Source organism: Capricornis sumatraensis, chromosome 10 (assembly GCF_032405125.1).
Source record: "Capricornis sumatraensis isolate serow.1 chromosome 10, serow.2, whole genome shotgun sequence".
NCBI lineage: Eukaryota > Metazoa > Chordata > Mammalia > Artiodactyla > Bovidae > Capricornis > Capricornis sumatraensis.
The window spans coordinates 95958793-96073966 of record NC_091078.1 but is presented as its reverse complement, the minus strand read 5'-3'; the positions used below and the strand labels follow the sequence as shown (position 1 = coordinate 96073966).

The window sequence follows — 115174 nt, the reverse complement described above, 5'->3', positions numbered from 1 at the left end:
AAGTAAAAAGAAAATATTTTTAAAAATGAGAAGCATATGAATCTATGAAAAAGTCTTAAAAAAAAATAAAAGGAATTTCTGAAGGTTTTAAGTGTTCTAAAGCCAGTGAGGCAGTTGTGGCTCAGAGGGGTCTACACTAGAGAAGGTGGTCAGTGACAGGTGAGGCTCAAGCAGGGAGAAGAGGCTGCTGTGGAATGGGCCCAGGTGAGGGAATGGCAGCTGCAGAGCCTCCCGTGAGACAGATAGACTTCAGGGACAGACAGAAGGCCAGCACAGCCAGAGCCATAGAGGAGGGGAGAGATGTCCAAGGGTGTAGTCGGAGGAGCCAGCTGGGCTGGGCTTTGCAGGCCAAAGTGGAGAGCCCAGAATTAGTTCTAAGGAGACTACAGCGCAGCACTCCAGCGTTCATCCCGCCTCCACCCCCAGGGCAGCGGACTCCCTGCCGCCTTCCCGCTCCACCGCATGTTTTCTCTGAGTTGCCCTGGAACAGAGGTGAAATGGGAAGTTGTGCTGAAGGGAGGGGAGGTTGGGGCAGCTTGGGACCAGGCCCACGGCAGGATCTGCCTTGGGTGTAGGGCCAAGGCTGTGTCACTGGGGAGCGAAAGGAGCCACTGGCGTGCCTTCATCCCATGTTCTGCCCCGTGACGCGCATGGGCCACTGAGGCCACTGACTGTGGACTTCAAGGGGTCTCCCTCAAAGCCTGACATCTGGCTGATCGGGCCAAGTGGTCAGCGCTGCTGTGAGTGTCCGTCTCCTGGTGCCTTTTGTGGAGATTTCAGAAGTGGGCTGGGAGAGGCTCGTCATTTTAAACAAAACCGCATCTCCCTCATTCGTTTTTAAAAAAATTTTTTTAAAATAAGTTTATTTGTTTCAAGGTTTACAAATAACAAAAATGCACCGTGTATTTAAAATTGCCATTATAGGTGAGAGCGTGTATGCACAGTCATTTTTGTTTGAGTAATATTTTTAATGTAATAGATTTTAAGATGTGATAAGGAAAGGAGCTGGCAGAGATGAATGTGCCGAGCAAAACCACAGCTGTGTATCTTTTAAAGCACATCATGGCTTTAAGTACCATGTTGTTAAGGATTCTCATGAAGTGCCATTGACTGTACATCAAATCAGAGTACTGTTTCTTCAGTGTTATTGTTTTCAGGGCCACATTTTGTTGCTTATTTGCTAGTATTAATCAGTCAAAGGACACCATTCTTTTTTTTTTTTGGAAACCAAAGCTGTCTCAGAAATGGCCGATTTAACTTTACAGTAACAAAATAGCACAACACAGACTCTCTCAATACAGATAAAGTCACACATACTGGAGATTATATATAATAGACATATATGAAGCAACTTGTGTTAAAGAAGTGTCCCTTTCTGGCCAACCTGATTCTTCTTCCTTCCTGACCTTCTCTTTATGAACTCAAACCTGCCCCAGTACCCATCTCCTCCGCCTCAGTGGGGCTGGGAGCCCGTGGGTGCAGAGGAGCCAGGCCATCAGCCTGTGGCCAACAGCTGGAAGGAGGGTGGGCGGGAGGCAGCTGTCCATGGTGCTTGACCAAATTTTTCTATCTTTCCTTTTTCCCTCCCTCCTTCCTCCTTTTCTCCTCCAAGCATCTACAATCTGACAAACCGTCGGCCCAAAGACTCACACGAGGTGGGACGTGGCTGTCGGGCCTCAGTTGAGGACAGGATGTTTTCTAACAGCAGCTGCCAGGGTGAAGCCTGTGTTGGTCACGTGGGACCACTGGACCCGGGTACCCGTGACTGCCTTCCCAGAGACCCTGCTCTCCTCCAGGCGCCACCGTCAAGGCGCAGCCATCAGTGGGAGGGAGGAATGCCCTCTGGAGACCCTGCCACATGGCAGTTTTGCTGCTCTGCCCATAGCTGCCCTCCGCGGCCCGGCCGGCCCAGCCTCCAATGCGTTATACACAGAGTTGGGGCGCACGCTGCCTGTTTTTGACGGATGCTGCCCTCCCTCCACCATGCCAGAAGTTTTTCCACAGCCTTGGAGAGGGGCTTTGACCGAGGGCTGGGGGCCCCAGGCTCCGTTTCCTTCACATTCCAGCTGGCCCAGATCCCTCCGTGGCCACAGGGGCCTGCCCTCCCCTCACTCTGCCCTCTGGGTGACACTGGAGCAGGCGTCCACATGGCTAGCGTGGGACTGGGAGAACTTTACGAACGTTAGGACCTAACACTGTCTCATCGCTGAAATCAGAGGCCATAGCACCGAAAAGCAGCGTGGGCACCGGCTGAGGCTTCTCCCAGCCTGTGGGCGGCCGCGTGCTAGCACGCCCGCCGCCATCTTCAAAGCCATTCCCCTGAGTCATCATGAGCATCCCAGCGGCCCCTCCACTGTCTCCACCAGCCGGCTCCTCGTTCGTACACCTGGGGATTTCTTTTGATTTCAAGAACAGCCTTAATCATTTCAGTTTGATTTAAGTGTATACCTCATAAACATTGTTCTTTCGTTTCTCCCCCCACCCCTCCTTTCTCTCTTCCCTCTCTCGGCTCACCTCCTTCCCTCTCCCCTTCACCACCACCTTGTGACTGATGGTTTGGTCTCCTCTTTGCTCTGCCCCTGCTCAGCACAGGGAGAATGTTGACTAAGAAGCAATAGTGGGCAGCAGGCCACCAAGAGCACAAGCCCAGGGCGGGGTCTAGGGAGGCCCCTCAGCCCACCTCTGTTTACCGTGGAACTCCAGTCCTTCTTAAGCCATCACCAGTGGACGTGCTCAGAGCAGAGGGGCCAGGGCTTCTGCCAGCCGAGCGAGGGAAGGGCCCAGGGCCCTGTGCTGGGGTGGGTGGTGCCGTCCAATCCACCCCAGTGGACTGGGCAGGGCTCCTCCCCGAGGCCCTTCCGTCTGGGGCCTCCATTTATCTTGGGCACAGCCGCAAGTCTCATCTCTAACGTTCTATGCAATGAAATATAAACCCTCAAAGACAACTGTTAATATTTATTAAATTCCGTGTTATGTATAAGGAGTTAATTGCAAAGATGCAGTTGAGAAACTGGATAGATCAGCTCATATCCGACCCCTCGCTCCCCTCCCCCTCCCCCGCTCCCACCGTGTGTGTGAAGTTCTCAGTCTGTGGCATGTTCGACCTGTGGCAGGACTCGCTGCTGCCAAGCAAGTCACCGCCGGTCCCGCAGCGGAGCATGCACAGCTCGCAGCCTCTTTGCACGATCTCATCCATTTTAAATGCTCGACCCTCTTGCTTGGAGTTCTTTTTGTCTCAGACCCCCTCCTTCAGGAGTGCTTCTAGCTGACTTCTACACGAGCTAGTGAGGACAGCCGGAATTGCTGCCTGAGCATGCCAGGCCACGGGCCCGGCAGTACAAGGCCCCACACACCCTGCGGGTTTCTCTGACCAAGACGTCTCTGGGGAGACACAGTGGGAGCCCACACAGGATGTGTGCACGTGAGCATTTGGAAGATTGGCTGTGGGATTTCCATCTGTAAGCTGTCCCCCGCCATTACCCTGGCCCCGAGCCAGAGACATCTGGCTGCCCCTTCCCAGCGGGGCAGTGTTCGAGGGCAGAGCTGGGCTGCCTCTGCAGCCAGAGAGACAGAAGCCAAGAGTGGGGACTGCCTGTGTCCTAGGACCCCAGCTCCTGACTGTGCCTGCTCTGTGCCTCTCCTCTGGCTTGTAAGCTCCAGGGTCTGTGAGCCAGGAGATCTAGGCCAGGACCGGAGGCCAGAGGGTGCTCAGGAAGGGCTGGACCTTTGCGTTTGTGGTGTGGACCGCTGACAGTGTCACTTTGCATCATAGTGGGTGTTCCCATAGACAGTGGCTTCAAGCGGAGATTTTTGGGGAGCATCTCAATAACAAGACTTCCAGAAGGTTCTGTGGTGACACTCTCTGCATCTGTCCCCAGGACCTAAACGCCCCACCAGCCCCCATCTCTGGAGCCCCAGCATCCCACTGCGCATGACTGAGCCAAGCATGCAGCAGGCACCCGACCCCTCCAGGCCTGGCCTTCCTCCAGAGTTTGCACCATGCATTTCTCAGGGGTCTGCATTTCTCCTTTCCAGTAAGGTCTACAGGCCCTTTCAGAGAGGGATCCTGACCCACCTCTGGCAGCTGTGGATGAGATAGGAGGCTGTTACCCGCTTCATTGGGCCCAGGCCCCACCCTTCTAGATTTGGGCTTCACCCATCCAACCAGACACCTGCCTCATTGCAGACAGCAGGCCTGGGCTATGTAAGGCCATCTGTGCAAGGGCTAAGGGAGGCCATCATCTGGCCCCTCTGACCACCCAGGGCCAGGTTTTTGTGAGGTGTGCCTAGTGGCTGGATACGTATGTGAGGGACTAATGCAGTGAGCCTCCCCACAGAAGGCCAAGGGACGGGTCCAGAAGTGGGGAACAGGCAAGGAGATGACAGCAAGCCAACCTCCATCAAGGCTAGTTTCAAGGCTAGTTTCTCACGCATTGACTTTTCAGCAAATCTTTCTGGTCAAGCTCTCTGAGCTGAACATTTCTGACATCTGCCACTCCCCACCCCCCAACATATCCACAGGACACATCTGTACCATCACCCCCTTGTGAAGGTGGCTGGAGCAGGCCTCTGGGCCACAAGCGTGCTGGCCCTTGTGTAGATACAGCTGTGACTCCAGGGACCAGAGGCTGGGAGACCAGCGTTCGATGCCTTGGGTGCTGGGGAGCACCAAGCACATCTCCACACAGGCAAGGGGATGTCTCTGGAGAGCAGTCCAGGCCTTCTCTGTACCCTCCCCCGCCCCAGTGTCATGAGTAAGGGCACTGCCTCCTCTACTTCAGGGCCCAATGCATTCACAGCAACAACCCCCGCCCTACCATCGCTTAGTCCTTGGGAAGAGACTGCAGTCTCAGGGCCCATGGTGAGAGGCAGCAGTGGCAGCAACTATGTCCTGTCTTCTGGAGCCTGTGGGGAGTTTTCCAGGCCAATCCTTTGCCATGGCAACAAGGCCCTGGCCTGTTGGCCCCTCCCTTGCCCTCGTGCCCCCTCCCCCCACTCTGTAAATACTTGTCATCATGGACTCCGACAGGGTCAGAGGGACAGGCCTGACCAACTGCAATGCCTCAGAGACATCACTTCTGTTCCCTGGGTACCAGCAGCCCTGGTGCGTGTGTGCTGGGGGGCACGGGAGAGCCAGGGGAGTCGTGAGGTTATCGTGTGTCTGCGCATGTGAACAAGCGTGTGAGTGTGTGTGTGTGCGTGTCTGCCTCACTCGGCCTCTGGGACCCAGTAAGCCTGTCCTCTCTTAGAGCAGCGCCCTGGAGGGCGGTGGCCGCCCCACGCCTTTCCTCTGCTAGCTTCTATGTCTTGTTTTGGCTCCCCCCCAACACACGCCTTCCCTCTGCCTCCCTTCTTTCCTCTCTTCCCTTCTTTCCTTCTCTCCTTTCTTTGAGGGGGGAAGAGTGCTGTACAAAGTCAAACAAACAAGTTTACAGTTGTAAGTGCAATGACCCGAGTCCTTCACGTGACCTTGTGAACTGTGTGCCGTCCTCCGTGCTCTGTGAGAACTCGTGGTACTTCAGTGTCCCTCCCCCTGTATTGTGACAAGGTAATTCTGTGGTATCAGAATAAAAGGACTTGATATAAACAACCTACAGACTGTCTCTGGGATGGTTTCTGAAATGGGCAGGCACAGACAGAGGAACAAATCCCCCAAATGTGACAGCCCCGTGTTTTCACGGTTGAAGGGAAAGGATGAGAAGGCAACGATGCGGAAGTACCAGCAAGGCCAGGGCAGAGCTCACAGCAATCTGGCCAAAGACAGTGGGTCCCTCCACAAAGGCAAGTTTAATGCTTGAACCTGGAGAGAGCAGTTAGTTCACTGGGCAGACTTAAATTTTTTAAGTTGGGGTTTAATTACTTTATAGTGTTGTGTTAGTTTCTGCTATACAACAAGGTGAATCAGCTATATGTATACATATATCCCCTCCCTCCCACCTACCCTGCCTCAAGGGCAGACTGTTGAGGGTACCTCCACAGTCTGCGAGTGTCTGGGGTGCACACTTTTCTGAGGCCTGGTTCCTGGGGACCCAAGTGAGCAGGTGCTGCCCCCTGGTGCCGCCAACAAGCCCCTACACCTGCCTGCCTTGGCTGTGTCCACTCCAACCCCCAAACTCTTGGGGACTACTAGATCTTAGTCCTTCCCCAGACTAGGAAAGCCTTCTTTTCAAAGTAACCCTGAGTTTCTAGAAATGTTTAAAAACACAGATAAGTGAAAAGAGTATCAGCCTGGTATCTTGATGCATGTCTTTCCTTCCTGTGTTTTTCTTTTTCATTTTAAACAGAGCCAGAAAGACACAGCAGTTCCTGTTTTCCAGCATTCTGTTTATTTCTACATGTTCATTCCAGATACTTAGATGTTCATCCTCCAATGCCCAGCCTCCAGAGAGCTGCACCATGAGTTTACAGCCAGGCTGCTGAAAGCGCCCTCAAAGACAGGCACTATTTTCCCAGTTTTCCTGTTGTAAACAATGCTGTAATGAACATCCTCATTTCCACCTTTCCACCCAGATGGGTGGCTGGGGCCACTCTTTCTGCTCCCAGTTCTGGCCTTAACAGGCCTGCACCTATGGATGCTCACAAATAAGTGGCCTCAGAAAATGGAAACTGTTTTTACCTGACTAGTCTGATGGGGAAGGGGAAGCTGCAGGCCAGTCAAGTGGGATCTGAGTCACAGGCAAGGCAGGGCACAGGGACCCAGGGTCCTGAGGGAGCCAGGGTCCTTGGCTCCAGCCAAGCTCAGGAGACATCCATTGCTTCTGGTTTGACAACTGGCCAGCCTCTTCTGCCATGGTAGCCTGCCCTGTCCAATGCCAGTGTCCTGAGGGAGCCTTCTTGCCCAGGTTTCTCATTCCACAGGAAGGACTCTGGTTCTGGGGCGAGCCTGTACCCACCAGGCCCTCTGCACCCAAGAACTTGGGCTGAGGCCTGGGAAGGCAGACAGGCTCATGCGCTCATCCACGTGCCATGGAGCAGGGTGGGGGAGGGCTGGAGGGGCAGATAGCTTCTGGGGCAGGCTTGGTGTCCGATAAGACCTGGCAACACCCTGTGTGAACTTTGTACCCGCCCTTTGCCATAAGCCCAAAGCTCTGCATTCTACCAGGAGTACACCTCCACCCTTCTTTTCTCTTCGGCCAGAGAACCCCCTGCAGAGCAGCGTCTGGTGAATGTAAGCCTAGCAATAGACCAGGAGGTCCCGACAGCCAGCCTCCGGGCTGCGGGAGACCCCAGCTGGGGCTGACTTTGGCTTGCATCCCGCCTCTTTGGCTCTGCCCCTCTCCTCTCGCTGGACTCGACTTTACCCTAGCTGGGCTCAGAACCTCCCACTCCGCACCCCCAACCCCACTCCCGCGTCTTCGAAGAGTCCTCAGTCTATAGTCTGGCCTCAACCCCTCTTCTCGTGGGCCCTGTAGTTACTCGCACACTTCGCCCCTCCATAAAGACCAGCGCCTTTATTCCGTCCCCTCCTAGTAATAGGCGAGGACTTGGCCCACAGAGCTCGCCTCTCATCAACCTAGCCCGCCCCGAGAAGGTGGCTTCTTTCTGGGAGATCCTGCTCTTCCCCCGCAGGACTCCAGCGACCGTAGCCCCTACTTGTTCCTTACAGGCCCTTCCTCTTTACCAACCATCGAGGTCCCGCCCCCCTGGCTAACCGTCCTCGCCCATTCGTCGAAAATCCCGCCCCTCTCACTTCACTGCCAGCCCGTGGCGGAGGCGGGCTGGGCCTCTCCGGGCTCCGCCCCCGGAGCCTCACTTCCGGGCGCCCGCAGGCCCCGCCTCGCCTTGGCGGCCCAGAGCCACCATGGAGCGGCAGGTGAGGGATCGGCCCGCGGTTCCCGTGGTCTTTGAAGCCCGGGCCGGGCCTGACCCTGCTGTGTCCCCTGCGCAGGTGCTGCTGAGCGAGCCCGAAGAGGCGGCGGCGCTGTACCGGGGCCTTAGCCGCCAGCCCGCGCTGAGCGCCGCCTGCCTGGGCCCAGAGGTCACCACGCAGTACGGGGGTCGCTACAGGACGGTGCACACTGGTGTGTGTTTGGAGGGGATTCGGGGAGAGGAGGGGGACGTGGAGGGGTCGCTGTCTGACGGTGTACACGGGTGTGTGGAAGAAGGCCGTTCTTGAAAAGTGGGTGTGAAAGGGTGCCTCCCCAAGAGCCCCGTGCACACAGGTGTATGGGGTTGGGGTGGGGCTCCCTAGAGTATTATGAGCTGGTGCCCATGAGTGCAGAGCGTGGGCCTTGTAAGAGCTACCCCCATCGTCCTATCCCACACGCACCCTCAAGGTTCCAGGGTGGATGCTAGGAGCAGTAATGGTTTCTCTCCTGAGATGTTGTCAGCTTAGGCTCTGGAGCCCTAGACCTGAGCTGGGTTCGGGTGTTACTCATCCTGCCCCCAGAATATCTGGAGACAGATTGAGGGAGGGGGTGCTGGGGAGGGGAGCCCATGCCAGGACTGGTCAAGTTGAGCAGTCTCACGCCTCTCCTCGCAGAATGGACCCAGAGGGACCTGGAACGCATGGAGAACATCCGATTCTGCCGCCAGTACCTGGTGTTCCATGATGGGGACTCAGTGGTGTTTGCAGGGCCTGCGGGCAACAGTGTGGAGACCCGGGGGGAGTAAGTTTGAGGGAGGAAGCTTGTGCGCAAGGCCCTAGCCATCTACAAGCCTTTTCTGAATGCCTCCCATGGGCCTTGGTGTGGGTCTGACCCAGAAGGGAAGCCTGGAGTCAGGTTCCTGCTCCTTGGGAGTTCAGGCAGCCTCTAGTGACATGGTCGTAAGCGCTGGAGGCCTGCTCCAAACTTGGGATGGAACTAGAGGCCCTGTCCCAGGAAGCGGAGGCAGGCAGCTTCTGTGAAAGGACTAGAAGGGCTGCAAGGGTGGATGTGGGCTGGAGCCTCAAGAATCTTGTCTAAGAGATTGACCAGTAAGGGGACTGGATGGGCTGTCACTGGGTGGGAGGTCATCCTGACCCGCTATCCCGTATCGTCCTCAGGCTGCTAAGCAGAGAATCTCCTTCAGGCACCATGAAAGCCGTGCTGCGCAAGGCTGGAAACACTGGGGAGGAGAAGCAGTTTTTGGAGGTGAGTCTGCACAGGACCAGGTGGTGGGCAGCTGGGGGTTCTGTCCCACCGATGAGGCTCCTGTTGGAGGACAGGCAGCCTGATTACCAGATGTCCTCAGGTCTGGGAGAAGAACCGGAAGCTCAAGAGCTTCAACCTGTCAGCGCTGGAGAAACATGGGCCGGTTTACGAGGATGGTGAGGCAGCCGGCTGGTGAGCAGGCAGGGTGGCCAGGAGGGGCAGCCGTAACCCTGGGCTCCCCCTGATCGGCCTTCCTTACACCTAGACTGTTTTGGCTGCCTGTCCTGGTCGCACTCGGAGACACACTTACTATACGTGGCAGAGAAGAAGCGCCCCAAGGCTGAGTCCTTCTTTCAGACCAAAGCCTTGGACATCAGTGGCAGCGATGATGAGATGGCCAGGCCGAAGAAGCCAGACCAGGCCGTTAAGGTGCTCACGGCCGTGGCCAGTTGGTGAAGGCTCCTCCAGGCAGCCGTCGAGCTCAGTGGGCTCTCTGCCCACACTGTGCCTACCAGAACCAGGGAGGCACTGGCTTCCAGGGGGCAGGGCAGGCTCCCACAAGACAGGCTGGGCATTGAGTGTCTTGTGTTCTCAGGGGGACCAGTTTTTATTTTACGAAGACTGGGGAGAAAACATGGTTTCCAAAGGCACTCCTGTACTCTGTGTGCTGGATATCGAGAGTGGCAACATCTCTGTGCTTGAGGGGGTCCCTGAGAGTGTGTCCCCTGGCCAGGTTAGTGCTGACTTGGCCTGCATCACTCCTGGAGTCTGGGGCCCCTGCCTCAGTGACTGCCCGTGTTCACACCTGCCCTGTGGTCTTGTTTACAGGCCTTCTGGGCCCCTGGAGACACAGGTGTGGTGTTCGCAGGCTGGTGGCATGAGCCCTTCCGGTTGGGCATCCGCTTCTGCACCAATCGGAGGTGAGGCCAGTGGAAGGTGGGGGGCAGGGTGCCTTGCAGCTCAGACTGGGCTTGAAGCTGAGTGTCTCTCTGGTGGTTCCAGGTCAGCCCTGTACTACGTGGACCTCACTGGGGGGAACTGCGGTACGTGCTAGCACCTGCCCGTGCTTTACTGACACACACTGGGCCCTGGCAGCCTGCACGATCCTCACGTTTCTGTCTGGTCCAGAGCTCCTCTCGGCTGACTCTCTGGCTGTCACTTCTCCCCGGCTGAGCCCGGACCAGTGTCGCATCGTTTACCTGCAGTTCCCATCTCTGGTCCCCCATCAGCAGTGTGGCCAGTTGTGCCTGGTGAGCTGGGGGGAGGGAGGGGAGGGGGAAGGTCAACAGGAGGAAGGGATGGTGGATGAGAGCTGAAGAGTCAGTTTTGACTCCCCACGAGGCCTTTAGTGGACCTCATGTCCTGGGTGCAGCGATGGTGTGAGCTCCACCTGGCCTTCTCTCCAGGCAGGGCCTAGAGGCTGAGAGTGCTGTCCTGAGACGCTCTGTACAGTCAAGACTCACCACTTGGAGAGCATTCTCTGTCTGCAGGAATGCTTCTCATCTGCACGTGCCTGGGCTCTGCAAGGGGCTGGGAGGTAGTGGGCTCTGGGCCCCTCCTGAAAGTCAGAGGCCTCTCCAGACCTCTGGTCCAAGTCACTAGAAAGGAGATACATCAGGCTCCTCTCAGGTCCTCGCCTCCCTGCCCTGAGGGCACTGCCAGTCCCCTGGTGGGCCTAACCGCCCTGTTGTCTTGCAGTATGACTGGTATACCAGGGTCACGGTGGTGGTAGTGGATGTCGTGCCTCGGCAACTGGGAGGTAAGGGGTGTGTGGTGGGGCGGCTGCTGCGGAGCCTGCAGCTCTGTTCTCTAGCCATCTGTTCCCCTTGCTCGGGGCCACCCTCCTCAGCTCTTCCATCCTGAGTTCCTTCTGAAGTCTCCCCTTCTGCTGGACCACCCCAGGTTCAGCTGCCACAGCGGGTGGGCCCATCACCATCGGGCATGGTTCTGACAGAAGGAAGTCACTTGGACCAGAGCTGAGACGGTTTCATTCAGGCTGCAGCCCATAGACCTTTCTTGTCCTTCCAGTGACTGATTAAAGCCCCTGCTCCTTCACGGGCTCTTGGAAAGTACACTAGGTTGGCAGGTCCTACCCCCAAGGGTGAACCCCCACCCCAGCATTCGTCCAGTCCAGGCTCTTGAGGCAGCAGGGTCTCCGGGAGGGTGGCTCTTGGCTGATAAGCTCCAGTTACAGTCTCAGGCGCTCAGAGCTCCGCTTGGGATCCCAGGCTATCCCAAGGATGTGAGGGCTGAGTCTCCTGCCTTCTCGGGCCACCTGGTCCGTTCCAGGACACGGACAAGGGATGCTCTCCTCTTCCTCTCTTTGGGCTACAGGGATGCAGCTGGTACGAATTCTGGCTCTGCCCCCTACTGGCTGGGTGTTCCTGGGCAGTATCCTGACCCTCTGAGCTTCCATTCCTTTATGTGAGGGGGAAGGGGTTGTCCCTGCTCTTTGCGGGACTGTAGTGAGGGTTAAATGAGTGATGATACTAGAGGGTAGGATTTATTTAGGCCCCTGGGCCAGGCAGTCAGCTAAGTATGGTAATGGACAGACAGGTGTTACCTTGGTTACAGCATCTGCTCCTACCAGGGGCCCAATAAGAGCAGCTCACAGGAATGCCAGTGCCTACTGTTTCTCTCAGGAGCTCTTAAGTTCCCCGTCTCCTGGGCCCTCAGAGGCCTCTGCCCTTCAGCCCACACTTCAGGCAGCTCCTCATCACCTCAGGTACCCATGTGTGGGGCCCCAGGTGAATTCCCCAGCAACCCAGCCTTCCTTATAGTCTTGCTGCCCCCCACTCCCCACCCCTCCACTCTTGGACGTGGCCCCCAGCTCTCTGCCTTTGCAGAGAGCTTCTCTGGGATCTACTGCAGCCTGCTGCCTCTGGGATGCTGGTCAGCTGACAGCCAGAGAGTGGTTTTTGACACAGCTCAGCGCAGCCGGCAGGTAAGGGGCCCCGACTGTATTGAGAGGCAGCCCTTGACCAATCCCCAGGAGCGGCAGGCCTGGGACATCTGGGGGACACAGGGGCTGCCATGGGGGTGGACCCCTGAACACCACCATATGGGGAGTTGGTGGAGGTGGGACAGTGGTTTCTCCCCAGGGTTGAGCAGGGACACCATAGTATGCCAGACTCCTTTGGGGTGTGATATCATTGGGTCCTCAGGGTAGCTGGAAGGAGCTCAGAGGCATTCCCTCTCCTGCCCAGGGTCACTCACCACGTTGTGATGAAACTGGGATTTGAACCCAGGTCCCCAGGCCACACCTACTGTTCTGAGTAGCTGTCGCCGTAGTCACTCACAGATCTGGGCTGGGCCCAGGGTCCCCAGGAATGTAGAGAGGAGGTGGGGGCAGGACCCAAAAGGCCCTAGGATGTGGTGCCAAACATGGCCTCCCCTCTGCTTCAGGACCTGTTTGCCGTGGACACCCAGACGGGCACTGTGACCCCTCTGACGGCTGGTGAGCAGGGCCAGGGAGAGGGGCCAGCCAGGCCAGGGGAGGGACCGGAACTCAAGCACACGGGGCTGCAGCAGCGCTTGCGTCCACTCTGCACTACTGACTGTCCCGCAGCCTCTACTGACAGCTTTGAAGACCCTGCCTCTGCAGGACCCTCAGCCAGCCAACAGACTGCCTCCCCGCCTCTGCCTGCCCTCCCCGCCCCCCGTGTCCTGGCACTGCTCAGCACAGCCCCCACCTGGCTCCTCAAACCCACACAAGTCTCTCTGGCCAGGATTGGCCAGAATCATCCTCCCCACTCTTCAAACCTCAGGCAGAGGCACCTCTGCTTCTCCAGTGCCCAGGAGAGGCCCTGGGTTGGCTCCTTCATCTTCCTTTTACCCAGGCCTGATGATCCTGCCCCTAAAATGTTTTTTGAGTCCTCCACCTTCCCAGGCTGTACTCACCCCTCCACAAAGCTACCAAAGTGTTGTTCCCAAACTGTTTCATCGTACAGTTCCCGGCTTAGGAATTTTACTCTCCTTGGACCCCACTGCCTAGAATCAGCACCTCACCCCCGCCCCCATTCTCCTGGGCCCAGCTGCCACCTTGCAGACTACAGTCATCAAAGGGTGGGTGGATGTACCATGGGGTCTGGTGTGTCACCAGATCTGGCAGTCACAGGGCATAGCCGCTGGATGGGTGGGCTGAGGAGGAGGCTCTCCCGGAGCTGTGTGCAGTTGCCTGTCATTGGCTGTGACATCTCTCTGTGGGCATCCCTTTGCTGTTCAGGGAGGAAGGGGCACCTGGCTTTAAAGTCGCCAGTCTGGCAGTTCTGGCTCTGCATTTAGAGGCGGGGGGTGTGGAAGGAGTGGTGGCCTCTGCCTTCTCCAGGCGGGTCAGGTGGAAGCTGGAAGCTGCTCACAATTGACCGGGACCTCATGGTGGCCCAGTTCTCCACGCCCAACCTTCCCCCGTGCCTGGTGAGTGTTGGTGGCAGGGAGGGACCAGGAGGCAGGGATTCTGTGCAGGCAGAGTTCCCAGGTCAGGGAACTGACCCAGGTCTTGACTGTGGCTGGTCAGTTCATGAGCAGCCAGGATGTCGACTCAGCTCAGGATAGTCCATGAGATCTGGCAGCATGGGGAGGAATGCCTGAGCTGAAGTTTGCTCCGTACAGAACAGGGTGCCTGGGAAAGTGCTCAGTCCTCTGGCGTAAAATAGCCTAGAGGCTGAGGAGGGAGGGGTACCTGTGTGTGGTTGGGTGAGTGTCTGTGTATATACCAGCTTACGACAGGAGTCCATGCCGTGCCCTCTGGAGGTGGGCAGACAGCCCAGTAGAGCGAGGGCTGTCCATGCTCACAGTGGTAGGAAGGCTGGGAGGCAGCCAGGCCACCTGTGACCCACTCTTTTCCCTTGGCAGAAAGTCGGGTTCCTGCCTCCTGCGGGGATGGAGCAGGAGGTGGTGTGGGTGTCCCTGGAGGAGGCGGAGTCCATTCCTGACATCTCCTGGAGCATCCGGGTACTACAGCCACCCCCAGAGCAAGAGCATGCGCAGTATGGTGAGCTGGGCAGGGGCAGAGGGACACCTTCTCCCGGTTCCCCAAGCACACGGCATTGGTGGTCACCTTTCCCGTTTTCCTGTCTCACATTTTGGAGGGGAGGGTTTGGAGATTGTCTCTAAGAGCTGTTCTACTCCTCTTGTGGACGATCATGGGGAGTAGTGTCCAGGCATCTAAGCACCTGCTCTGGGCATCATCGGGCCACGTCATCTGTGGTGGGATAGCAGAGCCCAAAGAAGCCAGGTGTACGCGAGGCCTCTGTGACCACACCTCCTCCAGAATGCTGTCCCTGCAGAGAACAGGACTCCCCAACCAGGGAAGAAGGAGCATGAATGAGCCCCCTGGGGTCTATGCATCACAGTGTGGGCTACCTTTGTCCAGCCTCCTGTGTCAGAGGTCAGCCCCAGACCTGCAGCTACAGTGGAGGCTTTAGCTGGCAGAGCCCCAGGCAGTAGCCCTGGGTCTGCTGACTGCTGTTTCTCCCCTGCAGTTGGTCTTGACTTTGAAGCGATCCTTATCCAGCCCAGCAACCCTCCAGATAAGACCCAGGTGCCCATGGTGGTCATGCCCCACGGTAGGTAACTGACCTAACATCCCCTGCCCTTCCTCTTCACCCCTCCTTAGCTGGCTATTTCACCCTCTGTCTGTTCCCTATCTGCAGGGGGACCCCATTCTTCCTTTGTCACTTCCTGGATGCTACTCCCAGCCATGCTTTGCAAGATGGGCTTTGCAGTACTACTAGGTGAGGGAGCAGGGCCCTGAAGCTCTGGTCGGGCCATGGGGGTGGTCATGGGGTGGGCCTGGTTGGTGCAAGTGTTGTGGGTACTACCCTTTCTCCAGGCCTCTCTGCAGTCCTGAACTGGTAATCACTATCAGAAACTGCCCTGGCCCAGCCTCAGGCTCCGTGGACTAACTTGGAACTCCCATGAAAGGGCATGTGGCCACTGGGCCATCTCCGACCTCTTGGCCCCTTCTCCTGGCGTCTGAGGCAGCTAGCCCCAAGGCCTAGTTCACATAGAGGGGAAAGGGTATCCAGGGCTCCAGGAATGTCACTTGATCACCCTGTCTGGTCCCTCCTTGGCTTCCAGTGAACTATCGTGGCTCCACGGGCTTTGGCCAGGACAGCATCCTCTCCCTCCCTGGCAATGTGGGCAGCCAGGATGTGAAGGACGTCCAGGTAGCAGGGACTGGGGCTTCTGGACAGGTTGGGAGGATAGGACAGCAGGGGTGTGGCTCCATTCAGCTGGTCAGGCTGCTGGCTGCAGCATGATCTGCCCCACCCTGTAGTTTGCAGTTGAGCAGGTGCTCCAGGAGGAACACTTTGACGCAGGCCGAGTGGCCCTGTTGGGTGGTTCCCATGGTGGCTTCCTGTCCTGCCACCTGATTGGTCAGTATCCCGAGACCTATGGTGCCTGTGTGGTGCGGAACCCTGTGATCAACATTGCCTCCATGATGGGCTCCACGGACATCCCTGACTGGTGGGTGTGCACACAGGCCCCTCGCCCTTCTCCCCTCCCCTCCATATCCTCATGGAGCTCCCAAGGGCCCCAGCGCTCCCGGGCCTGCATTAGCATGGTGTCTTGTAGGTGTGTGGTGGAGGCTGGCCACCTCTACAGCAGCGATTGCCTGCCAGACCCCAACTTGTGGTCTGAGATGCTGAACAAGTCACCCATCAAGTACACCCCTCAGGTATGGAGCCCTCCTCGCCTTCCCACCACCAGTGCACCCCCAGTCTGTCCAGGGCCCTGGGCCCTACTCACCACTGCTCCCCGCATACTTAGGTGAAGACACCAGTGTTACTGATGCTTGGCCAGGAGGACCGGCGTGTGCCCTTCAAGCAGGGCATGGAGTATTACCGTGCCCTCAAGGCCCGGAACGTGCCTGTTCGGTGAGTGTATGCAGCAAGACAGCCCTCGCAGCTGGTAGGCCGGTGAGCAGCAAAGGCACCTCGATCCTCACACACTGCTGCTCAATCCCCCAGGCTCCTGCTCTATCCCAAGAGCACCCACTCACTCTCAGAGGTGGAGGTGGAATCCGACAGCTTCATGAATGCTGTGATCTGGATGTGTACGCACTTGGGCCACTGAAGCCCTGCCCCTGGGCATGAGCTGGGTGGCATATGCCGCACTGGGCTCTTGGAGGGCCCCAGGGTCTGGCAGAGTGGCAAGAGGCTTCCTGGTCTCTGGACTTCATGGACGGGTGAACCGAGAAACATGGGCTGCATACTCATAATAAATGAAGACACAGAGTCTGGTTCCTGCTGGGACTTTGTACTAAGCCACCACTAACCCCAGCCCCACCCTTTGGGTTCAGAGACTGTAGGCCCCTGTGTATGGTAGCCATCAGGTTGGCATCTACCTCTAGGGTGAGAGGGAGGGGGCAGTGTGAGGGGGACATTGAGAGGCTCAGTTGTCACCTGTCCTGGCCGAATACTCCACCAGGCGAGCTCCCTCAGCGGCAGCCCCTTGTGTTAGAAACTGCTCTATACCACTTTCTCCTCCTTGCCATTGATTAAGGGGACTAGTGAGGCCCTGCCCTTCATAGCACCCACAGGTTAAAGCAGTCCTAGGGCAGATCACCCCGCCTAAGATGCACTGGCCTTGAGTCATGCAGGCCCTGCTACGGAGTTGCCAGTTCATTCCCCAGAAGCAGAGGCTAAGAAGCACCCTGCACAGATGTCAAGAGGAAAGGTGGCTTTATGTCGGACAGAAAGCTTCAGGCTTGCCAAGGCACACAGGATTGAGGCTGGGACTAGCCCAGCCTCATGACCTTGTGAATCCAGTCCACAAACACAGAGACACGCATGAAGACGGCTGGCCAGCGGGGCCGTGCGCACACTCGGTTGGGGATTATAATTCCCTGCAGAACCCAGCAGTCATGAGTAAAGCAGGCAAGTGGGCCCCCGTAGTCACCCTGGTAGGTGCAAGAACTGGTGAGGAGGGCCTGGGCCGTGGCAGAGACTAGCCCCCTCGGGGGTGAAGCAGTACATTTTCAGCTGGCCAGGGACCCTGCCACTGACCTCACAGGCTCCCACAGGGGCCAGCAGTCCTGCAGTGCACATCTCACTCTCCCGTACGCGTCCTCGATGCTTGACATTACATTCCTGGTTGGAGATGACATTCAGGAGGGCTATGTTCAGGACTGTGTCGTCCCCTTTACCTACAGCGAAGGGAGTGAGAAGGAGAGGGTCTGCAGGCAGGAACCAAGTTGGGGCCTGTTGGCCTGGAGAAGTCCATGCCTCTGTGCTGTTCTCTTACCTTTGGTCTCACCCCAGCCTGCAATCTCACACCTGGTGCCTGGAGGCACCACATACCGCTCAGGGGGCAGGCAGATCAGGGCCACACGCTGGTTCAGGATCACGGGTCTTGAGCGAGAATGAGGGCTTTCAGGGTCTGAGGCCACGAGGCCCAACCCCACCTTACAACCTCTTGACTTCTCACACACCTCTCCAACTTGAGCAGAACAAGCTGGGAACCAGAGGGCCCGCAGACCATCTTGGCCATTGGGATGCGCTGCAGGTCTGGCTCCCCGGGCTGTGGGTCCTGGAACAGGGTGCCCAGCCACACCTCATAGCCCACGAGAGATGTATGGCTGAGAGAGAAGCTCTGCTAGATGAGTTGAGACTCAGGGTCTGCTGCCCAGTGCTCACCTGGTGACTTGCCAGGGAAGGTGGCTGAGGGGGAGATGAAGGCAGGGGGTTGGGACTGGGTCCCCAAACCTAAGGGAGGCTCACCAGGAGGAGAAACACTGCCGGGCAGTCAGAACCCACTGCTCCTTCACTAGGGAGCCTCCGCAGAAGTGCTGGCCCTGCCTGCAGGAATGCGGGTTAGGAAATGGTCCTGAGACCCAGGCTGGACCTGCCATCTCCAGGTGGGGGCAGTTTCCCACCCTGCTACTGGCTCAGGCAGAGCGGATATAGCTTCAGCCCATCTTGGGGAGTCAGGCAGTCATGCCTCACCGGTTGCGCAAGCTGACTGTCCAGGGTGAGTTCCCAGGCTGGCCCCCGACCACACGCAGCTTGGAGTGCAGTGGGTCCACTCGCGTCACTCTCTTGCCACATTTATCAAACAGCACCTGGTCTGGGGGACAGAGTGTGCTGGATGAGACCCCCTACTGGATGGACCTGGGGGTGTAAAGGGGCCACAAGGAACGCCTGACCCAAGTCCATACGTGCAGTCTCCAGGATGGACGGCTGTTGGTCATCATCTGAAAGATCCAAATTCAACATTAAGGGAGCCAGCCTTTGGCAGTGGAGGCTGAGGGCGGGGCCGCGCGGTACAGTTCCCCCGCGACATGGTGCTCACCACAGCGCCGCAGCGCACAGTAGTCGAATGGAGTACCCGGGTCCGTGGTGTAGCACCAGGGCCCGTGACTATCCCCATCTGGGTTCCGGCAGAAGTTTTCCTCCAGGGGCGCGTGTGGGGCAGAAGTGTGCTTGAACCTAGGCCGAAGAGGGGAGCAAGATCAAAGGGTAACCCCAAGCACTCGCAGTGAGATGCCTAGGCTTGTCACCCGAGCCGTTGGCCTGGGCGGGGCCTGTGGCCTGGGTCTGGGAGGTGCCAGGTGCGTGGACAAGCTTACTGCGGCTTGTGTGGCGTCTCAGCCGACCAGTTCTGACACCGGATGCCCTTTCGGGTCTTGCTAACAGAGCCGCGGTACAGTTCCCCCGCGCCATGGTAGCAGTCTGCGGTGGGCGGACAAGGGCGACCGTCAGCGGGTTCTCGCCCCAGCCCTCCGGCTCCATGCCTCCAGCCCCAGCTTCGGCCTTACCCTCGGGCCGCACGTCGTCGGTGCAGCGCCGGATCTGGTAACAGAAGGCCATGCGCATGCCAGGTCGCGATGTGAAGCACCAGGGCGCCTCCGATCCGTCGGGGTTTCGACAGAAGTTCTCCCGAAGGTCCCTGAGCAGGCACGCTGCTCAGCCCAGGTGGGTCCCAGCCCGCCAGCAGGAGCCGCAATCCAGCCTTCAGCTTCTCCCCAGGTCTCGCCTTCCTTCAAGCCCCGCCCGGGACACCCCCCTCAGGTCCCATCCCCAGGAGTACTCAGCTGCCACCGGCTGCCAGCCAACTCACTTGCACGCATACTTTTCCGGCGCAAAGCGATGCTGATGTGGGAGCTGTGCATCCCAACGCTGGCAGGGCACGCCCGCGGCGGTGGTGTTGGCTGTGCCCCGGTAGCCTTCGCCTTTCCCGCGGAAGCAGTTGAGCGTCGTGGCTTCCTGGCTCCGCTGAGCCTCGGACCCTTGGATGGACCGTGGCCGGTCGGGGCCGGAGCCGGAGCTGAGACCCGGTCGCGGGCTGGTGCGGAGCCCCAGGGTCTCTGAACCCCCGCGGGGTCACGCCCAGCCCTGCCTCTCGCCCCAGGCCACGCCCCCACGTATCCCAGGTGCCCTCCCAGGCCCCGCCCTCACGCTGTACCGCAGCGGGGGAGGTCGCAGAACTCTCTCTCCATCTGCGGGTCTGTGGTATAGCACCAGGGCCGCTCCGAGCCGTCCGGATTCCGGCAATAGTTGTCGTCCAGATTTTTGTCCAGAAACCTGGGGGCGGTGGCCGGGCGTAAACAAGAGCCTGGTTGGTACTCCCGTCTGACCCCATCCACTGGGCCTTCTATCGCCCCGCCCCTGGAGGCCTCGGCCCTCCCCTTGCCCGCCCTCCTCTCGCGCCGAGCCCGCCCCCGCGTACTTGCTCGGCTCGAAGGGGTGTGGGTGCGGGTGCTGCAGGTCCCAGCGTTGACATTCGCGTCCTGACTCGGTGCTGTCCACTGAGCCGCGGTAGTCCTCACCATTGCACCAAAGGCAGGCGGCTGGAGACACACGGGGCCGATGGGTTCGTGGACGGGCGTGGGCACGCGCCTCCCGTCCCAGGCTTGACCCGGAGCCGCTTACCCTCCCGGCAGGACTTTATGCCGCAGCTCTGGAAGCGCACGGCAGGGTCGGTTGTATAGCACCAGGGACCTCCCGGGTCCCTGTCCGGGTTGCGGCAGAAGTTTTCCTCCAAGCCGTTCCGGAGTGTGGGTGTGAACCTGCGCGAGCAGCAATACAGTGAGTGCTGAGGGGCAGGCGCCAGGCGGGCAGAGGCAGAGGGAAGCTGCTGCCTGTCTCACTTGTGGTCATTGGGAAACCTCTGGCTCCAGTGCTGGCAGGGTAGGCCACCCACGGTGATGGCCACAGTGCCCCGGTACTCGACCCCGCTGTCCACGATGCAGGTGCGAACATAGTCTGGGAGCAAAAGACCCAGAATCAACAAGGCTGGAGACCTCAGCAGCCCTCTCCCCAGCCCACCCTTCGCAGCCACGCACTTTTCTTTTGGAAGAGGTCACAGCGCCCGGAACGCTGCAGGCGTGTATGAGGTGAGTGCTGGGTCCATGGCAGCAACTGGCAACCATGGCTGCTCAAGTTGTAGTGGAAGGCCCTGGGAAGAAGGGGCACAGGGTCACCAGTGCCCAGGTTCCTCTCCCTCCAGTCTTATCGAGGCCCAGTGGGCACTCACCTGCAGTCCAGGAGGGGCCCACAGCGGCCTGCACACTCCTCAGCATTTGCCACATCTTCTTGCCAAGGCCTGGGCCCCCCTGAATGTAGCAGGTGTTGCAGCTCCGTACCCCGCAGCACCTGGAAGTCATTCAAGGGCGAGCGCTGCCCTGCAGGGTGGGCATGCGAATCAGCACGTGTATATCAGCATGTGCATACTTTATTCATTCAGGAGATCAAAATAAAAGGCCTCTGGAGTGGACCCTGTGATCCCTTCAAGGGTCAGACCCCTGTACTGGATGGGAGGAGCAGGCTCAGACGTGACTGTAATCACTAGCGCACCTGTTTAGTGGGCAAGGCACTGGGCTCAGCTGTAAAACGTATACTCTGAGCGCAGTGCATGCTGGTGCTGGCCCTATGGAGCTTATGCCATCTCGTTTCTCACGTGAGGATGTGAAGGCTCAGAGCTATCTTATTAACAAGGCAAAGGCCCAACCTAAGAATTCTGACTCCAAGTTCTAACCAGCATAAGGGTAAATGCTGAAAGTGTTGGTCGCTCATCCTGTCCAACTCTTTGCAACCCCATGGACTGTAGCCTGCCAGGCTCCTTTGTCCATGGGATTCTCCCAGCAAGAATACTGGAGTGGGTTGCCATTTTCTTCTCCAGGGGATCTTCCCAACCTGGGTCTCCTGCATTGCAGACAAATTCTTTACTGTCTGAGCCACCTAACCAGCATAAGGGTATATGCTAGGTAGGAGGATTAGGTCTGGCTCATAAGGGATAAATGCCTGCATGTGTGTATGTGTCTGTGTGGTCCTAACACTGCCTCAAAGCTACAGCAGACATTTCACCGCAGGCCTGAATATCAGGCAATGTGTTTGTGTTCCTTTGGCTGCCCAGCTCTGTGAAAGAAGCCAAGGTCACTCACTGCTACAGGCTCAGTAGGAAAGTAAGTTCCCGGCTCAGATAGCAGGATGGGCCTGGGGCCGACCCCTTTCTGAAGGCAGATGGGGATCAGGGCGGAGGGGAAGGGCACTTACCAGGGGCCCCTGAGAACCGTATCAGAAGCAGCAGGAGTGGCAGCCACCCCATCCTCCTGGCTGGAGGCTGCACTGTGACCCACCACAGCCCCATCCGGGAAGTTGTGAAACCTGTCCCTACGGGATTGGGTGGCTCTGTCTCCACACCCCCACTCTAGGCTTGCTGGGATCTGACCTGAGACCCAGTGGCAGTAATGGGGGTGGTGCCAGGCCTTAAGCCCCCTAGGTGAGGTACAGGGGTCCTCACTCTGGCATAGTTACCCCCAAGAAGCCTCCCAATATAGTGGGCAGTGTTGGAAGGGTTCACTGGGGACACTTGAGGGTGTGGGTGTGCGGCCCCCACAGTCTAGGCCCCTCTGAAGGGAAGGGCTGTGTGGATATGCTTGCTGCCGGAGGCCAGAGTTCCAGCCTTAAAGTGGTGATATTAAATTTTCCTGAGTTTCAGCTTTCCCTGTAAAGTGGAGAAAATTCCCTGTTGCTTTGATGACTGATGGGCTCCCACGGGGGCAGGTCTGCCCACGCCCCTGTCAGCAGAGCCCAGGGAAGCTCTCCTCGCCCGGCCAGAGGTGCCATCCCTGGGAAAGGTGAGCGAGGCCACGCGTCTAGCCTGAATGGAAGTGAGGGTGACAGGTGGCAGAGACCCTTGGGAGGAGCAGCCTTTCGGACGTCCTAGCGGACCTTTGGGCTGGATCTCCAAATACGGGCAGGAGTAGAGAGATAGGCGGCCAAGGTCTCTCAGGACACAGCGTTAACGGCTACGGCTGCGCCAGGAGCTCCTCCCGCGCCCGCGCAGGTGGGGGACAGAGGCGAAAGAGGCTGGGCAGTGGGGGCGAGGCGGGCTCCGGGAACATCCCGGCTTGGAGGCTTCAGAGGGGGGGCGCCACCTAGCCGAGGCCGGGCGCGGGTCGGTGCGCGTGCGCGTGCGCGGCGGCCGCTCGGTTTGGCCACGGACGGGCGCCGTAGCCGAGAGCTGGGCAGATGTTGTGAGCCGGGACTCGGCGGCGAAGGCTAGGGGGTGAGTGAGGGGCGGCCGGGCTCCGAGATGGGCGGGCTTCCCCGTGGCTCCCCTTGCGTCCCCGGCCCGTCCAGTTGTGAGAGTGCTAGCCGCGCGAGGGATCGCAGCCTGTGGTGCCGGACTCCGGGCCGGAGCTGGCCTGGAGGGTCCTCCAGAGCTTGGGGCCGGGACGGAGGCGACTTGGGGGAGACTAGCGGTGCCCTCGCGTCCTTGGGGGTGGCTTCGATTCCGAGCCCGGAACCCTCGGCGGGGCTGAACGGGACGACGTGGCAGGGAGCCCCCGGACAAAAGTCAAGGCCCGCCTCCCACCTGGGTCCTCAACACCTGACACCTGGAGTGGGTGTCTGGAAGCTTTGCTCATCGGTTCCGTGACAACGTCTAACCTGTCAGGCACCTGCTCTGTGTCAGAGGGCCGGTGGTGGGCGGCAGGGCAGGGAGTCGCCTTCCCGAGGGGCAGGCGTGGTGCGGACTGGGAGCGGGCAAGAGGGTGTGGCGGGAGCAGAGGAGCTGTTTGGGGTGAGATAAGAGAGAGGAGTTCTGTTTCAGGCATTGCTGGCCGACTAGGCTCTAGACCCGCACCGACCGATAGAGCTTTCTGTGATGATGGCAATGTTCTTTATTTTCCGTGTGTAATCCAGTAACCATTAACCACATGGGGCCAGGGAAATCCTTGAAACGTGACCACTTTAATTGAGAAATTGATTTTTAAATTTTTTAACTTTTCCCGACCCAGGGATTGAACCCGCATCTCTTAGGTCTTCTGCTTTGGCAGGCGGGTTCTTTACCACTAGCACTGCCTGGGAAGCCCTCTGAAACTTGAACAGAAATTTAAAGAGCCTAGTCGGTGCTGTGTTGGGTAGCACAGCTCTAGATCAGTGAGGCACCAGCGACTTAGTGCCCCTTCGGAAGCAGCTGTAGCAACACCATGGTGTGTGAGGGACGAAGAGCAGTGGGAACAGTGTGTTCTGTAATGAGGGCAGGGGTGCTGCTGTAAGGGGATAGGATGCTGTGTGTGTGAGTGGGGACAAGAAAACTCGCAGACCTTTGGAACAGAGAAGGGAGGAGGATCCTGGAACTGAGGCAGGGGGTCCTGGCCTTGGATGTCAGTAAGACTTGCAGCCGGAGATGGCACCAAGGCCTTTGGATGGTGGACTAGGTGTAGGGTTCTCTCTTCCACATGTGGACCCAGCGTGGCTGATAGCCGAGAAGGATGCAGGAGCTCTGCTCCTGGGCCACCTCCCTTTGGACACCTGGGTCTGATTTCCCACTGGGTTGAAGCATTCGTTAATAGTTTGGTTTAACAAACACATATCTGGCATCTGCTCCCTGTCGAGGCCTGAGTGAGCACTGGGCCAGGGTGGGGTCTGTCCTGTGTAGGAAGTGGGAAACCCCTGCTTGGAGGGCCCCAGGGTCTGGCAGAGCGGTGAGAGACTTCCTGGGTTGATGCGTGTGTGAGTGCCCATGTAGCGGCTTCACCTGTTCCTAGGCCTTCCTGACCCCCCAGGATTGAGGTCAATATGGGAGCCCTTGGCTTCCTTAGAATAGACAGGCTCTGCCTCTGCTTAAGCCCTCAGGACTACAGGCTGCCCACAAGAGATGAAAGATGGCGTCCAAGGAGGGCGGCATGGCTTTCTCGCGCAAGAGCTACAAACTGACCTCAGATGCTGAGAGATCCAGGGTCACAGGTAAGGGCTGGCAGGGCAGGGAGGAGGCTCCCAGTGTTGAGGGAAGCAGGAAGAAGACACAGAGGCAAGCATGTCCCGGGTCCACTGGACCCCAGGCCCTCCTGCAGCTCCCTGTACCTGTGAGCCGCCTCTTCTCCACCAGCAGCTGTGGAGCAGGGCACCCACCGGGACTGCTCCTCTGGCCTCTGTGCTGGCAGGGGCTGGGAGCCACACTGACCGTGTGTCCCTTCTCCTTTCTAACCTGTGGCCCAGGTATTGTGCCTGAGAAGCTGCTGAGCGATTACCTGCACCGTGTCTTTGCCTCTCCTGATCAAGGACCCGCAGCAGCTACCAGCAGGTATGGCCAGATGGCTCTCCCCTCCCTCTGCAGGGCCAGACCAGAGGCAGGAGGCTGGGGTGTGGGGAGGGAGGCTGGGCTCTGGGTAGGCTGGCTTGCGTTCCATCCTTGCTCTGCCCCTCCTGACTGTGAGACCTGTGGCCCAGAGAGTACCAGAGTCTTTGCCCTGGCGGTGCTGGTACCTCCCTTCTGAGGGAGTAGTGGAGGTCAGGGGCACGGTGCAGGGTTAGTCCTCAGTGTGGCCCTTCACCCCTGCTCTACACGCAGTATCTGGTCTGTGTGCCTCTGCCCTTACCTCCAACGCACCCTGGCCCTCTGTAGCCTCTGCTGGATCCATAATATGCAGACTCCACCAGCCCTTTATTCCTTGTACGTTTAGTGTATTTAAGTTGAGCTTATATCCAAGTTATAAGTGCAGTTTAGCAGCAACTTGTAAAAGCAAAAGCATCTGCCATCTTCTTCTAATATAAACGATCACGCGTGATTCCATTTTGTGTTCTTTATCTCATAATGTATGCAGTTTGGATTTTGCCGTATGGGAAATTTGCTTAAAATTTTTGTCACTGTCAGTTTCTTTAAAGTTATTGAGGAATAAGTGGCATACCATAAACCGTGTATTTAAAGCACACCATCTAGTAAGCTGTGACACAGATAACCTGAGAACCATCACTGCATGGACATACCCCCAAGGATTTATAGGAGATTTAAATCCTGTTTTTGTCATCAGAGGTTATTCCTGACTGGTTTTCTACACGACAAATAAATACTGGTGGGCATCTTTTAGGGCCAGGAATCTGCCTGAGCACTGCCCTGGTTTAGGGGGGATTTGGTTTTTGTAAACAGTGCTGTGTGGACGCCCAGGGTTGGGATCACGTGCCTGGAGTGTTTGAATCTCAGTCACTCATAGGACTGCTGGTGAATTTCTTCTTCAAAGGGTTCTGAACATTCTTCCTCCCTGCAGTGAGGCACGGGTGTCCCTATGTCTCAGCCCCCTCGCCAGCCAGCCTTGTTCTGTCTTGCACGGTCTCTGCTCACTGGGCAGGCCCAAAGGGCCCCCTCTTCCATTTTAGCAGCCATGGTGGCCAAAGGGTTTCCACTTGTGGAGGGCTGGGGCCCACCTCTACCCCAGCCCCAGTCCTGGCCTGTCCCCAGGCCACCCGATCCCTCCCTCATGTGACAGCAGAAATGATCCTGCTACCACTGGCGCCATTGTTGCCAGGAGTGAGAGCAGGTGGCGGAGCCGTTAGTCAGTGGTGGTGGGGACGCAGAATTCTGGGCCAGGACCTGAGCAGGCCAGAAAGGCCAGGCCAGGGCTGAGGGTGGCCAAATGGGAGGTGCTGCAGGCATTCACTGAGGCCAAGTCTCAGACCGCCTGCCTGCAGCTGCTCTTAAAAGCAGGCACAGTACCGGAGCAGCCCTCCCAGCGTGGGCCTGTAAGAAGTGCCCTTGAGGAAGTCTGCTTGATCTGTGGGCCCGCTGGGGGTGTTAAGAGACAGAGGGGCTCCATCCTTCCACGTTACTGGCAAGGCACCCCATTGCACAGTTGCCTCCTGGCCTTAACCTGGGGCTCCACAGCAGTGGGGAGGAGACTTCGTGAGTCTCTTTCTTGCAACTCAAGGTCAGTTGTAGCTCAAGGTGTGGGAACATACGGCCCCTGGGCCTGGGCTGAAGCTACCTAGCCAGAGAGTCGGTGTGCTGGCCCATCCCTGTGCCCTTCCAGGGCCTGACCTCTCAGGCGGTGAGCAGGGTGTGACCTGGGATTCGACATGGAAGAGCAGGTGCCAGCAATCTGCGGGCTGGATCCGGTTGGGCCTCGGGCCTCTGCTCCTGGAGCCCTGCTAGTTACCACCACCTCATTCCTGGCTATTCTTAGCAGCTGAGCTCAGGATTAGCTGGCCAGCATTAGGCAGAGCTCTTTCTCCTCTGGGCATGTGTGCTGGGAGAATGAGGGGGCCACTCAGAAACATCCTCCCGGCCCCTCTGACCGGGGCAGGTGGCCTGCCGTATGCTCTCCTCTCCTCTCCAGGTGGGTCCAGGACACAGCCAGCCAGAAGCTAAGAGGGCTGAGCCCTGCATCCTCCTAGGACATGTCTCATTCAACACACAGGCTTCCCTGGATGGGACCACAGACCTGGGGTCAAGGACTGGACTAGCTGGTCTTGGTACTGAGCATCCTGGGGTTCTGCGCTTCTCCCAGCCCTCCTGGCCCAGGCGTAATCAACAAGCCACCTTCAGGAGTGGGCAGGTCCTGGGCTACCCAGGGAGCATTATTGCTCGGACTCTTCACAGCATCTCTGACACATAGCTGTTGTTCCGTTTGTACAGATGAGGGGATTAAGGCTGACAGAGGGCTCTTTCTCCTTCTTTTTTCTTTTCAAATCAGTCTTGCAATGCTCCAAGTTTAGTGGATAACCCAGTCTTCTGACCCCCAGCACCCCAGAATGTGGGACCGGCACACCCCTTGTTCTGGAGTCTGGGCAGCCGCCCTCCTCAGCTCAGGAGAAGGGGACTGGGAGAGGGGTTTGGTGTCATCTGGCTGGTTTCAAGGACTTGGGGGCCCCCTCTCAGCCTCTCGCTCTCCCCAGGAAACCCCTGAACTTCCAGAACCTGCCAGAGCATCTGGACCAGCTGTTACATGTGGACAAGGAAGAGGAGGAGAGCCAGGGTAGGTGACAGTGTAAATCTGGAAGGGGCTTCGGGGGCTGGGTGGGCCTGGGGGGCTCAGTGCCCTCTCTGTGTCTGCCTGAGCCTGTGCCCGGCCCAACGCCTCACCCTCTTCTCTGCTTTTCAGAACAGGTTGAAGGGCGGCTTGGCCCGTCCACCGTGGTCCTCGACCACACAGGTGGCTTTGAAGGGCTGCTGCTGGTGGACGATGACCTCTTGGGGGTGAGCCAGGGCAAGGCATGGGGCCCAGGTCCAAGCCCTTCCTGATGTGGCCCGTTGAGTCCCCAGCCCCCAAACCCTCCTGACAATAGCCCCGAAACGCTCTTGGTGTGACCCCAACCCCAAGGTCTTCCCAACACAGCCCCCTCCCGTCACGCTTCCAGCCCAGGATCCCTCCTGACCCGGGCCTGGGCCCTTCCGCCCTGTTCCAGCACGGTTCAGCATTAGCCATGACAGGTGTCGCCACCAAGGCGAGCCGAGTTGGCATGGGACTGTGCTCCCTTGGGGAGGCTCCCTGTGTGCCCGGGAGGAGGCTCACCACCCCTTGCTCCCCACCCAGGTGATTGGACACAGCAACTTTGGGACGATCCGCTCCACCACGTGCGTGTACAAAGGTGAGGCCATGCTCCTCCATGGCCCAGGGAGTTGGCAGGGAGTTCGAAGGTGCAGGCCTCAGACAGGAGGCAGTCTTTGATTCCCTGCCGTGTCTGACACAACTCTTCAGGGAAATGGATCTACGAGGTGCTCATCTCCTCCCAGGGGCTCATGCAGATTGGCTGGTGCACAATCAACTGCCGCTTCAATCAGGAGGTACCGGTGGAGAGGGGCCCCTCCCAGGCCTCAGCAGGGCTCAGGCAACCCCCCAGCCCAATGGGGTCCACTTAGGACCCTCACCTGGACTGCCCTCTGGAGGAGGACCGTGTCCCACCCCACCCCACCCCATCCCAGGACACCCTAGCCCCGAAAGCCCTCCTGCCTTCCCTGAGGGGATCAGCCCCCTTCAGTAGAGCCGTGTGGGTCCAAGGCTGGTGCCTGGCGGGCTCTGGTCCTGCCCCTCCCCACTCCCCGGACCTCACGGACGGCTCCACCCTAGGAGGGGGTTGGAGATACACACAACTCCTACGCCTACGACGGCAACCGGGTACGCAAGTGGAACGTGACCACGACGAACTACGGGAAGGTGAGGCCACCTCACCTGCTGCCACCTGCCCTCTGCCCCTCCCGCGGCTCGATGCGGGCAGCAGTGAGGGGGTGGAGGGCACCAGAGGCGGCACGGACTCAGGTCCTCTGTCCTGTGGTCAGTCTCCCCTGGTGCAGTGCAGACGCAGGTGAAGAGGCTGTGTGGGCAGGGCCCTGGGCTTCTGCTCATCTGCACGGCATCCTCCCCTGGCAGGCGTGGGCGGCGGGGGACATCGTGAGCTGCCTGATCGACCTGGACGAAGGCACTCTGTCCTTCTCCCTGTGAGTCTCCTCTCTGTCCCCAGCGCTGGCCTCTGGGGCACCCCAGGCTGCCCTCACGGTCCAGGCCCTACTGTAAGGGCTTTGGCTCTGGCAGCCAGAGGGTGGGCAGCCCCCACAGAGGCCTGCTCGCGGGTCCCTTTCAGCCACCTCCTTCTTAGCCCTGGCTCACGGGCCCTCCTTTCTGCTCCAGGAACGGTGTGTCACTGGGCACCGCCTTTGAGAACTTATCCAGGGGCCTGGGCATGGCTTATTTCCCAGCCATCAGCCTCTCCTTCAAGGAGTCTGTGGCCTTCAACTTTGGCAGCCGTCCGCTGCGATATCCTTTTGTGAAGAAGGCTGTGGGTGGCTTGGGTGCGCTTGAGGAAGCTGGGAGGGGGGCTCCCTGTGGGCAGGGGGCGGGCCCTGCTGCCATGAGGAGTGAACGGGGTATGGCTTAGGTGAGTGTCAAGGATGATGCTTACACTAACCATCGTTGCTTCAGTTGAACAGTGAAGAGCATGACGTGGCAAGAGAAGTTTCAGTCCACAGAGAAAGGGGAGGGAGCGGTATGGTGCAAGCTAGGCAGTCTGACCTCGCAGCCCTGCCCTGGAGCCCAGGCCCCATCCCAGGGGTCTCGGTGGGAGCGGTGGGCTTGCTGAGCCACAGAGCAGCTGTTGCTGGCTTAACTCGGTGGTACCTACCCAGTGGCGGGCTACCGGCCCCTGCAGGACCCGCCGAGCGCCAGCCTGGTGCGGGCACAGAGGTTGCTGGGCTGTTTCCGGGCGGTGCTCAGCGTGGAGCTGGACCCTGTGGTGAGCCGGTGTCCGGGTCAGGTGGGCTGGGGGCTTTCTGCGGCCCTCCGCCCCTCACTGTCCTCTCCTCCCCGGCATCCCCAGGAAGGGCGGCTGGTGGAGAAGAAGAGCTCTGAGTGGCAGTTGCAGGGCCAGCCCACCATCCTCCTCACCCTGGCCCACATCTTCCATCACTTTGCGTCGCTCCTGGTGAGGGGACACAGGGGAGGGGAAAGGCCCAGGCTGAGGGCTGGGGTGCTGAGGTGTGTGAGGTCCAGCCACATCACCTGGCAGGGCCCCCATGACCAGAGCTCTCAGACCTCAAGGACGTCATGGGGCAGCGGGGGGTGGGGAGGGGGAGATGCTTCCAGCTGAGGGTATTGGGCTTTCTAGAAAAGATCCAGGGGTGGTGACATCCCAGGCCAAGGGAACATCCTGTGCAGAGCCCCAGAGGGGCCGTGGGGCAGCAGCCTTTCCTGTGTCTCCATCAGACCCCGGCAGGGCTCCTCCATGTCTTAGGGGTCCTCCAGGGGGCCCAGGAGCAGGGTTGGGTGCGGCGGGGGCAGCCTGAGTGGGATAGAAGGCCGCCACCTCACCAGCCCCTGGCCCTGGTGCAGTGCGAGGTATACGTGGTGGAGGCCGTGCTCATGAGCTTCCTGCTGGGCGTCGTGGAGGCGGGCCCCCCCGAGCAGGCGCAGACCGTGGTGCACCACGTCCTGGACCTCCTGTGGCTCTTCATGGAGGTGAGGCCAGGATGGGGGAGGTGCGGGGAGGTGTTGGAGAAGGCCGCACGGACGGCTGGCCTGAGGCTGCCCTCGGCGGCTCGCTGTGCAGCCTGACCCCCTTTTCCAGGACTACGAGGTGCAGGACTGCCTCAAGCAGCTGATGATGTCCCTGTTGCGGCTCTACCGCTTCTCGCCCATCGTCCCTGACCTGAGCCTGCAGGTGGGAGCTCCCGCCCCGGCCCTGAGCCCCCTGGGCCTCTCGCGCCCCCTCTGAGCACCCTCTCCCCACAGATCCACTACCTGCGGCTCACCATCGCCATCCTCAGTCACGACAAGTCCCGCAAGTTTCTCCTTAGCAACGTCCTGTATCCTCCCCTTGCTGCCAGGCAGGCCAGCCCTGCGGTGCCCGCTGGGGTCAGCAGAGGCCCTGGGAGGGCGGTGTGCCTTCAGCCAGGGCTCCCCACAGAGGCTCAGGAGGGCCAGAGCCACCTTGTTTCAGGACTCAGCCTTCCAGCACTTTCTCTCCAGAGCAGGGAGGGTAGCACTACGCAGAGGTGGGTGAGGTGCCACCCGCGCCTGCGCTCTTCAGCCAAAGCGTCGCACTTTTATCTGTGGTCCATGGCGGGTGTTCATGCGAGATCTTACGGAGTCAGCTCTTGTTTCCAGGAAAACATGGAGAAACGCAGGAGTAGGAAAGAGAGCATGGTTTCGGGCCCCTGGCTGGGAAGCCTGTGCCGGTAGCTGTCCTGTCTCTCTGGGGTCCTCAGCCTCTAGGAGGCAGAAGCAGATGGAGAGGCCACAGCCCTCCGCCCAGCTGTCCCAGCATCTTCTGCTCCTGTGACAAGCCGTGATCGGGTGCTTGCAGGGAATTGGGCGGGGAATTGATAACCACAGCCCTTTCTCAGGGCAGACAGGCACACAGCAGCCACGGGCCCCTGGGAGGGAGGTGGTCAGGCTCTGGGAGGGCTTCCCGGGGGGACTCGCGAGGGTGTCCGGGGCCCTGGTGGTGAGCGGAGCTCTGCCTTGACAACCACCAGCTTCGATGTGCTGCGGTCCATCGTCTTCTTTTACATCAAGAGCCCGCTGCGTGTGGAGGAGGCTGGTCTCCAGGAGCTTATCCCGACCACGTGGTGGCCCCACCGCTCTCCCAGGGAGGTGAGCGTGCCTGAGGCGGGTGGGCGTGGTCTCAGCGAGGGCTGACCCAGGCTGTCTGGACCACCTGCGCTTGGCACACGAGGCCGCTTCCTAGTCTGAGGGCTGGAGCAGGGCTCTCCTGGGTCCTGGGTGAGTCTTGCTGTCTCAGATCCCCCTGCCCCTGCCCAGGGCAAAGAGGAGGTGAGGGAAGAGACCTCTGAGGAGAGGCTCCGGCGGCGTGCCTACGAACGGGGCTGCCAGAGGCTCAAGAAGCGCATTGAAGGTTGGCCCCCAGCCTCGGGCACTGGGTGGGGGTGGAGGATTTGTGTGCTGGTGTACTTGGGGTGCTTGGTGGAAAGCATGCTTAGGTGGGACACAGGGATCCCTGGTGGTGGAGCCCTGATCCAAAGCTGCTCCCCCCGTCCGTCTCTGGGAGCCTGGGGCCTGGCCCGGCCTGAGGGTGTCCTGCTCCCCACCCCACCCCCAGTGGTGGAAGAACTACAGGTCCAGATCCTGAAGCTGCTGCTGAACAATAAAGATGACAATGGGGTGAGTGACTCCCAAGCCTGCCTGCGTCCCTGGTGGGGAGGGTGCCAGACGGGACCCAGAGACCCAGAGGGCAGGGCTGGCACGGGCCCTGTGGCAGGGTGCAGGGCGCGGGCTGGGATGCTCCGCTGGGTCCAGCGTGGGCCAGCGTCCTCAGCTCCTCACAGCCTCAGCTTTCCTTCCCCCAAAGGGTGAAGCTTCCAGGTACATCTTCCTGACCAAGTTCCGAAAGTTTCTGCAGGAGAATGCCAGCGGCCGGGGGGTAGGTGTCCCCACCACGGCCCCCCGGCTGTGTCGCGGGGTTTGCACCTGGCTTCGGGCACTGTCTGCTCGTCTCCTGCTGCCCTGCCCTCCCCACTGAGTCCCGGGTCCCAGGGCAGAGCCTTGGATGAGGAGCAGGCTGGCCTCTGGGCCGCACAGACGCGTGTCTCACACCCGTGTCTACAGAACACGCCCATGCTCTGCCCCCCCGAGTACATGGTCTGCTTCCTGCACCGCTTAATCTCGGCCCTGCGCTTCTACTGGGACGAGTACAAGGCTTCAAACCCACGCACCTCCTTCAGTGAGGGTGAGTGTGGCCTGGGCCCCACGTGGCAGGCGCTGGGCAGAGCTGGGCACCGGGCAGCCCCTGGGCATTGGCTGAGGCCAGGGCTGGGGGTGCTGTCCCAGGCCTCCTGCCTGATGGAACCCTGCTCCCTGGGGCATAGTGTTTGCTCTGATGGTCCCCAGCTTTCTGTCCTCCACAGGCCCCTTTCCTCGGTCCTTGCCCACCCATCCTTTCATCGGGGATGCCTTGGGTGGGCTCTGAGGTGCTGGGGGCTCTGCGTTTGTGTGGAACAGTCCTAAGGCTCAGTGGGAGCAGCCTAGATTGGGGGATCTCCCACAGGGCTGGGTCAGGGCCCTCTGATTTTCCCCTGGGTGACGCACAACCATGCCCCCTTCATCCCAAGCTGTGCCGTTCCTGGAACTGGCCTGAAACAGCAGAGGCAGGAGTGGTAGGGGAAGGCTAGTCAGGTTGGTGGCCTAGGCCAGGGGTCCTGCTGGGCTCTGACTGCTGGTGTGACCTCGCAGAGGCCTACGTCCCACCCCAGATCTTCTATAACGGCAAGGTGGACTACTTCGACCTGCAGCGCCTTGGAGGCCTCCTCTCGCACCTTCGGAAGACGCTCAAAGGTGCGCGTGGGCCCGTGGGTGGTGAGCAGGGCAGCTCCTGAGCCAGCCCGCCCTTGACTGCTGAGCTGCAGTGTGTCCACCAGAGGGCGCCCGAACTTCCCACCTGCTCAGCGGGGAAGATGCGGCTTTCCCTCCTCTGCCTTGGGCTGTCGTCCAGCTATTCCTGCCCCTGCACCCACCCCAGAGGAGGTCTGGGAGCCCTGTCGTGAAGTCCGGGGCTGATGGATCGGGGGAACCTCGGGGTCTCGGTGAGGGGTGGCATGGGGCGAGGTGGCGCACGTTTGCTGCTTGAGCTGCTTTCGAGGATGAGCACAGGCGGCTCCGGTGCAGAGCGCTGAGGGCACGGTGCCAGCGGTGGCAGAGGTGCCAGCGGTGGCCCAGCACGGCCTGGAGAGCTGTGCCGGAGGGGAAAATGAGAGGCGGGAAGCGGTGGGAGACGAGGCCCGGGAGGCTGCAGGGCGGAGTCTGAGGGCCTGTGGGCTACAGAGTCGCTGGAGGCTCCTTCGGGGACAGGGGTAGCTTCGGAAGGTCCTGAAGCAGAGGAGCAAGGTTGGGGTTGGGAGTCTGCATCGTAAGAAGCTCCCTCTGGACGCTGGGATGTGGAGGGTGGAGTGCAAGGGCCCAGAAAAGAGACAAGGGAGCAAAGTCGTCCAGGCAGCAGAGGAGATGGGAGGACGTTGTGGGGGAGAGGAGGGGTCAAGGATGACCCCAGGCTTCCTGCCAGAGGCTGTGGGGTTGAGGCCCCCTCAGGAACAGGAGCTGCAGGAGAGGGTAGTGTGGTGTGTTTGAGGGCCCAGCGATGCAGCCGGGACGAAGGCCTGGGCTGGAGGCGGAGCTGTTATGTCTGGCTGTCAGAATAGAGGTGGAGACAGGTCTGCAGTGAGGCCAGGACAGCTCTGGATCAGCTTCAGTTTACGGAGAAGGACAAGGAGGAAAGTCAGAGGAGTAGGGGGGCCCTGGACAGAGTGAGGTCATGGAGATAAAGACAGGGGGAGTGACGGGAGAGCCTCCTGCCTCATGCAGCAGGACTTGCCCCATGAGACCCAGGGCCTAGAGGTGCAGAGTGAAGGCTGGGTTGGAGCAGGTGGACGGCAGGGTGCAGGCACCGTGGTCAATGTGATTCCAGCACCCTCTCGCTGCCCTGAGCAGCTCCACCTGTGACCCCTCTCCCCTCCACTAGCCTGAGAGCCTTCCTTTCCTTCCTCCTAGATGACCTTGCCTCCAAGGCCAACATCCTCATCGACCCGCTGGAGCTCCAGGCGACCACCATGGATGACCTGGATGAGGATGAGGAGCCAGCCCCGGCTGCGGCCCAGGTGCCGCGGTAGGGGCAGGCGGGGGCTTTGTGTTGGGCTGTCCCTTTAGCATCAGGGCTGGAATGTCACACAGGCCATCTCCCCATCCGTGCCAGCAAGGAGCTTGTCACCCGGCAGGGTCCCGTGCTGTAGGGGAGGCGTGGAGGGCCGGTGTGTGGGAGGGCTGCCAGTTGCTGAGGTGATACGAGACCCCGGGCCTTGAGAGGCACAGTGAATGCTGGGCGGGGGCAGTTGGAGGACGAGGTGCAGCCGTGCGGTAAACAGGGCCCAGTGGGGCCTATCCCCCAGCCCACGAGTCAAGGGAGCCCCGAGCGGGCCCAGGCCCTGGGATCGTTGAGTGGAGTCTGGCCTCCTCTCTCCACCGCAGCGGCCCATGCAGGCCTTGGCCGTGGGGGGCGCGCTGCCCCTGCCTCGGCCCGGCTGGCTCAGTTCTCCAACCCTGGGCCGAGCCAACCGCTTCCTCAGCACCGCAGCTGTGAGCCTGATGACCCCACGGCGGCCCCTGAGCGCCTCGGAGAAAGTGAAGGTCCGCACACTGAGTGCAGAGCAGAGGACCCGCGAGGACAGTAGGTGCCAGGCAGGGCCGGGCGGGGCCCCCCTGACCGAACCTTCTGTCCTGTGAGACTCTCGCACGCAAAGCCAAGTACACCCGTTCCCTCCTGGTCCTGTGGCCTGGCAGCATCTCAAGGGTATGGGAAGTGCACTCTGAGGGCGGGAGATCGATGCTACAGAAATAGGTCCTGGAGGCAGGACCTTCCCCACCCCCACCCGGCTCCCACATTCTCCCTGCAGGTCCCTCCTGGGGCCTGAGCCCGGGCCGCGGATGAGGGATCCCTTCTCCTGCTGCGAGGCCCCTCCTGGCTCCATAGGCTTAGACCAGAACTGGAATGGCCCTGACCCTGTCCTTCCCCTCTTCCCTAGTCGAGGGTAGCCAGTGGAATGAGGGCCTGCTGGTGGGGCGGCCCCCTGAGGAACCTGAGCAGCCCCTCACCGAGAATTCCCTGCTGGAAGTCCTAGATGGCGCCGTCATGATGTATAACCTCAGTGTTCACCAGCAGCTGGGCAAGGTCTCGCATGCGTGTGTCACATGTTGTGTTTCTGCATGCGTCTATGTGTGCCCATGAGCCCACTTTCTGCAGGGGTGCCTGGGCACAGCTGTGCATGTGAGCATACGTCACAGCAAGACTAGTGTTTCTGCCAGTGCCCTTTGGGCCTGACCCAGTTGATTTCTGTGGGAGGGGGCTGTCCTCCTAAGGTGACGCATTTGGTGGGGCTGGGGTCCGGGATGTGTGGAGAACCCTGTGCGAGGTGCCCAACGGTCCCCCTGGACGTGTGGTGTCTGCCGTCCGGTGCTCTAGATGGTGGGAGTGTCCGACGATGTCAACGAGTATGCGATGGCCCTGCGGGACACAGAGGACAAGCTCCGCCGGTGCCCCAAGCGGGTAAGGTGGGCGGGCGGGTGGAACTTGGGGAGAGTGGGCTGTGGCAGAGGGCGGCTCGCTCGCTGGGGGTCCCCAGGGAAGCCCACGAGGGAAACCTGCTCCCTGCCCCTGAGGGCTGCCCAGCAGCTCCCCTGTCCCCACCCCCCGCCCTGGCCGGCCCACTGCAGTGAGAGTGGGGCCAGCAGCAGGCCCAGGTCCGGCCTGAGCCCTGTTAGTGAGCCGTGGCCTGTGCCAAGGTGCCCGCAGCCGGCCACTAAGTGCTGACGCACACCCGCTCTCCTCATCAATTATGGATTCGCCCCGAGTGCTTGCTCGGCCACGTGCAGAGTCAGCAGCAAGCAGGGCCTGCCACCCTGCCTCCCCTGGAGTCCCTGTGCCGTAGCTCTCCAAGCTGGGGACCAGAGCCATTCCCTGTCCAGGCTGCCCCCAGCCCGCACCTGCCTGCCCACAGAGCCCAGGCCTGTTCAGGGCAAAAGCAGCTGCCAGAGCTGCAGTTCTAGCCTGGCATTCCTGGGGGGTCCCTACCACCAGCTCAGCTGAGCCCCACGTCCATGCTCTAAGGGGCCCCGAGGCCCTGGCTTGCCCAGGCCCACCAGCAGGTCAGACTGAGGAGGGTTTTGAAGAGTGGAGCCTGGTCCACCCCGCCCTGTGCCTGCCCCAGGCACAGTGGGCCCTGCTAAGGTGTGTGGGTCTGGGCACGGGGCCCTGTGCTGACTGCCCTCTGCTCCTCCTCCTCTGGTGGCAGAGGAAGGACATCCTGGCGGAGCTGAGCAAGAGCCAGAAGGTCTTCTCAGAAAAGCTGGACCACCTCAGCCGCCGCCTGGCCTGGGTCCATGCCGCCGTTTACTCCCAGGTGAGCAGGGCGGCCTCGGCCCGCGGCTGCTCCCTCCGCCAGCTCACGGACTGGCCGCTGACTGGGCCCGGTGGTGCTGCCCCTTGGTGCCCCCTGCCCTCCTGGGCCTCGGGCACACACCTGCCCCCTCCCAGCTCCTCAGTCTCCCTCCCACCCTGTGTCATAACCCGATCTTTTCATGCCTGTGAACTCAAGCAGATGCCGTCCATGGGCCGCAGTTCCCCGTTCCAGCTCTCATGGTCCCTCTTAGAGGACCAGTCTGTCCCGCCTGCCCCCGGGCCTGCTGCCTGTCCTCCTCTTCTCCCAGCACGTCCAGGGCGCTTGGCCTCCCCAGCCTGAGTCTGCTTCTCAGACTCCCTCCATTCCCTGCCGTTAAGGACACTGGGTTGTCCCCTCCTCACTCATTCATTCCCTCATTCATTGAATAATGTGCCCAGATCCTGGAGAATGCCACATGCCTTCGTGACCTGGTAGCTCAGCAACAAACCAGAAAGCTGAGTCTGCCCTCCCAGGACAGACGAACAGACAGTGACTCCTGCTGTGACTGTTTTGGCATCCCTCTCCTGGCCCTGGCCCCCAGCACTGGTTTTATCTCCCCGGCTGCCCTGGCATCTCCTCTGCAACCAAGCGAGCGCCCCTGGATGCTCCCCAGGTGCCTGTGTCAGGGCATCTGTTCACCTTCGTGGACATGCCCCTCCCGCATGAGTGGGTGATCACAGCCCTGTCTCTACCCGGCCGTCTCTGCTTGCTCTCTCTCCTGGTGGCTCCTCCCCAACCCCACCCACCTGCACCTGTCACCCCTCTGCTCCAGCCCCACAAAGATGGGCACTGTCTTCCCACCACCGGGATTTCATGCCCATCCACCTCCCTCCATAGGCAGTCTTGCCACCGCCTCCCTCACTGTCTTCTTCACCCTTCCATCTCTCTACCTTCTTTTTGAATCATGATAAACTATACACAACATAAAGTTTACCACCTTAACCATTTGAAAAACCATGGTAACATACAATAGGTGGCTTACCATCTTGATCATTTTAAATGCATGGTTTAATAGCGTTGTGTGTTTGCATTGTTGGGCAGCCACCGCCAGAACTCTTTCCATCATCTCCCCAAAGTGAAACTTAGACCCACTAACTCCCCACTGCCCCCGCACCTCTGTTCCCAATCCCGGTTCTCCTTTCTGTCCCTGAAGTTGACTGCGCTCGGTACCGCGCGTAAGCAGAGTTTTGGTCACTGGCTTATTTCGCGTTGCATTACCGTCTCACGGCCCATCCGTGCTGTAGCATATGTCAGGATGTCTTTCCGTTTTGAGACTGAGTAAATAAATATTCCGCTGTGTGTGTATCACGTGTTGTTTACCCACTTATCCCCCTGTGGACATTTGAGGTGGTTCTACCTTTTGGCTATTGTGAATAATACAGCTGTGAACATGGGGTGCTAATACCTTTTCAAGATCCCATTTTTTAAAATTCTGTTGGGTGTATACCCAGAAGCAAAATTGCTGGTTCGTGTGGTAATTCTATTTTTAACTTTTTTGAGGAACTGCTGTATTGTTTCTCGTAGTGGCTGCAGCAGCGCCACTAGCAGGACGCCGGGTTCTAATTTCTGCCTGTCCTCACCAATAATTGTCACTGAAAAAAACGTTTCACTAATAATAATCCTAACCTGTGTAAACTGGTACGTACTTATGGTTTTGACTCGCATTTCCCTAGAGATTAGTAACGTTGACCTTGCTGGGTATTTTATATATCCTTCGTTGAAGAAATGTCTGGTCAATCCTTTTGCTTAGTTTTTAATTTGGTTGGTTTTCTGTTTTTGATTTGTACGAGTTCTTTCTGTATTCTGGATATTAACCCCTTCAGTTCAGTTCAGTTCAGTCGCTCAGTCGTGTCCGACTCTGTGACCCTATGAATCGCAGCACGCCAGGCCTCCCTGTCCATCACCAACTCCCAGAGTTCACTCAGACTCACATCCATCGAGTCAGTGATGCCATCCAGCATCTCATCCTCTGTCATCCCCTTCTCCTCCTGCCCCCAATCCCTCCCAGCATCAGAGTCTTTTCCAGTGAGTCAACTCTTCTCATGAGGTGGCCAAAGTACTGAAGTTTTCAGCTTTAGCATCATTCCTTCCAAAGAAATCCCAGGGCTGATCTCCTTCAGAATGGACTGGTTGGATCTCCTTGGAGTCCAAGGGACTCTCAAGAGTCTTCTCCAACACCACAGTTCAAAAGCGTCAATTCTTCGGCGCTCAGCCTTCTTCACAGTCCAACTCTCACATCCATACATGACCACAGGAAAAACCATAGCCTTGACTAGACGGACCTTAGTCGGCAAAGTAATGTCTCTGCTTTTGAATATGCTGTCTAGGTTGATCATAGCTTTTCTTCCAAGCAGTAAGCGTCTTTTCATTTCATGGCTGCAGTCACCATCTGCAGTGATTTTGGGGCCCAAAAAAATAAAGTCTGACACTGTTTCCACTGTTTCTCCATCTATTTCCCATTAACCCCTTAGCACATTACAGTTGACAAATATTTTCTCCCATTTTGTGGGTTGTCTTACTGCTCTGTTGATTGTGTTCTTTGATGCACATTTAAAAGTTTTAAAAATATTAATTTGTTTGGCTGCACTGGGTCTTAGTTGAGGCACGTGGACTCTTTAGTTGGGAGCACAGAGTCTTAGCCACTGGACCACCAGGGAAGTCCCTCGCCCCCGCGGCCCCTCTGTGCCTCCACACTCCCGGCGGTCCAGCCCTTTGCTGTCCTGGACCTGGCCGTGGCCGTAGCTTCCTCGCGGCCTCATCCCCACTTGCCCCTGCAGCCACTTCTGCTCTGGGCAGCTTCTGATCACAAGGCACCCTCTCACTTAAGGCCTTGCGTACCTTAAAACAGTGCAGACAGGCTTCTGGCTGGGGCTGTAGCGCTGCCTTGCCAGGCTGGTGGCCTGTCCTGCCTGCCCAGCAGTGCTTGATCACACCTACCTGAGCTCCTCTCCCGCTTCCTGGAGTCCCGCCCTTACGTCGTGCTCCTGGGAGAGTTTTCCTCATCCCCCGACTGGGCTGCACCCCATGTCACTCCCTCGCCCCCTGCTCCACATCAGCCTGGCAGTACCTGTCTGCCCCACCTCCCCCCGCAGGAGAAGATGCAGGACATTTACTGGCTGCTTCGAGTCTGCCTGCGGACCATCGAGCACGGCGACCGCACGGGTTCCCTCTTTGCCTTCATGCCCGAGTTCTACCTGAGCGTGGCCATCAACAGCTACAGCGCCCTCAAGAATTACTTCGGCCCCGTGCACAGCATGGAGGAGCTCCCAGGTGATGGGGCCATTCAGGCTGGGAGGGGGCAGAAAAGCGGGCCTTCATGGAGCGAGCCCCAGGAGCCCTGTTCTGAGCCCCCACGACCCAGAAGCATACATCCCACATGGGCTCAGACAGCATCACACAAGCGTCTGCACAAGTCCCGCTTGGCGGAGAGCTCTGTCCTAGGACCAGCAGCCACAGATGTAACAGCTGCCCCCTGCGTGAGGAGGAGGGCAGACAGATGGAGTAGAGGGCGTGAGGGCCCTGCCCCGCCCTGACCCCGCCAGCACTGTCGCTTCCTTCTTGGTGCTGCTGTGGCCCAGGAGCCAGCCGGCCTCTCACCCTCCGCTCTGGCACTGACCATGGGGTGTGGCATCCCACGCAGGGGCAGGTGGGCTTGCAGATCACAGCAAGGAGCGGGGCCCCTGCTGGTGGCCACAAGGAGCAGGGGCTTCTCGCAGACCCCGGATTCCAGGATGGGCTTGGGTGGATTAGGCTGTGGGCTTTTAGGCTCCTGGCCTGTCCCCTGCCCTGCCCTCGGCCTCGGGGCCTGCCCAGCCCCCATCCTGAGTCTGTGCCTTAGTCTCTGCCCAACCATTAGTGAACGTACTGCCAAAAGTCCCCAGATGGCAGCTTGGGCCCAGACTGGCCCTTGTAGCTGGCTCTGGAGCCTGCTCCCCAAGCCCACCCATCAAGAGATGTGCCTGCCGCTGGTGTCCGCACTCCCCACCAGCTCATCCTGTCACCGCACCGTGTAGGCTACGAGGAGACCCTGACCCGTCTGGCCGCCATCCTTGCCAAACACTTTGCAGACACACGCATCGTGGGCACTGGTGAGGCGCTGGACAGAGGGCTCGAGGGGATGGGTACGGGGTGGCACCCTGGGCTGGCCATTTTCTGCACAGATTGCCGCCCAGGTGGGGGTAAGGCATGGGCACCAGGATCATGCCAGGCACCTGCTGAGGTGTGGCCTGTCCTGGCAGACATCCGGGACTCACTGATGCAGGCCCTGGCCAGCTACGTGTGCTACCCCAACTCCCTGCGGGCCGTGGAGCGGATCCCTGAGGAGCAGTGAGTGGGGGTCCGGGGGCAGGGGCAGGCATGCTGCCCTGCACAGCACGAGCCTCACCCCGGGCCCACCACCCATTGCTCTCACAGGCGCATCGCCATGGTGAGGAACCTCCTGGCTCCCTATGAGCAACGGCCCTGGGCCCAGACCAACTGGATCCTGGTTCGGCTCTGGCGGGTAAGGCTGGCTGGAGGGGAAGCGGCTGTGGCTGGAGGGGTTTCCCTGCCCCACTGACCTCCTGCCGTCTCTACCCCCAGGGCTGTGGGTTCGGGTACCGCTATACGCGGCTGCCACACCTGCTAAAAACCAAACCTGAGGATGCCAATCTGCCCAGCCTCCAGAGTGAGTACCCAGGTCTGGCAGGCAGGGGCCCCTCACCCGCTGCTCTGAAGTTCTCACAGACTTCCCTACTTCTCCCAGACCGTCCTGGACTCGCGGTGGGCCCCAAACTTCCTGTCCATCCCCCAGGGTTTCCATTCTCTCCTTCCTCCAATCCGAGGACACTCTGGGACTATCTCTGCAGCCCCACGGGTGCTGGCAGCTCACGCACCGAGTGCACCCTGTCCGTTGTCCTCTGACCCAGCTCCCTGACCTCCAGCCTTGTCCCAACTCCCACCTCCTCTGCCCCTTTACTTCCACCTGGTGGTCCTGGATCTTGGATGCCTGAGTCAAGGCAGGGGCACAGACTAGGGGCTGGCCAGGGCCCCAGAGGGTGTCCATGGTGTTGCCTGGAGGAAGGGGCCATTTATTGGGAGCACAGTCTGTGTTCACTGTCCTGTGAGCCTGAGGACCTTCACTGGGCCCAGCCCAGAGTCTTGGGTGGTCTAGCTTGCAGAGCCTACCTCCCCCACTCTGTACCTGCCCCACAGTGGCTCGCTTTAGCCCACGGGGTGTTTCTGCCCTTGTGGGCAGTGTTTGGGCCTACTGGGGTCCCCAGAGGCCAAGGGCCTTGTGGCAAGTCCTTGCCAGTTGCCTTGGTCCTGGCTCTAGGGTGGACCTGAGCTGCCCGTGGAGAGCAGGGGGGCAGATCCGCGTCCTGCTGCTGACGGAACTATTGATTTGCTTGGGGGAGGGCTGGCCAGCCCGGGTGCGGCTGAGGGCTCTGGTTACTGCTGCGTGTCAGCCCAGACTTGGCGCCCACCACCTCAGCCGTCTGCCAAGGCCACGCCAAGGGCAGCAGAGGATGGGAGAATGGCAAGGCTCAAAGTAGGCTCTTGGGGAGGATGGCCTTGACATGAATGGAGAGGGCTCTGGGCCGCCCTGTCTGTCTAGCAAACCCTGAAGGGCAGGTGACTGTGGACTTGCTGGCGCTTGGGGGCCATTCTAGAACTCAGGGTGGGTTGGGGGTTGGGAACAACTGCAGCCTGTGGTTGGCCCAGCAGAGGGAGGGGACAGGTTTAGCCCTAACCCCTGCTAGTGCTGCACGCTGTGCCCAGAGGTTCCCAGAGAGCCGTCTCTCTGCGCTTAACCAGCAGCCCCGTAAGGGAGGACAGAGGCGGGCAGGCGGGGCCACTGACGGGGTGTGATGATGCCCAGCCACCGCCCCCCTGCCCTGTGCCCGCAGAGCCCTGCCCCTCCACCCTGCTGCAGCAGCACATGGCAGACCTGCTGCGGGAGGGTCCGGACGTGGCCCCCAGCTTCCTCAACAGTGTCCTCAACCAGCTCAACTGGGCCTTCTCCGAGTTCATTGGCATGATCCAGGAGGTGGGTCACAGGGGCTCCCTGCGGGCCGGGGGTGGCAGAGGACGAGGCACCACCTGCAGTGTGGGCAGACCCCTGACGGGTGCCCGCCCACGCGGCGGGGCTCAGATCCAGCAGGCTGCGGAGCGCCTGGAGCGGAACTACGTGGACAGCCGGCAGCTCAAGGTATGCGCCACCTGCTTTGACCTGTCGGTCAGCCTGCTGCGCGTCCTGGAGATGACCATCACGCTGGTGCCAGAGATCTTCCTCGACTGGGCCCGGCCAACCTCTGAGATGCTGCTGCGGCGGCTCGCACAGGTGTGTCCATCTGGGCAAGGGGTCAGGAGCCTGGGGACACCCTAGTGGTGAGCTCCCCGCCACCAACAGGTTCCTGCCCCACAGCTGCTCAATCAGGTGCTGAACCGGGTGACAGCAGAGAGGAACCTCTTTGACCGTGTGGTCACCCTGCGGCTGCCTGGTGAGGACCCAGAAGCCCGGGACCCAGCACACTGCCGGCCTCGCTTCCTCTGCCCGGAGCAGTGCTGCCTGACCCAACAGCCTGCACCAGACTGCCGGGGCCTGGCACGCCAGCCTAGCTCAGCCGTCTGCGGGGAGGACGGAGGGATGCGCTGGAGCCCCTGCAGCAAGAGCCCTTTCGAGTCTCACCCCCCACTCCCTTCCCTGCAGGCCTGGAGAGTGTGGACCACTACCCCATTCTGGTGGCAGTGACCGGCATCCTGGTGCGACTCCTGGTGCATGGCCCAGCCTCAGGGTGAGTGCCGGGGGGTGCGCTCCCCTCTGGGGGTGGGCGGGGCCTTCCTGAGGCTCATCCTCACGTGGGCCTCAGTCAGGCCTGGGCACCGAAGGAAGCTAGAAGAGGGGTGAAACAAGTAATGAGTAACTAGGTGCCTGTGGCAGCAGCTCGGAGCAGGAGAACCCAGGACCTCAGCAGCGCAGGCGCCCTGGCCTCGGGCACCGAGAGTCAGTGCTAGGGTTGGGGGTGCCATCCTACCATGCCAGGACAACCCTACTGGGCTTCAGAGCTGAGCACACACACCTGGGTCTGAAGCCTCCAGCAATGAGCACGTACTGCCTTTATTGAGAAATCCCATGACAGCTGGATCCAGGACACTTGTGGGCCCCCTGGCCCAGCCCCCCTCCCTGGCCTCCCCACAGTGGAAGCGGTGAGATGCATGTGAAGCCAGGGCACTACTTTAGCCATTAGGGCTGAGACTAGTGCCAGCCCTTAAGAGGATTCTACCCTCAGGGGACAGCGAGTTCCAGATGGGCCCTCTGGTCTCAGCCAGGCTCGGCAGGCTCTTTACAGACAAGCTGGGGGCACAGGCCATGGCGCCCCTTACTGCTGTCTTGCAAGCCCATGGGAGAGGGCCTGCCCTCGGTGGCCTGTGATGCCCCAGGGGGTCCCTTAAGGAGCTTACTTGCTGCTTGCCTGCTCACCAGACTGCATGGACTTGTGAAGCTTGAAGTAGGCTGAATGTAGCTGCACGGGGAGTCACATTTCACCGGAGCAAGGGCTTGGAATTTCCTCTTTGCACCCTGCGGGTGGGGACTGGTCTTCATTTGAAGTCCTCCTCCTCCTCCCCTGCAGGCCGCTCCCTTCCCCTCCCCTTGGGGTTCGGGAAGTGGTCACCACTCTCCATAATGGCTGGCCGCCTCGGCCCGCCACTCATCCTGGGGCTCTAATTGCAAGGGCTCTTCCAGCTGGGCCTTGGTTCCAATCCTCGTGGGCACACGTAGGCCCTGCTAGGTCCCGGTGATGGGGAGAAGCAGGAGAGAGGTAGGGGACCTGAACTGCTCTGCCAGTGAGGGGGTCCCTGAGGGAGGCTGGAGGACCAAGCCTAGGGCTTCCCACCAGCAGCTGGCAGTTGTTCGTTAGGGCAGCAGCTGGGTGCAGGGCAAGCAGTGGGCAGGCAGCGGCCTCAGTGGGGGCCATGGGCAGCCTAGGTCATCACCAGACCTTCAGAGGCTGTGGAGCTAGTGGACTCGGAGCTGGCCTTGAGCCGCAGGCCCGAGGGATTGTAGAGGTCGAAGTCTTCAGCTACTGCTAGCTGCACACGACCATTGAAGCCCCTCCTGCCAGGCTCCAGAAAGACCACGTGCTTGTGGACACTGGCTTTGCGGCTGGGTGCGTCGGGTGGCGTGGTGCTGAGCACCGAGGACTGTGCGCTCAGCTCCCGGAGCGGGCTGGGTGTTTGGGGCCAGCGGCGGCAGCGGTGGCAGCAGCGGCAGGTGCGGAGGTAGCAGCGGCGGCAGCCAGGGCAGGGGGGCGCGAACAGGTAGAGGAGCACGAGCGTCAGGCCCACAGCGCAGCCCAGCAGCGTGGTGAAGCCGGTGTTGAAAGCGTTGGGCTCCGGGTGGGGAAAGGCCACGCTCACGTTGTACTCGTGCGTCTGGTTGTGAGGCAGGCGGGGCCCAGTGGCCAGGCACACAAAGACACCCTCGTGCCACGGCTGCACACTCCTGATGGCCAGGCTGCCATCGGCCAGCACGGCGATGCTGCCATTGCGAGATCCTGGTGCCACGAGCAGCTCGTGCTGCGGGGAGACCCAGGCCACGCGCAGGGCTGGGGCACTGGTGTTGCAGTGTAGCCGCAGGGACCGCCCCACCTGCACGTGCAGCTGCTCTTCTGGCCGCTCCAGGTCCTGAGCCAGGGCCACGGAGCAGTTCTCGAAGATACGGCTGTGCGCAAAGAAGCGCACGCGGGAGGCGGGTACCTTGAAGGCCTGGCAGGTGTACTCGCGAGCAAAGTCGCTCACGGCGCTGAGCCCCCGCTGGTGCCAGCGTCGCAGCAGGTGGTAGAGACGGCAGTCACAAGGTAACGGGTTGTTGTGCAGGTAAAGGCCATTCTTGAGAAAGGCAGGCAGCGCAGCCAGGTCAGGCACAGGGGTGCGTTCTATGTGGTTGGAGGACAGATCCAGAATACGCAGGTGGGCAGCGCCCAGCCCATGCAGGTGGTTGAAAGAGAAGGATGAGAGTTCGTTGCAGCCCAGGTAGAGACGACTGAGCGTGCCCAAGTGGTGGAAGGCACGTTCGTCCAAGTGCGCCAGGTGGTTATTGAACAGAAACAGCGTCTCCAGCGCTCCCAGCCCGTCGAGGTCGTGGCGGCCAAGTGCCCGCAGGGCGTTAGATGATAGATCGAGCAGCCGCAGGCCAGCACTGGCGTTGGTGAAAACTCCCCGACCCAGCGCCTCCAGCTCATTGTGATTTAAATGCAGGGCGCGGAGCCGGGAGAGGGGCGCCAACCAGCCGGGGGGCAGGCGCTGGAGCCCATTGTGGCTCAAGTCGAGGTCTGCAGCCGCGGCCGGTAACGTAACCGGCACCTCCCGCAGCCCCAGGCCGGCGCAATCCAGCAGGTCGGCAGCACAAACGCATTTGTGGGGACAGTTATGAGGTTCGCGGGGCAGGAAGCTGTCCGAGTCCTGGGTGCCTAACGTGACACGCAGCAGGCACAGTAGTGTGCTCTGCAGCACCAGCCGGGCCATATCGGAGGCTGCCGGGGCCAGGACAGGGCAGGTCCGTGGGCGGCACAGATCCGAGACTCACCCGCTTCTCCGGTGAGAAGTGCCGGGCGACGGTCAGCGAGCCAGGACGCGGGCTCTGTCTCGCAAGGCCGACTAGTTCCAGGTTTGGAGATGTGAGTTGAGCCACGCCCTTCTCGGGCTTCCCCAGCTCCCTCCTGAGTGCCTTCCTGAGCGCGCTCAACCTTCTAAATACTCCGGGGGAGGTGATTTCTCAGGGGGCGGGGCCGCCGGCTCCCATTGGCTCCCACTGGAGGGGCGGGGCCGCCGCGTCCCGCCCCCCCCGCGACCGTAGTCCTCGCGTGGCCGCCAGGGGGCGCGAGTTTGGCCGGCGGCTTTCCAGAGGACCTGTCTCCCGGAAGAGAAGAGGAAGCCTGGGAGGTACGCCTTCCAGCTGCTTGTTTTTTTTTTGAAGATAAACGTGTATTAGGGAGATGGTGTTTTCCTTGAAGGATTATTGTGTATGAGGGGCAGGTGTTTCTTTTGTAGGGTTAATATGTGAGAGAGCGCAAGTGGACTTTCACCATCTCATGGTGGTGCCCCCTTTGACCTGCTCAGGAGCGGGTCCTTACTGGGATCTAGGACTTTTCTGGGAGGATCAGAGAGCAGCAGGGAGATAGGGTGGGACGAACGAGGAGGTAATGGGAATGGGCTGGACTTTCACAGGACCCCACCCCTCCAATAAAAAGGATTTCAGGCCCAGGCTCCTGACTTCCCTTGTGCCCTCTCCTATCTAGGACCGAGAGAGCCACGTCAGTGCTCCTGGCTGACCCCTGCTTCCAGCTTCGCTCCATATCCTACCTGTTGGGGCAGCCGGAGCCCCCAGCCCCTGGCACTGCCCTGCCTGCCCCTGACCGGAAGCACTTCTCCCTACAGAGCTGTAAGTGGGCCAGGGAAGACAGGGATTTGGGGCTGGGTCAGGTCAGTCGTCTTAAGAGCAAATTCCCAGGCTGGAAATACTCAAGAGGCACTGGGTTCTGAGGCCACATTTGGCCTGACACCTCCTCCCACCCCACCCCCGCCACAGATTCAGATTACATCAGCGTGGAGGAGCTGGCCCAGGTGGAACAGATGTTGGCACACCTAACGTCTGCATCTGCACAGGCGGCAGCTGCCTCCCTGGTGAGTGGGGCCACAGCAGCTCAGTACGTGTCAGCACAACTGTGTGTGTAGCGCACACCCACTTGTCTGGGTGTCTGACTCAGCCCACCCTGCACTCTGCTCCCTGCAGCCCACCAGTGAGGAAGACCTCTGCCCCATCTGCTACGCTCACCCCATCTCTGCCGTGTTCCAGCCCTGTGGCCACAAGTCCTGCAAGTACGTGGGCCCTCGGGCACAGGGGGTGGGGGCGGGGCTGTACCGGCCACTGGCACGCCTTCCTGTTGCAGAGCCTGCATTGACCAGCACCTGATGAACAATAAGGACTGCTTCTTCTGCAAAGCCACCATCGTGTCGGTGGAGGACTGGGACAAGGCCGCCCACGCAAGTGCCACTTCCTCGGCTGCCTAGGCCCGCCTGGCCCACATGCAGGAACCTCCACCCCACAACTCAAAGCCAGGCTGGGCCCTGTTCATGAGCCCCTGGCCCCGTCCCCCTCCCCACCCCATCCCACCTCCTCGCCTGTGTGAACCGCGTCAGCAGGGGCCCAGCTGTGCCCTATTTGTGCCTCAGCTTGATTTTCAGTCAGGGCCGCAGTGAGCATTAAATTATTATTCCATACAGTCCCGGCCCAGTTGTTCTTAAGGGAGTGGGCTTTGTAGGAAATGTCCAACAAGGACCTTGCCAGATTATGTCCATGGGAGAAGGCAGGTGTCTGGCAACTTCAGCCTCGTCCAGTCCTCCCCAGTCACATGGCAGCGAGTCCAGGGCCTTTGGATGTGTCGAGCCAGTGTTCTCCTTGTCACTGGGAAACGGGCTCGGCCGGCCCCGCAGCAGCCCTCACATGATGATGCGTGGCTCCGGCACCGACTCACCGATGGACTTGTGGGGCAGCACGCTGGCCCCGTTGAGGTAGAGCTCGTCGTTGACGATGACGTCCTCGCCCAGCACTGTCACATTCTCCATGCGCACCTGCGGGGAGGCGGCAGGCACGGCAGTGAGGCAGGAGCGGTCCCCACCCTCCCCACCGAGCCCCGCCGAGCGTACCCACTGGCCCACGCGGCAGCGCCAGCCCACGATACAGGACTCCAGCCAGGAGTGGGAGCGGATGTGGGCGTCTCGCAGCACGGTGCACCGCCGAATGCACACGCCATCCTCCACCACCACACCGGGGCCCAGACTCACATTGGGGCCGATGCTGCAGTTCTCACCGATACGGGCACTTGGGTCCTGAGGACAGCGGAGAAAACCCAACTGGGCCACCTGTCCTCCAGGATGGAGGGGACAGATCATGGGCTGGGCAAGGGCCTCACCACCAGCACGTTGCCCACAATGCCAGGGCCTGAGCACAGCTGCTCAGGATGCTTCTGTCGCAGTGACTGTAGGAAGAGGCACATGCCGGTGAGGAAATCCTTGGGCTGCCCGATGTCCATCCAGAAGCCTGCAGGGGGAGAATGCATCAGGAGGCTCAGCCCAGCCACAGACCACCCCCACCCGGTGGCATCCCTGCCTCACCCTGCAACTCCATGGCATAGAGCTGCCCTTCCTTGGCCATGACAGGGAAGATCTCCTTCTCAATGGATGTGGGCTGCAGCTGTGAGAGTGGGCAGCTCGTGAGCAGGGTCATGGCAGTGGTGGCCTGTCCTACCCCAGCCCACCCAGCAGCTGGCTTCTACACACCTGGATGCGCCGTAGCACTGAAGGACTCAGGATGTACATGCCTGCATTGATCTTGTTGGACACAAACACCTGCGGCTTCTCCACGAACCGGTGAATGCGGCCTGTGTCTGCCTCACACACCACCACACCGTACTTAGAGGGTTCCTCCACTTTGGTCACCTGAGTGCAGCGGGACTTCAGGCCTAGTCCAGTACTCCTGAGCCTTAATGTACATGCTGTCCTAAATTTCCCATGCTTTGTCCCCAATGTTTAAAGGCAAAAACTGCACAGCTGTACACCCACAACACCACTGGGTAGTTAACGCTGCAGAGTGGGAGATACTGGGCATGAGGACATGGATATCAGAGAAAGAAAACGTGCTATCTTACCAGGATGGAGCCCTCCTGACCATGGTGCCGGTGGAACTGCACCATGGCTTCGAAGGGGAAATCGCAGATCACATCACTGTTGAGGACGAAAAAAGGGTCTGCAGTCTCACAGAGCAAGTCTCGGGCCAGGGCCAGGGGCCCAGCTGGGGGAAACAAAGCGGCCACCATCATCTTGAGGGTCTGAGCCCCTGGAACCAGGCTCAGCAATCCCCATCCAAGAGTAATCTTGCCCTTTCCTGGCCCTAAACCCTCTCCAAGCGATCACTCTTTCTCTCCTGACCTGTCCCCAAAGGCTCCTCTTCGTGGGACATGGAGATTCGGATTCCTAGCTGGAAGGGAGAAACGCCTCCGTCAGTTTCCTCTCATCAGAGTGAAGAGCAGGGACCAAGGGAAAGGGCCCGAAGTCAGTACCTCACCTTTTGCTCCTGCGCTTTCATTTCCTTCTCCAACACCTGAGACATATAACTCACGGCCAGAATCACGTGGTCCACGCCGGCCTGGGGGATAGAACAGCGCCGGCCGCCAGGCGGGCTCAGCCGAAGGCACGGACGTCCCCGATCCCCAATCCCTGGCCAGTCCCACGACCTACCAGGACCCCGACCCGGGCCTTACCACAGCCAGCGCCTCCACTTGATGCAGCAAGATGGGCTTATTGCAGAAGTCCACCAGCGGCTTCGGGATGCTTAGCGTCAGCGGCCGCAGACGCGTCCCATAACCGCCCACCAAAATCAGTGCCTTCATTGCACCTGTGGGCGGCCGAAGAGTGAGTCCGAGGCTCCGAGGTGTCCACGGCCCGCCTAGCGGAACCCTGCCGCACACTCCCGCCGCCGCGCCCTTCACTAGCCAGACTGACGAACTGTGACTCTGCCCTGTCCGCCCAGTCCGCGCTAACGTTAGCTCCGCGGCCACAGCAAACGGGCAGGCTACGCCGGACGCAGAGCTTCAGGCTCCTACCTCCGGCTGGCGGCGGGCGGGAAGTGACGTGGGGCTCGGGCAGACCAATCAGCTATGGTATACGTGGCACGCCGTCAACGTAGGGACGCCTGGACGCGAGGCTCCGACAGACGCAGCCAATGAGAGCCGAGCGCGCCGAGCTGCCATGGGAACCGGGACCCGGACCTGCGGGTCAGCTGGCCATTGGCGGATCCAAAAGCGCAGCAGGCGCCAAGGGCGAGGCTTCCTTTGCGCCGCGCCCCGGCGGATTCCGGCACCACCCCGCCGGACCGGATAAAAGGGGCAGGGCCGGGGGCGTGGCTGGGCCTGATCAGGCCAGCCGCCCGGAATCCGCGGGTTTTCTCCAAGACACGGACACGCGTCAGTTTCTAGCGGCTTTATTTTGACATACACGACCTCAGACACAAGCGGGGCGGGCAGCGCTAGGTGTACAGAAAGGGTGGGCTCGGTGTAAGGCCTGAGAACTCCCTCCCCTGCACGCAAGGTCCCGAGAAAACGCAGCCGCGCCCAGACGCGACCGGAGCCACGTGTCTTATCCGGGCGCAGGACTTGGACGGCGTGGACAGGCTTAGGCAGCTTCCAGGAAAGTGGAGCAGAGAGCGGTCCTCCAGACAAGGCCTTGTAGTTCCCCGAGAAGCAAAGGAACCAGGCCCTACCCACGGTTCTCCCCCAAATTTTCTCCATTAAAACATTTTTTAAATTGGTACAAACAAAACCAAATCGAACAGTTTTAAAGTTCAAAACAATCTGCATCTAGGGGTGTGCATGTGACCAGATAAGAGCAAGGGACTAGAGGATACCGAACAAGCCCAGGCCTTTGGCCCCTTAGGAGAATCCCCACGCCCACTGCACAGGCCCGGATGTGAGGGAGGGGTGGGGTCCCTGGCAAGTTGCTACACTGGTCCCCTTCCTCTTTTAAGCACCGCCCATCCCACCCCGCTAGGGGGCTGGTGTCGACTTGGCCCACGGAAGCACTATAGAGAGGGGTCACTTGGACACCCCAACCCGTGATCCCGTCTTGCACTTTGGTCCCAAGTTGGGGCTGGGAAGGCAGGGCCTGGCAGGGACAGGGCTCTCTGGCATGGAGCAGGGCAAAATAGTGGCAAAGAGCGAGTGCACACACATCCCCCCACCCGTTAGGTAACGGGGCTGTGTCTTGCAAGTGTTCAAAAGTGCTGAAAAGAAGGGACCCTGCCCTGGGAAAGCAGCAGCAAATACCAGCCCTGCTCTTTTACTGCCGGGAAAATACTGCATATGAATGGGTGCAACCTCTCTCACAATGAAGAGCAGAATGGGGCAGCAACTCCCACAGGACACTAATTTAGGAAGCACGGCACACCCCCACACTGGGGAGGTGCCATCAAGTGGGTCCCAAGTGGGCCCAGACCCTTTGGTTTAGCCTCGGCCTTGCCAGGAAATGACTAGCCACGCTAAGGAAGAGCCCCCCCCCCCCCCCCCCCCCGCGCCCCACCATGGCTGAAGCCACAGAATAGTACAGGAGAGAAGATGCTCTTTACCGACCAGAAACAGACAAGCTGCTCCTCCTGGCCCCCAGGAATGGGAACCTGCTCACCAACGGCACCAGGGTCAGAGGGCCGAGAGAGGGGATCCCATCGTGGAGCCCATTTAAGCTATGTGAGGCTGCGTCTCTAAGGAACCGGGAAAGTAGTCCATCAGTTACCGAGGCCTCTCAGACTCAGGCTGGCAGGCTTACCATTAATGCCATAACAGGGACATGCTAGCAGTGACAAAGACAATGGCCCTGGACTCAGAGGGGAGGCCACTAACCTCGGCAACAGCTAGGGGAGCTCCTGGCCACACCTACTAGAGGTGGCAGGTCTCTGTGCCATTACGGGCTGGCAGCAAAATCACTGAAACCATCGCCAAGGAAGGGGTCACCCCCTAGAGGTCTTCACTGTGGCACTGTCACTGCTGAGTGCCGAGGGGGCCATGCTGCAGGCTCACAGAGACGGTCTGAGCTAGCAGGGAAACACCTCCTCCGACTCATTTTGCTACCACTTTTTAAAAGGTAGCACCCGCTGAGGAAGGGCACAGGGGCAAAAGCTCACCTCAGAAATGGGGAAGAGGATATTCTGCTGAGGGAAGCATGAGGGAAATCAATACTCACTACTGAACAAGGCTACACCTCAGGGGAAAAGATCACAGGGGCTGGCACATGGACGAATGGACAGACGGATGGACCCCAGTACTGGTAAGACAAAACTCTAGTTAGCAGAATCTGGGCATCTGCACCCAGCGCCCAATGTCCTCAAAAGCAAACAAGCTTAAAATTCTCCCTCACAAGCCTGGAGCTCCTCACAGTGGGATGCTGCCTTTAGCTTGGCCTGGGGAGAGGTTAAGACCCTGAGCGGACCACGGCCTTTGAGCCCCGGAAGGAGCAGTCTCTCCGAGGCAGCAGAGCTGCCCAAGAAGCCAGAGGAAGCAGATTCCTGCCCACAGCCCAGGGGCTGCAAATACTGTCTGGGTCAGAGCCGTCAGAGGCCCCAAAGCCTGCTGGGAGGCTGACTCTCCTTAGCACACAGAGCAGGGACCCCTCCAGTGGGGCAAGAGGGGATGGCGTCCTTAGGCAAGGGATCTTGGTGAGAAAGGCTGGCTGGGGTGTGCAGGCAGGAGCAGGTTCAAGTGCCAACAGTGCTTGGGGATCCCAGAGCCTGCCCTCTGCCATAGCTGGCTTCAGCACAGCTTCACAAATCTAGCCTCATGCCAAGGTCAGAACCAGGAAGGGTCCAGCTGTGTACAGTTGGCCCCGTGGTGCCCTGGGAACACCTGTCAAAGAGATGGGTGATACCCACAGCACAGGTTGCAAAGTCCCCCAAGAGATGGACACCCAACCCTCTGTGACTGAGGAACCAGGGGTGAATGAACATGGAAGGGCCCTGCACCAACCCAGGGCTTCACCCTGCAACTAGCAGGACCCTGCAGTTACAGACCCCAAAGACCTGGGCAAGAGAAACCAAAGTCCAAGGGCAACCTGTCCCTGCTGCCAGGCCCACCAGGGGCACCTCTTCCTTCCTAAATCTGCCTGGACACAGCAGTTAGAGCCGTCAAGCTAGGCAGCCTGGCTGAGAGGACGTATTCTGCCCTCCGTCACTTTATATATATGGATTCCAGGCTACAGCTAAAAACATTTCTTTTAGTTTACACCAAAGAGAAATATAACCCTTTAAAAGCAAGTCTGTGTGTCCTCACGGCGAGTTGAGAGCAATGGTCCCTGCCTGCGGGTGGAGAGGAAGGGGGTCCGGGGGGCCCCAAGCTGGGCCTACTGGTTCTCGTCCCGCATCTGTTCCATGATGCTGATGAGGTTCTCCAGACCGAACACATAGCCTCGGTCGGGCCCGTCATGCACTGTGGGGTCATCTCGGAAGCCCTTGAACGTGCTGTGTGCAAAGTCGATCATGCGGACGTCCACCTTGGGCGGAGAGAAGGGGCCCGCCTCCGGGCTAGTGCCGCTGAGGCTGGTGCTAGGGCTACAGGGCGGGGCCACCTCTGGGAGGCTGGTGTCCAGGTGCTTCAGACGCATTTCGGGCCGGCGGTCCAGGTAGGACTCAGACCGGCACTCCTTGCCGTCATAGATGACCAGCAGGGAGCTGGAGTAGAAGCGGTAGGAGGCCTGCCGCTCCAGCACGGCCTTCAAGCCCCGCAGTTTGCTCAGGATGGGCTCAAAAAGGTCACGCCGCAGGTCCAGGCCGTTGTGCAGGTACTGATAGAGAGCGTTGCGGAAGCCTTCGATGGAGAGCCCACGGCCATAGTATTTGTTCCTGCAGAGGTAATGCCCCGTGTCCAGCTGGTACACCTAAAACCCCAGGAGACAGGCGCGTGAGTACCAGGGAGGTCTGAGGACTTCACGGGGCCCTGGGCAGGCACGGTCTGGAAAGGACTTCTGACCAACCTGCGCTTTTCTGCTCCACCCTGCACAGCTGGAGTGAGCAGGCCAAGTTCGCCCTGAGCTTTCCTGTGGTGAAGGCAGGAGAGTGCGGAGACCAGGCCTGCAGGTGTTCCGCCATTACCTGTGGGGCCCTCCCGGAGACCAGCTGGTTTCAGACTAGGAATATCATTCGTGCTGACAGACAAGAGTCTTCGTTGCCCCAGTGTCAAGGCCAACAGGCTCTCACAGCGGTTCTGCACTAGAGCCCGCTCCAGAGTCCCCGGGTAAGGACGAGAGGGCTCAGGGAACAAATCTGCAAACAGGCACTCAGCGACCCCCCAGGGGACTCAGCCTCCCAGAGGAGATTCTGGCCCACTGTGGGCCAGGAGGACCCCCGGCACAGACACCAAGCAGGCACATACACACAACCCCGAACACGCAAGCACCTAGGCTCTCGCCAAGGCCGACTCACCTGCATGCCACAGACCCTGACGCCCAGCGTCGCCGACGTACTCTGCTCGCACTTCCGCATCTGCCGCGCAGCCTTCTCGGCGGACGCGTCATCGCCATGCTGCCGGGTGCCCATCTTCAGGTCCAGCACGCAAGGGTACTTGAAGTGGTGCACCACGTTCTCAAGCAGGAGGAACTCTGGGCCACGGTCAAGGGGAGTAACAACATACTCGCCAGCAGTCCCAGCCAGGAAAGGACAATCCAGTTTTACTCCGAAAGAAGGCACTCCCTTCTAACGTAATGTGTGTTCACCTCACAGACTCTCAAATGTGGGTGTCACACCACTAGCTTATTATTTCTTTGAAAACATTTTTATTATGGGAAAATACATACACCATTTACCAGGTTAACCATTTTTAAGTATGCAACTATCACCGCCATCCAATCTCCAAAACCTTTTCATCTTCCCAAATAGAAATTAGAAACTGTTCAGGAGTGTGTGTGTGTGTGTGTACGCGTTCCTATGAACACATGTACACATGTGTATTTTTCCTTTCCCAATAGATAATATTAACACAGTAACTCCTATTCCCGCCCCACCCCTCATCCCCTGGAAACCACTATTCTACTTTCTGTTGCTATGAATGTGCCCAGCCTAGGTACTTCATATCAGCGGAGTCAGAGAATATTTGTCCCTTTCTATCTGGCTACTTCACTTAGCAAATTGGTTTCAAGGTTCATCCATACTGTAGCATGTGACAAAATTTCATACCTTTTACTGAATAATTTTTAATCGTATGTATTTGCCACATTTTTTGACGTGATCATTTTAATTTTATTCTTTAGCTCTGTCTTGCAGGCATACATAAATAAACCAAAGAAAAGTTGGGAGTTTCACATACATCCCCAGCACCATCAATAAACCAAGACCCTGCTCAATCCAGTGCCTCATTCAGGCATAATGTAGCTCTACTGCAAAAATGACTCAGATTTAACATTCCCAAACAGGAATCTTTAGAAAAAGCTGGATTTAAATTTCTCTCTTGCCGTTTTCTGACTAAACTTCAAGCCATATAGTTAAACTTATCCCTTAGTACTTCCAGGATCTTCTGTTTATATCCAGGTCTTCATCTACATCTCCTGTCTGCAATGATCTTAGATAAAGGTACTGGCTTGTCACAGGTCTGCTAACGGTCACCATCGAGGCTCACAGCCGAGCCCTCAGTTCCATATTTTGGACTATGGAGCAATCACCTGGTCTTAGAGGGTAAGACCCTCGGCATCACTTTGATGATGAACATTTTAATATCCTCTAATCCTTTCAAGAGTAATGTGAAATTCATTACGTACGGCTTTTAACTAGCCTCATTGCCTGCTATGATTTATAAACAAGCAACAATAAAACTCGAAGAAGGCTGCAGTAGCATCTCACAATGCCTGAGGGCGTAGGACCCTGCCTTTGCACTCACTGGCTCTAGGCGCAATACTTCATCCCCCCATGCGTCCATATACTCATCTATAAATGGGAGTCGTAACAGTTCCTCCCTCAAAAGACGGGAAGACTGAGTAAGTACACATGAAGTGCTCAGCACACTTCCCCTCAGTTTCTCAGTACGTCTTAGTTATTTATTGTCCACTGTTTCAAAACACTAACTGATTTTAAGAGTTCTCATTTCATAATACTTTTTTTACTTCTGCTCTCTTAAAACTATTTTACATTGGTATACTGTTTATCTTTAGAAAAAACACTAAAACACATTTTTTTAAAAAATATCTGTTGGGAGGGGAGAAATACACATGGGTACATGTGTTCATATGCGCGTGCGCGCGCACACACACACACACACACACACACACACACACACACACCCCCGATTCTAGACATGCACTGACAAATATGGTAGCCACGATCCATACCTGCTGACTTAAATGCAGATTTTAATTAAATAAATTAAAACCTGAGTAACTCAGTCACAGCAGCCACATTTCAGTAACAGTATGGCTAGTGGCTACCACAGATTTTAGCATGGATTCTTCCATTGTCACAGAGTTCTACTGGATAGCACTTTTCTAGACTGTCAAGTTTAAGCTTCAGTCTTACCAGGCCCAAAAGGCAGCGGGGTAAAAAAGTGATGAAAATATGAAGAAGAGCCTATGGAAAAGGGAGATAAGAAGAGAAGACGAGCGCCGGGACAGGGCGGGTGCTGACCACGGTGCTGGGAGGCGCCTTGGCACAGGAGCCATGGCCCCAGGCAGCAGGCGCTGCCGGAGGAGCGCGACAAGGATACTGTAGAGCTTCCGGTCCTTGGACTCGGAGCGCATGCGGCTCAGCTGCTGCTTGTGACAGCGCAGGCTCCACGGGTTGTGGCTGATCTTCTCAGAACTCAGACCGCTGTTGCCATCTAGCATCTGGAAAGGGACGTCTGAGTGGCTGTGTAGCTCCACCTTTGGACTCTTTGCCTCCTGGGGGCTAAGAAGGAAGAACACACACATTGCTAAGGGGCTCAGACGAGTCATCCTCTGGGGTCTCACTACATAGGGCTGGGGAGGCCTGGATCAAGTCTAACATGCCATCCACAGATCTTTCTGATGGGTGACACATGGCCCCAAAGGCATGAGCCCCTTCAAGTGAGTAAATGGTGTAAGTAGTAAGGAGCCAGAGTGTGCAGCCAGCGCTGCTAAACTGATCTGATCTGACGGCAGAGAGAAACTACTTTTGCCACGTCTGAGAAAAGCCCTGATTCTAAGTCAAGTCACAGAGCCGTCTAGTTACTGATTTTTTTTTTTTTTGGCCATGCTGCACAGCTTGCAGGATCTTCATTTCCCTGAGCTCGAACTCAGGCCCTCGGCAATGAATGTGCCAAGTCATAATCACTGCATTGCCATGGATTCCCTCACTGAAACTTATTTTTGAGTGAGATTAAGTATGTACAAAGTAATTTAATCATACAATTTTGATTTCACTTTAGTTCAAAAAGCTCACATTATTTTTTGTTTACATTAGTTTTATTTTACAATTCAGTAGTTTTTTAAAGTATAGTCACAAGGTTAGAAAACATCACCGCTATCTAATTTTTATAAATTTTCATCACCCCCAAAACAAATCTTGTCACCATTGGCAGTAGCGACTTCTCATCAGCCCTGCCCCCTCAACCCCTGGCATTCACTGACCTACTTCCTGTCTCTCGGACAGAAAAGATGTGGATTCACCGATTCTGACCATTTTAAGTAAATGGAGCCATACAGCACATGGTTTTGTGTGACTGGCTTCTTCCACTTCACACGTTTTCAAGGCTCATTCACAGTGCAGCCTGTGTCAGTATTCCATTCCTTCTCGCTGCTGAGTGATATCCGACACCACATTTAATTCATCCATTCATCAACTGATAGGCATTCAGGCTGTTTCCAGTTTGGGGCTATTAGGAATCACACTGCTATAAATATTTGTGTACACAGTTTACACGTGACTATTTTCCTTCAGTTCTCTTGGGCATATACCTAGGAGTGCAGTTGCTGCAATTAACTTTTGAAAAACTGCCTAAATTGTCTTCCAGAATGGCAGCTATTTTACTATTTTACATTCCCATCAGCAACATACTATTTTACATTCCCATCCCAGTTCCTCCATAACCTCAACAAAACTTTCATTGTCTATCCTTTTGACTGTGGCCACGCTTGTGGGGGTTCACATTTTTTGCATGATGTATCAAGAAAAATAATTCTTTTTCCTGATCTGTAAGAAAATTCAAATTCCAATTCAATAAACTGAATTTTAGATGCAGGGCAAGGGTTAACAGTGTTATCAGAGTCTCAGAGATCTGACTCCAAAACCCTTAAAGAGCATGGGCCTGGCTGCACTCACTGCCTCTGGGCTCTGCGATCCTGCAGGGGAGAAAGCAGCTGGGACCTCACCGTGGGCCAGTGCCTCTACACCTCTGCCTTGGGAATGCAAGACATAACAAAGCTGGAAGAAAACAGCAGCATGTTCTTGCTTCCAAAGAGCTGAGAGAACTCCATTCTCTCTCGACCAGTACAGCCAAACTCAGAAGCGGGACTCACTGGGGCAACAGAACACACAGGCGGCAGGTGGCACGATGGGGTGAACCTGCAAACATCAGCCATCGTCCCTCCACCTTAAGCCCTGCTTCCCTATGACGCATCAGGATGCTGGAGATACTCTGAGTATCTGTGCTCACAGCACCAGACGTGAACCGCCAGCCCTGCTCACCACCCGCTTACCTCTCCGAGGTTTCGAGGGGCAGGCTGGCTTTCTCCTCCTTGTGGTCACTGCCACTGCCCGACCGGTGCAGGCTCCGGCGGGAGTGCTTGCGCCGAGGCTGCTCCCGCTCCGGTGTGTCATCCGGCTCCACGGTCTCACTTTCCACGTACGGGTAGGCCACCAAGTTGATGTAACCGTCACTGTCCCCCTCGAAACAGACGGATACCACTCCTGTTGGGGAAAAAGAGGCAGCCAGTCAACAAATGTCCACCCAGGCTGAGTCCATTCAGCACAGATTGCTGGCCTTTGCCGGCCCTCCACACACAGTCATCACCTGCCCTGAAGCCACTGTAGGAACAATGAGTGGCAGGCATCTTTCCAGAACATACTTCACCACTCATTCCTCATCCTCAGTCCACCATTCACCTTTGATTTTGGATAAATTCGTTTTTATTTCCCATCCTCTTATCTCTCTTGCTTTCAACTATTGCCTTCTGTGCCACTCAAAAGAACTGCATATTCCCAGTGACACATCCACACCAACATCATTTAACCTCCACTTACGGAACTGCTCTACACTGCTGTCATCTCCTCTGTCCTCCTCTAGATCCGGTTTCCTTCTGCCTGACAGCGTCATCAAGAGAGCCATCAAGACTCCTCCAAGACAGCCCTCAAAACATGTCTCTATACTGAGGATCAGGCTAGTCTAGGCTCACCAGGCAGAACTTCGGCCTCAGCAAAGCACCAGCATTCCGAAGTGGAAACAGCTGTTTTCCATACAATACTCATGCAAGTTTGTTGTGTCCATTTTTATCAAACAGCTTGTCCTTGGTTTCTTCTGGACCATTATCAAAGGAGCTGAAACACAGCACCTAGAAATCTAACTCAATGAGTTTCTTTGGTTGTTAAAAAGGTCCAGGCTGCCCTTCATCTGATTTCCATAATCCAACCTACTATCAGCTACATGTCTCGTTTTACACTCTTGGTGTGCAAAATCGGCATTATGATCTGACAATTGGTGACAAGCCTTTAAGAATATGTCAGTATGCCAGACTAAGAACATCCTTTCCTTTGGCCCATTTCCTTCTCCAGGAGGACACTGCTCTTAAACCCTGGTCTCTTTTAGGAGGGAAAAAACCGCTGAACCATCGGCGTGTAATGGATTCTTTTCTTAAATTGCTTAAATGCACACCTCAGTTCAGTGGGCTTCACAACCGTACCCTGCTGGCCTCTCCCACAGGCTTCCACCTCCGTAACTTCTCCCCTTTGTCTTTGCAGAGCTTCAGTTCTGTTCAAGCCTGAACGCCCCCGGCCTACACTATTGTTTGTTTCGTGGGCTCCCCATCGCGCTCTGATGTGGAATGTTCTCCAGGCCTGCCATGGAGCTCCGTGCTGGAGCTGATCAGAGTCAGAGCTGTTCCTTCTACGATCCTCTCCTTCCCCCCCCAGCCCCCCGTTCTCTTGGCTTCCTGCTAATCTGAGTGGAATACATCTTCAAGTAAATTCCTAACAAAAGAGGGTTCAGGACGTCAATCTTCTGAGTTCTTTGTGGGAATCCTACTTCAACAAGTGATGGATAGTTTAGCTGAAGACAGAATTCTATGTTGTCTGCAAATAAAGACAGCTTTACTTCTTCCTTCCCAATCGGAATGCCTTTCATTACTTTCCTGCTTACCTGTACTGGCCAGAACCTCCAAGTTAACTGTCAACTAGAAATGGAGACACGGACATTCTTATCTCGTACCTCAATCTTAGGGGCTAAAGCGACTGTCTCATCACTGAGTATGAAGCTAGCTGTAGGTTTTTCATAGATGCCTTCTATCAGGTTTGAGGAACTTTCCTTCCATCCCTAATTTGCTGAGAGTTTTATTGTTATTGTATCAAGAATAGATACTTGAAACAGATGGTCAACAGAAAAGATACTCAACATGGCTAATTATTAGAGAAATGCTAATCAAAATTACAAGGAGATACTTCCTCACATGTGACTCATGGCCAATCATGAAAAAATATCTATAAATCATATATGCTGGAGAGGGTGTGGAAGAAAGGGAACCCTTCCACACTGTTGCTGAAAATGTAAATTGGTACAGCCACTATGAACAACAGTATGGAGGTTCCTTAAAACCTAGAGTTGCCATATGATAACAGCAATCCCCCTCCTGAGCATGTATCTGGACAAAACAATAATTGAAAAGATACATGCACTCCTAAGTTCATAACAGCACTGTTCACAATAGCCAAGACATGAAAACAATCTAAATGGCCATCGAAAGATTAATGGATAAAGATGTGGTATGTACATACAATAGAATACTACTCGGCCATAGAAAAGAATGACCTAGTGCTAACTGCAGCGACGTGGATGGACCTAGAGATCGTCATTCTGAGTGACGTAAGAAACACAAAGACAAACACCATATGGTATCACTGATACGTGCAATCTAAAATACGACCCAAATGAGCTGATCTATCCTATGAAACAGAAACAGACTCACATACAGAGAAGAGACTTGCGGGGGGTGGGGGGGCAGGAACAGACTGAGAATCTGGGATGTGCAGATGCGAAGTATTATATATACATAATAAACAACGAGGTCCCACTGTATAGCACAGGGAACTGTATTCAATTTCCTGTGATAAATCATAATGGAAAAGAATATTAAAAAGAACAGACATATTTTGTATACTGGATCACTGTGGAAATCATGTACTGTTCATCCTTTTGGGTTTGGCTTCTTTCTTTCACTAGGCATAACGTTTTCAATGTTCACCCACATTGTGGCATGTGTCAGAACTTCATTTGTTTTTATGGCTGAATACTATTCCACTGTAAATGTATGCCCTTTATCTGTTATGTAAATGTATTTTGTTTACCAGTTCATCTGTTGATAGGATGCTTGGGTTGCTTCCACATTTTGACTATTATGAATAATGCTTCAGTGAGTATTACTTTATATGTATCTGAGTTCCTGTTTTCAATTCTTTGGGGTATATATCTAGGCATGGAATTGCTGGCAATTTCTGTGTTTTAACGTTTTTGAAGAACTGTCAAACTCTATTCTACAGTGTCTATTCTATTTGACATTACCAGCAGTGTTCCTATTTCTCCTTATCTTTGCCACACTTCTAATCTTCCTTTTAACAGCCATTCACTGGGTGAGAGAAGTCTCTCTTGTGGTTTTGATTTGCATTTCTCTAATGACTAGTGATGCTGATTGTCTTTCCATGTTTGTTGGTCATCTGTGTGTCTTCTCTGGAGAAATGTTTATTCAAGTCCTTTGACCACATATGAATAGGGTTGTTTCTTAACTCTTAATTGGCAAAAAAGAGCTAGAGTAGTTTCTTAGAGCACTGAAGTTTTGTCCATTCTTGTTTTTTACCTCAGGGTTTTTGCTTATCCTTGGAAGCTTGGAATATTCTGTCCATTGTCCTTTGCCCACAGCTGTTCCTCATTCTTCAGTCCTTTAAGTCTCCCCAGACACTCCTTCCCCAGTCATCCTATATCAAGGGCTCTGGTTTGGAAGCTTTAGTACTGTCAATTACAGAACCTTACTTATTTTACTCAAAGTACTTAACACAATCTAGAATTGTTTTGTCTATAATTTATTCTTTCTCACATTAGCATGTAGGCTCCATGAAGATATGGGTCTTTTTCATCTTCTACACTAATGAGCACAGGGCCTGGCATCCAGTAGGTGCTCAATAAATACTTGATAAATGAATGAGGCAAGGTTTTGAAAAATGATACAAGGCATTTAGCACTGCAAGCAGTAACACTTGATGACTACAGCTGGTCACATTAAATAAACGAAAATCCCTCTTCAAACCTACTGCCAAAATATAGAATATTATTGGCATTTTTCCTTAGCTGAGTTTTAAAAACACCTGTGGTTCTGGCAATAAAGAAATGTGTATGTGACTGTGAGTTAGAATTAATATATGCATTTTCTAAACCTCTGTGTTGAAAGGGCCTAAAAGCAAAGCCACTCCAGTGGCAATCAGAACATCCAGCACCAAGATCTTGTTTTTTCTATCATTCATACGATACAAGGAAGAAAAGCTTGGTGCAAAACCTGGTTCCTGAATCAGGGCACAAAAAAATACAAGATGAGCCTGGAATATCTCGTGGTAACTGAAAGTAATGAAATAGCCAAAAATGATGAGGGGTGTATGTCAAAAATACACAAGAGCTAATGTTAAGGAGTCCCAGTGACCAAATCTAGAATAATTTGAGGAATAAAATACATACATCCACACTGATAGATAAATGGGGGAGGAGGGACAATTCTTCCATATAGAATTGTAATTTATTTTAACTACTAAGTCTAGAAGAAATGATGGAAAGAGATGTCATCACTAGGCATGCAATTTTGCTGTTGTTCAGTCGCTAAGTCATGTCTGACTCTTTGCTACCCCATGGACTGCAGCATGCCAGGCCTCCCTGTCCCTCACTCTGCAGCTCAGTAATTATCACAGGAAAGAACCACTGATCAATTGGAAAACTAGTATTCTATGAAGCAGGATATCCACAGAGTCCCAAGGTATCTCTCCATATGAAACTCATTCATTACAACAGGAAAAGTCATAATTTTACATTGCAAAAGCCAGGCAGACACCATCTTAACAAAGCAATCAAAGTTAAATCACCAGTAACAAGAAATGGGCCTCCTGACATGATGAACTGAAGAGGACACTGGATCGTTTCTACTGCCCAAAATAGAGAACCTCAATCTAATCACTGGGAAAGAGAAAACAAATCCAAATTTAGGGACAACCTACAAAATAACTACTAGCGCTCTTCAAAAGCATCGAGGTCACGAAAGACAGAGAAAGAGTGAGAAACTGTCCCAGACTGGAGGAGGCCGAGGAGGACTGAATACACTGTGAAATCCTGGACCTGAAAAATGACGGAAGTGAGAAAACAGCCAAAATTTGAATAAAGTGTACAGGTTAGCTAATAGTATTACACCAAGGCTCCTTTCCTGGCTTTGGTAATTATAAACCATGATATGGTTATGTATCTTTTAATGATGCTTTTATTTATTAATACTAGACAGCCAACCTAAATAAAGCCTTTGATTTCAGTATCCAGTAGGTATGAAATAGCAGCATTCTTGAAATCTAAACCCTTTAAAACCAGGTACTAAAATTCACAAGGCACTTAAGGGCAGGGCGTAAAGTGCCAGGTTTTCATGACCTCACCCGTTCCTCACGTTGCTGCCATCGCACGGCAGCCTCCTGTCTGCTGGAGCACAGACCACAGCACAATTTCTGCCACAGTCAGTTCACTCCCAACAAGCCAGGGGCTCTTTCCGAAAGCTGAATTCATGGAGCAGAACTCAGGGGCTTCCCTCTTCTAGCTGAAAAATAGCTCTTCCTACCCAGCTACCAATAAGGGTTACATTTATAGCATTATGCTTCCGGTCAAACAGAGAAAACCAAAAATTGTCTTTATGTTCTCTTCTCCTTCAACGGGATACATCACTGGGACACTGAACTTCATTTGAGTCTTTACCACATTCTTCGGAATTAGAGTAACACCCAGCTGATTCATGACAGGGCTGTTTTTTCGTCTGCTCACCAAAGCACTCACCAATTTTCTGGCATGCTCTCACTGAGTATGTGTGAATGGTAGAGAGGACCCTATAGTGGTCACAGAGCAGCCAGTACAACACAAGCAGGAGAGGGGAGGGGAGGAGAGGGAAGGGGAAGGGAGGGATGGAGAGGGGAGGGATGGGGAGAGGAGGGATGGGGAGGGGAGGGATGGGGAGGGAGGGATGGGGAGGGGAGGGGTGAGGAGGGAGGGATGAGGAGGGAGGGATGGAGAGGGGAAGGATGAGGAGGGGAGGGATGAGGAGGGAGGGATGGAGAGGGGAGGGGTGAGGAGGGGAGGGATGGGGAGGGGACGGGTGGGGAGGGGAGGGGTGAGGAGGGAAGGATAGGAGGGATGAGGAGGGGAGGGATGGGGAGGGAGGGATGAGGAGGGGAGGGATGAAGCTGAGTTTGTGTTGATCAAGATGTCTTTCAGTGCCCTGTAATCCCTTCCAAACACTGAATTTCAGCCCACTGTACTGGAAGCTGAAGCAGTGGGTTCATCAGCTTGGATTAGTTGGTTACATCCAAATCCACTTCTGGCATCTGAATCATCTTGGAGAGAACCATCAACTGCAGCTTTCCATTCACACAGATATTTTCAAATATCATCTTGGTGGAAAAAGTAAAAATAAACCATCATCCTGGCAGAACTCAAGAGGTTGAAGACGCTTCCTGAATCTCACCCAGGGCTGATGGTCTTGCCATGCACACAGGAAAGCCAGTACGGGCATCTCCACGGAGAGGTGAGGTGCACAGTGACAGGGCTTTGCTCGGTACACTGGCATCATGGGAGCATCAGAGCACTTCCGTTACTTTTGCAACTTTTCTGTAATTTTACATTTCAAAATAAAAAGTAAAGGACTTCTCTGGTGGTCTAGTGGTTAAGACTGTGTTTCCACTGAAGGAAACATGGGTTTGATCCCTAGTCAGAGAACTAAGCTCCTCCATGCCCTCAGAGCAGCCAAGAAAAAAGTAAAAACCCTAAGGTATCAGTCTTGGAAATACATGAATTGAACCCACCATATCTTCCATTTTCTTGGGACTTCATTTGACTTAAAAAAAAGAAGAGATCGGTTTCAATTTAATTGTATTTTTGAGAAAGTATATTTACTCTTCCCTAGTGAAAATGCACCCTGAGGAAAGAAAATCAAGCAGATACTAAAGACTTGCTATGGGTTTTAGACTTCTGTTCCCCAAGCTGAGAATTGGCTGGAAGGAAAACCGAACCAATGTATGACTGACAATCCTTCCCTGGGTGGCACCTTGAGATTCTAATTAGTCCAAATTCTGGTGGTTGTGATTTAGAAAACATTTCTCTGCAGCCTGGGGTTCCACTTCATTTTAAAGGATTTTTTTCTTCCCTTAGCATCAGAAGAGCTAACAGGGATTGTAGGTTTTTTTTTTCTGGTTTTGGCATTTTTATAGCAAAAGATTTGGCCATGATGTATTGAGTGTGGATGGGTGGGTGGCTGAAGCTACATTTATAAAGCATTTGTAACTTGTTTCTTAGCCACTGAGAGTCAGCAGTGTATTTGATTCTCGCTTCTCTCTCGTTTTGCAGCGTTAAGAGTATTTATTCTTCCAAATTCAATATGCTTCTGATTCTGTTCTGAAAACAGTAACAAACGAACCGATTCAAAACTGCACAGAGGACTTGAATAGACACTGCTCCAGAGAAGATACACAAATAGCCAATGGCACATCAACCTCATTCATCAGTCATTAAGAAAACAGGTATCCTAATGATGGGATACCACTTCACACCCACTTGGGTGGCTACAAAGTTGTTGCTATTGTTTTTAATGGAAAATAATGGTTTGTAAGGATGTGGAGAAAAAGAAACATTGCTGATAAGAATGTCAAATGGTAGGCTAATACGGAAACCAGTTTGACAGTTCTTCAGAAACGCTAAACACAAAATTACCATATGATCCAGCAATTCCACTCCTAGGTATATACCTGAAAGAACTGAAATCAGGGACTCAAGAAGGTGTTTGTAAGGTAATACTTACAGAAACATTATTCTTAATAGCCAAAAGGTGGAAACAACTCAGGTGTCCATCAACAGATAAACAGATAAATAAAACACAGCATATATTTACAATGGAACAGTATTCAGCCGTAAAAACAAATGAAGTTCCGACACATGATGAACCTTGAAAACATTATGCTAAATGAAATAAGCCAAATCCAAAAGGACAAACATTACATGATTTCACTTGCATGAAATATCTAAAATGGGCAAATTTATAGACAGAAAGCAGATTAGAGGGTACCAGGTGAGGGGAAATGAACTATTTAATGGGTACGGAGATTTTGTTTGAGGTGATGTAAAAGTTCCAGAAATAGATAATGGTAATGGTATACAGCATAGTGAATGTATTTAATGCCACTAAATTAAACACTTAAAAATGGTAAACTTTGCTGTATAATTATACTTTAATTTTTTAAAAAGCTGCATCCACCTTAAAAAATGGTTAAATTTTATGTTATGTATATTTCACAACAATAAAAGAGTGAAGGAAACAAAAGCCAATACCAATATGGACTGTTTTTCCTAAATCGAGGATCTCCCAAGTGAAGCACGGTGCAAACATGACTGAATTCACACCGCTTTGGAAAAGGTAAAAAAACAAAACACAGGAAATGTCCCAGCAGTCCACTGGTTAGCTCAACGCTTTCACTGCAGCGGCCTGGATTCAATCCCTGGTCAGGGAACTAAGATCCCACAAGCCATGCAGCATGGCCAAAATAAAAAGAACACAGAAAACGTAATTTATACATGCACGGATGCGTACTAAGTTGCTTCAGTCGTGTCTGACTCTTCGCGACCCTATGGACCATAGCCCGCCAAGCTCCTCTGTCCATGGGATTCTCCAGGCAAGAATACTGGACTGGGTTGCCGTGCCCTCCTCCAGAGGATCTTCCCGACCCAGGGATCAAACCTGCATCTCTTATGTATCCTGTATTGGCAGGCAGGTTCTTTACCACTAGTGCCGCCTGGGAAGCCTCAACTTATACATGAGGGTCAATAAAAATGTATACACGCAGTGACAAAAATCAGATTGTAAAACAAAGTGACTTAAATTCTGGTATACATTCATGGGGTTCTAGCCTATCAGGTTACATTATAAAGCAGATTATTTTTCCTTTAAAAGTTAGGACCTCCAGGCTCCAGTCCTTCTCTAAACTTCTTACCATCCATTCACCCCCAGCATATACACACAAAAGCTCCACAGCACCTCCTCACCAGCTACCTCATCCCCTGAGCCTGGAGAGCATCCAATTCCTTCTCTGGGAGCAGAGAAGGGCTGCCCTTTCTCTCCTAGATCATCCCAGCCAACAGGGAAACCTCCGAGACAACAGCATGCTCTTCGCCAACGGGACTTAATGCTGTGAATTCTCGGGTATACCAGTTTTCAGGAAATAAAGACCTCGCTGAAGCTTTCAAATTTTGCTTAACAAAGTGACTTAGCCGCACGGAGACAACACAGACCTACAATTGTATCACGTGGCCGACAGAACAAGGAAAACTGGGCTGAGGGCCTATAGCTGCTGCTCTCTCCCAGCTGGCCGGGGACTGACCTTTGTACTCAGGGGTGAACTCCTTCATCTCGGGAGGGAGGGACTCGTAGAAGCGCTGCTCCCGGGAGATGAGGGGCTTGCACACAGTGTGGTCGTCGTAGCGCATCATGCTGCTGTGTCCGCCCACCTGGTGGATGAAGGGCTCCAGGAGGACTCCCCGGTCTCCGGCCCGACTCGCGTTCTTGCCATACTGCCCCACTTCCATGGTTTGACAAACACACATTGCGTTGGGGGCCAGCTGCACACTGAGGGCAGAGGATGTGGCACATGAGCCACGAAAGAAGAGCTGCGCAGAGGGTCCTGGCGGGCTGAAAACCAACGGTCAGAGTCTGCTCAGCTTATTCTTCTCTCCTAACAGAGGGAAGAGAGCAAAGAGGGAATCAAAACACCCGGCAAGCTAGTTTCTCTGGAGTTCTCAGAATATCCGCTCCTGAGGAAGAACAGGGGTTGTGTCTCGCTCCCTGCTATGTGCTCCCAAGAATGACAACACTGTCGGGGAGTGAGCTGGGCTGATCTCTGCTAACGGTGCAACGCTGGTCGCCTCCACCCATCTTTTGTACCATTCTGTCTGGATTTCTCACAACATCCAGTACTGTTAACGGTCTCGCCCTGACTCGAAGAAAGGGTTTGCCTCCGAAATCAGGTCACACGAGATTCCCAACTTTTCTGCTTAAGGTGTCAAGGACCTGGCAGGGAAAGCCATTCCCTCCTGAGTTGTAGAAGCATAAAAAGGTTTTGTTTTCCCCAAAAGGAATGCAGACTTCATATTTCTTCTACTTTAAATCTATGGCCATCAACTTATGACCATGCCAAGCACCAGAGAGCTTCCCTTCCTGTTTGATTCTACACAAACAGCGGGACACGGAAAAGCTCTTTGTACTTAAATAACCTCCTTTTAATGTAAGTTTTCTCTCAAGAAAGTTACTATAGTGCAACACTTAATAATGAGTATATCTTTTAAATTAGGAATGTAGTAGGCAGGCAGGTGGTAGAGCGAAGGGTAGCGAGTTTGGGATCAACAGAGGCAAACTATTATATATGGGATGGATAAACAACCTCTTACTATACAGCACAGGGAACTATACTCAATACCCTGTGATAAACCATAATGGAAAAGAAAATGAAAAATAGCACATATAACTGAGTCACTTGGCTGTACAAAAGAAATTAACATGGTACTGTAAATCAATTATACTTCAATAAACACTGTAAAACTTAAAAGGGAACATAGTAGGCAAGACATCATCTGAAAGCTCAAGACTAAAAGAAAAATATTTATAGAGCAGAAATACGGCTGTACCTGTAAGAGATAAACTGTTAGTTTTTCTGAACCTCCTGATTACGGGCAAAATGAGCTGTGCTGTGCTGTGCTTAGTCGCTAGTCGTGTCTGACTCTTTGCGACCGCATGGACTGTAGCCTGCCAGGCTCCTCTGTCCATGGGGATTCTGCCAGCAAGATACTAAGGTGGGTTGCCACGCCCTCCCCTCCAGGGGATCTTCCTAACCCAGGGATCGAAGCCAGGTCTCCCGCACTGGAGGTGAATTCTTCACTTTCTGAGCTACCAGGGAGGCAAAATCAGCTATATAATAACACTGCTGCAAAATGCAAAATCTTCTTTACTCCAAAGCTGCCCAGGAAACTGTGTGTTATCAACACCATTCCCACTCCCCCAAACGGATCAGCATCCCTTTAAAGACATTCGTTTTAAGCTCTCCTTCAGGATACGGCTCAGACTCCATGCTCTTCAACCAAGAGCTTGACGCACACCTCTGTCTCCTGTGGCATCCTGTGTCAACTCTACAGCAGCAATACATTCACTGTCCTGTCATCTATTTTGTCATCTGTCACCATCACCAAACCATTCTCTCTTATTAACTCCATCTCGGGTTCAAGGCAGTTCCTGGCATAGAGCAGTGCTCACCCAAAAAAAAGAAAAGCTTGTTAAAATGAATTAAATAATCTGAGGAAGAGGACCACAGTGAGTAAAAGCACAACTATATGCAAACAAAACATGAAAGGAGAGTGGCAGTGCTTAGGACACGAATCAACTGCAGAAGGCTCTCCTCAGGGTTCCTGTAGGTGCCCCTGTGGCAGCAGACTTCAGGTAGCAATGCCAAGTGCTTCCCGCCCTGCCTCCTCCCCTTCACCCTGGGATGGCCTCTGATCGCAGATGGGATACCAAGAAGGTGCTGTGCTATCTAGCCGGTGTCAGTGGGTACCTGGTTTAGGAGAGGGAGTCAACAGTGCCAAGTGCCCCAGAGGAGTTAGGCATTAGGGCCATTCCCCTGGACTCTGAGTTCAACATTCTGCAGTCTTTTCTGGGATCCTCTGCCGCCTCCACAGGACAGGAAGTCCAATCAGATCTGGACTTCTGATGTTTTGTTTCCACAGGATGTCTACAGAAAGTCATGGTACTGTTTCTGGGTCTGAAATACTTTCTTGGAAGTAAACATGTAAAATATACCATGTTTCTATAGCTCTCTTTGGGCATTTCTTTTTAAATAACCTGGGAACCTGAAAAAGTGGACATACCCACTGGTCTACAAGGTGTAGAGCCTTGTAATGACTTACAAGTAAGAAACTTCAATTTTCCTCATGAAGACATGCCTGCTGCCAACTCTGTGGGAGGAGGTGAAGGGCTTGGGCTTGCCTCGCCTTCTGCGCAGTCCTCAAAGTTCTAGCAAAAGCTCTGACTCATTCTGATAAACAACCAGAGGCTGTTCTTGACGTCTGGGGTCCACCAAGGCCCGCTGAAAAACCTATGCGCTGAGAGCTATGGATGGTGGCGTCTAGCTCCGCTACTCCTTTCCTAACAGAGTCCCAATGTTGTTCACGTACATCGAACAACACTGCTCGAGTGTTGCTCACATTCTTGAGCCAAACCTCAAGGGAACATGAAACTCCATTTAAACTCAGCGAGAATCCTGAACATTACTTCATTTGTTATGAACTGACTTAGGAAAAAGCATGTGACTCTTTTTCCCAATGAGATGAGGGGAAATTGGCCATAGGTTCTCTGCGAACTTATCCTGCTCTTCACACACGAGAAGGGCACCTCCTCTTCCTCAGGTTATTATTCCAATATCTGGACGTGACACCTGAGACTACTCAGCTACCCTGTGACTCTCAAACAAACACCCCTGCCTAGGACAGGGCCAACATGCTGAGCACACAGACCAGGAAGAGGAAATCAGGGCTCCTGAAACTGTCACCCAAGTACTGGGTATCCTGTTATGTAACAAAAATAAGTTTCCCTCTATTCTTTAAGCCAGTCGTATTAAGGTACTCTGTCTCTTGTAATCAAAACCATCCTAAATGAAAGGACAGAAATAGTTGCATCAAAATCCCAAAGTCTCCAGTTAATACACTTTGCACAGTAAGTGGTCGCTAACTGTTTTCTGATGACCACAAGGAGACTTTCAACAAATGATGGACAAGCTCTCTCACTAACGACAAAGGGCACGTTCTCCACGAGCCTCAAAATGAAAACTGTGATTCTCTAATCTTTCCAGTGTCCCTGAAGGCAGAGCATCTGAATTATGTCTGGTCCACAGGGCTGGTACCAAGATACTAAAAAAGAATCTCATTCTCTCACATACAGAAACAAACCTGTCCAAATGTTCAAATAATTAGCTTAGAACTGATTCTACCTTGCTTCAACAGGAGGCAGACCATAAAAGAGATTTATACTCTTGCCAGTTCAGGACCTTACTGATCATTTTTTAACAAATGGATCTAAATATAACATAGAGGGAGGCGGGAGGGGGGTTCAGGATTGGGAATATGTGTACACCCGTGGTGGATTCACGTTGACGTACAGCAAAATCAATACAATATTGTAAAGCAAAAAAAAATAAAGATCAGGAAACTCCAAAAATAAATAAATAAATACAACAGTCAATAAATTGTATTTTCCAGCATGTAGTTACTTCTCGAAGGTTTTCCAGACTGTCCTCTGCAAATACACTGACCTCACTTCAAGTAGTTTATGCCATTTAAGATGTCAACAGCTTCTGCAGTCTTTTCTAGATTTAAGAAACTCCCAGCATGAAGAAAAACTTGTGAATTCTTTAAAAAGCTACAAACTGTCAAAAAATATCACATAACTGAAATCATGAGGAACAATGGTTTCATTCCCATGGGTTGAACTAGAAACAAACAAAAACTCCCTACCAGGATGTTTTTTGTTTTGTAAACAAAACCACCAAAGGCTTCCCCTGGGGAAAACTCTGTATTGATAAACAGTGCTCTTTTCCCCATGTGGTATTTGAGAGATCGTGGCCAAGTCTCAGTTTTCTGTAGAGCTCTGTTCTCATGTAAATGTGTTTCCAAGTTACCAGTCTTGTCTGCTTTCCAGATAACATTCAACAAGGCTTTTCTCTGGAAAGGTGGAATCCCTACAGATATAGACTTCTGTGCTGGCAAGGGTTGGCTTCCTGGATGTCAAGGAAAGCAATGGATTATGCTTAAGCATTACAAAATAGTCACTTTTCCCTCCTATTTTTCTGGCCACCCGGCACAGCATGCAGGACCTTAGCTTCCCAAATAGGGATGGAATCCATGCTCCCTGCAGTGGAAACACGGTGTCTTAACAACTGAACTGCCAGGGAAGATCCACAAAATAGCCACTTCAATTCCATTACTCACGCAGACCCAGGACCCACAGGCGTGGAGGAACTTGAGAGGCAGAAAGCTGGCATTTATTAAAAGCATCTCCAGGACTCAAAGAGGCTCCCACACGTTCCCCAGTCATCCCCATGGCCCTTTGCTATGACTGGCAAACATGCAGAGTGAAAAGCAATGGCAATTAGTATTGAATTCCTATAGCCTAATTTCTTTTAACAGTAACATCTGAAGTGGCATCCACCCAGATTCAGAGTTGAAAGGAAATGTACTATTTTCTTTCCTCTCTATACCTTTTTGTCCTTGGCATAAACAAGGCATTTCTCATTTTGGAGGCATTAAGGACTATGAAAAGAAAGTAACTACAAGGAGGAACATTCTCTGGGTTTTGAGAAGGATCCTAAGGAAATTGTCTTAATCTGTTTCGGCTGCTGTAGCAGAATATCACAGACTGAATGACTTACAAATAACAGAAATTTGTTTTCTTAGTTCCAGAGGATGGTAAATTCGACATCAAGGCAATGACAAATTTGATTGTTTGGTGAGTCACTGTGTCCTCATGTGGTGGAACGGGTGAAAGGGCTCTCTGCGGCCTCTTTTATAAGGGTACTAATCCCATTCATGAGGACTCCATCCTCATGACCTAATCACCCCAAAGTTCCCCTTCCAAGTACCAACACACTGGAAATCAGGTGTCAATATATGAATCTGGAAAACAAACATTCAGTCTAGAGCAGAAATCACGATCAGTGTTTTAAGTTCTGCTGCCACGGTATCTATTCTTTTTCTGATTAGACTTCACCATTTCTGCCATGACTTGGTAGAATATTTTGGCGAGGAAATCTTGTTTTTGTGAAAAGGAGACTTGTTATTTTCTATGAAAATAGTTTGTAACTTTCTGGGTATTAGCATGAAAATTATTTTACTTTAAAATGTTTAAAAATAAGAAAATTCCCTCTGTGGAAACATGATACATTTCTGTATTTAGTAGTAAAGCTCCTTTTTGATGAACACAATCTTAAATAATGAAAATAATCAACAATATTCTCTAATATTCTGCATTAGAGTAGACAAGACCACTTGTGCTGATTACCATGTCATTTTCATTGGGCTGTTTGAACTATGGTCTGAATCAGGCTCTAGAGGAGGCAGGAAAAGTATAGCACCAAGTTAGGCTTTGGTTTGCCAAAACAGATTCTTTGGAAAATGGTTAAGTTTGAGGCTTGGCAAAATCATGTGGTGATTAAAATTACATGAATCCTACCCCCTAAATACCAGATGCAGTTTTAGCCCTTTTTTGTCTTATCAGAAAAGACTGTCTGTGCCCTAATGAAAGGACCACTGATTTGGTTTGCAGGGTTTTCAGTAACAGCTGCATTTTCTTTAACACCGTCGCTAGCCGCACGAGCAGAGCAAAGGTCTAACACTTGAGGATGAGAAGCAGCAGATATTCTTCACAAATGTGGGTGTGGAGTAAGAGGGGCTTAAGTAGCAGCAATGTTCTCCAAATATCCCAGTGATGGATGTTCAGAGAGGAAACAGCTTGTGTGGATCAGTTCTTTCAGATCACTGGCAGCTTATATTAAAATGGTTAAGATTCTGTCAGCTTGTGAATGGACTGCTTCCCCAGGGTTCCATGCTCTGCCTAGGAGTTTGTGCACCACCAGCTATAGAGGTCTCTGTTTCTCCTTCCTTTTCTTTAGAAAGCTCTGGTTCCACATTTTACTGCATAAAATGGGAAGGAGGCTATTTTTTTAAATAACCTGTTGAGATTCTCAAGTTGAATTTTTTTCACTGGTGAACAGCAACACATGGAAATAAATTTGCCCTGTAAAGACATTAGTTAACATTAGTTAGACTGACCTTCTGGTTATAGTAACTAACTTCTTGAACATATAATTGAACTCTGACATAAATTATGTCTCTATTCAAATAAAATAAAGTTTCTCATACTGCTCAAATTAGTATTTTCCTTTTTCAAAGCCAAAGCTGTTGTGAAGTAAAATGATTATAAGGTGTTATTATGGCTTGTAAATTAATAATTGGGATATTTAATTCTATAAAAAAATTAAAATCTGTGAATTGTGGTATATTCATACAGAATACTACAGCGAAATGAAAAAGAACCAACTATACTGCCAAACACAGCATAGAAGAATCTCAAAGGTGTGATGTAGCAAGAAAGAGTCTAGATACAAAAGAGGCCATGTGCTGTGATTCTATACATATATGAAATTCAAAATGATCATGAAAATCACAACAGTGGTTTCTCTGGGAAAATACTAATTGAGAAGGGGCATGAAGGTAGAGGTGACAAAGATGAGCACTTAACATATGCACTCAGCTGTGTGCCTAGATTTCTGAACTTTACTCTAAGTCAGAACTTAAAAGGGAAAAAAGAAAAAGAAGAGTAGTCCTCTACACCAGCAGATACATTAGAAAATGGAAACTATTTAAATATATTCCATTTACAACAGCAACCAAAACTATATAAAGTACTTATCAATCTTTAAAAAGAATTACAGATCAATAATAAAACTTTACTGAAGGACCTAAAAGAAGATATAAATACTCCATATTCATGGGGTGTGGGGCTCAATAGTGAAATGCAATGCAATTTCAATAAAAATTCCAAGAGAGTTTTTTGACAAACTTGACAATCTGACTTTATATTCACATGGAGGAGTAAAGACCAAGTAATGTCGTTAGACAGCAATGTCAAAGAGTAATGAGAGATGATCTGCTCTCCCCAATAGCAAAGCTCCTTATGAAATTATGGCAATTAAGACAGTGTGATATTTTGCAAAGAGAGGCAAAAAAATCTTAGGCTCAGACGTGAGAGTGGATGTGTGTATCTGAAGTAGCATTTACATACCCATTTAATCAATTGAAAAAGATGATATAATCTCATAACAGGCTACACACAGATGAAATTCTACCCTTACCTCCAACTATACTCCAAAATAAATTCCCAACATACAAATGTGCAAAATAAAACCTGAAGGTAATTAGAAAAAAATTTAAATGCCTTTTGACAATAGATTAAGTAAAATTCCATAAGACATAAAGCACACAGACTACAGCAGGAAACACTGATGAATAAGACCACATTAAAAAAATGTTAATTGAAACAGCTTTTATTGAAGTATAGTTTACAAACCATAAAATTCACTGAAGTGTACAATACAATGATGGTTAGTAAATTTACAGAGTTGTACAATCCCCACAACCTAATTTTATAGTATTTCTATCACTCCAAAAGACCCCTCATACCTACTCACAATTGCCCCATTCCTACCACCAGCCACAATAAAATTAGTCTTTTTTGTATAAGAGAATCATAAGTAAAGATAAAAGTCAGATAAAGAACACATATTTGTAATATTGATAATTATCAAGAAAATCAGTAAACAATATATGAAGAATTCCTATAAATAAAAGTGGAAGAAAATAACAGGATGGAAAACAGATGAGGCTCAGTGGCTAATAAACATGTGATTAAATGCCCCTCTTCACAAATACTAGAGAAATGCAAACTTAAACAGGAAATGATTTCAATTCTGTAAGACTGGAAAAAGTAAAAGGTATAAACATCCCAAGCACTGGCCAGCCAGGGAGAAAGGGCTTCTCTCTTATGATGATGACGGCAACACAAAACCAAAGTTGTGTGCACTCCACAACCCAGCATGCACCCAAGAGACAGGTTCAAAAACGTTCACTGCAGCACTCTGCTGCCACAGAAAGACGGGCAATGACCGAACGGTCCATCAGTGGAAGAATGGGTAAATGAATGCGTGTCTTCATGAACTGTACAGTCCCGAATTAATAATCCACATGTGTCAACATGAATACATTTCAAAACAAATTGGAAAAAGCATGTTTGGAAATATTTCTAGTATGCCATCATTGTAAATTTTTAATACATAAAACACCATACATGAATTTATGGACACATATATGTATTAACAAGAACAATGATGTGAAATGGAAGAATGTGCACCAACTTTACGGGAGGAAAGGAAAGGAGACTGGTTATCTAGGAAGAAAAGAGAACTTCAGCTCTTTTAGTAATTTTTAATTTCTTTTTTAAAAAGTCTGAAACAAATATGGTAAAATGTTAACATTTTCTAATCTCTGTGCCCAGTACACTAGTATCATTCTCTGAACTTGTATATCTTTAAATAAAACAAAAAGCCTTCACAGTGTTAAAAGCCTGATGTTAATACAGTAACATGACAGAAAAATGACAGAACATGCTAGCAATGGTTCCAACGTAGGGTATGAATATCTGGAATTGAGTGAAGTGAAAAAAGTTGCTTAGTCGTGTCCAACTCTTTGCAACCCCCATGGACTAGAGAGTCCATGGAATTCTCCAGGCCAGAATAGTGGAGTGGGTAGCCTTTCCGTTCTCCAGGCGATCTTCCAGACTCAGGAATCAAACCGGGGTCTCCTGCATCGCAGGCAGATTCTTTACTGACTGAGCTATGAGGAAAGCCCTAACTGGACAGAAAACATTAGAACTCCTTGATCTGTCTTCCTCACTTGGCCGTCAAGCACCACATTCTCCTCATTCTCCTGGTACTCAATCTACTCTGCTGGTTCTTTCTCTTCTTCCCACACTTTTAATGCTGGAGGCCTCGGGGCTCAGTCCTTGGTCCTACTTTGTTTTTAGCTACATTTTCAGTTCAGTCCTCTTTCTGGAACACCAAATTCATATAACTGACTGCCTATTTGATCTAGGAAGTTTAAATTTAACATTGCCAAGATAGAACTCATCTCCCCAAAGCCCCCAGAACCTCTCCACCTGCAGTCTTACTCATCCCAGCTCCATCTTTACAGCTGCTCTCACAAAAATCCTGACAGTCGTTCCTGATTCCTCTTTCTCTCAACCCCCACTGCAGTAGGCTATCATGTAGCCCTACTGAATCTACCTTCAGAACATGTCCAGATCCAGCTACTCACCATCTCCAGTGCTACCACCTGGTTTGATCACCAACATCTCCCACCTCCTCACTGGTGTTCCAGCTTCCATCATGGCCCTCCTGCAGCCTGTTCTCAACACAGCAGCCAGGGGCTCTGTTAAACTGAGAGTCAGACCATGTGACTTCTCTGTTCAAAACCCTGCAATGGCTCCTGTTTCCCCTAAGGCCTTGCCATAACCTTCAAGTTCTGCATTCCTCCCCACCCCCATTTTCCCTCTGATCTGATTCCTACCCCCCTCCCCTTTGCTTATTACCTCACTCTAAGTCACACTGGCTAGACACACAGGGAGATTCCTACTCTGGGGTCTCTGCACCAGCCATTCCTTCTGTCTGGACCATTCCTCCCCCAGATATCCAGGTGGCTAACTCCCTCACCTCCTTTGCTCAAATCTCTCCATAAGGTTTCCCCTAACCTCCCTAAGTTTAAACTGCAAACCCATCTGGATGTTCCATCTTCCTTACTCTGCTCTTTTTCTTTTTTTCAAGGCATGTTCTCTGTTTTATTTATTGATAATGTCTACAGTTTATTATTTTTATTATAACGATGTCAGATCCATGAAGAAAAGCATATTTTTTCACTATATGTTATTCAAAATGTCCGGCATGTGGTAGAGACACAATAAAAAGAGATGTATGCATATGATGTGTATAACAGATGTGTACAGCAGTAAAAGTACATGGCATATGAAAAATGTTCATGACGGGACAAGATTTTTCTTTCTTTCTTTTTTTGTTTACTATTAGGATTGTTAAGTCAAAAAAGTTTACAGATTTCTAACCTAGGGCTTCCAAAACCAGAACAAAGAGTTAACTTGGCTTTACAGAGAAGAAAGTACGATAACCAAAGGATAGAATTCCAAACCAAAGAAAGAGAACGTAAAATTCTGTTCTGACTCTAAAAAGAGTTGATATATGAAAAAGGAGCTTTAAAGGTACCTGGATAAAAATGGCAACTAACAGAAACTAAGCAAGATATGTAAGAAAAAAGAAGATAGCCTATGAGGAAGATGATAAGATCATTTTTATTACTAATACAAAACAGAAACAAGGGGTGAAAAATCAGACAAAAATACAGAAAATCTCAATTATAAAGAATAAACCATCTCAAAGAACTTAAACTAAATTTAGGAGATACAACTAGGTTTGCTTGGTTTAATTTAACAACACAGTAAGCCTAGAAAGCGGCAATGAATAAAAGCCTTGGCAAAGACAGAGAAATTCCAATTAGATATGGTGGAGAATAAGGTCCAAACTATTTTAAGAACTAGGAAGGCATTGTCTTCACAGAAAGAGAAAGACAATACCTGGTCACCAAGTTTGTCCAAGTTTGTTAGCTGGGTGGGCACAGACACTCCAAAATGCAGATCAGCAGAGTGCATTCTAAGGAGCTGGTTTAGAGTTGGTAATTTTGTGGACAATGTATTTTTACAGCCTCAGACTAATCACCTGAGTTTGGTATGCAATCTTTTTGTATAAAGAAGTATCCTTGGTACCTTCACACTGCACAGGTATATTTATAAATTTCCTCATATTTTCATTAAAACTGGTTTAGAAATCCAATATTTCTACTTCTAAAACTAAATATACTCAAGCACTGAAAGTATAATGCCAAAGTATCATGCCCTTAAAACAAAGCATATGAAATGTATTTAGTCTTTTAAAAGTCTATAAAAAGTAATTTAAACTTGGTAATGCAAGAATGCTAAGTAAAATTTTGGCAATAATTCAATAATTTATCTTTGGTTTGTTTTTTACTCTTCAAGGGAAAAACAGCAAACTTAGTCAACTGAAAAGAACACAATGGACAGATACGTCACTCTCACAGAAAAGAACAACATATAAACCTCTAGTTGCATAGCTCTGGACTTTATGAAAACTCATTTCTAACTATTTCAGAAATAAAAAGCTGATGCGGACTCTAAGAGGAAAAGATACTCTCAAATACTTTCAAATTCAAGGACAAAAAAAACTACAGCTGAAAACTAACATGAAAGCATATTTGTTCTCTAAAGCATATAATCAAGGGAAACTAATATTTTCTTAAATCCAAGTCAATTCTTGCTTTTATTAATATGTATAGGACTTCCCCGGTGGCTCAGACAGTAAAGCGTCTGTCTACAATGCGGGAGTACCCGGGTTCGATCCGTGGGTCGGGAAGATCCCCTGGAGAAGGAAATGGCAATCCACTCCAGTACTATTGCCTGGAAAATCCCATGGACAGAGGAGCCTGGTAGGCTACAGTCCATGGGGTCACAAAGAGTCGGACACGACTGAGCGACTTCACTTTCACTCACTTTCATGGGACTGTAGGGGGCTTCCCACGTGGCTCAGTGGGTAAAGAATCCATCCGCCTGCAATGCAGGAGACACAGGCAGAGGCAAGTTCGAGCCTCGGGTCGGGAAGATCCCCTGGAGGAGGGCATGGCAACCCATTTTAGTATTCTTGCCTGGAGAATCCCATGGACAGAGGAGCCTGGTGGGCTACGGTCCACATGGTCGCAAACAGTCAGACACGACTAAAGTGACCGACCACACACACGTGAGACTGTAGCTGCTGATAAGATTAGTTATACTTATGAGGGTGAAAGAAACAGTCCTTCCTTCCTTCGCACCCCAAGAACTGTTTCAAGCAGATGCTCACAAACCTCACCTCTGAGGAAGACAGAAACATAGAGAACATTCTTGAGGTAAATATAGCTGCCAACCTGATTGCCCTTCCAATCTACCAGGGACTGGGACATCCCTCACCTAGAAACCAGAAATATGTGCAAAGACCTAGCGCAATCTGGGAGGTCGGAAATAAGGGGAAGGGAAAAAGAGGCTTAGGTATCCATTTTGTTTATCCTCAGAAAAGACGTTGCTTAGACATCTGGGTCCTATCCAGAAGCAAGGGACCCAGTGGCACCCTTCTGAAGATACCAGGCTGAGAGTAAACAGGTTGAATTCCACTTTATATACACACACACGTATATATACACACACATACACACACAAATACTTGTGCTTAGTCACGCAGTCATGTCTGATTCTTGGTGGTCCCATGGACTGTAGCCTGCCAGGCTGCTCTGTCCATGGGATTTCCAAGGCAGGAACACTGGACTGGGTTGCCATGCCCTCCTCCACGGGGTCTTCCCAAGCCAGGGACTGAACCCGAGTCGCCTGTGTCTCCTGTATTGGCAGGTTCTTTACCACTGAGTCATCAAAACAAATTCTTTTGCTTTTTTTTTTTCATTTTGTTTTGTTTTCTTGGGCCGGGCCATGTGGCATGAGAGATCTTAATTCCCCGACCAGGGATCGAACTCATGCCCTCTGCAGTGAAAGTGCAGTTTTAACCACTGGACTGCCAGGGAAGTCCCCCCAGAGCCAAATTATTTGAATGTACTGTTACTGGCCTCACGGGTCTCTTAAAAAAGAAATTCCTTCTCTTTTATCCACTTAGTTATTCAAAAAAAAGGAAAAAAAGCCATGAAGACCAGGGATTATAGATTCCAATCAAACGAGGAATATTACATACTGGTTCTCTCTTTGAACAAACTATAAAAAATACAGTAAACTAAAAATAAAAGATACTTCAAAATTTTACTAGAAGGCTCTCTTAAAGAAGCAGTATTTAAAGAGTAATTTTCTCGCTTCAGCCAACTCCCACGTGAAAGCTTCACTCTTCTTAAATATCCACCTTACCTTCCATCCAGAAAATAGCTAAAAAGCAACTCCATAAGAATCAGTGTTATTCTTGAGGAGATTTGAGATGCTTTAAAAGAGGATGCTGATAACCAACTTCTTGGCTGTAAAGAAGTCAACGAAACAGAACTCAATCTGCCCAGCATGCGTATGAACATGCAGTGTAGAAATGACCTCAATGGGACAGGCTGTTAGGGATGAATACTCATCACCAAAAGCACTGCTCACTGCTCCCAGAAATTAAAATCTAGAACACTTAGCTAGGACCCTCTGGTTGGTACTAGTTTTCAAACAGCACCCATGGAAGATTATCGAGTCAAGCTTTTTTTAAAAACATAAAAAAGTTGCATATGAATTAAAATTAATTCACATGTCTAACTTTTTTTTTTAGGTAGCAAAATACCAGCCACATGACCAACGGTCTAAAGAGGCAGTATCAACTGTGGTAACTGAGCTTGGTTACTTACAAAGGCGCAAATCACCATGGCCAGGCTCCACAAAGAGATGCAGGATGAACCCTGTGGATGACTAAGAAGCCTGCTGCTGCTGCTGCTGCTGCTGAGTTGCGTCAGTCATGTCCGACTCCGTGCGACCCCACAGACGGAAGCCCACCAGGCTCCTCTGTCCCTGGGATTCTCCAGGCAAGAGTACTGGAGTGGGTTGCCAATTCCTTCTCCAATGCATGAAAGTGAAAAGTGAAAGTGAAGTCGCTCAGTCGTGTCCGACTCTTAGCGACCCCATGGACTGTAGCCTACGAGGCTCCTCCATCCATGGGATTTCCCAGGCAAGAGTACTGGAGTGGGGTGCCATTGCCTTCTCCGAAGAAGCCTCCTAACCTGCATCAATTAACAGAAACCCAGGATCGTGACAAGTAACTGAAGCTGTTAAAGCAAACAGACTCCCTCAATCTAGAAGCTCGCGTCTACCTGCAATAGTTCCTAAGTATTCCAACTTCCCACTTCAACAGAATGCCCATTCGTTTCTGACTTAGCATGGGTATATCTGGAAATCTGGCAAAAAAAACATAAAATGAGGCTTCGAGCTGAGAATTACAAGGAGGAGCAATAACAACACTGGGCCCAGAGTCCATAGAACTGTTCAACTTTCTCCTGAACAGTGTCCGTGTGATGTAGTCTGGGGGTCAGGGAAACGCTACTTGTGGATATTTACCACCGAGAAATGAAAACAGGTACACATACAGACTTGTGTGAGGACATTTATTACATCTTTACTCGTAAGAGCCCAAAACTAGAAACCACCCAAATGTCTAGCAGCACAAAATATGGCCATAAAAAGGAATACTGCTCAGCAATAAAAAAGGAAGACACCATAACAGATGAATCTCAGAAACATCATACTAAGCAAAGGAAACGAGATACGAAAGAAAATATAACCAATTTCCAGTACTCACAGTAGTTATGTTCTATAAAGTCACTGCAAACAAAAAAAAGAGTTAGTGAATACTGAGCTGCTGCTCCTAGAGGAAACGGAGTTCTCTGACCCTCTGGTCACAGCACTTCCACCAATCAACTTTTAATCCTTCAGAGCTATACACATATAGTATATAACCTTGTATGTATATTACTGTTTAAAGATACTTTATTAAATACATAGTTGACTCATTAACACTGAACTCTCAGCCAACTGCACTATAACTCAGACCTGAACAAACCTTACCTAACACATGTATTTTGTTCATAAGGCATTTCACATCCTTCTTATACTTAAGATTAGATAGCACTCCAGCACTGGTTACTTGGGAGCCATTTTAACCAGCAAAATTATCCATAAAAAACACAAAAATATGAAAAATCATGCCACTAAACAGACTATGAAAAGAACACCTGTTTACAGAGCGACTATCCCCTATTTCTCAAAAATTCACTTTACGCCACTGTGTTTTTATGACAGACAGACATTAGTACTGCTTTCACTAACCAAAACAGATCCAAAGAGCATTTTCACCTCTATGGAAAGGCAGCAAGTGAAAACAGCGTTCAGTATTTGTTTTGCAGGGAGTCATCACAGAGGCAGAGTGCGCCCAGAGCGGCGAGAGTGGCACTGCCAAGCTCCCTTCCCGGGAACTACACTCAGCAGCTCAAGCTGCCACAGCTCTGAACTGTCGGTGAGCATCTGTGCGTTGTCTTGATTTATACTGTACGTCCGTTAGCAAGATGAGTCCTCAGGTAATTGTTTTTTCACTTTATGTCATTTTGGCTCACAAAAGGTTGCACAGGAGCACTCTACATTCATCCGAAAGCACTCTACTTTCACCTGAAATCAAGGCAAATCTGTACTACAGCTGAAACGAGGCAGCAGAGTGGCACCTTGCTCCCCTTCAGCTTCCCCAATTTACTGCCAGCTAGCCCCTGATGTAAATACATCATTTACCAACCCAGAAGTTTTTAATACAGTGTTGACTGCAACAAGGTACCAATTAGGGTGTCCTGCAGGATCTCATTTTTGTAAAACTTACAAAAAAATCACCTGAAGAAATATGGTCAAACAGTAAAACACTAACAGTGAAATTATGGATGGTCCTGTTTTTATTTCTTGTTATTCATATATTTTTTAAAAATTAGTGAGTATACATTACTGATAACTTATTTTTTATAACAGCTTCAAGATATAATTCACACAGCATACAAGTCACCCGTTTAAAGTGTACAATTCATGGGACTTCCCTGGTGGTACAGTGGTTAGGACTCTGTGCTTCCACCACAGGGAGCACGGGTTCAATCCCTGACCAGGGAACTAAGACCCACCATGCCACACGGCATGGCCAAAAAAAATAAAATAAGAAATACAGTGTACAATCCAAGGGCTTTTAGTATATCAAAGTTATGTGTAACCATCACTACAGTTTCAGAACATACTCATCACGTCTCATCTCGCCCTAAGCAACCACTCATCTACTTCCGATCTCTGTAGGTTTGCCTCATCCGGATATGTTTTATAAATGAAATCATATATGACCTTTTGTGTCTGGCTTCTTTCACTTAGCGTAACGTTTCCCAGGTTCAGTCATGTTGAAGTGTATTTTGGAACCTCACTCCTTTTTATTGCTAACTGATATTCCACTGTATATATAAAATATGTACAGACCATGTTTTATTGATCCAGTATCAGTTGATAAACATTTGGGTCATTTCCCGTTTTGGTTATTATGAATAATACTGCTATAAACACTCATATATAGGTTTTCGCTTGTACATGTTTTCATTTTCCTTGGGTAGATAACTAGGAGTGGAACTGCTGGTAACTCTAACCATTTGAAGAACTACCAGACTATTTTCCAAAGTGACTGCATCATTTTACATTCTCACAAGCTGAGTTTATAAGGACCAACAGTTCTCATTATTTAACTTTTTGATTACAGAGTAAGTTGCTTAGTTCATTCAATCAAAACAGGCTCAGATTTTTATGGTCTTCAAGGTACTCTTATTTCCTGACATCAAAATTTAGATTTGAAAAAAGTCCAGTCCTAGGCCTGCTCACCTTCTGGAAAATGAAGGGACAGGAACAAATGAGCTAAATCCCCACCCACAAATAAAAACTTTTGCAGAAGAGATGGGATTTTCTAAGCATTCAAAAAAACAAAGTCTCTATCAGGGATCCAGCACTGAAATGAACATATGTTCCCATCAAAACTCATTTGCAATGCCTCTTCCATAAACCCAACTTCAAACTGTAATAGCAGCAAACATGAATGAGAGTCTCAATCTATCACCTCTTATAAAAGAACCAAGACTGCTTAGGTTTTCCCACACAGAATTCGTTGCTTAAATCCTGCTGTAGTACAGGAAGAGAAATGAAATCTGATTTAAGATCAGGGCAAAAGCACAGACCTACTGGTGCAAACATACAAAATGCCTCTCTGCTCCAAGCCAGAGACAGCTCTACCTGGCTTTCCCCAGCTCTACCCATCACTGCTCCTTACAGCTTCAGGGCAGCACTGGGAGGACAAGCAGCACATACTACTGACACATTTACAGAAGCCCAAGGCAGCAGTGAGAAGAACCAACCAGGAAGAGAGACTAAAAATCCCAATGCTGTGCTCACCCAACACGTTTTCCGAGAGTCAAACGTAGCCAGGAAGAGGGATGACCACACAGCCATTTCTGAGACGCAGAATTACTTTCTATTGTTGGGCTTCAGTTTCTGCACTACATGCAAGTTCTGCCTCTTATAGAATGATGGGCCTCTGTGCGGTGCTAGAGTGCAAGCCCTCCGGGCAGTCAGGATGAGGAGATCCACGGTGAAAGTCTCATTTCTACCTGCCTATTCCCTCCAATTCCCTGTTTAATTAGAGGGTGTTCCAACTCAGGAACATTTAGCACATTTTTGTGAACATTTAGTTCTCATCTACTACATGCAAATACAAGAAGACACAAAACTACAATCTCTGCAGGAAAGGGGTTAGGTCTAATCAGAAAAAAAGCTATTCTTAAAAGAGTCTATACTGTATTATTGTTTTTAATAAGGGCAATAATACCACTGCAGTTCAGAGGGAGTAGAGTATTCCCAAAGACAGGAATGTTTTGGGGAGTGTTTCATAAAGGAGGTAGGAAGGACCTGAGCTGGACTTGAGTAAAGAGAAGTGAAACTGAAGGCAAAGGGTATCCCCAAGAAGGGCAAAAGGAAATGGACTAGCTGGCAACAGGATCTGTGTAAGAAAATATCACACGTGCAGCGATTACCAAACCATTCAGGTGGTGAGGATTAGGACAAACCTGGGAGAGGTGGGTTGGGACCAGCTGGGCAGCAGCACCGAAAATGCCACATTAGGACATCAAATCTCATCCCATATGCCTGAGCAGTTTTGACTCATTAAGTCTGTTGCTCATAACAGTTTAACATGCTGACATTTACAGATGAATTATGTACATGCAAAGTTAAAGTAGATGGAAGGTCTGCTATTCTAACATCCCTACTTATTTGCATTTAAAAATGCCCAGCATAGATGTACTGCTATAAGCTATCTCTGAGTAACAAAATAGGCTTAATCAAGCAAGCACGATCTAATACTCCTAAGTATTCACAAGGCAATAAAGCATTAAGAAAAGGCAAACAAAGTTCTTGGCTATTCTGTAACTTCCTTGGGGCAACAGTTCTAACACAGAGTTAGACCGCGAATGGACTGTAATGGACCCCTGAACCTAAAACTGCATGCAAAAGTTACAGTAGTTAAGTAGACTAAGGAAGAGATTTGTTCTCTTTCTACATCTCAAAGATAACTGAAACAGACTAAGAGCCTAATTTATGGTTATTTTTCACAGAAAACAGCAACCCTGTGGCAGCCTTAACTTTCTAAAGGAAGTGTTAATCAGAGGGGAGTTGGGGGGAAGTTAGCTTGAGGCCATTTTGAGAAGCTCCTAATATTTTCGCGTCTTCCTTCCTTGTAAAGAACCACCCAAGGAACTGGTTTCACCAAAATGAAAATTCATTCAAGATTCAAAAACTGGCCCAAGGGAGGGTAATGAAATGTCTAAAGACTACTCACTCAACTTCTCTCTCTCCTTACAAGGCAAACAGCAACAGGCCACTAGCTGCCTCTGGTTTCAGCATCTTCTCCAAGAGCATTTCCTGACCAAACGGATAGTTTCTTGCAAAATTAAACATTCTGAGGTGATAAGATCCTGACACAAGCACACAAAGTAGTTTCAGGCAGGCTTTCTGTATGAGCACAGACAGAAGCCTGTGCTGAGAAGCCAAGGGACCAAAGGCAAACAAATGTTTTCTGGAGCCCTCAGCACATTAGGACATCAAATCTCATCCCATATGCAGCGGTTTCCTAGACCTGCACACCTTATGCGGCGTCTCTAACCCTCCTACCCTCACAAAAGAAGAGGTCCTGGAAGTCTGTTTCATTGGGCAAGATATATTTACTCTGTTAAAAGTTAATTTGGCATTCACCAGACAAAAAGAAGTTTCATTTCTTTTTCTGATTCTAATACCCTCTTACATTTCTTTTGTCTCCTTGACTACACTTGGCAGATTATCTTTTTAGGAGATAAAACCAATCAAGTTAGCACCAATACTCACTTTCTCCCAGAGCCAAAAGAGGAAGCCCTTACCACCACTCCAAAAAGTGGTGATTCAGAACAACAACAACAAAATATATATGTCCCAAACCAAAATTCGGGCATCAGGGACATCTGATCAGGCCCTTCAGGAAGAAGCAAACGGTGAGCTCCGAGGAGTCCAAGAGGCAGGCGCCGGGCAGAGGGGCCTTCGCCTGGTCTGAATCACAAGGGCTGTCACACTGGCCGGCCTGCTTTGCAGGGGCTTTCGACTGGTTGACCTAGTCTTAGTCTCAATCAGTCTGAAAGTCACTCGCAGGAGCGACATCTAAGAAAATAGTACGTGTATTTCTCACCTGGGAACAACACAAGACCCCGGAGAGCATCAAGCTGGCACTGGACACGTTTCAGCGCTGCGGGTCAATGGAGCCCAGGGCTTCAGTCACAGAAACTAGTTTCCCGCTACCCCGCCGGCCAGCCCTCAGGCGCGGGGCTTTCGGACCTCTACCCCGAGGCCGTCCTGCGACCTCGGCACCAGTATCGAGGAGACTTCACGGGCGGCCGATGAGGACGCTCAAGCGATGCTCAACCGATGCCCCTGCCCTGCGCGGGCCAGCTCCAACCCCGCGCCCGCCGCCGCCCGCCCCGCGGCGTCAGGCCGGTCTTTCGGCCCGGCTCCTGTCACTCACCGGCCCGACCCGGGCAGCGGGCGCCCACGGCTCCCCACGGGAGCTGGGCCCCCCAGGCCTCCAGGTTTCGGCCCGCCCCCTGGCAGGCAGCGCAGGTGGCTGAGATCCACAGGAGCGGCCCCGCACCGGCCGCTCGGTCCAGCTCCCGGCGCTGCCCACTAGGTACGGATCAACAACAAGATGGCGGCCAGCCGAGGGGGCGGGGGCCGGGCGTCATAGTAACCAGGACGGCAAAGAACCCGCCCCCAGCTTAGAATACTCCCAATCAACAGCCTCTTTGCCCTACGCCCAGTGTAGTGCCTCCCGATGACAGGTTGGCCGCCCTGTCAGTCAGAGCCTGCCTCTCGCGGCCCAAGCCGAATGCTTCAGCACGTGACTGTGACGGCACGGATTGGCGCATGCGCGCCGTTCCCGGAGTTGCTGGAGGCAAAGCTTTTGCTAGCTACTCAGGAGGCCGTAGCGCCCTTGGCATCCGTGAGTGCTCGGCTTCTAAGCGGAGCCGACAGCGTCTTCTCACGCACGCGTGCACACTTAGGGAATGTCTGCTGTATGCTTTTTTGGGTCCCTCACTACTGAGGAAACTGAGGCTCAGTGTGGGGAGGCTGGGCCAAGGTTACGCCACCTCTGGAAATGCGAGCACGGAGTTTCGCTCCTCCTCTTACTGGCTCCTGTGTATAATGCCCTCTTTCCAGTGGATTCCCTAGCTTTGCCCTTCATCAGCCTTTTGTGCCCCAGCAGTCTCTGGCCTGTTATCACGTTTGTCCTTCTGCCTGGAGTTCAGTCCCCAGCAGAAGCCCTGGCACATAACAGGCACTCTTATTCCTGCCCTAGGGTGGGCATCTTGTCTCCAACTCTTCTAACAACATCTTTTGTCTTGGACTGTCATGGTCTGCCACCAAGCGCAACTTATGAGCCTTGGGAAGACTGTTACCTTGGGCTTGGCATCAAATGTAATCACACAGCCTGACTCACAAGTGACCTGACTAGCTAGCTTTGTGACTTTTGAGGCTTGCTTGTTCTATCTGTGAAATGAGGATAAAAATCAAGCTCCATAGAGATGAGCGCTTAATGAGCCCTTAGAGCATTCTAAGTGCTCAGCAAAAGTCTGCCCGCAGCTGCTTCCTATAACATCCTGCTGTCAAACTGCTGTCCCTGAGGCCAGCTCTAACACCCTCACTTCATTGGAAACACCAGGAAGCATATTTTTCCCACAGAAGGCTCTCGACTTCTTCCTCTCCCTGGGGCACTGTAACTGGTTCAGGAAGGGAGTGAAGTGAAGTCGCTCAGTCGTGTCTGACTCTTTGCGACCCCATAGACTGTAGCCTATCAGGCTCCTCTGTCCATGGGATTTTCCAGGCAAGAGTGCTGGAGTGGATTGCCATTTCCTTCTCCAGGGGATATTCCTGACCCAGGAATCGAACCCGGGTCTCCCGCATTGCAGGCAGATGCTTTACTGTCTGAGCCACCAGGGAAGCCCTACAGGAAGGGAGGTCCTCAGCTACTCTGAAAGTGAAAGTGTAAGTGGCTCAGTCATGTCTGACTCTTTGCAACCCCATGGACTATATATAGTCCATGGAATTCTCCAGGCCAGAATACTGGAGTGGGTAGCCTTTCCCTTCTCCAGGGGATCTTCCCAACCTGGGGATCGAACCCAGGTCTCTGGCATTGCAGGAAGATTCTTTACCAGCTGAGCCACAAGCAAAGCTACTCTGAGAAGGTTCAGATCCTTAAACTTGACAGAGGGAAGAAGATTGAGAGAACCTGAAGACACCACAGTTAAGATAGCCTCCACCAAGACAGCAGGTCTTCTGGGAGAGCTGGCAGTATCCTGAGACTTGATGCCAGGCTGGGTATGGGGAGTGGGCTAGCACTTCCCCCCAACAGAACCTGCCCTCCTGCAGGCTGCTGTGGGCCACTTGGCCATGTGCAGCACAGGGAGGATAGAGGGCCCATGAACCAAAGAGATCAAGAGGATATGGGAACACCTTCTCCAAAGGGGGCTATTCTCAATCCCCCATGGCCACCCATGCCACAGGGTGCTCAAGTCTACACCAACCCTCACTTCAGTGCAAAAGCTCCAGATGCAAGAAAACCTCCACATACAGTTCGCAAACTGCCCTGGAAGTTGGTGGGGCCCCTGGCCCCTCGCCATCTGCTAGAGTAGGTGTCCTCTGAGGGGACAGGCCAACTGGGGGCCTCCTCAGTCATTGACGAGGATAACAGTGTCTTACTTCTGCAGAACGTTAATCACAGTCAGCACTGTACAATGCCTTCTGGAAAGAAAAAATAACCTTGTTCCCATAAGACAGGGCATCCTCCAAGTGAGAACAAGGAACACAGATCTCAGAGCTTCTCCCACATGTAGGTTACCAGGCAAGGACTCTTCTGTTGGTAATTTTGTTTATTATTGAATCAGCTTGAAAACACGTGATCATGTGAAGAAGAAATTCCCCAAATATGATGCAGCTCCCAGGCCTCAGAGCCAGCGCCGGGCTCCCGTGTGCGTGTTGAACAGGTAATCTCTGCCTGTACCTGAGCTCAGATGGTCAAGGGAGAGAGAGAGGGCCTTGCTGGCTTTGGTAGCACTGCTTCCCTCCCCGAAGGGCAGGGAAAGATATTCCAGGACCCTTGGTGTGACCCGCCCCCCACCACTACCTCCTCCTTGATCTGGCTTGTCCTCTCCCTGCTTTCTCAGCAAATTATTTGAGGTCTGGCTCAGATACGCAGGAAGCACCCATGAGTCCCCCAAACTTGACATCAGCTCCCCTGAGCCCCATGCCAGATTAGTCTGCCATAATTCATGATGACAGTGGACCATTTGGGGGCCTCTTCCCTCACAACTTTCCCCCTATTTTCCCCCCGGAGGCAGGAACCAGATCAGGGTCCCAGGTGTTTGGGAAACTGGCTGAAAAATGAGTAGGGGCGAGAAGAGACCCCATTCAGGGAAAGAGTAGATAGTGGATGTCTGGTGGTAGGCAGAGATATTGAGATGAGGTCTGGAGAGAAAGTGGGCCCCAGTGGAGAATGGTTTGGAAAAAGGGGAACTCACGGGAGTCCTGGGCTCTGCCATCAAAATGGTGCTGAGAGGAAGAAAGGAGAGTGTAACGAGGTGAACCCTGCCCATGGGGAGCAGGTGGAGGCTTGCTCCCCGAAAAGGGTCAAGAACCCACCTGCTTCCTGCATCCTGATAGTGCTGGTATGGACCCTCCCACAGGGACAGCCAGCCATGAGAAAGGAGGCAGGCTTGGCAGGGAGCACCTCAGCAGCAGCCTCAGTGCCCACCACACAGGATGGTAGGTTGACATACCAGGCTTATGACACTGCTGGGTGCCTGGGGTGTCTCCATCCTTGGGGCCTCCACGAACCCTTCAATGGATCCCTTAGTTCCCTGGATACTGGGGCAAAGTAGGAGCAGAAGTACAGGATAGGGCTCTGCGCCCCAGCCTGAGTTTCAGAGATGGACTTCCAGGCATAGAGGTAGAAAAAGGAAGCTTACCTGTTTAGCAGTAGAGCCTGGGTGGGTTTGCTTGATGTCGGTAGCACGTGGGTCAACCTAAAATGCCAGGAGGAGAGACCAACAGTGAGAACAGCAGCCCTGCTGGCTCCGGGAATCAGCACCATTCATCTCCACTTTTATTGGAGATAGCCTGTGTCCGTATGCACTGGCCACACTGTTACTCCCATCTTCCCCTGGGTTCAGTCCTGTGCTCACGAGAAACTCAGCATCTTAGGGGAAGGTCACATTTCAGGTGGAAGGCAGGGCTCAGGAATAGGGGTAAATACCCAATGCATGACAGACTCAAGAGTCTAAATCCCTTGACCTTATCCACAGCCATCCCATTCCAGACTGGGTTCTGCCAGCGAAGGAGACAGCTTTCTCCCAGTGTCTCTCTGCCTCTAAGCTGATGACCCCTGGAGGGAGGGCAGTCCTCCTTAATATCATTCTGTCTGCTCATCAGCTTGGGCAGTCTTGGGTAGAACCCACTGTCACAGATGCAAGGGCTGGGGGACAGGCAAGCAGCACAGGGATAGGAACCCTACCGCCACAGGAGCCAGCTGAGGAACCAGCCCAAACCCAGGAGGAGAAGGGCACCAGTCACTGTCAGCACCACCACGAACCAGGGCTCCGGCTGCCAGAAAACCTCCGTGTCTGTCACAAGCAGGGGTGTCATCCTTGAAGGCACCTGAAATGGGGCCACAGCTTCACCACTGTCCTGCCAAAACGCCCCAATCATCCAGCCTTCAAACCCCTCCAAGGGCTGGGCCATCCCACACCCCAGCTTTCTCCTCTGTATTGCCAGGCTCTTTGCACTCAGCAGTTTCCTCTGAAATGCCTTCCCCAATTGTTCCACCTCGAAAACTATATCTTTTCTCCCCACCCAGCAAGGGCCTGAGGACCCCCTCTCACTGTGGTTCTGTGGGTGCTGGTGGCCCCTGTGCTGGCCCTCCAGGGCACTATATGCACAATGACAGTGGCCGTGGTGCTGAGGTGGGGGGCGGAGGGGCCTGCATCGGCCACACGGATCAATAGCTCATATGTATGGGGCTGCTCTGGCCAGGGGGAGCCCAACATGAGGTCATTGTGCACTAGGACAGCTCCTTGCAGGCTGAATCGGCTCTGACTATTCCCTGAAAAACAGAGTGGGAGAAGAAGGGGACCATGGCTGGCCTTGGCCTGCCCCTCCCCAGCAGCCTGGAGGGCCCCCATGGTCCCCATGGCCCTCACCTCCCACAATTCTGTAGGAGAAAGCCAGGCGCTGGGGCTCCTGGGCCACCCGACACGACACTGTGGTCACCTCCAAACTACGGCCCAGGTGAGCGTAGACGGTGAGTTCCTGAAATGGGGGCTCACACTCGGGGGCATGGTCGTTCACATCCTGCTGGAAGGTAGTCAGATCACCCACCCCCAAACCCCCAGTCCAGCCCCTCAGCCTCCTCCCACCACAACCAAAAATCTCGGTGTCAGCCACCAGTTTCCAGAACTTTCCACAACAAGGCCCCAACCCTCTCCAGCCAACCAGTAGAGGAAACTGAAAGTGAAGTCGTTCAGTCATGTCCGACTCTTTGCAACCCTGTGGACTGTGTCCGTGGGATTTTCCAGGCAAGAGTACTGGAGTGGGTTGCCATTTTCTCCTCCAGGGGATCTTCCCCACCCAGGGATCAAACCCAGGTCTCCCACATTGTAGGCAGATGCTTTACTGTCTGAGCCACCAGGGAAGTCAGAGGAAACTGAAGCACAGAGGAAAAGCAGAGTACCCGAGGAAGGAGATGAACTCTTTCTGATTCTTTCTGAAGCTTCGGGGCTCATTTACCTCAACCTCAATGGTGATGGTGCAGGAGCCTGAACGGTGGCAGGTGGGGTCCTGGTCTTGGCTGTGGTCAGTCAGCAGGACAGTGAGCCTGTACGACTTCTGCAGCTCATAGTCCAAAGGCCCCAGGAGGCGAACCTCCCCTAGAAGACGGGGCCACAGCCTCAGCTTGCAGAGTCAACCCTGGCTCCACCCTCTCCACCCAGCCCTGGGGTGGGAGTACCATTGAGACGGTCCACAGCAAAGGGGGCGGACCCGCCAGAGGTGGAGTACTCAATGCTGTCGTGTGGGTAATCCAGGTCTGTGCCCACCACAGAGCCCAGCAGGGTGTAGGGCCTTGCATCCTCACGAACCCGGAATGTCCGTGAGACACAGGTTGGGGAGAACTCGTTGACAGGTGTCACCATCACCAGCACAGGCACCTCAGCTGGAAGCCATTTGGAAGTCAGGGAGCTGGCCTGGTTGGCCTGGCCCTGCCCTGGGGTTCAGAGGAGGGAGAGGCTCTGGAGGGAGGGGGTCAGTAGCACACTCAGGGGTCTTTAGGGGACACAACCCCACCCTATTGGTTTCCGAGAGAGGAGAGATGATGCCATCCTGAAGACAGGAAGAGGGGCACAGAGGAGCCCTGTCCTGAATGTCCAGGCCTGGGCGTGGTCACTCACTGGCCATCAGAGGCTGACCACTGTCAAGCACCAGGATGGAGGCTGTATGCTGCAAGCAGGCTCCAGGAACGTCACAGTCCAGTGTGTCATTCACCTAGCCAGAGGGGCAGGACAGTGAGGCACAGCCAAGGCCTAGGAGAGCCTTGGGCCCACTGGGCTGCCTCAGGCCAGGTTATTCTCATATAGCCTACCCTGACCTTCAGGTAAAGCGGGTTGGCTGCAACACCATATCCTTCGCCCTCATGGTCTCCACTCCCACGGGACCATTGGGCCACCCCCTCCCTGTCCAAGCATCCTACACGTGGGTCTAAGGGCAGGGTCTGGGTACCTCCAGGACTCTGTCTCGCAGGCAGAGGCTGGAAGCGCTGGCAGGGCTGTGGAACAGCAGTTGGTAGTCCAGGGTGGAGCCAGGAGAGTCTGGGTCAGTGCAAGTGAAGGTATTCACGACAGTGCCCACAAGCGTGGTCTCCGGGATCTGAGTCCTGAGAGCAGAGGGCGGGCGGCAGGGCGGGAGCTGGGGCAGGGCTGCGAACCCTGGCTCTCACCCAGCAGCCAAGGTAAGACTCCCAAATACTCACACCAGCAGCGCTGGGAGGCAGCGCGGGGGCCAGCGGTTGACCGACTGCACGTCCACCCGGAAATCAAGCTCGGCGTTGTCCCACGGCCGGAGCCGCTCGAAGGCCTTCACCCGCAGCCTAGTGACCGCGGCGTCCGGGGCTTGCGCCAGCTCCAGGGGCGCGGTGGTTCGGACCACGCCGTCGACTGGGAGGGGTGGCAGGGCGTGGCACGCAGAGTTCGGCCCCGCCCCCAGGTCAGTCCCGTTCCCACCCTCCCACCTCTCCACGCCCACCTCTTAGGGCGCAGAGACTGACCACCTGGCCGCCGCCTCCAAGGCTCCTCTCTAACTCCGGGCCCCCAAACACGACCTCGCCCCAGGTTCTGCCTCGGCTCCAGGGGTTGCGGGTCACTTCTAGACCACCCACAGAGGCATCCCCTTACCCGCCCTCCACGCCCCTCACCGCGTCCTATGGAGAAGAGCCGGCAGGGCACCGGGGAGACGATTTCGTAGCGCACGTCGAAGCCCTGGGCGTGGACTTGAGCCACCTTACTTCCGGGAACCAGGTTTTCGGGAATGGTGATGTTCTGGGCTTGCTGCCTGGACCAAAATGGGAGCACTGGCTCCTACCTGCTCCCGGCAGGGTCTGCAGGCCCCTCCCTTGGGTCTTCCTTGGTACAGTAGCCAGCTGGGGATGCTTCTGCAGCCCTACACCTTAACCCTACTCCTGAGTCCCTGGGGCTGGGTCCTGTCTTTCCTACTGTCCCCAGGGTAGGGGAACCTTACGGGAAAGAGACCTGGCTGGAGGGAACAGGCAAAACTTTCACCGTCAGCATCCCACGGCAGCTTCGGCCTTGTCCAAAGGTCACTAGGATCTGAAGCTGGAAGACCTGCCATGCACACAAAACAAGAAGGGAACCACGATGTGTGTCCACCTGTATGTGTGTGCCCAGCCCCCCTCAGGACCTCCATAAGGAGCCTCACATTCACTCTTCCCCATGACGTGTCACTCGGCTGACAGATATTCCTTTGTGTCTTACTCTTCTGGGTCATAAGTCCTTCTCTTTGGATGCACACAGCCCCCAAATGAGTAATATCTGAATCATTCACAACATGAATTAGCATCGTAGAGTTGCCAAGAGCCAGTCACTAAGATGTGGAAGCTTTAAAGAAGGAACTTCTCTAGTCTCCTTCAGACTACACCCGCCGCTGTACTCAGAGTTTTCGCTTCCTGTGTGACTGCTCAGAACTTTCTCCTTTCTGTAAGGGGCACTGTGGGCTCCTGGAGCCAGGGATCCCTCTTCTTTCTAGAGCTCCAGAGTCCAGCACAGAACCAAGCCAAGGTGGGAGGACAGCCAGCATGGGGCAGCAGGTATGGGCTATGTCTGGGAAAGGCAGCATGATTGATGAGGCCAGAAACAACCCTCCATGAGGTAATGGCTCTGTCCATTTTGTCCCCAGTCCATGGATATCGCCAGGTCATGCTCACCTTCTGAGCCTGGCCTTTGAGTCCCTGGGATGGCGCCCACAGCTGACCCTGCCCATCGATGGAGAAAGGTCCAGGGAAGTACGGGGGGTCCTGGGCACTAGTGATGTTCATCTGACAGAAAAGAGATGCTGGAGGCCCCCTTCCCTGCCACAGTGCCCCCAAGCAACCCTGTCAAAATAACCCAAGAACCCAACAGGTATCCGCCCACTCTCAGATCTCCTGTACTCTGCTACTGCCACTTACTCTAGCCTGGGCTCCCCTGGCCCTGATCCAAAATCATGTCTGCTTTTAAACTATTCAGTTTTTTAAATACATTTCTTTTGGGGATTGTAAAAACGATTCAGGTTTTTTTTTTTTTTGAGAATTTAGAACACAGAAGAACTTTAAAGAACTCAACCCCTGAGAAGTCCCTACAGGAACAGCCATAGTCACTGGGGGTTGGGAAGCCCTCAGTGACTCTCTCCAAGAACATGTATCCCACAGAGGCTCAGTTATAAAGAGTCCTTCTGCAGACTATTCTTGGCCGGGCAGCGGCTGGCCTTGGTCTTCCCATCTCCCTCCATCCTACCCCCCGACCACTGCCCACATGCAGGCCTCACCTGGGCTCCCTGGCCTGGGAGCAGCAGAGTGTACAGCGGGGTCGCAGGTGTGACAGTTTCTCGAACCTGAATAATTTCCCCAGCTGGCCAGAGGGGAGGTAAGGGAGGTTCAGGCCATGCCTGCCCCCCCACATCCCCCGCCTGCTGCCTCTGGCCTTACCTGGGCTGGCAAATCGACCAGCACACTGGTCACGATTAGGGTCCCGCTGAACATCCACAGAAAGCCGACCCTCTGTCACATGGTTGCCACATGTGAACCTCAGCTGCAGCTCATAGTGGTTCACTGTCAGGGCATCCAGCCGGGCCGAGCTGCTCAAGGTCATCTGTGGCAGGTGGGCAGTGCCATGTGGAGCCTAGAATCTCCACCTCCTGGCACCACCTCTAGGGCATTCCCTGGTGGCTCAGATGGTAAAGAATCTGCCTGCAGTGCAGGAGACCCAGGTTCTATCCCTGGGTCGGGAAGATACCTGGAGAAGGGAATGGCAATCCACTCCAGTATTCATGCCTGGAGAATTCCATGGACAGAGGAGCCTGGCAGGCTACAGTCCATGGGGTTGCAGAGTGGGACATGACTGAGCAACTAACACCATCACTTTCACACCACCTCTGACTCTGTGAATTTAGAGTCTGCCCTTCCCCCACTGTCCCCAGCTGTGCCCATGACCGTACCTTGCCCACATAGGTTCCCTGCCACCTGGTCAGGCTAGGTGGGTTAAAGAAGGTGGTGGGTGGCTGTACATGGAGCAACTCCAGGGTTGGTATGTATGAAGAGCAGTTGAAGGAGAAAGACTGAAGGGTGGCTCCAGGTCCCTGGCTCTCAGAGACATCTATGAACCAGGACAGGCAGTAGAGTTCTGCGAGGAAGAGATGATTCAGGCTAGAGACCCCCATGCTCATGGAACCAGGTACACAGAGTCCTTCCCTTTTGCCTTGGGGCCTGGCCACATCTTGGAGACAAGCAGCCAAGGTGTCCCCTTGTCCCCCACATCCAACCACGGATCGGCTCATTTCATGGACTGGGGCTAGGTCCTATCTTTCCCACTGTCCCCAGGATAGGGGGACAGTGAGAACTTGGGTGAGGAAGCAGCTAAGATAAAGAATGAGAGTCAGGGGTTCAGATCTTTGCCCTTTCCTGGCTCCCCCCAGCCACTGTCCTCCATGGTAGCTTATCTGAGAGGGAGCAGGACTCCACTGCAGACTCAGGGGGTGAGAAGTGAAGTTCCCCCACCCACCAGCTCCTCACCAGAGACAAGCAGAGCAAGAAGCAGCATGAGGGGCCTGAGCAGCACCATAGTGGCCTTAAGACACGACAGCAGCGGAGACTCCAGAAGGGCAGACATGTTTTGTCAGGGCCACCCTGTTGCCAGGTCTGTTGTTCAAACACAGGACTCCTTGGCCTCCAAGATTCCAGCCCCACCCAGCCCCTGGTGACTGAGCTCTGGACACTATAGGTTATCAAGAGGCCTGGAAAACTCCATGTTTTCACTGCTCCCAGTGGATTTCCCTGTTTATCACTACCACGCAAAGATGCGAGGGGAGGGAGGCCAAGCTTCAGATAGGGAAACTAAGGCTCACGGAAGTCTTGGTCATGCAGTTCTTGGAGATAGAACATGCACAGCAGCCAGGAAAAGTGGGCCCAGGCCTGCTACCCCACAAAGCCTGAACTCCAGCTGCTCACCCCCATTAGAACATTATCTGCCTTGAAATCTGAGCCCAGCCATCAACAGAATCTCCCAAAATCTGTCTACGTTCAACAGACAAAAGGTATCCTTGGTGATGGAAATAAAAATGGTGGTTGCTTTGGGGCACAGCAATTGGAGGGGACAAAAGGTGGCCTCCTCGAGTGGCTGGTGATATTCTATATCTTGATCTGGGTGACACAGGTGTCTACAGATTTTAACATGTATAGAGCTATACCTTTAAGAGCTGTCCATTCATCTTATTTACAATCATATGCCAGTTTTTAAAAGGTTGTCTTCACACGCTTTCTCCAGCTCTTTGCCTCTCTCTTTTCTACCCACTTTGTTTGAGCTTGTTCCTCTCCCCATAAAAATGCCCTTGTCAGGGTCCTCAGAGACCTGCCAACTGTCCAGCAGTTTATGTTCTATTCTTACCTCCTCAGCAAGCATTTGATGCTTGCTTCCCTCAGCTCCTAAGTGCACACACTCTTAGTTTCCTCCCACCTCCCTCGCAGCTCCTGCTCAGCTCCTTTGCTGGTTCTTCTTCATCTTCCCTACCTCCACCCAGTGGAGTGTTCCAGGGTTCATCCTGTCCGCTGCCATCCTCTGTCCACATGTCCACAAATGGCCATTTGATTTTTTTCTCCAAGACCACTCTTTTCCAGTCTTGCTTGGTTGATTCGTACCAGTTCCATCCAATCAGTAGTTCAGCCTGGAAGTCTAGGAGTCATGCTTCTCTTTGTCTTCCCATACTCATGTATCAGCAAGGCTTGATTTTAACTCCAAAACATACCTCAAAGTATGTTTGCTCTAGACCTACCCAGATCCACGCCCTCCCTTCCCTTGATGGATGAGGCAGGAGCCTCCACTCTTGACAGCAGAGTGGTTCTCCCAAAGCAGCGATTATCTAAACAGCAGCCAGCCCAGGTCGTTACCTACTCAAAGGCCCTCTAGCGCTCCCCACCACACCAAAAACAAAACCCTTTATTCCCTTCTAAAATGGCTAGGAGCCTGGTTTTGCTGACCTCTTCAGTCCTCTCCCCCTCCCCTCAACTACCACCATGAGAAATATCTAGGCCTTCCCTGGTATTTTCCTGTCTACTGACTTACCTAGTTTGTTTCCAGTTAGTCTGTGTCGTTGAACCTAGCCCTAGCCACCTCAGGGAACGTGCTCTAATCCTTTGGTCAAAGAACCCCCTGCGGTAATCCCTGCATTCACTCAGCCTGCCTGTAGTCCGGGATAGACAGGATGCGGGTGTTGGGAATCCCCACGAGAGGGCAGCCTTGCTTAGCTCGGCCGAGGCAAGAGACACGGGAGTGGGAGGCTGGGCCTCGGCCGGGGCTCCTCCCCGGTGCTGCAGCGAGGTTCTGCGCTCCCTGAATCCTCAGAGGGGCCGGACCCCTCCCATGACTTCCAGGGACTGTGGAGGCCAGCTCCAGGAGCGGATTCAGTGGGTCGGACCACGAGCGGGCCACAGCACTGCCGAACCCGACGATTGGGCCCGATCTACCCGCTCAAGGGCGCAGCCGCGGTACCCGTGCGCTCCAGGGACCCCGGCTGGAGGGACCACAAATTTCCCCTGGGAATAAATGAGGAAACTGAGGCTGCCGCAGGGGTGCGACTTGTCCTGGGAGTCAGCTCAACGGCCCGGGACTACGGGGACTCCCGGGCCGGATCCCGCCAGGTTTCCAGCTACAGTCCCGCCCTTCCCCATAAGAGCTGCTTGTAAGGAGTGGGTAGTGGGCGTCAGGCTCGCCCACCCGGCAGGGCCCCGGGGGTGGAGCCACACCAGCCCCGCCCCAGCCCCATTGGCTGAGGCGCCAGGGGCGGGGCGGGGCCGCCAGATGTTGGGGCGGCGGCGGCTGCAGCAAGAGCTGGGGAGAGGGAGGAGCCGCGGAGCCAGGCGGAGGGCAAGGGCGCCGCTGGCCGGCCCGCCGGGGCCTCTCCGCACCGCTCTCGCTGGAGTTTGAAGAGGAACTGGCAGGCCTGGAGGGGGCTGCGGCACGGACATGCACAGCGCTCGGCTTGACAGTTTCCTGGGCCAGCTGCGCTGGGAACTGGTGAGGCTTGGGGGCGGGCGTGGCTCGTGAGGACTTGTGTGGGGTGCTCGGCTGCCTTCCTACCAGAACGACACTCGGATGGGGGGGAGCTGTCCCGAGTGCCCATCCAAGACAGGATGGGGGCGGGGCGGCGTAGATGGCCCAGATGGCCCGCGTCGGGTTTCGGACGATTGGGAGCTGCGCTGGGCATCAAGTAACAGCCGCCCAGCTGGCCGTGCTGCTGGCGCAACGCAGGAAGTTGTGGGGGAGAAACTTCTTGGGCAGAACAGGGGGTTTTACGGAACTAAAAAGGTGGTGGGGCTACTACCGATGCCCCTTATTCCAGGCTGGCGTGTACCTCTTGTCTTCCTGGAAGGTGCTCTTTTCTTCTCTGAAAGAGGCTGCGGGCTTTGGGGAGCTGAATCCCTCAAGAGGCACAGGATGCCCCCCCAGCCCTGAGCAAGACCTACTTCCCCATGCAGGCCCACAACCCTGCCTCCCGCCCTGGTGGCGGGTACCAACTTGCCCGGCTCTGCGTGCTGCAGCCTGCCGGACTGCCATCAGGTCGGCCAATGGGAGCCACACGAGCTTCGTGTGCCAGCGCCCCATGCCGACCTGGTGCCCGCTAGAGGCCTTGCTGCTGAGGCCTGCAGGCCTGCCCAGCCCTCCTGGGCCTTCTGTTTTGGAACTGGCCTGATCAGGCAGGCCGGAGTGACCAGCACTGCTCCTACCACTTCTGCCCTCTCTTCTTCCACAGCTGTGTGGCCGGGACACTGGCTCACCCCCAATGCCTGGTCCCCTTCCGCCACCCCCCAAACACCGCCCAGGCGTGCGGCTCAAGCACCAGCTCAGGGCCTCAGATGCGTTGGAAGAGGACTCGGTCTGTGGTGTGGAGGAAGAGGATGACGAAGTAGGGGTGACAGGAGACAGAAGTGCAGCCTTCGGGAGCCCCAGGGAGCACGGCCTGGACTGGGACTCCGGCTTCTCAGAGGTGTCGGGCAGCACATGGAGAGAGGAAGAGCTGCCCGTACCCCAGCACCCAGCAGCCTCGGCATGGCCCCCCCGGAGACAGCGCCTCTCAACCAGTGGTGTTGCCCAGCCTAGTGGAGCGCCCATGGCCCGGGTACCACCTGTCCACCGACCACGGCCCAAGTCCACCCCAGATGCCTGCCTGGAGCACTGGCGGGGGCTAGAAGCCGAGGACTGGACCACAGCCCTGCTGAGCAGGGGTCGTAGTCGCCAGCCCCTGGTGCTGGGGGACAATTGCTTTGCGGACTTGGTGCACAACTGGATGGAGCTGCCTGAGGCAGCGGGTGAGGGGGACAATGGGGGTGGGCCCCGTGCGCGTGCTCGGCCCCCCCAGTTCCTGCTAGGCCTCTCTGAGCAGCTGCGGCGCCAGCTAGCCAGGGCGCGCCGGGCAGCACTGGCAGGAAAGCGACTGTCATGCCCACCTCGCCCAGAACCCGAACTACCTGCGGATGTCTCACGCTTTGCAGCCCTCATGAGTTGCCGCAGTCGGCAGCCCATCATTTGCAATGATGTTGTCAGCTACCTCTGACCCTGCCCTCCAGCCTGGGACAATAAAGGCCTTTCTCTGGACAATCCTGGTTCTGTACCCCTCGAGGCTCCAGGAGGCAGCGCCAGCCCTGCAAGGCACAACTCAGGCAGGCGAATCGAAAGAGCCTTTTCCCTCCCCTGCAGGGGTCCTTGTCACGCCTGTGTCACACGCCATGTGTCTGCTCCATCACCCGTCCTGTCCACTGAACACCTTCCTTCAACAAGTGTTTATTGAGTGTCTGCTGTGGGCTTGGGATGCAGGGCTCAGGATGCAGGGCCTGATGGAGCTGGGCGGTGGGGCTGCTGCCTTGTCACAGCTTGTAGTGCAAGCGTGGAAAGTTAATGTCATACTCCTCGCCCTCGTAGCCAAGTTCCAATACCAGCACCCGCTGCCCAGGCTCCTTCTTCACCAGCTCTGTCACCCTGGCGTGGGGGGAGGGGGTGGGGAGATTGGATAGGTCAGTGGTGACAGAGTGTCCTGGCATGGGCTCCAGGGTGCTGGGGGGCCAGAAGGAGCCCAAGCCAGGAGCAGGAGCAACCCAAGACAGGAAACATCTGAAAACTATTTTAGGAGCGGCTGGCGGGGCGAGCAGGAGGCAGGAAGCTGTGAGTCCCCTGGGAGTGGGCCGTGAAAGGGGAGCTGAGGAGGGTGTGGAGGAGCTGGTGGGGCTGGCCAAGCAGGCAGCTCCTAGAGGCCCCTCCTAGAGGGCTCCTGGCCCTTACCCCACCCCCAGCCCGTCTGCTGGCTCCATTTGGCAAAAGAAAACTTCAGGAAGGTGTGAGGGGCCCAAATGGGGTTGGGAAGAGGAGAGGCTGCGCATCCCTCACCTCCAACCTCCAGGGCCTGGTTAAAGCCAGGTACGGGCTCACCTGCGGGACAGGTGCCGGGCCTGTTTTTCCTCAGACCATCCTGCTGAGTAGAGCTGAGCCGACCCATGCAGGAGCATCGTCACCCTCAGTCCTTGTAGCTCCTAGAGAGAGACGGGTCAGGGGCCAGCAGGGCCAGGCCTGGGAGCAGGGCAGAACTGGGGCACACCTGGATGTGGGCCAGCAACGACTCCAGGGTCCTCTCGGGCTTCCCAGCAGGCACTTCCAAGCGGTCCCAACAGGTCCACTTCAGGTGATGGAACTGGGGGGTGGCAGTGGGGAGGAGTGAGAAGCTTCTTACACACACACACCCTCTCGCTGCCCCAGTTGCCTATAGCTTATGGCCCCTTTCCTAGGGGAGGAGCTGGACTAGAGGCAGGAAGCAGAAGCCAGGGGGTGGGGATGGAACGTGGGATCTGGGCCCAGAATCTCAACACCCTCCTGGCCTGTGCTGGGACAGGAAATGGGGCTATGGGGCCCCCCGCACAGGGAAACAGGCGATCCATCACACAGGCTGATTGTGTGTGTGTGTGTGTGTGTGTGTGTGTGTGTGTTGGAGGGGGGGGCAGTGCTTCCTGAGGAAGCGAGGAAGCAGGAGCAGGGCTGCTGCAATCTCTGATAAAGCTGCCTGTTCCTCAAATGTAAGGCTGGAAGAGAGGGTGGGGGGCGGGTACATCCGGTCCCCTAATCCTTTACCACCAGGGCCTTGGACTTTCTCATAGACACATGGGTGAGGGGCACAGTGACTTCAGTGGGGACACAGTCCACAGAGGACTCTCTTCCTGTCCCTTTGTTCCTTGTTTCTTGAGTCTTGGGGTTCTGGTACCCAGAGCTGAGGACATAAGGGTGGCAGGCAGCCAGGGACCAAGACTAGAGGGGTTCTGCCAGCTCCCCAGAAAACAGTGAGGTCAAGCTGAGACAGGACCAGAAGTGATGTGGGGGACCCTTCTCCTCCCTTCCCCCTCCTCCATAGACAAAGGCAGCTTGTGTTCTAGCTAGAGGAGGGGCCCTCACAAAGGGGCTCTGTGTGCTGTGCCCTGAGGGACCCCAGGGCTGCTCAGCCTAAGCCCAGTGCCGGCCCATGACCTCTCCCCTCTGCCCTGGTGAGAGAATTCTCTCCAGACCCTCTCCTGTGTCCCCAAGGAAATGCCAACTTTTACAGAGCCTGGGCACACAGCCGGGGCATTCACAGCCCAACACTTGAAGGAACACATATGCACACAAGCCCACACGTGTACTCACAGGCAAAGCCATGCAGGCCCACATCATGAAAGGGCCCTGCAGCCTCCTCTGGCACACAGATGTGCGAGCATGCTCCCTCCATGGCCACACACCACGGAGCCAGGGATGCCCCGACCCGGGTGCCCTCACACTTGTGACAGGAATGCACACCCTGTGACAGGGTTGCACACCCCCATACCCATGCTGGTGAGCTCTGTGAGTGCCCTTTAACTCAGCTGAGGGGGGCAGGCGAGGATCCCCATGCCTGGCAGCCTGACGTTAGGCTCTGTTTAGGGCTTGGGCCCTAGTCCCCCCTCCCCCTCAGGGAAGGCGGGGATGGTGGGGGATGGATGTCTGGCTCCACTAATGAGTTAAAGCTGCAGCTCCCCCAGACCCGGAGGGTTGGGGGTTGGGGGTGGCTGACGGCTGCTTCCTGTGTCTGACAGGTCCCAGCCTGGCTGTGCAGCAGGGAGGCGGCTGAAGGAAGTCTTGAGGACTCCCCCAGAGTCTGCGTCCCATGAGAGCCTGAAGCTGGAGTAGGGCCTGTTTGGGTAGGTGCAGGGAAAACTCAGGTCTGGTACAGGTGAGGTGTCCAGGGCTCACCTTCTGGATGTCTGGGGCCTTAGGTACCCAGCGGCTAAAGTAGTTTTCAGCCAGGTGCAGATAGCTGTGGCGAAAGGCATGGCGGGGCCGTGGTCCTCCCACCACCTTGTACAGCTCCAAGCCCACCAGGCCAGCCACAGCCGCTGTAGTGGTGACAACGGCTGGGATAATCCGGCCCACAATTCGCTTGGTCTGCCAAGGACAGGAGATCTGATCTGGGCCCAAGGCCTAAGGCTAGGGTTTGACCCGCCACCTCCAGGCCTGAGCCCCAAGGGGCAGGTTACCTCAGCGTGGCTAGCCACTGGGATCCCATAGTTCTGAGCTCTCAGGCTGGCCGCTGCCACCACAAAATCCACGTGGAAGTTGCTGTCATTGTCCTATGAGACCCAAGGCACAGTTGTATGAACACTGTCCCAGTGCCCCAAACCTGTGCTGCTGCACAGGTCTTCACATGATTCTGTGGGGTGGAGGCTGACATCACCCCACTTAACAGGTAAGGAGACGGAGGCTCAGGGAAGCTGAGCTGCTTCTGGGATCCTTCAGGGAGGAAAACTCAGGCCCAGGGACTTCAAAACTACCTACTTAGCTCTTGACCTTCCCCATCAACCTCTCTGGCCCAGCCCTTCACTCCCACTTGGGCTCCGACCTTCTCGAATGTCAAGGGTTCAAGGGATGGACCCTTGCTCCAGGTCTTCAGGTCTTCATGCAGTTGCTTACAGCCTGTTGGGAGGAGGAGGGTAAAAACAGTCCTTAGCCCCCAAGTCCTATACTCTTCTTGAGCCTGCCTGCCCGTCCTTGGTCCCTGCCAAGTCTACCACTTACCACTTTCAAGGAGATCCCTTGATGGATGGTGCAATCTCTTCTCTGGCAGCCCTAGCCCTCACGTATGTGTGCCTGCACACACACACACATACCTAGGTGACCCTGTCCTCATCTGGGGGGCCACAGCTAGTTGCTCCCCAGGGCCCAGTGGTTTGTGGAGTTTTTTCCTTTGCTGAGAGTTGGCCAAGGGAATGGGGTGGTGAGGATGGTAAATAAGAGGGAGGGGACCTACTCTGGGACCAGGGGATGAACCCAAGGCTAGAGAGAAGCAAGGTCAGAGGGCCTAATAGGTTGTGACTTGGCTTCAGGGGCCCCAGACCCATCTTCTTTCTGCAGCACAGGCTGAGGAAGCTCAGGCCTTTGGATGGCAGCATAGAGGGCTCAGGGCTGGCTGGAGACCTCACCAAACTCACCAGAAGGCGAATCCAGTTCCAGCTCACTAGCAAAAATGCGGTCCAAGTTCTGGGAGTCAGGCAGTGGCAGCAAATTCAGTAGTCCCCTGAGCGCAGTCTGGTCCTGTGAGCCAGGCAGCCCATGCATCTGGGCATACAGGTTGGCAGCTGCCAGCACGTAAAGGAAGTGTGTATCCTGCAATGAGACCCAGAGGCTCATGGGCCTGAGTGAGCGTGTGTGGGTGCGTGGGGCAGGGGTCAGCGCCCACTTGAAGATCTGTTGGAGGGCCTGCCTCCGCCTCCCATGTGGACACCCACGTGTGCACAGACGTGGCTGTCTCCCTCTCAGCGTCTCGGCATCGCTACAAAACACAGAGGTGCTCACCTCTGCCCTGAGGGGCCACATTTCCATCTCAGGGCTGCCCAGGGACCCCACTCACTTGGCTGGCATCAAACTCCAAGGGCTGGGGACACTGTTTGGGACCCGACCAGAATGGAGTTCCATCCTCCTGCACCTAGGGAAACACAGAGGCTGCTGGGCTCAGTCCGGTCGCCCCCAAGCCCTCAGCCTCCTAGCCCCCAGCCACCCACTTTGTCAGGTGGGTAGGTCCTCAGCAGCTGTGTGATGCCATAATGGAAGCGGAGCTGCCAGTGGCCAAGGGCCCACAGCACGCAGTCTCGCCAGGTCTGTGGACGCTCTGTCAGGACACCCCGCATTGTCTGCAGCAGGGGCTGCTTCTGCGACTTAACCAAGCCTTCTGGAGATGAGAGCGCGCTGCGGACGGTTGGGAAAGCTTGAGGCTAAGCCCTGAGCCTCTTGGTGTTAGGGACCCTGGACTCCCATTCACCCTTGTCGGGGGTCTTACTGTGGGTGGCTGTTGATGGTCTTGGCAGACTCACAGAAAAGGTCGTCAAATTCACCCTTGGCCCACTGTGGGGAAGGGAGAAGCCATGAGGTGGCAGTTAGGAAATGGGTCTGGGGCAGAGGACTGAGCCAGGCAGGTAGGAGTCTCCGGGGTGCCTCCCACCTGCACGGTGTGCTCGGTTGTGGCAGGAATGTACCGCACGGTGCAGACAGGGTCAGGGGCATCTTCAGAAGCTGCATCAGAGGGGGCTTTGTAATTCTCAGTCACATGCGGTATGAACACGCCAGCGCTACCCCGGGTGCCTGTGGTGCCTGCCTCCAGGAGTGGTTTCAGAAAGTGGGTGCAACGAGCAGCTACGTAGTCCCCTGGCAAGGGAGGCAGAGGGTCAGAAGTGGGGCTGGCACTCAGACAAGAGTGAGTTCTGAGGCTGGGCACTCACGGGCCTCGAAAGTGTCTACGGCAGCAGCCACGCCATCCACACCGGAGAAGAAGTCGTCCCCAAAGATGTGCTCTGTAGTGGGATCCAGCTGGAGGTTGAGTGGGGTAACCTGCAAGTCTGCGTTCAGGCGGCGAGTGGCCTCTGCAGCCACCTCTGCCTTTTGCCTCTGAGAAGAAAGCAGGAAGATGTTGGGGGTGGGGGGAGGCGGGTACTGTGGGAGGACAGTCCAGGACGTGGGTGTGGGGAAGGGTCGACACTCACGTGAATGTCCTGGGACCTGAAGAGGAACTGCCGGCTAAGGTTGGAGAGCTCCACATGGTCCATGTCGGCAACGGTCACGCCCCCACTGCCCCCGGCCCCCAGGCCCATCAGGGCAAAGCCTTTGAGCAGCTCGCAGCCGACAGCGCCAGCACCCACCTGCCGGCAGGCAGGAGCAACCTTAGCCAGAGGGCCAGGCCTCACCCCTCCGCACACTCCCAACCTCACCACGTGGCTCACCAGGAGGTAGTGCTGGTGGCTCAGCTTCTCCTGAAAATCTGCCCCAAACACTGCGGTTTGCCCATCATAGCGGCAGCGTCTCTAGGGAACACAGACTGGGCTCGACGACGACCACCGGCCTGTGCTGGGTCTCCCTCTCACTCCCAGTTTTCCAGGTCAGGACCTCAGGACTATTCTTCATGTTTCTCCCTGTGTCCTGAGTTTAGCTAAGGCTTGCATCCCTACCACACGTTCTCACCGGTGCACAGTCCTCAGGGTTGGGAAAGGGGTCCCCATTTTCCGGAAGGCAATCCAGGGCATCGAAGTACAGCCACTGGTCCAGGGGCATAAACTTGCCAGAAATCGCCTGTAAGTCAGAGCTTTAGTCTGGGGACTCTTGGCACCTCCTAATCCCCTTAGATCCTGGCTGAGGGCTGCACCCAGGTTGGTGAAGCTCCTAAGGCTGCTCTCTAGTGTTGGGCACCCTGTGGCATCCACAGTGGCATCCACAGTGACCTCTGCACCCTTCCCAGCCCCGCGCTGTCTCTGCCTGTGCCCACCTTCAGCACTTCCTGGGCAGCCACAGCACCTAGCACAGCTGCCATGGGGCTCAAGACACCAGCACTGCTCAGGGCAACTGTCCGCACCAGAGACTCATCCAGCTGCTCTTCCAGAGGCTCTCCTTCTGTCCCCTTCAGTGGTCCCATGGCCTGGGCCAGGTCCACCACCATCTCTGCATCAACCTAGCGGGTAGAATTCTGTTAAAGCAGACCCAACCTGAGCTCCACCCCACATTTAAATCCTTCAGGCAGCCATCCCCCCCTGTTCCACAGAAGAAGAAGCAGAAGCCTGAGTGGGAAGGCCCCACTAGGCAATGCCTGGTGCCAGACAATGGCCCTGGAGGCTCCCCCAACCTGGGAGCAGCTGCCAGGCCAGATCTGAGGGGTAAGGAGTGGCTTTGTGCTTGGCCCCTTCATGAACTCAGCCTCTAGTCTAGGGCTTCCCTGCTGACTCAGATGGTAAAGAATCTGCCTGCAATGCAGGAGACCTGGGTTTGATTCCTGGGTTGGGAAGATCCCCTGGAGAGCAGGGCAACCCACTCTAGGATTCTGGCCTGGAGAATCCCTATGGACAGAGGAACCTGGCAGGCTACAGTCCATGGGGTCACAAAGAGTTATGACTGAGCAACTTAGAACAGCTGGTCTAGAGATAAGTGTTTATCAGCTCCCCACAGCCCATCATGTCTTCTTTATATGAGTGGGACACTGCTTCTGGGTTCAAACTTGGATCCGTAAGATAGTCACTGTCACCTCCTGGTAGGTGAGGCCCCATTAAGACAGAGGCTAGGGAGAGGGGCATCGGGGCCACTCACAGGATCCCAAGGCTTGGGAGGGCGGCCATGGAGCTGCTGGAACTTGTGCAGTGAGCAGAAGGACTGATGCAGGCAGCGGGCACGGTGAACTTCCTGGGGACTCTGGGCCACCACACGGGGCTGAAGGAGGGCTGTGTCCAGGGGTTCCTTCAGGGGGCACTCAATTTAGGGTCAGATCCAGAACCCTGTGGGCCCCTCAAGGCACCCAACCCGAGATGACCTTGCACTCACGTGGCTGACAGTCTTGGCTCTCTTGACCTCAGTGACAGCCCCGCCACGTAAGTAACGAGAGAAAGCTGTTGTGTCTCCAATCTCCAAGGTCCCGTCCTCTGGGGAAGATTGAGCCTAGTCAGCATGCCCTCTGAACCTGAGTAGCTCCCCACAGCCCATCCTGTCTTGCCTCAGCATTCTCAAGGTGGGACTTCCCTGCTGGTCCAGTTAGTTAAGAATCCACCTTGTGATGCAGGGGACGTAGATTCAGTCCCTGGTCAGGAAATAAGATCTCAAACGCCATGGAGCAACTAAGCCTGTAGGCCACAGCTAGAGCCACGGAGGACCCCACACGCTGCCACCAAGACCTGAGGCAGCCAAATAAATAATTAAAACAAAACAAAATTCTCAATGTGGCTCTGCCCTGAGGAAGGTAGAGAGAGACCTTATCTCCAAAAACCAGGCTGTGTCCACTCCCACAGGGGCCTGGGTGCTGAGCCTGGAGTGGGGATGACGTACCCCGCACATGGAGAGGCCGAGGATCACAGCCGTTGAGCTCCACCATGCCCTCAATGCCTGAGAAAGTCACCCAATCCCCTGTGTGGAAGTGGTGGGCATCAGCCTCTTCTCTCAGAGTGAGAATGCCAGGGGAGCCCTGTGATGAGAGGCGGCCTGCTCAGGGGGCCTAGCCCTGCCTTTCACAGGCTCCTTAGTAGGGGTAGTGCCCCCCGACCCCAGCACCCACCTGGGAGATGTGCTGGATGGTGGCCATCAGGGGTTCCGCCTCCGTGGGGTCCTGCACAGTGAAGTTCTTACCGAAGTCACAAAACAGCTGCCTATGGCGGGGTGGCAGGGGTCACTGAGCTGACTCAGTGTGTAACCGCCACGGTTGTGGTGAAGGGCAACAGGCACTACGGCAAGCCACGAAGAATTGGGGGAAAAGTGCTGGGAGAGGCTTGGAGACTGGAGTTTGAAAGATGTACTGAGCAAGTCTGGAGGCTGGGGTAGAGGAAGCAGACGAATGGGACTGGGGACTGTGATCATGAGGGGAAAGTGGGGACAGCCCTGGGGTTGGGTGGAGGGGCTCTGGAGCAAGCCTGGAACTGGGATCGCTTGCTGCCTGTGATGTGGCAGGCTGGGCGAGCCATCTCACCCCACGAGGCCTCGGGTGTCCGCCACCAGGAAGCAGACTCCATGCTCGTGGCACAAGGTGCCCACTCTCAGCTGCTCCTCCAGCCTTGAGGCGGTCAGCACCACCACCTGAGTGGACCTCATGAGATCAGTAGGGCCAGAACCACTTTGAGCCCACCCTGCTGCTAAGGGCTGGGGGTGGGGGAGGTTGGCCTGGAGAGTAGGGCTGGGAGGGCACCTGGAAATCCAGCAGCAGGTCCTCGGTGATGTCGCCTGTATAGACGCACACCTGAACAGCTCCATTGAGCTCAGCCAGAAGTTTTTGAGAGGCCTCAGCCCTGCTCCTTCCCAAGTCCTGCTCTGAGAGCAGAAACTAAAGAGATGCCCAGACTGGCTTTAGCAAGGAGTTTTTTCTTGGGCCCCACCCCTGCCCTGGTCTGGAAACCCAAAGCCCCCCCCAGGAGCCTCACCTGGGCAGCCAGGTCAGACCAGCAAGTAGGATGGGGATCATGGAGAGTGAGGCTGCCCACACCCATCAGGACCAAGTTTTTGGCCACCTCAGCCCCCAGGCCCTGCAGGCCAGACAGCAGCACCTTGGCTCCCTGAATTCTCCGCATGGCCGGCAAGCCCAGCACATACCTGTGGGCAGGAAGAAAGAGGGCAGGCAATTGGAAATCAGGGGTTAGAAGGCTACCCTGCTCTCCTCCCCACCTTGAGCCTCACAGCTGCCGTGAGTATAGCTCCTTATCCAGCGACTTGGAGGTCTCCAGGGTATCCATCCTGAGGCCCGGGGCTGCAGGGCTTGTAGACAGGAGGCAGTGCCAGCAGGAGCCAGTGCCCAGCGGTGGCCAGTGCAAACAGGAGCTAAGGCTCAGAAATGAAAGATGCAGCTGGCAGCTTTCTTCCTGGTTCCTCTGTCATTTCGGGTAAAGCAAAAGTGAAAGTGAAACTGAACAGGCTTGTGGTCCTGCCTCCAGCCTGTCCCGCACAGCCTGGCTTGGCAGACTTCTGGCAGCCCGAGCGCACTGGCAAGTGGGGAGAGAATTCCCGGATCTGTTTCTCTCTGGGAGAGCAGGTATTTCTCTTAAGGAAGAAAGAGGGCAGGGCCATGGGAGGGATCCCTGTGGTCTTCTGTAGCTCCCTAGATGTCCTAAACTGCAAGCTCCTGTCCCCTTCAGGGGTCCCTGTCTGAATGGGCTTCCTGCCCAGAGGACTGGTGGGCTTCCTGCCCAGAGGACTGGTGGGGAAGCCCTTGTCCTGAGGGCTCACCTGGCCTCCTGTCCACACACAGAGACTTGGAGACCCTAGAGGGCAGAGCCAGCCCCATTCCAGGGGCTGAGAGAGCTCATGGGCTATGCTGCCCATATCCAGGGCTCACCCTAGACTTGGGGTGCAGCCTAGCACTGTTGGGAGTGCCTGCGTGTTCTGGAGTCATCTCCTCCGGGATCAGGGATTCCCCTCTGCCCACACTGCACAGCCGGGACAGTTGGCAGCCCCAGGTGGCCAGTCAGGATCTCTCACTGATGCGTCCCAGGACTCAAACAGGGTTGTCAGTCTCTGAGTGCCAGCCCTGTGTGGAAGACTAGGGGCAGTTATGATCATGTGTCCTTTATATTTTAAAATAATTATAGATTCAGAGGAAGTTGCAAAAAATAGAAAAGAGGGGCTACCCTCCCCACAGATGTCTCCCTCTGCCTTCTTAAGAACCCAGGGCCAGTTCTCTAGAGGATGGACCACAGTTCCCCGCAAAACTCCACAATAGTTAAACCAAGTGCTATCAAAAATTCTTTTTTTTAAAAAATTAAGGTAAAACCTATATATCATTAAAATAACCATTTTAAAGTATACAATTTAGTGGGATTTAGTGTGTTGACAATGTTGTGCAATCACCATCTCTACTTTCAAAACCTCATCACCCACCAAAAGACACAACTACCTTGGATAATTGCTACACACCCCCATTCTATCGCCTGGCAAACATACATGCTTTCTGTCACTAGGGATTTGCCTATTCTGTGTATTTTATATAAAAGGAATAGTACAAAATGTGACCTTTGGTATCTGTTTTCACGTACAATCTTTTTGAGGGTAATCCAAATTGTAGCATGTCTCAGGACATCATTCCTTTTTGTGGCTGAATAATATTCTATGAGAGGCACATATCACAGTTTGTTACTCAGCAACCCTATATACAGTCAATGGAATTCTCCAGGCCAGAATACTGGCATGGATAGCCGTTTCCTTCTCCAGCGGATCTTCCCAACCTGGGGATCAACCCCAGGTCTCCCGCATTGCAGGTGGATTCTTTACCAGCTGAGCTACCAGGGAAGACATTATCCAGTCACTGGTTGACATTTGAATTGTTAACACTTTTGGAATATTATGAATAGTGCTACATGATCATTCTTGAACAAGTATTTGAGCACCTGTTTTCTATTTCTTTGGGTATATACCTAGGAATAGCATTGTTGGGTCATATGGCAATACGTTTAAGTTTTTGGCAGACCAACAAACTATTTTCTACCAGCAATGTATGTAAGTTTTTATTTCTCCACAACATAGTGCAACTGGTTTTTCCTTTTTTTTGCAAATTATACCCATCCTAGTGGGTGTAAAGTGGTAGGCAATTCTGGGGTTCTTTCATTCAATAAACATTTATTGGCTGTGTCATATGTACTAGGTACAGAAACCAGGGCCAGATTCTGAAGTAAGTGGTGTCTTCAATAGACACCAAAAGACATTTGATGACATTCAATATCCAGTCCTGAATTTTTTTTTCACTCTCATTAAAATAGATGGATTTTGAAATTGTGGTTTTAACCATTTTCATTTTTAATGTTTAATTTTGTTTATATTTTGGCCACACCACATGGCATGCAAGAACTTAGTTCCCTGACCAGGGATCGGACCCATGCCCTCTACAGTGGGAGCAGAGTATTAACCACTGGACCGCCTGGTCTGAATCATTCTTAAATATGTACAATTCAAAGGCATGAAGGACATTCACAGTGTTGTATAACCACAAAACTATTTCCACAACTTTAGCCCAAGGAGAAACACTGTACCCATTAAAAAATAACTCATCCATCTTCCATCCCATTTCCTAGGAGCTTCTATTGTACTTTGTCTCCATGACTTTGCCTACTGAAGATAATGAATATAGGCAGAATCATAAAATATTTGCCCTTTTGTGTCTGGTTTCTTTCACTTAGCATATCTTTACAACATTCATCCAGGTTGTAGCATGTACCAGAATTTTGGTCCTTTTTTTTAATGGTGAGAAAATATACATAAGATGAAATTTAATGTTTTAAAATATACAATCCAGTAGCATTACAGACATGCACGTTGTACCAACACCACCATTCATGTCCAGAATTTCAACTTCTCAAACTGAACTCACAACCCATTAGACAGTAACTTTCCATTCCCTCCCTCGCATCCTTGGCAATAACCATTCTGTCTCTGTGAATCTGACTACTCTTGGTATCTCACACACATGGAATCCTACAGAATTTGTCCTTGGCCCCTGGATTATTGCACATAGCTTAGTGTCTTCAAGATCCATTTACATTGTAGCATGTTTCAGAATTTTTTTTTTAAGGCTAAATAATGTTCCATTGTACGTACAGACCTAGAGCTTTGTAGTTTTCTCTCAGAGATCTTGTACATATTTTGTTAGATTTATACCTAAATATTTTGTTTCCTTTCTTCTTCTTTCTTGGTGCTAATGTAAATGGTACTGGTTTTTAATGTTATTATTATATTTTCTTCTTTTTGTTTCTAGGTTTTTAATTCTAATTGATTACTGATCTATAAGAAAGCTATTAGCCAGCCCCTGCACCCTTAATTTGATGCTGCACTTCCCCTCCCTAACCATCCTCGGCTCAAGGCAGCACCAAAGGAGTCCAACTCCCATAACCAAGAGCATCACGTCCCCCCCAAGAAGCCCCAGGCTCCCACACACCTGCGGGGGAGCAGACGGGCACTCTCAGTCTGAAGCAATCTCTCTTGTGCCAGGTTCATGCTGAAATGTGCAGAAACAGGTGAACACCCACCCAGTAATGAGAGACGGAAGTTTAGGGGTCCTCACCTAACATGCTCAGATACTCAGTTGTGTCCGATTCTTTACGACCCCATGGACTATAGCCCACCAGACTCCTCTGTCCATGGGATTTTCCAGGCAAGGATACTGGAGTGGGTTGCCATTTCCTTCTCCAGGGGATCTTCCTGACCCAGGGATTGAACCTAGGTCTCCTGCCCTGCAAGGCAGATTCTTTACCAGCTGAGCCACCAGGGAAGCCCAAGTCCTCACCCAAGTTAGGACTTAAAAGAGAAGTCTTCTGGGAGAAAGTGTTCTTGAAGCCAAGCCGCAGAGACTAGCAATTTGGCTGGTAGAGTTGAAAGCTGAAGAAGGGGTTGTGACAGGTCACTTGTGCTTGCTGGGAGTTCCCCATGTGTCTAGACCCTGGTTCACCCATTTGCTTTCCTGCTTATGGCCTTGCACCATACCCAGGTTACAGACTGTGGACAAAGCTAGGTGATAAATCGCTTGTTAGAGTCTCCCTGTGAGAGGGCACATGCCTAAGGGCGGAATTTCCGGGTCTGGGTCTAGGTGAAGGTGCCCCCTTTAGAAAATCATGCAAGTCAGTTTTTCGAAGTGAGTGCAAATTTACCCTCCCAGAGCCAGGAAGAAAAGACTGTATCTTTTTTATTTCACATAGAAATCTGCCCCCTCCTCTCCCTACTACCACTGACCATCTCCTGCCC

General features: G+C 53.9%; 9 protein-coding genes and 1 pseudogene across 19 annotated transcripts; 3 read left to right on the top strand and 7 right to left on the bottom strand.

The window, feature by feature from the left end:
- The first annotated feature begins 7790 nt into the window (after window positions 1-7790).
- Window positions 7791-16293, top strand: APEH (acylaminoacyl-peptide hydrolase). Of its 2 annotated transcripts, XM_068982156.1 has the most exons (22): window positions 7791-7813; window positions 7889-8021; window positions 8483-8609; window positions 8987-9074; window positions 9175-9250; window positions 9340-9503; window positions 9670-9807; window positions 9903-9994; window positions 10077-10117; window positions 10203-10324; window positions 10773-10833; window positions 11921-12018; window positions 12480-12531; window positions 13402-13490; window positions 13929-14067; window positions 14558-14641; window positions 14729-14809; window positions 15156-15244; window positions 15355-15545; window positions 15654-15756; window positions 15849-15955; window positions 16049-16293. In XM_068982156.1, the coding sequence occupies exons 1-22, from the start codon at window positions 7802-7804 to the stop codon at window positions 16152-16154; spliced, it is 2193 nt and encodes a 730-aa protein (XP_068838257.1). In that variant the 5' UTR covers window positions 7791-7801; the 3' UTR covers window positions 16155-16293. The 2 variants fall into 2 exon arrangements, with proteins under 2 accessions (XP_068838257.1, XP_068838258.1); XM_068982157.1 differs by lacking the exons at window positions 7791-7813; window positions 8483-8609 and having other exon boundaries at window positions 7867-8021.
- A 135-nt stretch (window positions 16294-16428) lies between these two features.
- On the bottom strand, window positions 16429-21668 carry MST1 (macrophage stimulating 1). 5 transcript variants are annotated; one of them, XM_068981578.1, is made up of 18 exons: window positions 21575-21668; window positions 20556-20703; window positions 20365-20477; window positions 20170-20284; window positions 19952-20088; window positions 19749-19869; window positions 19485-19603; window positions 19140-19308; window positions 18838-18968; window positions 18649-18751; window positions 18372-18508; window positions 18246-18273; window positions 18026-18154; window positions 17801-17878; window positions 17512-17658; window positions 17325-17431; window positions 17144-17226; window positions 16429-16980 (listed from the first exon to the last, which is right to left on the bottom strand). In XM_068981578.1, the coding sequence occupies exons 1-18, from the start codon at window positions 21666-21668 to the stop codon at window positions 16819-16821; spliced, it is 2121 nt and encodes a 706-aa protein (XP_068837679.1). In that variant the 3' UTR covers window positions 16429-16818. The 5 variants fall into 5 exon arrangements, with proteins under 5 accessions (XP_068837679.1, XP_068837681.1, XP_068837682.1 ...); XM_068981576.1 differs by having other exon boundaries at window positions 16431-16980; window positions 17087-17226; XM_068981577.1 differs by having other exon boundaries at window positions 16433-16980; window positions 17087-17226; window positions 18026-18146; window positions 18238-18273; window positions 21575-21650.
- A 798-nt stretch (window positions 21669-22466) lies between these two features.
- On the top strand, window positions 22467-48035 carry RNF123 (ring finger protein 123). The gene is made up of 39 exons (XM_068982655.1): window positions 22467-22589; window positions 24157-24274; window positions 24527-24611; window positions 27197-27276; window positions 27403-27497; window positions 27835-27889; window positions 28000-28085; window positions 28369-28455; window positions 28669-28736; window positions 28927-29052; window positions 29413-29527; window positions 29612-29716; window positions 30124-30249; window positions 30359-30451; window positions 30523-30596; window positions 31269-31386; window positions 31555-31648; window positions 31853-31914; window positions 32102-32173; window positions 32359-32479; window positions 32983-33084; window positions 34294-34400; window positions 34768-34966; window positions 35322-35467; window positions 35759-35842; window positions 36588-36695; window positions 39827-40004; window positions 40748-40822; window positions 40973-41060; window positions 41148-41235; window positions 41316-41400; window positions 42623-42762; window positions 42868-43056; window positions 43141-43216; window positions 43426-43510; window positions 47015-47157; window positions 47305-47399; window positions 47509-47594; window positions 47666-48035. Exons 2-39 carry the CDS (start codon window positions 24193-24195, stop codon window positions 47784-47786), a joined length of 3939 nt encoding a protein of 1312 aa, XP_068838756.1. The 5' UTR covers window positions 22467-22589; window positions 24157-24192; the 3' UTR covers window positions 47787-48035.
- On the bottom strand, window positions 43938-46280 carry AMIGO3 (adhesion molecule with Ig like domain 3). Its single transcript, XM_068982656.1, has one exon. It carries the CDS (start codon window positions 46239-46241, stop codon window positions 44700-44702), a length of 1542 nt encoding a protein of 513 aa, XP_068838757.1. The 5' UTR covers window positions 46242-46280; the 3' UTR covers window positions 43938-44699.
- Window positions 47984-50370, bottom strand: GMPPB (GDP-mannose pyrophosphorylase B). Of its 3 annotated transcripts, none has more exons than XM_068982658.1 (9): window positions 50036-50370; window positions 49840-49920; window positions 49704-49752; window positions 49424-49566; window positions 49056-49214; window positions 48891-48969; window positions 48689-48816; window positions 48423-48605; window positions 47984-48347 (listed from the first exon to the last, which is right to left on the bottom strand). In XM_068982658.1, exons 1-9 carry the CDS (start codon window positions 50162-50164, stop codon window positions 48216-48218), a joined length of 1083 nt encoding a protein of 360 aa, XP_068838759.1. In that variant the 5' UTR covers window positions 50165-50370; the 3' UTR covers window positions 47984-48215. The 3 variants fall into 3 exon arrangements, with proteins under 3 accessions (XP_068838759.1, XP_068838758.1, XP_068838760.1); XM_068982659.1 differs by having other exon boundaries at window positions 48204-48347; window positions 48427-48605; XM_068982657.1 differs by having other exon boundaries at window positions 47984-48605.
- Window positions 50371-51884: 1514 nt separating this feature from the next.
- On the bottom strand, window positions 51885-88265 carry IP6K1 (inositol hexakisphosphate kinase 1). The gene is made up of 6 exons (XM_068981720.1): window positions 88114-88265; window positions 68116-68466; window positions 58953-59163; window positions 57002-57183; window positions 54736-54911; window positions 51885-54191 (listed from the first exon to the last, which is right to left on the bottom strand). Exons 2-6 carry the CDS (start codon window positions 68336-68338, stop codon window positions 53658-53660), a joined length of 1326 nt encoding a protein of 441 aa, XP_068837821.1. The 5' UTR covers window positions 68339-68466; window positions 88114-88265; the 3' UTR covers window positions 51885-53657.
- LOC138087263 (aminoacyl tRNA synthase complex-interacting multifunctional protein 2 pseudogene) lies at window positions 64145-65140 on the bottom strand (annotated as a pseudogene).
- Window positions 88266-90589: 2324 nt separating the features above from the next.
- CDHR4 (cadherin related family member 4) lies at window positions 90590-98020 on the bottom strand. Its single transcript, XM_068982879.1, has 19 exons — window positions 97972-98020; window positions 97398-97582; window positions 96889-97051; window positions 96729-96811; window positions 96130-96240; window positions 95427-95530; window positions 95104-95240; window positions 94663-94846; window positions 94413-94566; window positions 94085-94178; window positions 93646-93849; window positions 93426-93565; window positions 92840-92990; window positions 92522-92742; window positions 92155-92297; window positions 91610-91666; window positions 91421-91508; window positions 91163-91193; window positions 90590-90645 (listed from the first exon to the last, which is right to left on the bottom strand). The coding sequence occupies exons 1-19, from the start codon at window positions 98018-98020 to the stop codon at window positions 90590-90592; spliced, it is 2355 nt and encodes a 784-aa protein (XP_068838980.1).
- A 2300-nt stretch (window positions 98021-100320) lies between these two features.
- Window positions 100321-102005, top strand: INKA1 (inka box actin regulator 1). Its single transcript, XM_068982980.1, has 2 exons — window positions 100321-100468; window positions 101205-102005. The coding sequence occupies exons 1-2, from the start codon at window positions 100418-100420 to the stop codon at window positions 102003-102005; spliced, it is 852 nt and encodes a 283-aa protein (XP_068839081.1). The 5' UTR covers window positions 100321-100417.
- Window positions 102006-102253: 248 nt separating this feature from the next.
- Window positions 102254-111297, bottom strand: UBA7 (ubiquitin like modifier activating enzyme 7). 4 transcript variants are annotated; one of them, XM_068981927.1, is made up of 24 exons: window positions 111128-111297; window positions 110875-111043; window positions 110643-110777; window positions 110427-110533; window positions 110019-110109; window positions 109793-109928; window positions 109295-109392; window positions 109064-109210; window positions 108252-108434; window positions 107951-108058; window positions 107713-107793; window positions 107476-107631; window positions 107215-107380; window positions 106938-107140; window positions 106776-106840; window positions 106501-106684; window positions 106350-106424; window positions 105931-106105; window positions 105342-105415; window positions 104980-105072; window positions 104696-104887; window positions 103041-103133; window positions 102875-102975; window positions 102254-102427 (listed from the first exon to the last, which is right to left on the bottom strand). In XM_068981927.1, exons 1-24 carry the CDS (start codon window positions 111181-111183, stop codon window positions 102316-102318), a joined length of 3000 nt encoding a protein of 999 aa, XP_068838028.1. In that variant the 5' UTR covers window positions 111184-111297; the 3' UTR covers window positions 102254-102315. The 4 variants fall into 4 exon arrangements, with proteins under 4 accessions (XP_068838028.1, XP_068838030.1, XP_068838029.1 ...); XM_068981929.1 differs by having other exon boundaries at window positions 108339-108434; XM_068981928.1 differs by having other exon boundaries at window positions 111116-111233.
- Between the last annotated feature and the right edge of the window lie 3877 nt (window positions 111298-115174).

What these genes read in the sequence shown, in the direction of transcription:
- GMPPB (XM_068982657.1), bottom strand. Translation starts at nt 50,164, where the DNA reads ATGAAGGCACTGATTTTGGTGGGCGGTTATGGGACGCGTCTGCGGCCG. An exon ending in AAGTGGAGGCGCTGGCTGTG is followed by an intron (nt 49,921 to 50,035) that starts GTAAGGCCCGGG and finishes TCTATCCCCCAG; the next exon opens with GCCGGCGTGGACCACGTGAT. An exon ending in CTATGCCATGGAGTTGCAGG is followed by an intron (nt 48,817 to 48,890) that starts GTGAGGCAGGGA and finishes CTCCCCCTGCAG; the next exon opens with GCTTCTGGATGGACATCGGG.
- INKA1 (XM_068982980.1), top strand. Translation starts at nt 100,418, where the DNA reads ATGCACAGCGCTCGGCTTGACAGTTTCCTGGGCCAGCTGCGCTGGGAA. An exon ending in GCCAGCTGCGCTGGGAACTG is followed by an intron (nt 100,469 to 101,204) that starts GTGAGGCTTGGG and finishes CTTCTTCCACAG; the next exon opens with CTGTGTGGCCGGGACACTGG.
- APEH (XM_068982156.1), top strand. An exon ending in CTACAGGACGGTGCACACTG is followed by an intron (nt 8,022 to 8,482) that starts GTGTGTGTTTGG and finishes CTCTCCTCGCAG; the next exon opens with AATGGACCCAGAGGGACCTG. An exon ending in GCCCGGAACGTGCCTGTTCG is followed by an intron (nt 15,956 to 16,048) that starts GTGAGTGTATGC and finishes TCAATCCCCCAG; the next exon opens with GCTCCTGCTCTATCCCAAGA.
- UBA7 (XM_068981927.1), bottom strand. Translation starts at nt 111,183, where the DNA reads ATGGATACCCTGGAGACCTCCAAGTCGCTGGATAAGGAGCTATACTCA. An exon ending in ACCCTGAGGACTGTGCACCG is followed by an intron (nt 107,794 to 107,950) that starts GTGAGAACGTGT and finishes TGTGTTCCCTAG; the next exon opens with AGACGCTGCCGCTATGATGG. An exon ending in TGGAGTTTGATGCCAGCCAA is followed by an intron (nt 106,106 to 106,349) that starts GTGAGTGGGGTC and finishes GTCTCATTGCAG; the next exon opens with GATACACACTTCCTTTACGT.
- IP6K1 (XM_068981720.1), bottom strand. Translation starts at nt 68,338, where the DNA reads ATGTGTGTTTGTCAAACCATGGAAGTGGGGCAGTATGGCAAGAACGCG. An exon ending in CCCCTCGAAACCTCGGAGAG is followed by an intron (nt 57,184 to 58,952) that starts GTAAGCGGGTGG and finishes CTTCCTTCTTAG; the next exon opens with CCCCCAGGAGGCAAAGAGTC. An exon ending in CAAGGACCGGAAGCTCTACA is followed by an intron (nt 54,912 to 57,001) that starts GTATCCTTGTCG and finishes ACCGTGGCCCAG; the next exon opens with AGTTCCTCCTGCTTGAGAAC.
- AMIGO3 (XM_068982656.1), bottom strand. Translation starts at nt 46,241, where the DNA reads ATGGCCCGGCTGGTGCTGCAGAGCACACTACTGTGCCTGCTGCGTGTC.
- CDHR4 (XM_068982879.1), bottom strand. Translation starts at nt 98,020, where the DNA reads ATGGTGCTGCTCAGGCCCCTCATGCTGCTTCTTGCTCTGCTTGTCTCT. An exon ending in TCCCAGGCCAGGGAGCCCAG is followed by an intron (nt 96,241 to 96,728) that starts GTGAGGCCTGCA and finishes CTTTTCTGTCAG; the next exon opens with ATGAACATCACTAGTGCCCA. An exon ending in TGCGAGACAGAGTCCTGGAG is followed by an intron (nt 94,179 to 94,412) that starts GTACCCAGACCC and finishes CCCTCTGGCTAG; the next exon opens with GTGAATGACACACTGGACTG.
- RNF123 (XM_068982655.1), top strand. Translation starts at nt 24,193, where the DNA reads ATGGCGTCCAAGGAGGGCGGCATGGCTTTCTCGCGCAAGAGCTACAAA. An exon ending in TTTGGCAGCCGTCCGCTGCG is followed by an intron (nt 29,053 to 29,412) that starts ATATCCTTTTGT and finishes ACTCGGTGGTAC; the next exon opens with CTACCCAGTGGCGGGCTACC. An exon ending in ATGCCGCCGTTTACTCCCAG is followed by an intron (nt 36,696 to 39,826) that starts GTGAGCAGGGCG and finishes CTCCCCCCGCAG; the next exon opens with GAGAAGATGCAGGACATTTA.
- MST1 (XM_068981576.1), bottom strand. Translation starts at nt 21,668, where the DNA reads ATGGGGCTGTGGTGGGTCACAGTGCAGCCTCCAGCCAGGAGGATGGGG. An exon ending in ACGGTTCTCAGGGGCCCCTG is followed by an intron (nt 20,704 to 21,574) that starts GTAAGTGCCCTT and finishes CCCACCCTGCAG; the next exon opens with GGCAGCGCTCGCCCTTGAAT. An exon ending in CTGTGCGCTGCGGCGCTGTG is followed by an intron (nt 18,274 to 18,371) that starts GTGAGCACCATG and finishes TGGATCTTTCAG; the next exon opens with ATGATGACCAACAGCCGTCC.